Source organism: Chlamydotis macqueenii, chromosome 10 (genome assembly GCF_036417535.1).
Source record: "Chlamydotis macqueenii isolate bChlMac1 chromosome 10, bChlMac1.mat, whole genome shotgun sequence".
Lineage (NCBI taxonomy): Eukaryota > Metazoa > Chordata > Aves > Otidiformes > Otididae > Chlamydotis > Chlamydotis macqueenii.
Window position 1 is genome coordinate 2152668 of NC_141565.1, and position 141094 is coordinate 2293761.

A 141094-nucleotide genomic window follows, 5' to 3' on the forward strand; every position below is an offset into this window, starting at 1 on the left:
CCCATGTAGAAGCCCATGCTGTTAATTATTTTGGTTTGCTAGGGACTGTAAATGAACAAGTGATTCAGCCTCTAAATAAAACCAGTGGATGGCCAGCAAGGTGAACTTTTATCAGTCTACCAGATGTCAATAAACACATCCTTAACCAACGCAATCAAATCACCAAATTTGAAGTGCTTGCTTGAAAGGCTGGGCACGCTACAGCTTCAAAGAAATAGCTGGAAAATTGTTAACTGAGTAAAGTTTACTATTTGTCATTCTTGAGCAATTGATTGTTGCTATTTTGTCCGTATGGACACACACACACGCACACACAATCACCTTAGGGCAGAGACCCAGCACAAAAATTTACAGCCCAAACAATCTTTTGGCAAATTAACAGGGAACAGAAATCAGTATTTTATGTGTGGAAATGTCAAGTGGGCATGATTAGCTATACCACGTGGCAAATAGTGTGTATTATGTGTCATGTTCTCAGACAGCTTTAAAATCTAGCTTACTGTCTTTCTATGCTTCACGTAACTCCATCTGTTCTTCCCTGTTTTTCTTTTGGTTTTACGTAGCCATAAATGTTTCACAGAAGTCAGCTAAGTTTTTGTTAACAGGGCTGTCTAATAAAACCCAGGTGTCTCCACCTGCACTTTCACTATTGTCAGCAGAGGTGCTAGCCAGGCTGGCACCGAGAACAACTTAAATGCATGCACAGGCTGCAGTGTGCTACCAAAATTCTTACTGACCTCTACACTAACCCTGCCACTTTTACCTGTCACTGGATTTTAGGCCCACGTAACCAGTACAGCAGAGTTAGGACTCGCCCTCCGAAAATGCAGGTCGCTACTCACTTTTACCGGTTTCTGAAGTCAGGTAGCAGCGGAGTTAATTTTGTAGGGTGTCCTTTATTTTTTGCTTTATTTTAAAGAGTGATTGCTGGAGCAAGTTGAATGTGTTACGTCTTGAGTATTATTGAGGCTGGAAAGCAGCCAGAACAACCACGGAGCAAAACTTCTAGGCAGTTTTCCATATCTACAATAAAACTCAAGTCTCTAGCAAAGTTATCTAAGGAATCCAGGCTGAGAACAACAAATGAAAAAGGACTGGCACAGATAGGGTCGTGCTATAAGGAAAAAAGATATTAAGCATTTTATGATTTTGGACAAAGTTTCCTGCACAGTGATATCACTACATTGCTTTTATTCCTCAGAAAAATCTGAGTCAACATACTTCCCCTTCAGCAGCTACATTCAGATTCACATTCTCTGGCAAGTTGGGTAAATCAAAATGATCTTAGAGAGACAGATCAAAATTTATTACCCACTCTTGCCCATTCATACGTGAAATAAGCTACGGTCCTCTAGCCAAAGACTAAAATATTCTGTATTTTAATTATTTGGTGCCTCAGCTATGGTACAATTTGTTGAGTATTGTGCCATGCTTCTTTAAGAACAAGATGACTGTGCTTATGGTGTTTTGAATGTTAGAGTACATTTCAGGAAAAAAAACCCAAACACTTGCTCTATGAGCAGCACAACTAAAGCAGCTTCACTACAGATTTATAGGAGCTCATCCATGAAGCACCTGTGCTCCCCACTAGAACAAATGAAGATATCTTAACTGTGTTCCTCATCTCAGTGTCACCCCACAGGGCAAAACCCTCACATACGGTGCCTCATTCAGCTTCAGGTAAATGGTGGCTGGCCTGCTATAGTAAACAGTACAATGTACCGTGGCTGGTTTTGGAGTCCTTTCCTTCCTTCAGCTGGGGAATAAATATGGTTCCTTTTTCTGTCTTCAGTTGCCGATTTCCAAGAAACTTGTAGAAATTTAATTATTTCTGAGACCTTGGCTCATGTGTCAAACATGCTTGAAATTTGGAGCAAGAGAGAGACCGAACCATTACATAAGCTTCCTCTCCTTAGGAAAGCAAGCTAATCAAGATTGTTCCATGAAAAGTCCCACACCCAAATGACTGGAAGTGCATTTTTTTTACAAACATAGACTCATGCCAAACAATAGCCATCGCAACCCCTTTGCCCAGTGTCCTTTTTCTTGGCAGTGATACGTGTTTGACAACGAAGCACATATTGTTTGTCATCTGCTTTGAAGAAGCAGTTTACCAGTTAATAGGAATGTCCAGTTATTCCCAACTTCAATTCAGCTGGATCAAAATCATTAATAGATTTCCATTAATCAGGCTGTAGGGGAAAGAATAACAAAATGCAAATGTAGTATTTTTTTTTTTTCCAGAATGTTAGGTAACCATACTTTTCCCCTCTAAGCTCCAAAGCTATACTGTATTTAATTTCATTGACAGATATCCCATACTTCTTCAAAATCTGAAGGAAAAAGATTGGGATCAGTATTCTGGGCATTCATAGTATGTTAGATTAATATTGTTGGCTACCTACTCTGCATACCACGATTAAGTCAGCACTCCCTCAGCTGCTAGCTAGTCTGGATTCTGTTGTTGTAATCGACGTGTTTGCTACCAACCTACCTACCTTTTTGAAGGCCAAATGCTATTTTTTTTGCTGGTTTTTGCATGTTCCTATACTATGGATTGTGCCATGTGGTGAGGTGCTCTGTGCTCCTTCCAGTACCTCTCTCTAGGCATGGGAACATGAGAATATTGACTATACTTCTCCTCCTAAGCACAAAGATACAATGTCGCTCCCTTGGGAAAGCAACGTGAGGGTAGCAGTGCCGTACCTGTGAACAGGAGCAGTAGCTGCATGCAAAGCCAAGGATGCACCAGCATTTGCAAGAAAATGAACTGTGCTCCCTTTGCCACTGAACTGATCCTTGCACAAAACCCAATTATATTTACGCAGTTCTCCCACAAAAGACATTTGGTTTTGTTTCATTTTTAATCATAGTGCACTGGAAGTTTAATTGACTACCTGTTCATTTTGATACTCAGAATTATATTAACTTTTACAATCCATTGAATACAAGTAGATTCAGTTTTGATACTCAAATCTAATACTTGCTCATTTTGATTCCAGAAGGTGTACAGAAGTCCCCTCTTAAAGACCTCACGTCTTTAAGGATCCTTAGCTTGTTCCCTCCTTTCAATATTTCCACCAGGGATCACTCTTTTCTCCTGCCTCAGATTTGGTGAGAATCAGCTGTTGTTAGCCTGGAATGTATCAGCTAGCAGGAAGTGCTGGGGGTTAAGACAGAAACAGAGAATTCCAGAATTCTGTCACAAGGTTTTATTCTGTTCTACCTTGTACTCTTAGTCATTTGCAGTACAAGAAGAAAGCATAAGTAGTTCCATAAAGAATGTGGACTTCTGTTGAGATGGAAGAACACATCCCACTAGTGCCCAAGTACTCTGGTATGCGAAATGATTGTTTGGTTGGGGTGGGGGGGGGTGGGGAATAGAATCACAGACTGGTTTGGGTTGGAAGGGGCCCTTCAAAGCCCACCCAGTCCAACCCCCCTGCAAGGAGCAGGGACATCTCCAACCAGATCAGGTTGCTCAGAGCCCCGGCCAAGCTGGCCTGGAATGTTTCCAGGGATGGGGCGTCCACCACCTCTCTGGGCAACCTGAGGCAGTACTCTACAACCCTCACTGTAAAAAAATTTTTCCTAATATCTAATCTGAATCCGTCTCCCTCTATTTTGAAAATAATTCAACATTTTGGCAAGCCCTGGTTTTGCATGCCCCAACACCAGATAGACACCTGCACAAATATTGTTTGCATACAAATACAACTGTGTGCACAGAAGTCTGGAAAAAAAAATCTAAACCCTGAACCAGAAGCCAAGCCCCAAATCTCCATCTTTTACAGTATGTCACTATTGAAATAGTGATAGTTTAAAGTGATTGTAGTAAAGGAAAAAATAGAAGAGATGTTTTTGCTAAATGATGACAGATTCACACCCTCTTGACACTGGGACTTCACTAGCAGTTTGAACTAGCTGGCTGAATTTTATGCAGAGGTATTTTTAGCTGCACCTGTACACTGTTTTTGCTTTTGTAAAATGTCTACATGCATACCTGCAATCTTTTAAACGTCCCCACTGTATCCACATGCCGATCAAGGAGGACCATATGCACACAGAACCACGCCATAGAGATCCTTGCCAACAAGCTGTCTGAAAATACGGGTCTGCTTTGCAATATCCACAAGATGGACAATGTCGTTTTCTCTTTCCAAAAACGGGGAACCTGCAGGTGGACAATGCAGGACTTAAGCTGTTCCTAAGCAGAGGTCCCAAACATGCTGACTAGTGTTGAACGCTCTTCCAAGCCAGGCATGTTATGTCTGAGCCACAGTCTGCTTCCCATGTTCACGTGTGGTGTATCATTTATAATCCAAGGGTGAACTGGAATGGAGAAAAATTGCTTGAACTAAAAATAGGAATTTGTGGATACCAGTACAGTACTTTATTAAGCTGCACTGAAATTAAGTCTTCTCAACCACCAGCTTATTTCTTCTCACTTTTACTTGAGTTACTTTACTTCTTATCACATACGTGGGAATAATTTTACTATTTTTACTAGGAAACTAGAATGTAATCTGTTTGTCTCCCAATTCACTAAAAAAGGCTGGCTAAAACTGAGTATCTTTCCCCAACTTTCATATGGAAAATTATTCATCCTTTTTTGTTAGGAAATCTGTAGTGGATTTGAAAAAAATCCTGTAGTTACAGGAACTAAATTACATGAAACACTTTCGGATACACAAGCTTGAAACTTCAGGCAGAGAAAGCAGTGCTGCTATCTAGAGCAAAGGCCATTCCAGACCTTCTATTATAAACCCTCCACTTTCTGTGCCTTCCAAAACCCAAACCTCAAGTACTTGAGATTGATTATTTTTCTGTGTCTAGTTCAGACTTTTTTATTTTTTATATTAAAGAAATAAGTAGTTGATCTTTTGATGAGAATCATAGTTAGGAAGGTGTGTGTTTTACCAGAAATACAAAAGAAAAAATTCATTAAGTTTACCCGTGTGGTGAAATGGCTTCATGTTTCAGAGAAAGGCAACGATGTTGGCAGACAGTGTCTTAGAATGTTTTGCAACTTTCATTCTGCATTGTCGAGATTGTGCATGTGATTTCTGAATCTAGTTTCTTCATGACAGGGTTTGGCATTGGGCTTACATGCACTGTGCTATTTGTAATTTGAAACTGCATGGATATACACCTGCAGTGGTAAGCGGAGACTTGCTAGCAGTACAAAAAAAAAGGGCTGTCCAGAAGCAGAACAATGCTACACTGCAGCATATGCAAGGTCTACCTAAGGACTGACGACAAATAAAAGGAAATGGTTTACTGGGGGAAGGCTGTGTATTTCTAGTGCAGTATTATTTTGCCCAGTAGACCAATGGTTAACATTTTAGGGAAACATTTCATCTCCCTACAAGAGAACTGACTTTCTACCCAGAGCTCACGTAGATTGAGTGAAATGTGTGGTTTGTCTTTGTCCTACACTATTCTCAGGATTCTTATCTACTTTCCCACACATGGAACAAGGCAGAGGCCACAAAGAAAGAAAGGGCACGATAATAAAAAAAAGACAGAGAGCCTCTCTTTGCCTTCCCCTCTATGCTCTTGTAGAAAAGAGAAGTTCATGAGGTTGCTGCACTGCAGAATGTACCTCTTCAACAGAGTAAAGAGCTGAAGAAAAAGGACTGCACTGGGCACAGTAGTTCCACTCTTTGAGAAGCTGCATGTTTACCCTCTGAGAGGGAGGGCAGAGTTTTGTTGTCCGTGAACAGACAAGCAGGCCACCCAGCAACCACTGTCTTAATCTGGAGAAGAGAGACAGCTGGTGAGGACAGTAAGTCTCTTGTCTGCTACTCGGCATGCCAGCAGGAGGAAGAGGCTATAGGAACACAAGGCAGGGCAAATTCAATGTTTCTCAAAATGAGGAAAAGGGAAGAGTTAGTATTTTAGTTTAAGCCCTTTTTTTTCCCAGCTGTAGACCCATTGTCACTGCATGCTAATTTGCACTTAATTCTGCAGCCTCCTCCCCACTTTTACATATACATTGCCTATCAACAGCTGGACATGTTAATAGCAGAATCTTTTCAAGCTGTGGCAGTGGAAGATGCTTTATTGCAACGCATTTGCCTAAGCGCAAAGTGCCAAACGCAAAATAACAAGAATAACCCTGATTTTGCAAAATGGGGAAGAAAAAGTGGGTCAAGCTTGGGCATAGTCATTGCTGATCTGCTGAATTGCTAAGCACCTGAAGCCAGTGGGTAGCAGCAGCAATTGCAATTGCTCGCTGAGGTTCTTCTTGCCTTATTAAATCAAGTCAATACTTGCTCAATGATCAGAATCTCTCTCAGCTTCAATCTTGTGTTGGAGCTCAGGGGAGGAGACTTGCATGCAGGCTTCACTGTTCCTCTTGTAAGAGCTAATAAACAGTATAAAAATGGAAGCATGAGTGATCTCTCTTGCCTGGGGATATTATTGAAACCTGGTTACATGGGAATTCATTCTTATTTTGTGATGGCAACTCCCAATCTGAAGTCAGCTGTAGCAGATGAGGAATTCCTTAGGTGTATCAGATACTTCATTTAGCTTTGGGCAGATACCAAGAAAAATTACAGGTTAGTTAGCTAGTTCAAAAGGAAAAAAATGCATTGCAATTAGAGAGCCTATTATAAGCAGGAGACGAATACCTGCCAGGCTGCATTCTGGGATGGTGGGATCTGTTCCCAATGCCATCAGATGACATGCAGAAGAAGATGCAGTAAGTACAAGGCTTTGATTTTGAAATTATATACATAAATATATACACATACATACTTTTTTATCTGAGGGAAGATTGTAATCACTATTTAATCACAGATAATATTTTCAAGGTGCAGAAGCAGCTCTCATCTTCTTCAGATTATATATTAAAGTTGGCTGTACATTTATAAATCTTGTTTTGTTGTAAGCAAGGATTTCAAATTGTGGATATGGTTTTACTTTGAACAGTATATTGCATATTGCCCACTAAGTACAAAAATACATGGCTACTATCCTGAGAGAGCTAAGCATTTAACACATGATAAATGTACCATGTTAGTTGTGAAAAGCAATTAAATACTATAACTAATTTTATACATTTATACAGACTGCAGACAGCTCTAATCCTTTGTTTCCACAAGATATATGAGACCCTTGTGACAGCTTTGTGCCTCATTTGAACGTATTCAGCTCATAAGTTAAAGAAATATTGTTTAGAAATACTTTAAGTATGCAGATCTTGAAGCCTATGTGGCAGTGCTGACTCGAGCAACCAGAACTCAGGAATTTACACAGTCCTTGCAGTTAGTTTACAGACTAGTGGATGTGCAGCCCAACTGGCTATTTTATCTTCCTCTGCTCAGATGAACTCTTTCCCATCAAAGTTTCCACCCCTATACTGGGAATGGTGGGTGATGTTTTGTGAGTGTATGGGCAGGTAGAGGAGGGGATTCTTGTAGCAATTTTATTTCTGAAAAAATACCAATAGATTTCATTACAGAAGTCTATGATCCTATCTACTGAGATTAAAAAAAATACAGATTTGGTACTCATTCCTTTCTCCTAATGTAATTGAAGGATCTGAAAGACTAGTAAGAATGCTCAAATTAATGATACGCTACTTCCTTATTATTAAATTATTATTTTTAGAATTACACAAGATTCAGTTCTTCATGAGGAGTTCAAGTCTGTCTGGGATACACAAAACTACACTAATCTGGGTATGTGAGTGAATGCAAGGGAAATAACTTCTCTAGCCTGTCAATAAAATCTTTCTCTGAGCACATTCTAATACACAGATCCCTGAAATCCCATTAGGATAGTTAAAAGTATCCTTTGTTGTTTTTCACATTGCTGCTACTTTCTACTGCACAGAACGTAATAGTAGCCAGGGGATGTAAGAGTACCCGAAGCAGATGCAACCCAAGCAGCTATTGTAAAAAGCAGCTGCAATGTAAGGGAACCGTCTCCTCTGGCTACAAAAGCGAGGGATGATAATAGCTACCTTTTTGCAGATAGGCAGCCCTCGCTTTCAAAATCAAGTTTATAGTACCTTGTCTTGCTGATTAATGACACATTCACTCACCAGAATGACGCTGTAGGAACTAGCTCAGTGTAGTGCTGTGCAAAACAAACCAAAACCTGATTCAATTCCACCTAACCCACCCACCTCAGTCTCCTTGCCAGCTTCCTGGATTTAATTGCTCTCTCGGATCTTGCGAGCGAATGCCTCCCACAAAGTGTTTTCTAGCACCTTTCTGAATCTGGTTTCTTTCACAGGCTTTGCATTTGGATTCCTTCACCTACTGCTAAAAGCTCAGTCCTTTCCTCAAAGTCTCAAAATGCAAAATAAATGCTTTGCCTATCTTTTTGTGGTTCTTTCTTTGACTCAATTCTCCTTACAGACACGAAGCTGAAAGAATGCCATGACAGCCTAACTTCCTTCAGGAATATGCAAGCAGTTAATATTGTTTAAAGAGCTGGTGAATCTGTAACTCATGTGAACATACGCTACTTCTATTCAAAGTTTATTTGCTAGCAAGGGCTTGTGGAAAATTTATGATTTCACTGAAGAATTACTCAAATTCTTTGGTGCAGGCTAATGAAGAAGAACTCTTACATAAACCAGAGCCAAGTTTTACACATTTAGGTTTTAATCAGAAACTTGTGCAATATTGTTTATATAACTGTCCAGATTCAAGTTTGCTTGTTATACCACTTAAGTCTAAATAGATGGCATGGTACATAATAAGCATTCATATTCTGGCCAGGATCACTGTCAATGAAAGAGATTACTGACTAAAGTGTTTGCTTATGGACAAAGATCCTAGGGATGAACCATGGAGGCTGTAGGACCACCATTCTTTGACACAGAGTTGGGTAGAATTAGTCCTTTGTGCTTGAAGTACCACTGTAGCCTTCACACTAATACTTCTTATCCAGTGTTCGTCTCTCTTCCTATTTTCCACACCCACCATGCCTTTATATTATTAACTAACAATTTATATGAAAAATGCCACTTACGCTCCCGCATTCTGCCTCTTTGATTATGACAAACTGCACCAAGTCTCACCTTTCTGTATCCTGCATCTCCAAATCTGAGTTGAAGCATACTCAACAGAGATATTTTGTCTTCAAAAGACAGGTTTTTTAAATTCTTCTGGTTTCAATTACACAATAAATTCTGAGATTATAAAAAGATATGATCTCATTGCTTAAGTGTCTCCAACTACCCACAAATTAAAATTATTTTTCTTATTCAACAAGCAAAATGCAGTATTTCACAGCTCTTTTCAACACAGTTGCAGAAACCTTAATGCTGTATCAGTAGCTTTTATGTTGATGTTGTGCTGCTTTTTAAAAAGGCTGGATGGGAAACGAAAACACACTGGCCATGTTAACACAGCCTTGGTGGTCTCTCTTCTATACTTCGTAATAAGATGTAGAATATGCAAGTCAGTTTTCCACTAGGGGAGGGAAAAATTATTGGGAAACTGGGTATTTACAGTGATGCTTGTCTTGTTTACAGTAACTTTTGTGCAAATGGTTGTGTTAGAGGACTGGTAGGCGTAACTCTCTTTAGCGTTGTTATATGTCTAAAGGTCAATAAAAGTGACTGGAGTCATCTTCAGCACAAATATTTGCGGCAGACCCTAAGGAATATGTGTATATTAAAGTTGCTTTCTAGGTTCACATCCCTAATAACTTACCTTCACCGTTATTTTCACTTGTTCTACCGGTACTAAAACCAGCATGGATATAGTGCAATCACCTCTTCTCTTGCCATGTGGCATATATTGTAATTCCTGGAAAGAAAAAAAAAGACTTACTACGTATCTGGTTTGAAGTAAGCACAAAGATAATTAGAAACATTCAGATTCGCTTGTGTTCATGTAATTTAACTGCTTAAAGTCCCATAAATTATCACTTGATGGGCCTTAAGATTCGGCTCCAGTGGAATTTGTTGGATAATATCAAAAGCAACTGAACAAGTGAAGAATGAAATACAGCTTCCAAAAGAACCGTACTGTTCAATACTGACAAATGCAATATTTCCTTCAAGAGAAAAAAAAACCAACAAACAATTGTCCACATAAATTGTAATTGCTTTCTAACAGGAAGCAAAAGATGTTTAAACTGTTGAAGTAGAAATTAGTCATACACAGATCAAAATCTATTCATATGCAAAGATTACTCATCTATAAATTGCAGCTGCTTTCAGATGCAATGTTAGATTACTCACTATAGCCTGAAAATAACTGTAAACCAGTAGAGAATGCTTATGTATGTTTCTTTCAAGTTAATTACTTATGCAAAAATGCATCTGTTGGATGACACTGATGAAGCTCGTGATTTTCAAATATTTCCTTGTCCTGCACAGTGATTACTCAAAATGTATCTGCTCAGAAAGATACCTCATCAAGAATCTTTCAACAAAATGCTTTTTCATTGGAAAATGAGATTCAAAGCCAAAAGTTTTGCATGGAAATGAATTTATTTTGGTGAAGCTTTTGTCAGGAAAGGTTTCAGTGTTCCAAGCCAAAGTTTCTGGTTTAGATGAGAGACATCCCTTCATTCCAAATTATCAAATAATGTAGGCCAACTGCTTGGGACAAAGTAAGTTCCAGGATTTTGCTCCTATTTGTATGTATTTATACAGAGTAAACCAGTTCCATCAGGAGAGATGGAAGGACCTATTGAAAACCAGTCACCAGAGCTGGGTTTGGGTATCCAACGTGGCTATTGCAGAACCTAGCATGTAGATAAGAGACTTTACCCCTAATGTTTGTTCTATTGACAAGCTTAAAAAATGAAGGGGGCTCTTCCCAAAACACTTTCACCCCATGATGAAGTAACTCCTAATCCAGAAAGAATTGTTTTCCAGTTTCAAATACAGTTGCACTGTTATGGGACTTGAGCTAGGAAACAGGAGATACGCAATCATTACAGCTTAAATAAGCCTGGATTCCTGCCTTCAGGTAAAAGCAGTAAAAACAGTAAAACCTGAAGAAAGCCAATATACATGTATGTAGAACTTGCAGCTCACTCTGTAAATAGGTTTATGTGGTTGAATTGTTCAGTAAGCTTAAGTAGCAGAGAACTAACTTTCTTTAAAGCAGAAGCCTCCTACTTGAGCCACAGCAATCCTCAGTTTTCAAGGGTTTTCAGCTAACTCCTTCTGCCCTAGCATTATCCCCTTTCATGTGAGGTAGAATCTAAAAGACCAGATTCCTCCCTCTGTGGTATGCTTTGTGATGGGAAAACAAATGGATCATAACTCATTTTCTCTTTTCCACACACTGTCTAGTCTTGGAGACATTAGTAAAAAGGAGAGATTAAATATTTTTTTTTTTGGGAGGGAGGGAAAGAAGACAAACCAAACCCAACCTGTATTTTGTTTCCTGAATTCTTTTCCTATATCTAAAATGACTGAGTTCTATGACTTCATGCCACTTTCTATATTTCAATTATTAACCTTCAGCTAGCATTCTTTATATGAGCTATGCCTAGGCTGTCAGTGTTGAATAGCTGGAGAATATCTTGAATGATTAATTTGGTGCTGGTATTAGAATTAACCTCAAAAAGCACAGGCTGGATCCCAAAATATCCCAAGGAACAAAACTTCCACAATAGCAACAACAAAACCAAGAAAAGCACATTGTGTGTGTGTACTTATTTATTTGATTATCCCGAGCACTCTGAACCTGGGTCTCTAATGTTGCCAGTTCTCCTAAATGTATAGAATGCCATTTGCCTTTGGGGTACGGGAAGTTTTGAAACTGCCTGATAATAAAGGCTTCCAGTAATGCCCCACATTCTGTTCCACCATGCTTACATCAGTTAGTGATCCACCTGATGACAACATCCCTCATCAATACCTATGGCAGCCAGCTTTCATTTAATCATCGTTTTGATGCCCTTATTTACATTTCTGTTCCTTGTGGGTTGCAGTCTGCACCTGCTTTTACCACAGGCTTGAGATGGCTTCTAGGCTGGAGTCCTCCAGTCAAACACAGGAAATCCCATATGTTCTTCAGTCCACCTCCATGCTGAGAGGGAGAACAAAGCCCAACTGATCCACCATTTGCAGGAATGGTAGGGAGAAGGGATGAGGCCTCTGGGACACTTTCTGCTTCTTTTCTTCCTCTGAGGACTGAATTAATGATTCTGCTTCCCATTTAAGCTCATCTGAAAAAAATCATATTGGTTACTGAGGGAGAGAAAGGTTGGTCCATCTGCCTTGTGAAGTTATGTTCTCGATGCTCTATCCCAGGAGATAAGTAGCACGTAGCCAAAGGAGACTGAAAAAGATGTGAGACCTGGAGCTGCTGGATTTCTAAAAGACTGGCTGGATCACAGGACAGAATAATTTTACTCTTGATAGCGTCATGAGAAGTAACAACACCGTACTGTCAAAGTTCAAAGGAATTGGTCAGGGACTACAGTCTGTTCCTCAGCCAGACCAAGATTATATCATGGATGAGCCATACCACTAACGATATGTGGCAGAATTTCCCTTTGCAGGATTAAACGCTGAGTTGTTGTTATACGACTGGCTTCAGAGCTTAATGCAAGCAAAAACTTGTATGTGGTCAGAGAGTTCAAGATAAGTTGTTGCCAGATAACTTTTTATTTTAAACTTCCCACTAGAAGACTGCATACATTTTCAAAAAAGACTTGTAAGCAATACTACTTGCTATTCTCCAGAACTGCTGGAATGTTGTATCTCAACAGTCTTTAATTGTCCTCCCCATTAAAGATTAGATGAATCAAAGAAAGAGAAAGATGCATGTCACAGGGCAGCTGGGAAACAAAGTGGTAATCCACTTTATTCTTTAAGGAACTTGCTGATTTGTGATGGTGCTCGCATTTGATGTGTCTCAGACGCTTACAATTTTGGACCAGATAGCCTCTATAAAATAATGTCAGAGGGGCAACTGAGGATCTCTGCAACTACTGCAACATGAGCTGAGTGTTAATTTTCTTCCTTCTTTTACAGGCCATGAGGAAAACAGGGTTGCTAGCCAGAAAAGTGCAATGTTCATAATATTATAATGGCATGTCAGTATGCTGAGAAGTGAGCAGCTCTTAATTCTGATTTTGTTTGTTTTGGACAGCAAAAGCAGACTGTTTATGCTGCAAGCGTGCTAGCAAAACTCTTCCTAGGTAGACACATCTGTGAGATTTTACAGATGTCTAGAACAAATGTACAAATGCTATGAGTAGTAAGAATGCAAAACCGAAAAAAAATTCAATTAGAACCAGTTTTTCCTAGTGGTAAAGGATATGTATGTATGTATGTATGTGCTTTTGGAGAGCATGCCCTTCTACGATGAGTTTCTCTACTGGTTACAGAGAGTCTTTTTCCTTCTTTGTTCCCCATGGCCCATAGCAAAGAAGGGAGGCAGATGCCTGAGATGAAGGAGCATGGTATTTGCAGGTGGGACCTTCTCTCACAGGTGTGAAGTTTACTGTGTATGGACACCTAGGTTTGCTTGGCCCAGGAATATTAGTCAGGTTTACTCCTGCCATTCCAATGCCTCATTCTTCATCAATACAGTTTGTTCATTTGTTGTTTTTTGTTTGGTTGGGTTTTTTTTTTTTTGTACCTCTCCAGTATTAGTAGGCATTAAAGATAATTTTTCTTGTCAATATTCCAGTTACGTCCAATGCTAGCAGGAGTTCTGGCTTATGACGATGTCCCTCATCTAACCAATGTTGATGCCTTGTAAACAGTTGAAAGTGTTGAAAGAACAAGGGAAGCATGCCCATTTCCATTTCAAGGATAGAAAACTGAGGCATCAGAAGGCTATGGACCCTTACAGAACAAAACATTTTCCAAATATGTTGCAAAACATTAGAACTGAGTCCACACTGCAGTAATGTCTGGCAGTCTTGTGGTGTTTGGCTTATCTTTGCTTCATCCTTCCTCACAGAGGTATGAAAGTGTAAAGTAAGAACAAAGAGCAAGACTGAAAACTGGAGGCTAAAACTGTCTCTAATGTCTGTCAGAGACCACCCCTGAGATTGCCTTTGCAGCGTGACCTGCCTTCCCGAGGCTTTGAACCTCTTGGCACTGCTTTGGGCATAAACGGAGCGTGTTCTGGTAAACACGCACTGGGGTAGCAGCCTGCAGAAGGGCAGTAGATGTGTGTGCTTAGGTGGGTTGTGCTTGTAAGTGCTCTGGAGATAGCTCACTCAGAGCCCTTTAGACAGAGTCCAAGTACATAGATGTGTGCAAAACTCACAGCAGAGCTGACTATTTCACCTCAGTTTTTCTAGTTCAGTGTCACTGAGTCCTGTGACTTCCCTGAATCATGTGAGTCTGGTGAGGACTGGTACCAGCCTTGTGAAGTTATGAGAAGTTCCAGCCCCGCTGTGGATTTCAGCCCTCCACAGGACAAAAGTCTTCTGAAAAAGATGCTTTCCTTCTTTCTGCACTGCTAGAAGCAGTGGCAACAGTAAGGCTAGGCCAGGAAGCAGAACTAACTCCCTGTTACAGAGAAGAATGAAAAGAGCTCTTGAATTCAAGGTCAAGTAAACTTGAGAATGGTGGTAATATGACATATGCTATCCCCTTATCTTTTGGGGAGAGCTGAGGGAGTAGAAACAAACAGTCTTCCCTAAGGGACAGATCTAATCCTTAAACAAGATTATTATTTTTTCTTTTGGTGTAATCTCGGAGCTTTGATTCAATGATTTTGAGGCTACACAGGTGTAGCTAACAATGGATATTCCCTGTTACTGCCTTACTGCTTCAGCATTTTTTCCAAATGATGCACTTTCACCAACAAGGTAATTCTGGCATTCGTGCAAATCTCTCTCTTGTGTTTAACTTAAATCTCAGAGCTAGTAAAGCATTTAACATCTGCTTAAGCATATTTCAATTACTCACCTAGGAGACTTGACTAAGTTGTTTCTGTAGAGCCATAATTTGAGCCCTTTACTGCTTTAAATCCAATGCCTTTGTAGTTGTTGCTCATTATAATCTAAAATTTGCTGTAATATTGTTGTATATATTTTTTTATTGTGCATTTTCTTTTAAAACCACATTATTTCCTCATTAACGCTTAGCTCTATGAAGAGAATTAAATGGCATAAAGCATCATACTTGAATATTCAGGTACTCCAGAAGAGTTAAAAACTGGAATTAATGGAGCTGGATAAGAAGAGTAACTTTACCAACCAGGAGCTAGGACAGGCTCCAAAGCCGAACTGGTCTGTTGCTGAACTCCTCAAAGGTGTTATGATGTGGTAGAAAGAGAAGATAACATAGAATCTATTTATGGGCTAATTTAAATTCAAGACCAGATCTAAAAGACAGACCAGGCGAGTCATGTGCAGCTCATAGCAGGGCCACTTTTTTGTTTTATTTTTTCTTAAGGGAGATTCTAAAACTTCTTTTTCTTCTTCTTTCTGGCTGCATACCATGCTGGAAGGAGCAGTGCTCCTCTCATGTGGTTTGAAATATCCAGCCACTTGGCCAATGATCTCATGCACCAGGGCAGTGACGTGCTTTGCTTGCATTAGTGTATTAGCACGCTGCATACAGCTATTCATTTTCTTTAACCATTCACAGCTCACCACTGTGGTGTGTGTTTTTAATATATTCTAGTGGAAATCTTGAACATTGTTTTATTGTCACTTTCTGGCTTTCTTAGAAATGTTTCAGGATTACATTTTTAATAAGGTCTCTTCAAAACTTTTTCTGGGAGTTTATTACTGTAGGTGTGGGAGCGCAGGCTGGCAAAACTGAAATGCAATCCACTCCTCTCTGCTGCATCTCTGATTTCCTGGGTGCCTTTATTTACAAAAACATGTGGTAGAAAAATAACAGACCCCAAATCCTTCAGATTTGAGTTATGAACCCCCTTCATGAGGACATAACAGGGTTCCTTAACGCTCCCATATCTATTTCTGTCCTTGAACGGAATAAATTAAGTGGCTATATGATAATGCATTTAATGCAGAGTAACTTTTCCAGAAATTAAGGTCTTACCCATTACCTCTGTGCAGTACTTTGCACTGTTATGCTAAATTTAGTACCAGATTTTTCTACCATGGGATACTGATGTAATACATACAGATGAACACTGCCCTTGGCCTGATTCAGTGCACTAGGGCTAACCTTTTCGTTGGTTTGTGTTTTTCCTAGAGTTTAACTGAATATAAAGTTTTCAGTTTAAAAAAAGCAAGGATTTATTCCACATTCACATTACATCACTCCATGTGACTCCTTCTGTGGCTATTTTTGTAGCCTGTGGTCGTATCACTTAGTTCCTAGAATCAGGATGATAAATTTTAACACAGAACATTTATTTAGCTGGTGAACTTCTGTATTTTTTGACTGCAGAGTTCCTCATTTTACTTCTCTTTTGAGCCTAGCTTTTCTGTAAACTGTCTGTTCGCTATGCTGGGTGGAGTCTGCTATACTTTCCAGAATACCTGCATGGGAAAATGTTATTTCTCTCTCTTCTTCCCATCCTCTATTTTTGTCCTCTTTTTTTTTTTTTTTTTTTTTTTTTCTTCTGTAAGCAGTCTGGGATGACAATGCTGTGTGCTTTAAACTTGCTTTTTAAAAACATGCTGTGCACTTTAATGCTGTTTTGTGTTGCCAAGCAAAGTACTGTGTATAAACAAAACCTCTGAGACCACCATCTTTTTATATACTCTATGTATCTTTATTGCAGAAGTTAACACCCAAGATGTTTATTTAAATAACAAAGATTTTCAGGTTACTTGCAAAAATTTTTTTAACCCTTCAAATTAAACTGGATGGTATTTCTGCTTCACTGTATAAACTTTTCTAAGTATTTTTATGTCATATTGCTATTTTTATTCCTCCAGTTTCTGGGTGTTGGAGAAACAACTGTGTGTTTATCCCACTTAATTAAACAAAGGTCAAGCAAGGCAAAACATGCACTCTCCAGAATTTTGTGAAGGAACATAAGAGCATCACTAAATCTGAGCCACGATTTTTCTTAAAAGCCTAGGCAGTCTTGGATTAGCAGATCAAGATTCCGACAACTACGGAACATTCAGAGAGTAAATCTGGATCTAAATATTGTGTCCTAAACCCTTTTCAAATTAGGAGATGCACATGATTTAAATGATAAGTAATGTATATCAATAGATAGATTACTTATTCTTCTTGGCCAAACTGGGATTAGTCAGAACCCTGTACTTTAGGGACATTTTGGAGGCAGAAAATCTGCTCATTTGGTATTTCAGTAATTGGACTAAGAGGAAAGTAATCGACTAGCCATTCAGGATGGAAATCACGCAAAATCAGATCAGCACAGATCAGAAATAGGACATGGATGAAAATATCTTGAAATTACTTAACTGAGATGCTATCACTTAAAAGTGACAAACTGTGATAATATTTTTGTAATATTGGCTGCATTTTGTAAAAGTAGAAATTAATTTCGAAACTACTGTATATACACCTTTTTGGTAGGAATTTGCTGTGTAATTCTAGTACAAACCTAAGGATAAACTGCAGAACAAAAGAGCACTATTAGCTGCAAGAAGTCATTTGTCAAAAAGGCTAAGTTTTTTTCTAAATGAGAATTAAAAACCTCTTGGCTCTAGTATTGTAAATATAAAATCATCCTAAGGTGAACACAAAACCCAAAAGGCAACTTACAGAAAGCCTGAAACTATAAAAGACTTTCAAATGCACAGAAATAGAAAATCAGCCTCAAATTCAGAAAAACCTTACATGGATTGCTGTAACATGGGAGGTCATATTAGGGGAAAACACTTTTTTGTTTGTTTACAGCACTCTTCCTAATCATCTATCACTGGATTCATTGTGGTTTGTGAAGTGCTGTGAGAATCTAGACTAGGAAATGCCTATGCACCAGAGTACCTACTTTCCGAGTTTGCCTAATTCTTTCTCAATTCTATCTTTTTAGTCCCCACAAGATGACTATATAGGCATGTGAGATGTACTTGTCTTATAAAAATAACTTTATTTTTCTCTGTCATCCTTTTTATTTCCCCAGCTGAAGAGTCCTAATCTAGTTAGTTGCTTATCACGTAAAAGCTGTTTAAGATCTCTAAAAATCTCTGCTGCCCTTTTCTGTTCCTTTTAAAATTTCATTAAACGTATTTTGGCACAGGAATAGATCTGCATGCTGTATTAAAAATGTGGGCACATCTGCGATTTAGACAATGCAATAAGTACTCTCCTCTGTTTTGTTCTCAGCTCTCATCCTAAATTCCTAACATTGTTTCTTGTCTTAACCATTGCTGAACACTGAGCTGGTGTTTTTAGGGAGTATATCCTACATCTCTTTATCTATCTGGTCGACAAGAGCTAAACCCAAACCCCTTACTGTTAGCATATGATGTAGGCTGTCATTTCCTAGACGGTTGCTTTGCGTTCATTTGCATAAAGTGTAACCTACTGTTTCATAATCTAATATTGCGCTTTTTCAATGTATGTGTTTTAGTCTCAACTACCTTGAAAATTTGTGTTTATCAGCAAACTTTCTTGCCTTCCTAGTTATTACTATTGTTCTTTTAACATGTGGAATTTATGAACAATAGACCAAAAAAACTGATTTAGCAACTTCAGCTCTGACCTGCGGCTCATGTCAGTGTGATAAATAGATGAGTAAGAATGTATGGCCTTTGAGATATACTTTGCATATGCAAAAAGATACTCTTTCTGGAATCACGGAGCTTCTAACTGCAGCTGCAGTTTCACAAACCAAATAACTGGAGCCGTAGGCTGTTGCCAAACAGGGAGGTTGCAGTGTCTGTGCACCTCATCCACCAGTTTGGCCCTCCTGCGCCTTCCCTTGCATTGATCAAGAAGTGCTGGGATTGAGAGATTAGTCATGAAAATATAACAATCTGACTTCCCATGCAGTGTTATGACTGCGAGATCCAGTATGAAAGAAGGGGCAGAAATGTGCTGCTGGGCTGAAAGGGGGGGGAAAAGGGGTTTTTCCCTTTGGCAGCAGAGTATAATTAGGCTGCGTTACATGTATTGTCAAATGGCTACTAAGCCTGAAAGCGTAGCAGTGCTCCTACTTTTTCTTTACACAGGAGAAACCTCTGTACAGAGAACTTAACCAAGTCCACAGGTTTTCTCCATGTGAGAGTCAGGAATGTAGCCCAAATGCTGGCGCAGTGTGACACTAACTCTAGACAAAAAAAAAAACATGAACTACCATTCACATTATTAGACCTGTGACTTGCTTTTCTAGTTAGAATAACTTGCAAAACTCTTTTAGCCTAATTCTGTAACTTCTATGAATCAAAAAGCCCCCTTCAACCTCTTAATGCCAAGTGCATTTATCTATTTATAATTCTCAGTGGGAAAGCATACTGGGTGGCATACATCTAATGCAGCGCTGGTGATGCAACACTGGAACTGGTGGCAGTACCGAAGGAAGGCAGAGTGATTAAGGCTGCCTGATAACAGTGGCCTTTTTGGTGTTTATTTACTCTTGTAATATCAATGGGAAATCAGAATAACAAGTTCAGGTTAAGCTTAGAAATAAAGCAGTTTGGACTGTTTGAAGATAGATGCTAATGTAACCAAAAGGAATTGTCTAGCCTATCAATAGCTGCTGCAGTATGACATACGGACATTCCTTTATTCAAAAATGCTAATGAAGACCAAGGGTGTTACACCTTGCAGTAAATAGCTGTGGTAAGAATAGTATTTATATACCTCATTGCTTTGAAAGTTTTCTACTACATTAAGTTATTGTGAAAGAATAATTCTCTGTTCTTTCCTTCTATGGTAACAGTTTTATCGAAACCACTATTCTTGCTTTTCCTTGGGTGAGGAATGCAGTATTCAATGTGAAAACTACCTATTTTTACGGGAAAATAATTGATATTTTTAATAACCTACATAAATAATTACAAATAATACTGCACAACTCTGGCTACCTAGCATTTTATATCCTAGTCAAGTCTTTTTTTTAGAAAACATTATTTTCAGTATGTTCTTGTCTTTTTGAAAGATTGCTTAGGTTTCTGGCCCAGGAGAACAATTGAATTTACTCAGGGTTATAAAATTCTACAGTACTAGCTGCTTCCAAGCAGCACTTTCTTACCAAGAACTAAACTGTGAAGTAAAGGTAATTAGAACATAATGGCTTTTTGTCAAATTCCAAGGTAAGTTTCCTTGGCAAGAATCATCTCAAATGTTTCATTTACATTGTTCTACAGCAGTTCCACTTTCCTCTAGAAAAAGCTATTTTATAGAAAGGGAGTCTTAGCGATCCTTACTTCTTGATTATTTTATTATTTATTGTTCTATATCACTATGCAGCAGTAGCGTATTTTCTTGTAAATTATTTCCGTTACTCACAAAGCCACACAAAGATTTGGAGCTTTCCTCAGAGAATTCCTAACTTCCTATAAAAACAAGCAACAAAAAGCTACCAGGAAAAGTAACCAGAAGATTTTTAATCACTTGAGTCTATTTCTTATCCTAAGAGAAACCAGGATTTTCCATGTTTAAGTTACATACTGAAGTGAATTACACGGCCTGCATTAAACTAAATAAATGTATGGCCTATTATTTTATATGAACTACAGTGTGTCAAATATGAGAACAGATCCTATTTCTTACCCATACTCAAAGACTTCCTAGGATTGCTAGAGAAATGGAAATTATTCTTGAATAGGCCTGTTTTTCGCTTTTGGTTGCTTCGATGTGAGATTTCATTGTATTTTTCAAATGTGTGAACTAGCTGCCATCTCTCACTCCTTTTGATAAGTGGAAACTTCTTAAATCTCATGTTTTAAAGATAAAATACTGGCTAACATGTACAATAATTCAGCCTGTGTCTATAATCACCAATACATATTTAAGAATAAGCGTAATTGACTGTATGTTACCAAATGCTAAACGAAGCTTGGAGTGGCGGGGAAGGCAAATCATTTTGCTTGCATTCTTGTCTGCTAAAAGCGTGATCCTACTTGAAAACTTGATAAATCAAAATCCTTTACTTGGGGAAATAACTCTGTTGCTTTGTACTGAATGCTTCACACAAATACTTAGTTAAAATACCTAATTTTGAAGTCTGGGGTCTTGAAAGCTACAAAAAGTTAAAAGAATTTACCTAGAGAATGTTGGGTCAAGTATAAGAGACTTAGGTGTAAAGCATCTGAAGACTGCATGCACCAGTGTAAGAAATATTTAGTCATATTGCTTCTTATACGGCCTTCACAAGAGGAGGAAAAAATCCACTTTAGTTTATTTTCAAAGGAGGTGCCATCTGTCAAGTATGTCCTGGGGAGATGTCTCGGCTATTGATCCTCCTCAGATAGCAATAATGCTTCTGAGTTTCACCCTTCCTGCCTCAGGAAAGATTTAACTTTAATTGCAAACCATCATAAAGCACGATTACTGCAAGTAATACTTTGGTTAGAATTAAGACCTCCAGTTGGATTTATAAGTAAATATATATTATATACTGTTGGGGGGGGGGAGCTTTTTTTTTTTTTCCATTTCCTGTCTGAAAGTTAGTGTGTGAACACAGAATCAGGTTACTCTAACTCACAAAGACGTTAGAAACACTTACCTTATGAAAAACAGGGCTTTAGTGCCCCCCCCCAAAAGACTGCTTTTTTATTTCATTCTGCCTTACTATCAAACAAAACTGATGTCTCAGCAATAGTGTTTTGGCAGTTACTGAAGTTCTTATGTCACTGTTCCATTAAGGTGAAATGCAGAAGAAAGGCTTACATAATTTGTTGCTAATGGAAAGCTTCTGTCTCCACCAGAAATAAGTCTGAAGTTAAGGAATGTCTGAATAAATTAATCTGAATACATCTGAGTATTAGATATACATCTTGAAAGTATAAAAAATACTCTGGTACAACCAGACATGTCGATGCTCATTTCTCTGCAATTGCTGAAAGATTTAACAAATCTACTAACGCAGCATACTACAGTTTTGCAGTGAGGCATAGCAATAGACTCGTATGTTTGCATTCCTTTGACCTGATGTCTTTGCTAATTACTGTTCAAGTAATTTAGTTGTTTTGCTCATAGCATTGTTTTGGGTTTTTATTATCTTGCAAAAAGAAATTTTTAAAAAGTTCTTACAAAAATAAGACCAAAATGAATATAATCTTGTATTAGAAGCTTTAAACATGATTAAATTGACTTTTCCATTGGAGGAAACGCATATCCTGATGGATATAATCAATGCGATTACCTCTGTCCAGTCTAAGAGAAATGAATTTGTAACAACAACAACAAAGCCTTAACAAATGACATGAAACATCTGACCAAAACATCCCCCACCTTTGTAATGAGAGACTAAATTAGGCATATACACATGCAATTCTCTCTTTAAAATAGCATACCTACACTGGTGTATCATCCTGCAGAGCTTCACGTTGGTGGAATCTACCACTGCGCTCTGCTGCTGACAAGAATAATGCTGGTACCTGTAACAGAGATAGGGTCCATTAGCGTACACTGAAATCTTCCAGTGCACCTCAGCCTAGCCCTGAAATGCTTCGTACCAGCATGCTTTACACAGATCTGTTACAAACTTGCACAGCTACCAAGCTTAATCAGCTTATTAATAAAACTCTTCCGCTGTTGTCCTATTTTCATTAGTGTACTGTTTCTGAAGCTATGTGCTTACCACATAATTTTTGATTGTCGTACCCTTCGAAGCATGATTTGCTATACATGACACTGAAGTGCAAAGTATCAAAGGCTCGCTAAAACACGGGTACGTTGCCAAAGGTAATGTATGCCTTTGATAGCTTATCTTTGTTTATCTGAATGTTTGAGATGAACTTGAAAGACAATGGATAAATAGGCTTGTGCTAAAAGCCAAATACTTTTTTTTTTTCTCTTACTTTGCATAGCTTTTTATAACATAATACAGTAAATGAGAGTTCCATTTCTCTTAGTACATGAATGTACGCACATGGCTAAAACAGACTTTTCATTTGTCCTCTTGCTAGATACACTGAGCCTTTGAACGATGCCAGGTATTGATAACCTGATACCTATACTCTAATTAGTCTGGCTTTATCTGGGAAGAGCAGTGCTGGAGAGCAGCTTGGGTAGGTATGCTGGCCAGACTGCTTTGGCTTCCCTTGTCTCTTAGAATCTACCTCTGATAAAAGCAGAGTGTGAGGTCAGAATGACGTGCATGTTTCTGTACACAATATACATGTATGACAATAAGGATAGGTTCCTCATCAAAATTATTTTTAAAAAGTCTGGATTTTTTTAATGAAGAATCACAACACGGGATTTATGAAAAGATAAAGGGAAGTTTGTAATTTTTTCTTTTGCCTAGAATCCCTCCGTATATTTTGAACATACACTCAGATATAGTCAGATACGGATGTGCATGTACACCCATCTTCCTATTTTACTCTGTCGCTACTGATTCAATACTTGTGATTCTTCACAGAAAACTGAAATTTTGCTGTCATCCTAATGTACATTATCACAGTGAATAACTTCTAGAGAAACCAAGTGTTGAATGCAGTTCGGTTACCACACACTAGAAATTCTCCATGCAGAGGAGAAGTAATGCATAGCTTGCGGTGATGCCAAATCAGATGATCAGTCTCTTCATGTAGCTCTGGATCAGGTATAATAAAACGTCTTCTGCAGCTGAGCAATACATATTCAGGCTAGGTTCTGAAAATGTTTGTCAGGAAAGAGCTATTTATGCTTTGTTATTTTTAAACTGCAGTACCTAGCTCTGAATAGATTTTATTGTGGTTAGACTTTTTCAGAAAGTCAGAATAAACCCAATAAACCAGTTTGGTTAGGTTTCAAAAATAGAATACATGTATAAATCAAAGTGCTGTATTTATTGCTTATGAAGTAGAAATGGCTGTTCAAATAGCAACAAACTAAAGCCTAGTTTTTTGGTGGGTTTTTTTTTTTCCCCCTTGCGGAGCTCCAATAATGCTTATTCAGACTGAGTATTTATTCACTGTGCAGGTGGCACCCATCAGTTCAGCATCTCCAGATTTATAAAAAAATCATTCTAAAATTATTTTCCTAGTTTGATATTCTCAGTATACAGCAGTATACCAGCTGACTTAATATGTTTGTCTCATGCTCCTCTTTAAAGTTTCCTAAGTTCTGTCCATGACGAAAGGAATGTTACCCAGATTCTTGATCCTATTGGGAGTCTGACTGCTATCCCTCCAATACATTTCCAACTACAGGGAGAAACCACTGCTATGGTCACCTGATAAAATACAACTTTACCTGACAGACATAATTTAAGAGACCACTTTGAAACCACGTTGCTTTAGTGCTATTTTAATTTTTTAAATTTTTTTTTCAGTTAGCTTTGCTGCATTGTTACTGCATTTGCAAACAAACAGGTAGCCAAGGTCTGTAACAGCAAATGAGTCAATGGACATGGGCTGAGTCATGCAGCAGGGACAATCATCTATAAGCAGGACTCGTGCTTTGAATCTCAGGTTTCAAAGTTATGACCAGCATTCTTATATGTCACAACTTCTTTTCACCCTAGAAGAAAATTAAATCTTGGCAATAAGTATGCAAATTAGTATCTAAAATTCAGGAAAGCAACTTAACTCATCCTGTCTGGAGAAGAGTCTGAGAGAACTGGATGGGGTAGTGCAGTGCCTCTGAATTTTCCTAGAAGCAAACTGCATTGCACTGAAATTGGAGAAGCAGAAACTCTCTGCTGCACTGCATATAACAAGCCCAGAGACACTGGATATCTATAATACCATAAATTACAGTAGGAACATATGGAGGACTAAAAACTGGTAGAGAGTTTGCTGAAAATTTTAAGAATGCTTCATGTAAGATTATCAGTGAAGAAAGGCTAACATAGCTTTTTTTTTCCCCAGTAAGATTATTGCTTGCTGTTTATAGAGCTACTCTCTCAAAATAACTTATTTAATACTGTAAGGCTTAATGAAAATCTGTTTCAATTTTACTCTGAAGTGTTCCCAAACAAACTTGTATTGAAAGTCTATTGCAATTGACATTTTCATCAAATATTTTTATTGTTAAGTTTATATAAGGACAACCCAAGAATCATATAAGTATGAATACCTAATAGATGGATTATAGTATTAGAGATGGAATTGATTCTGGAAGAATATATACATCTGTAGAGGATTATAGTCCTTAACATTGCAAGGAATTCCATATGTTTTTTTAGACAAGCATGTTTCATAAATGAAAGTGTTAAAGCAGTAAAAAAGAAGAAAGAAATGAAAAAATAAGAATAAATTTATATACAGAATGAAGTGGTCAACAGATAAGGCAAAACTTGTCTGCAGCACTGTGGAGGCAACTACGGCACCATGTATTTACCTCAGGCAGCATTTCTAACAGGGTGTGCGTGCCTGTGTACAACCTAACAAAAGAACCTTTGCATGACAGCTCTTGGTAACTGTCTTAAAGCACTTGAATTGGCTTGACTCTCCAAATAAATAAACTACAGTGCACTTAAAAATAGATACTGAAGCACGAAGTAATAATAGCATATAGGAGCTTGTATTAGACAGTCCATTCTGTATCATAGAGTACATGGCTTGAGCTCACACCGAGATGATGATTTACTGAAGGAAATCCTTGGGGGTTAGAACCTGCAGATACACAGGCCTACGCTACCCCGTCTCAGAGCTTGACTTCCCCTGAGTTCTCTGAGTGCAGGAATTGCTCAAATGGATCTGCTTCCAGAATCCAGCCTTTCCAGGGAAGTAAGGAAGTCACTATGTGCTTAAGCTACGGCTGATGATAAAGACTGAAGCTTTCAAAGGAGGTGTCTTTTGTGTTGTGCCTGTAGGAAGTCGGGTGTTATTTTCACAAGAAAAACTCCTAAGATTTAGCTTCATAATTTGGCTGAAGAGATGCTGAACAGAGTGGAGAAATGCATGCACCTTAGCCAGCCCAACAGCAACCACATTTAGTTGGATATGGATAAAATAAAAACGTAAGAGTTTATTCAGGATAAAACAACAAAAATAATGTTAACAGACTGTGCTGTCCATTCCAACAAAACAAGTTAACTGCTTTGTTAACAGCTTCATATATAAGATGTCCTATTGTTGTAAAGTACTGTATGCAATTAAAATTCTACAATGGGTGGAAAAAACCAAACAAACTATAAACTACATTCCTACTCCTCTTCTTTGATAACTTCAGTGACACAGGGAAATAATAAACTCATAGCTGAACTATAAAATATAAGTAGTTTATGCACTGTTATACAAATAAGAAATTCCTTATTTGGAGTACTTCTCTTTTAAGCTGACATTGTTTGATTTGGTCAAGGCCACTTTCTCCATAGCCTCTGTACATTACTTCTTTTGTATCTAACTTGACTTAAATTTTTCATAAGCAATGTTCTCCCACTGAAAAAAAAAATCTTACGGGGGAATAAGAAAGTAACTTATAGCATATATCAAAATCATGCAGAAGCACAATACTTCAAACGTGGCTCAGATTGAATAACCTTGGATAAAATGGCAGTTGTCTTTTTTTTTATGTACTAAAGACACAATTAAGGTTATATGATGCCACTTAAAACATTTTATACTTTCTGAGAGTCCACAAGTAATCACAGTTAAGTAGACTGGGAATACATGAATACTGCACATAGCAAACTGAACCACAACAAATAAATAATAGGTTTAACTTTCACATGCTTCTTTTCAGCTGTCAATACTAAAACTCTTCTCAAAGATGATCACTCCGTGTCCTCATCCCATTTTTAACTAGGAGGAAACTGAAGTCTGTGAAGTTAAGCTGGCTTTCCCTGGGTGACATACCCCCTGGCTGAAAGGGAGTTCCCAAGTCTGCAACCACTGGACAGATTTGCCTAATATCTCAAGATAATCGTTACTATCACTAGCCCACTCTAAACCCTAGTGGCACTGGTTCTCATTCTCTTTCTAATCACTCCTCAGGCTGCTTTTTATAGAGGCAGAAAACACTTCACATGGTGAAAATGTAAGATTTTATTATATGATTATATGCCTGGGCAAATGAAAGTCTAATACCCGGACATTCAAATGTTAAACATATTGTAAACCCAACCACTAAGCACAAACATAAAATAGATCATCCTCAGGAAGAAAGCTAATAATTTTCAGTTTATTTTGGAAAGTTTGTTCAATTTTTGCATCCCTTCTACCTTAGGGTTGTAATGTCTGAGTTTCTTTGCTTGGTTTCCTTGTTTGCTTTTCTTTTTCTTTCTTGTAATTATTGCATTTCTTTGCATGTGCTACATTGTTTAACTACCTGAAACTTGGCTTGCTCTCCTCCATATCTGTGTTCATTTGTTCCATGACTACAATCCTTGATCCTTCTACTCCTTTAAAAAAGTTTAAAACTTCATGAATGGTCTTCTGTCAAAACCAATTATTCCTGAGGTGGTTATCCCTCTTTTGTTTCCCTTTATTTAGGCTTCTCATGGCATGTCCTTATTCATATTCTACATTATAATATTTAAGCTCCTTTTGCATGTTTTGCCAAAATCTGTACTACTCTCTACCATATTACATGGATTGCTTAGTCTTAAACAATGTGAATATTTACAACACAGACTGCTTTGAGTTTTTCTTTCTCCTGGGCCAACTCTTGCAGTCGGATACATGGACGTGACTCCTGTTAAAGTCATGTAAACTGTGCATGTGCATCAGAGGGATCCTTCAGTTTAAATGTGACACTTAAAAGAAAAGCTACGCTTTAAGAATTTGAAAAGAATGATTCACACTCATAAATTTTGTCTTTGGTATATACCATCGTGGTCTGGATTTGTTTTTCTGGGGTTTTTTTTCTGTGTTTTTTTTTTTTTTTTTAATTTATTTTATTTTGGTAAGTCTGAGCCCATGGCAATGGGGAAGAGAAAAATAAAAGAATTAAGCGCTTTTCCTACTGGGAAGGGTTGAAATCTCCATGTGGTTTGTCTTGTAAAAGCATGCTAAAATAGTTTAGTTAAATCTTTCTTTTAGCAATATCCTCTAAATTGAAGGCATTATTACAGTGAAATAAGTGGGTAACTTCTGGAACATATGGGAGTAAACTACTGAATCACAGTATTCTACAGACATGGAAACTTCTGTTCCAGCCTTTCAGAGCTCCTGGTTGCCATCCCCGTTTCAGTCTCCTATTACTTGGCAACCACACCTCTCCCTGGAAGGCACCAGTAGCTAAAGACTTTGTATGGGTTTTTTCTTATTTGGTGCTTAGGAGAGGCAAGCCCAACAGTGCTGCTTTTTCTTGCCCTTGCTATGCCTCTGTGAGGTTAATGTGACTTTAGCTGAACTCCAGGCAAGGTTTATATCGGAATAAACCTCCTTCTGTAGAGAAATCCCAAGTAAGGCTGAGAGAATTCTGCTGGAGGCTTTTAGAGAAGAGCTTATTTAATTAACAATTAATGTAACGTGTATGTCTGTAAATGCAAATGTGTGTGCACGTTTAAAAACAGTCCTAAGAGAAATGCTTTACTTTGCAATGGCTATCCTTCGAAGTTTTGTTTGGGGGTGATAAAGCGAACTGTTTAGGATTTAATGTGCAGTGCTGTACATTTGAAATCCTGACTTTAAGTTAGCTGTGGTGCGGGGGCAGTATTTTAACAGAGAGCAGAGCCCTTCAGTATCTCTGCTCTGCCAGGGCGGCTGTGCCCAGTTACACACAGGGGATTGCTGACAGCTGTTCCCTGTCTCCTCCGGGCAAAGAGGCTGGACGCTATTTTTTTTTTTTTTTTTTTTAATTTCTCCGCAGATACCTTTCCCAGCAAGTTCACAGCCCACCCCTCTCAGCACGTACCGCCCCTCGGGAATTTCTGCCCGTTCCCTTCAGAAACAGGGGTTGCTTTTTGGACAGGTAAGACTTACGGGCTCTACGCTGGAAGCTGAGGCAGGTGTCGGCCCGCGGAGGGGGGCCCCGCCGCCGCGCACCATTTAATTAACTGTCAAACAACCGAGAGGTTTCGCCCAGGCAGGGCTGAGCGGCCGGCGCGGGGCTGTGGCGGTAACGCCATGCTGGCGGCGGGCGCCGCTGGAAGACGGAGGTGGCTCCAGCTGCCCCTACGCAGCGGAACAGCTCGTCCTCCCCGCCCCGATCGGCTCTCGAGAGGCGGTGGGGGAGGAGAGAGGCGGCGGGATTGCCTCGCCTCCCTCGGCGGCCGGGCGAGGCCAGCCCCCGGCGCCTCAGCCGCCTCCGCTCCCAAATGGCGGCCCACAGGGAGGAGCAGCGCGCTCTATCGACAGCTCGGCGCTCCGCGGTCAGGCCGAGAGGCGGGGAGGAGGAGGACGGGAAAAGAAGGAGAGACAGGCGATAGGGAAGGAGCCGAGTGCCGAGAGGTCGATGGGCGGAGGATAAATGTCTCGCTGAGTGTGAGGCCGCCATTTTAGATGAGGAACGAAACGAACGGCGCCGAGCGGGACGAGAGCCTGGAGGGAGCCGCCGGGAGGGAGTGACATAGGTAGGAGCGTGTGGGGCTGGCGAGCGGCAGACGACAAGGCGGGGAACGGGGGAGAGAAGAGGTCCCCTTCCTTTTCAGCTCTCCCTTCCTCGGTGCTGGCGCCTGGAGCGGCGCCGGCTGCTCCCAGCGGCGGCTCAGCCCTGGGCGCGCTGACCCGGCCGCCGCCTCGGCCGTGAGGGAAACTGGCGCGGGGGAGGGCGGCCGGAGGAGGAAGGAGTGGGGGGAATCGGCCATCTCCGTACCTGCGGGTGGCGGTTCATCGCCGAGCCCTTCGCGGTCGGATCGGCCGGTGCGCGCCGGGGCCTGCCGCCCTGTCCGCCGCGGGGCCCGGCCGGGGGCTGCCGCCTCCCGAGGAGGGGTTGCGCGGGGGCCCGGACTGGGCGCGGGGAAGGTGCCAAAAAGCTCGGGGTGGTGGGGGGGGTGGCTCTGGGGCCCGTGGCGGCTGCGGCCGGCCAGGTGGGAGGGGAGGTGTGCGGTAGCCGCCGGCTGTCACTGCCAGCGCCGAGCCCCGCGGTCGGAGCCGCCCCCGGGAGAATCGGGGGGGGGCGGGAATGCGCGGCCGAGGCGGGTGTGCTCCGCGGCTGGGGCCCGGCCTACGGGCGGGATGAGCGGCGGGCATCCAGGAGCAAGCGCCTGGAATGGTGCCCTGGGCGCGGGGCGGGGGGGATGCCCAGCGGTGGTTCCGCTTGCCCGGCCTCCTCGCGGCTCCGCGTCGCTGCGGGCGGCTCTGTCCGTCCTGCGCCGGCGGCGGGGATCCCCAGCCGTTCTGTGGCTGCGGCCCGCTGCCTTCTGAGCCGAGCGGAGAACGCGCTGGAGTCGCCTTGGCTAACTGAGTGCCTTCTGCTTAGGCATTCTTCGGTTTGAGCTGCTTGCTCGATTTTTTTTTTTTTTTTTTTTTTTTGGCTTAGATTCAGTTTTAAAAAAGGCATTTGAAAACTAGATTTCTAAATTATTTAGTTTGCCAATTTCTTCTAAAGCGTTACAACTTTGCCATGTATAAACGGTGTTAGAGCCAGGGCTCAAGGATTGCTCTGTTTCTGACTCGTCTTATCTGCTGTCTAAATGTACACACAGATAACCTGCCTGTGCTAAAAGCACATCTCCTGTCCATTGTTCGTCTGCCTGCGTCAGGCTAAATAATTTGTGTAGGTTTTGTTTTGGTTTGGTTTGTGTTTTTTTTTTTCCTTCTTAGCCTTTAAGTGACATCCATAAATACAGAGACCTTACCTGGGACAATGAGACCTCAAAACCAGTTGTAGTGGAATTGCTACAGCACAGTGTGCGTTCCAGGTGCAATTGTAGGTTGTTGTAGGTATGCAGAACAGGAAGGGTCTGTAATGAAGTAAAACTAAGATTCTTGAAAAACCAAAGCCAGCTTAAGATATCTGAAAATAGTTTTGTACAAAAGACTCTTAAAATGTCTTATATTTTAGTGTTTCTGAAAAACCCAGCTCCAAATATTGCCTAAAGGATCGCTGCATTGGGTAAAACTAGGATATAATTTGAATGGACATGCTTATCCTTTAGGACATGTCTGCAGTGTTGGTGTGGAAGAAAAGATTGAATTGGTGAATGTGAGAGTTAATTTCAGGCAGTTTGGTCTGCTCTGTGGATACATATTCACAATGGAAGTGGCTTTAATTTAGTTTGTCTTAATGAGTATTTTCTGTAGCTAGACCCTAAGGCTACAATTAATAATTAAAAAGGTATGGATCTGTATTTATGTTTGTGAAATGGAGAACTGATTAATATGGTAAGCAATTTAATCTTAGATTATTAAATTAGATGTGAACTGGCTCACTTGGGTTGAAGCAGTGGTGCTTTCAGAAATCTGGAATGTGTTTTTCATATGGTTTGTTGCCATACTTAATATCTTCAGGACTCGACAACTTATTGTGCAACACTGCTGACTAACCTGCTTTGAAAGAAAATTTGGAACTAGAGAAAGCAGAGAAAATACCTACTTTTTTTTTTTTTTCCAAAGAAGATATAAAACTTTATTGTTTTCAGTTGAATGCCTTTGGTGTGTACGTAAAATTTTCCTTTTTTTATTCTTTAACAAGAGCAAAGTCCATTCAGATTACATATGAAGTTACTGCTGTCTCAAGGCCTGAACTTACTACAACTTGTTAAAATAACTCATATTTTATAAACCACAAACATGACCCACAGAAATCATTGGTCAGCACTTCTTGGTATGCTAAATCAGCAGTAGTTTCTTCTGGGACTTGTACTCCCCTCCTCCCCCCAGTTTATTTATTTGGCTTCTTCCCTGTTGGGAAACCAGGAGTTGAGGAAAAAACAAGTTTTCCTTGTTTTCTGTCTTTGAAAACAAATTATATTGAGATGATGAGAGCTGTTGGTTCTAAAACTTTTGGAGGAGATAGGAATCAAAAGCTGTTAGTTTGAATTACTGGGTAAAAATAAGTCTCAAAATCAGTTAGTTTCAAATGCTGGAGTTGTGCTGATGAATTCACTTTTTGTTATGGATACAGAATGTTTAAATTATTTTAATATTCCTAATAAAGTTATGAGAGCAAATGAACTAACGAAGTCTAGTTCAATACAGGTTTGTATTTGGGTCTGTGATCATCTCTGCTGCAAAATGACACCTTCAGTCTCTTCCTTTGCCACACTTCTGTAATATCTCTAGCACCCCTTGCTTCCCCATCTTTGGTATTGCCTTACTTGCACCCTCCAGATTTTTTTTTTTTTCTCCTCCTCCTCTCCCTCTATTCTGATGTTGCTTGTCTACCTCCTTGACCTGCCAGCTAGGCAAGAGGGAGGGTTTTTGCTTGGTTTGGTTTCATCACGTGGTGATGTGCCGCTGCGGCGGGCACACCAAAGGTTTGTGCTGTGGTGCCCTGGCTGATGAAGAGCCCAGGACAGCGAAGAATTCTTCTGTACTTTGGCTTCTTATTTCTGTAGCCTGTGGGAATTTCATATTCTTGATACCTGACTGTTTAGTTGAAATAAGCTAGTATGTCCAAGAGTTCCTGGAGGAGAGGTGGAAGGGACAGCTGGGGGCCATGATCACATCAGACCAGTTGCCTAGGAAATAAGGGTAACATTATTTTTTTTGGGCAGCTGAGTTTCCAAAACTTCCATGCAAATTCAGCTTGAAACAAATGAGTAATTGAAAAGGATGATTGTTTTGTAAGAAATAAGTTCTAGGCCGTCTTCTAACTTACAAATGCAGAAATCTAAAGACTCTAACTGTGTGAAGAGAAATAAAAGCCAGTGTTCTATTTCTCATAAAAACAACTAATTGCATAAGTCAAAGTTATCTTTATTTGGAGAACTAACAAAAAACTTGTAATTTAACTAAAATTTCAAGCATGGTAATTTAAGCATAGTTTCAGTAAGTTTCACATAAGTTTATTTTATAAATGAGCAGATGTGTTTATATCAGCATTGAACCGATTTTGATTGAGTTTTGTGTAATTACTTATGCAAAACCCTTCAGAATTTTCTAGTATGAAATGTAACCACAGTGTATTGAATAAGGTTGTGGAAACATTTTATTGGCTCCAGAAATGAATTGAAAGAGGTGTTGATGTAACACTGGGAAATTGGGTAAAAATGCTAGCTTTATGACAAACTAACAAGGTATTTTAGCAATGAGCATGTGTTACCAGGAGTTTTGAGAGAGCATGAAGTAGATACCATACAGAGTTAAGTTGTATTCCGTATGGGTAATCCAGATACGTATTTAGCGATGTTCTTAGTTTTTCTGAAAAGAAAGTATGTTTTGGACAAAGTTCTGTGAATAATTCTCAGTGCTCTGTTGGCTCTTGCTGCGTACACTATTTTTTGTAAACAACAATTTTGCTTTGAGAAGCAGCTGGCGCACGTTTATTCCTTTAGTGACTTGAATATTGTGTTTGTACTATAAATGTCATCTGTTTCACACAAAGTTGATTTTATTGCAGGAGTGTGTACTGACCTTTTACATTTTAATGGAATATAGTCATCTTGTGTACTGAAATGCTGCTGTGCATAGAGTAGATGATGATAAACAAAGCGCTGTTCTTGAGGCGTTTGTAAATGAGTAAAGCGTTTTCTTGGTAGACTTCAGAGCTAAGAATTATAACTCAATAATTAATAAATAGAATGTATCCTTTTTTTTCAGAGTTTTAAGTGACACAGTCAATGTGAATTAATTATATATTTTCCAGGGTTTTTTTCTTGCTTATGGGGAATGGCAAGCCTTTTAGAGCTAACATTTTAAGACAAAAATCCTCTGGATTTAGATAGGACAATGTGGTGGCAAAGGCAGGTCGTTGGATTTGTTTGCAGTTGCAGGTGTGTCTGTGTTCTGCCGTTTCTCCTGTGCGTGTTCAAAGTGTGTCCTGCACCCTTGCATAAATGAAGGAGAGTACAGTTAAGTCAAAGCTGATTTGCTTTGACTTCAGGCAAAAGTTCGAGAATTGCCTTGCAAATAATTTGTGCGTGTGGTGAGTGTGTGAGTGACTCTGCCTTCTTTCTTTGCACTATCTCAAAATCTGCAAGTGGGACCTGTATCTCCAGCTCTCCTGATATAAGCCCCTTTTTATTATGATGATGTTGTTGTTCTCAGTTTCACTGGTCTGCGGAATCGTTTCACTTGCTGTGTTGTGGCTCTCTGCAGATGCTGAGCTGATTACGGTAGTGCTGCCTGTTTTCTCTTACTCCTGCATTAGACTGCTTCATTTCAGATTTCAGCTTACGTTGCATATTTGCTATTGATTTGGCCCTAAAATATTTCATTTTTGACAAACAGCTGACAAAAGGGTGTTAATTAATATTACATTCCAATTGAAATACGTAGTATCGGTTAAGAGCAGTTGAGACATCTTGTATATTTTTAGTTCACAAGCTAGAGGGAGGTTGCTTCACTAACTCGCAGCTGGGTGTGGCATGGGGTTAACCATGTTAAGTAAAGCTGGCTCAGAGGTTTAGACTTTAAAAAAAGGCTCAGAGCCCCCATTATAGTCTTGTTACATATGTATTTTCGCTATAATGAGCTAGAGTTCTGAAAATGAGCGTTTTGGGAACACCTGGCTGGAGAGACTAGCAAGAGGGAGATAGAAGGTAGTGTGCAAATAGAAGAAAGTGTCTTTAATGCCTTTGTACCTTTGTAGGGCTAACATTTAGGTACATATTAAGAAACTTTAATATATGACTAATGTTCCTTTTTATTTTTTTTTCTGCAATGTCTTTTATTTTGCTAGTCATTTGCTTTCAGTGTATGTCCCCGTCAACTCTATCAGTAATTTGAGCTAGGTTTTGCATATTCCACTTTCTTGTTCTGTTCTCAATCATGTAACAGTGTTTGCTCAAAGTCTGGTCGTGCTTCCAGTATTATCTAGAGTGGTCTTTATGGACTATTAACATACCACAAAAGGCACTACTCTCTCTTTACTCTCTTCCTACCTGTGGAAGACATGAAGTATATCTTCCCCACTGTGACTCCTTGTTGGACAAACAAGTAAATTATCACCCTTTTTGCTTTAGTCAATAATTTTCCCTGTGTAAATGAAACCACATGTGAGATTTTACATAAGAGTTCATTGGTGAAACTGAAGGAAGCATAGTGAAATAAGTGGAGATACGTTTACTCCCTTTTGTTTGCATGGAATTATTACAGAAACGTAGGAACGCAGAGGGATAGTCCTGCAACGTAATAGAGCAAGTGTAGGGTGAACCGTTAGGCTGGAAGCTTCCATGACGGTGATGTTGCTGGGAGGAAAAAGTAATAGTGAATAATATTTTAACAATTTTGAAAATTCCTGATTTATTGCTAACAAAAAAAAAAGCTAGTTACGTTATTCCAAATGATTGTCATAGAAAATAAAATATTTTAATAAATTTATTGTAAAAGAAAAAGCAAAGTGGATTTTAATTCCACTTAATGTGGCGATGAAAGAGCCTACTTTTCTAGCTTCTAGTTGAGAAGGCGTTTTTGATCTATAGTAACAACAATTTTTTTTTTTATTTTATTTTAGAAACTTTGTTCTAAGTTTCACCAAAAGTTTATAATGTTTGTGGCATAGGATATGACTCAAACTTCAGATTCTATAAAACCTTTTTTTAGAATTCCAGAAGTTCGGTATTTACTGTTAATGCCAAGATTCATGTCAGGTAAATTCCTTATTTTGATAATTTCTGATAGAATTTGAATTCCTTCGGGTCTAATCTGTTTCATAAGCCAAATAAAATACCTTTTAAGCACACCTTTGTTGTAATTTTTACTTTTTTTTGTAAAACCTGTATTGTAAAACTCTTGCATTAAGCATGGCAAATGTGTCTAAGCTCTGTCTGCTTTTGAATTTGCGTGAGTCCTGTGTACATGTCTTCATATAGATACAAGTACTGGGGCCACTGCGTGCAAATAAGAAACATATTTTTGATTATGGTGGCACTTTCAAGCTTAAGGAAAGTTAAATGTGTTGATGATCATTTAGTTTTTCTTAGACTGAGGGAAAAAATGTAATAGTAACTGTGTAAGCTAAGAGACATCTTGCTTTTTTATAGCTTTCTTTTTTCTCCCTATTTCCCTTTCCAATAATTTTTGAAAGCCGTGTCCAATCAATGCCAATCTGTAGGCACGAGCAGGCAGAAACCTGTTTGTGGTATTGAAGATGGGAGGATACTGGTTTCCCTGCTACCTAATTAGAAAGCTAAGCAATTTCAGTCATCAGTAAGTCAGGTAAGGAGCATGAATTTCTGTCTCAGTTTGATCACTGATCTAACAGTAAAATGTTCATATTGTGATGGTTGTTGTCTTTATGTGGAAACATGGGAAAAAAACCAAAACATCTGGAGTTTAGGTGCTAGGGAGTGGTTGTTCCAGAGTGGCTGGAGTTGAGGGAGTGTGTTTGCATAAACGGGCCAAAACGGGTTAATTGGAGGATGGCACGTGATAATGTAGTAAGTTAAGTAGCTTCCAGAGTGTGGTGCAGCCAAAAGAAACAAGAAAGTGTGCTAGCCTCTAATTTTATGCTGACATTTAACAAAAAATAGACCATATTCTGAATTGCATCATTCATCTCTGTTAAATGCTTGAGGGGCAAGTATAAAGCTTACGCAGGCAATAATAGCACACTGAAACAAAGTGTTGGTGTCAGAGTGATACAGTGGATTGATTTCAGCTGAAAGTGAGCTCCAGAGCTTACTCTTGGATTTCTCAAACCTTTTAAGTTGACTGTGTAACTTGTTCACTGGCAATCAAGAGGTTATAAAAAGAGAGCCAGCTGATGTTGCAATCTAAGCACTGGCCATATAGTGGAAAGACTCTCCTTTGGCATGTTCACTAGTGCTATTTTTACCTATTCCAGTAAGATCTGCCCTTGTGATGTTACATTACAGGACAGTACCTGGAATTTTTTAGTTTTACAGAAGTGCTGTGCTCTCTGAATAAATTTTTCAATACAGTTAACTGGCAGATTGAGACTAAAATTGTCTTACATTTGAAAACATTTTGAATTCTATCAGCACAAATAATACTGCTGCCGTAACCGTAAGATATTCTTTCCCTTTTGTTTGCATATTTATGTCTGGCAGAGGATTTTTTTAAATTTTAGTTTCCTTTGTATATTGGGTGTCTTTCCGAGTGTCTCATAGAGACTTAAAAAAAATCACATTGCTTATTTAAAAGGCAGGGAATTAACGGTGTAGCCCCAAAAAAGTGTAGTAGTAGGTTTTTGTCATAACTTTTAAAAAGCCTAGCTGATTTTGATTAAGTTTTAAGTTCCTTCATACAATATAAAATGAATTCAATATTTTTTTCTGGTAATAGATTTTCAGCACTGCCAGTGACAGAGTGCTATATTTACCAAACTAATTGTAGTGAAAACTGGAAGAAACAACAGAAATGCCATAACAATATAACACTGGGGTTCAGTTGTAGAAGTATCACATACAAGATATTGTGTATGCAGATGTATGACCATCTGAATCACAGCGCGGAAATGTCTGATGTTAGTGATTACCTAATCCTAAATACAGTATTGTCCACATGCATTTTTCTAAACCCATCAGCGTCTAGTTCAAAAGTGACTTCACAACACTGAAACACAAACCTGTCATTTTAAAACTCTCTTTGTTTCAATCTCTTGTTCTGGCTGTTTGTGCAGTTAGGTGTATATTTGTGGCAGAATGTTTAATTTTTCAAAAGCAGTGGTTTGACACTAAAGTATGATCAGTGATCAACTTGTGCAAGTTCAGGGTTCCCCTTACAGGACACCTGCTTCCCTTGCCCTTTCTCTTATGCTGTGGAGTGTCTCAGGTGGAAATCCTCCAAGTACACAGACTTCCTCCAGTACAGAGTAATTTTCTTCTCCCTTGGCTTCCTATTGTCTTAGGTGAATTCTCAGGTTTAATTGAGTCTCACATCTGCAACAGCTGGTATTTTTGTCAGCTCACTTGCTTCTTAAACTTGTTCCCAGTTCTGTAAGCAAATGTTCTTACTGATTTTTGGTTTTCATGTTTTCCTCAGGAACTGGTCTTTACAAATTTCTTGACCTCTTACCTAAGTGTGAGAATCATAAGTCTATCCGTATTTTTACCAGTTTGCTGATTGTGAACCTAGCTACTATTAAAAAAAAAAAAAACAAACAAACAAACAAAAAAACCCAAACCCCCCCCCCCCAAAAAAACCAAACCCAAAAACCCAGCACTTCCCCCCTCTAAGCCCCCATGCCTCTGTTGGTTCCTATGAGGATGTTTTTCTTTGGTCCTCTGCTTGTTCTTACAGTGTTTTTGATCTTCCCTGTTTTTCTCTGCTTCTGGCCCCCATATACCTGTTGGTCACATCACTTTCCACACCTTATTCCTCAGTAAAGTAATCTGTTTAAAATAAACAAACAAACAACACCTCCTCTCCCTTGATTCCCTGTGGATTGTTTCCTAAATATGTCATTATTGCTGGCTGGTTGTCTTCTGTTAGAACTAAAGATCTCCTCAGCTTTTCCTCTGGTGTCCGAAAGAGAGCATTTCTTCCTCCCTTCTCCCCAGTCTCCCTGCTTATCTTTTTCTGTGATGGAAAACATATTCACAATATTTTGCATATCACAGTATTTTGTGTGTCACATTCCTAAATGTTTGCTGTAATTAGTTAGTTAATAAGCAGGGTTAATGTACAGTTCAGACTATACTTCTAACCAATAGTGAGCTAGCAATGTAAGATCTCTTCTTGAATTTTTTAATGTGTACTTTCTTGCATTTTATATAAAGAAAGACTTGAGGAAGCAGGGACTGTTCAGCCTGGAGAAGAGAATGCTTTGCAGAGCATCTTATCTGTGTGTATAAATACACTGATGGGAGGGAATGAAGAGGAGGACACCAGGCTTCTCAGTAGTGCCCAGGGACAGCACAAGGGGCAGTGAGCACAAATTAAAACACATGAATCTTTGTCTAAACACAGGAAAACACTTGTTGTGGTTTGTTGTTTCTGTTTTTGTGGTTTTGGTTGTGTGGTTTTTTGGTTTTTTTTTTTTTTGTTTGTTGTTGTTGTTTTTTTTTTTTTTTTTTTACTGTGAGGGTGGTCAGACACTGGAATAAGTTGCACAGAGAGGCTATGGGGTGTGTGTTTGTGGAGATGCTCAAAACCCAACTGGTGTGGTCCTGGGCAGCCTGCTGTAGCTGATCCTGCTTCCTGCTTGAAGCAGGGAGGTTAAACTCAATGACCTCACGAGGTTCCTTCCAGCATCAATGATTCTGTGTCGCATCTTTGCTTTCTGTAAGCATCTCCACATGGGGTTGTTCTAGGAATTGCTAGTTAGAATGGGAACTTTAAGTAAGAAGGCACTTTACCATTTACTATCTAGTGAATATTTTTGAATATTTGACTTACACTTCTTTTTAACTAATCTGACCTTCCAATCTTTTAGTCAAGAGTTCTTCAGTTTCCCTAGGAGTTATTCCTTCTTGCAGTTAACGCTTATGTGCAAGATACAGATAGCCTTCAGAGGCTTAACTTCTTATTACTTCCTTTTTTTTTTTTTTTTTGTTTTGGATCCAAGATTTGTTATAACATTTGTGAGTCAGCAAGGTGTTTCTGTGTGTAAGTGAGGAACTGATGTCTGAGAAGAAAGTATTCTGTACCTAATTTTTACCTCAGCGAGTTTTTGGCAGCAGCAGATTTCTATGATCTAAGAAGGTTATCCAAATGCTGGGATAGCATTTGGTTGTTATGCAGTGCGTCTCATTACACTGAAACATTGCATGAAGTAAGGAATGGCTGGAGGGCCCTGAAAACTCTTAACAGGTGGAGGATGATAAGTTACCTCTACTATTGATGTAATTAACAAAATAATTTTTTGGTTATTAATTCAGTATGTTGTGCACGTGTGTAAGTTTGTCTATTAAAATAGTAAATGTCTTCTTTTTTGTCTTACCTTCCACAGATGATGTACTTCATCCGTTTGTCATAGGACTTCATTCGCTTAGAGGAAAACTAAAGGTATAAATAACTTTCTCTGGTTATCTTTCCCTTCATTCTTACTCTACCCCATTCTTTCTTCCGAGGTCCCCGAGTCTTTCCTGGGGGATGGGATGCTTACCACTGCCAAGCTTTGTGCTTGTATTCTTTCACTGCTACTAAAATTTGCTTTTTGGTTTTTGAGAAATTCAGCAAAATTGATATGATGTCTACAGTTGTTCAGTGTTTGCTTTATCAGAAGTGTATGTTTAACTTCAGCTCCTACTTCAGTCTGCATGGTTATTTACTTTGCAGGGGGAAAGCCCTTCTTCAGTTTAGAACTTTAGATCTTGATATTTGCCTGTCTTCTCCAAGTAGCATTTGCCTTTTCACACAACTACAGATCTGTTGTGAATAATCCAGACCTAATGTAAATAATGTCTGTGACATTATCTTACAACTAGTCATTATTGAGGTTTTTTTTTTTTTTTTTTCCTTTTCTGAGATTGTACCTCTGAAACAAAAACTCTGTATGGCGCTGTGTCAAATAAACTAAAATCTACCCAGACCAGAACTGTAATTTAAGGGATGTGTTTAGTAAGATAATGTGAGATAGAGTTAAAATGGAACATAGTTTATTTTTGGAGGCATTCAAGACAGTAAATGTTTGACATAGTCTAAGTAATCTTGCTTGTAAACAATCTGTAATTTCTAATTATGTTCAGTTTTTATTTGCCATTTTATGCAGGCTTCTTTACAAATACCAGTGCATAGGAAACAATAGCGTAAAGTTAGTAGAGCTGTCCAGGCAGTTTATAACTAAAATATTCCAGTAGTATCATGTTAGACTTAGTTCTTATTGCAAAAACATATATTCAACTATTCCCAGGTGAGCTTTATAATAAAACATAAGAGAGAATAATTTGTTCTATCTTCTCACAGAAAAATATCTCAATGCCCCTTTCAAGCCCTTTTTGGTGCCATTGCCCCTGTTCCCTGCTGCCCCCCGTGCTCAAATCTGTAGGTATTTTCCATGCCCAGGCTCTTGGAACTGCGGAACTGACCTGGTGGCACCGGCACAGAGCCCACATTTAATAAACTAAATTTACTGGTTTAAAGCTGCCCTGAGTGAATGCAGAGAACACCTAGCTCTTGAATTAGCTGGATGACTGCATCCTATTCTGTCTAACTGTACAGATAATCTAGCATTGTCTGGTATTTTGCAATGGTATTTTAGCAATAACTGCGGTATGTCTGAACCGTACAGTTAGCTTGCATAACTAGCAGCTCCCAGCAGTGACTTGAATAACCTAATCTCAGGCTGTGTTCCTTTCCTGCAAAACTGAGGTTGGTTTAAAAACCGGTATGTTCTCAGTGTTGGTGTCCTCGGTGTTAACTTTATTTACTACGTGCAACTGAGCCAGTAATTCTTTGTGCTGAGATTCTCAGTCACTTTTGTTTAATCCTTGAAAACTTGTGTGGGAAGGGCATTTAGTGGATTGCTGACATTTGAGTAACTTTTTTATCCTTGTTGTAAAGTGGATGTGTTCCAGGCAACCGTAAACACAGTTTGGAGTTTTTGAAACAATTCAAGCATGAGCAAGCTCAGAATGCAAATAGACATGTGTCTGAGAATGTACATCCAACTGATAGAAAGATTTGGGGAAAGAAATGATAGTCCGAAATGTCTGTGTAATGTCAGTGCTTATGTAAACTCAGAGCCCCGCTTCTGCAATGCAAGGTCCGCTTTAAAGATCTGGCTTTCCTAATCTTTCTTTGAAGGGAGCTGCTGTGAAGATTCAACATTATGGTGAAGAAGGAAGAAGTCTAAGCATGACAAGTGTGTCATAGAATGTGATTCTGATACATTCAGATACAAGAAAGCAGTGTTCAGTATGCTCTTTATTTCTAGTAAAGCATTTGAATTTGCCAAATTAAAATTGACAACGTCTTAAATATCGCTTCAGCTTTAATAGTCTTTATAATGTTAAGAGAACACTTTTAAAATATTGAGTGACTACCTCTCAATATTTGTCAATTTTGATTATAAGATTAAAATTATAAATTATTGTACTAAAAAAGTGGAGGTTTTACTGCATGACATAGAGTTCTGGTGCTTTGTTAGCAAAAGTTGTACAACATGGATGTGCAAAATTTGTGTAGTTTCCTTGCTTGCCTCTTCCTTTCATAGCTGTTTTGATAGCAGTGTCATAAACTTTATTTGAATCTATATAAATTCAGCAGCAATACTTAACTAAAATTTTCTAAAAGTTCTGATTGAGTGCTTGGGCACACCTGCTGCATTTTTCTTTTTACTTGGGATTGCTTTTTTTTTGCTTTGGGAAAGGGAAGGATTTGGATTCTTTGTGCTCTTTTAGGTACAAGCAGAGTGTTCAGTGCTTGTATTTCTCTATTGAAGGAATTCAGATTTTGTAGGGAAACTTGTAAAGCTCCCTGTTTGAACTTGGCAGAAGTTTAATGTGGAAAGAAATGGGTGACTGACACGGGAATGATCTGTGTGGAAAACAAATCAAACAGATCTTTCTAAAAACAGGTTAGGAAAAGTAGGCTGGAACTGTTCTAATCAGCAGAGAGTGGCCAAAGGTGCAGATAGTTTTGGTGACAAAGACCTACTAACCAGAGCCCAAAGTACAGCCACGTGGTATGACTTGGTTTATGCTTACTAACCAAAGTTGTACTCTGAAAGTTACTCTTAGGTACAGGAAGATATTAATCTTGCAAAGGATTAATCACTCTGAAAGTATTCAGACTGAGAGTTGTGTTCCTTATGCCGTCCTTACTGTGGAGCCCCGGTTGTTGGAAAGCTGTTGTTATTTAACTTTAAAGTTACATTAGCAGCATAATGGCTGAAGTAGTTACTAAGAAGTGAGTGGTTCAGAGAAATAGAGAAAAAGGTGAGAAAAAGATACTTACAAGATCAGAACAACTGAGGCGCAAATTCTGTGTAATCTCTCAGTGTTGGTTTTTGTGGTTTTTCTTTTTTTTTTTTTTTTTTTTTTTTTTTTAGCTGAACAATAACATTTCCTCCTGTTAACTTTACTTTTTTTTTTTTCTCAATTCTGTTAGGCGGGAGCTTGCTTTTTGGCATCGATCTCATAAAATGAAGGACATTTGAAGGGAAAACCTCAACCTTGTAGATGTATGAGAAATCTTCTTGAGTTGTTAGACTGATCCTAACTCATGCCATGCATTTATTTTTTACATGGATCACAGCTTTATTTATTAATGTAGGAATGGGTCCATATTTATCTTCTGCTGTGAAAAGCTACTTTTAAAAAATAGTGCTATAGATCACAATAGATACTTGTTTGGTGCAGGTTCCCCCAGACAACCAGTCAGCCATGCAATATTAAATCAATTGTGAATTAACTGTATGGGAGGGGCACTGAGAAAAGACCACAGTTAAATATATTACTGATCTTTTTGTATCAGAGGTGAAAATGCTTCTTTTAAGCAACTTCTACAGTTTACATTTTCTAACAGAGGTGTTCCCTTTGAAATGGATTCTGGGTTTTGTTCTGTGGTATTTTGCCTTTGTATATGTATTTCATTAAACATGAGTGTGACTGTTAATTGTTGGTGTGGATAAAAATAGCAACATATGTGTGTGTTGGGAGGGGGAACTGTATTTACATTTTCTTTCAAAGCTTTTGGTGTTTGTTTCAGAAGCAAAGGAAAGGGCAAGGCACCTGAACTCGATAGCGAGAGGAGTTTATCTTTGTATCCTGCAACCTTTCAGGGTTTGTCATTACCAGTTTCAGCATTCTTTAGGGAGATAGACTGAAATTTTCAACAGTTCAGGCTAGACACTGTTTCCTAGTTGTGGAAAAAGTTAAAGTAACTGAAATTATCTTTTGGGTATGAATGAATGAGTGTATGATCTGAGTGGATATGAGCGAATGATCTCTAGGAATTTGTTACTGTTGGGTGTGCACATTGCATAGCTATTTTGTGCATTTGGTTTTAATGCTTGTTCACATTACTAACAAAATCTGTAATCCATGCAAAAAGTACTGACTAAAAATGCAGTCTTGGTCACAGTGTACAGTATACCTGTGGGAGGTGGAGGAATAGTATGAGATTTTTTTTCCTGCTCAAATTGAATATTTGATATGAAACAAGTCAGTGGCAGTTTCCTAGCAGTACTGGATCTACAAGAGAACTGATATGCTCATATATCATATATGCTTCAATATCTTAAAATATTCTTTGAATGCTGCTATTGCGGTTTTTCAGTTGTAGACAGGCTGTTTGAAGTAATTTTCGTGAAAGTGAAGAGCTGCAGGAAGAAAAATTTTGGAAAGATGCATGAAAACATTCAGCTGTCAATGGAATATTTGAGCATAGCATCTACATTAATCTGGTAACGATTGTATTTCAGAAACATGCTTGTAACTCATTTAAAGGAAGAAAACCTAATTTTTCTGGAATAGACAAACTAAGAATTATGTATTTATGAAGTGATCATCATAAAAATCTTTCCTCCTTTATTTTAAATTAAATTTCTCGTTAGAGCATATCGGACATATTTTCACTGGGGTGAATTGGTGTGAATCTTGGGAGAGTTGGAGAAAATGAATTTAGTTTCAGTAAAAACGCTTTTCATCAAATACTGGTTGGAGCAAAAGACCCAAAATGATAAACAAATCAATGCTAGGGCACAGATTACAGGACACTGAAAGGTAAGCTGTGCTGTGAACGTGTCTTAGCTGTTAAGGCAGCCAGAGATGCAGTTAACCTGTCCTGTGAAATAGTGTGTCTGATGTCCTCTGCTGTTGTGTTCAGTGTACCAGCTAGAAATTCTGTGTATGTGCAATATTATGTTGTGTGATTACATATATATATATATATTTTTTTTTTTTTGTCAATTCAAAGCTGGTCAAGTAGTTGCCATGCTAGTTCTGTTACCTCATATCTATGTATGCAGTGAGCTGCTTGAGTTCAAAGTGGATGTTTTTGTATCTATTCATATAATACTTTTTAAGCTAGCTTTCTTTACACTAGAGGGCAGAGGAAAAGGTGTAAATTATTGATAAAAGCTGCTTCTTAAGAAGTAATTTATGCCTGTTCTTCCATAGTAGTAATTTGAAGTAAGAACAGGGAGTAGGTTTGAGCAGTGAACGTGTCCAGTGGCTGCCCATCCAGCATGAGAATGGAAGTGTTCCTGCCTAGATTCTTCTTGGCCTGAGTGAAGAGGTGTTTCTGAGGAGCTGGAGCCTCCTATCATCCCACATGCGGGTTGCCTCTCAGCAATTGCAGAAGTCAGCAGCTGGACAACTGGTTACTGCTGTTTTTTCAACAAGCCCCGCCTTACCAACTGCATGCCTGTGTACTATGGATGCCAAGAGCAGGTTTAGCAACTTTTTGTCAGGGATTCCCAGTCTCTACCCAGGAGACTTCAGATACCTTTTAAACTTCCCTTTCTTCTCCCCTGCCCCTCTCCCCTCAGGCCACTTGCAAGTCTTTGTCTGCTCCAGGCCAGATCTGAGCAAGTTCTCATCTTCTCCTTTTAAGTGTTGACTCCTTGACATGTGTGAGTAGAACTCATAGACTTCAATTTAGGCAAGAGAGTGAGCTAAGGATGGCATTTTTAAAAGTTGCCTGCTGAGGTGAGGAGGGACTTTCATTTTCTAGAAAAAGAACTCTCAGCTGCGAGGGCCACAATCATCAGCTGCAGTCAAAAAGATGGTGAAAGTGCACTGGTGAAACATGGCGGCGAGAGAGAGCAGGGCATTGGTGGAAGAGAGTATTACGCTAGACATACTCAGTCCTGAGAGTATCCAGCACTTACTCGAGGCAGAGATCCTAGGAAGGAGAAGGATGTAAATGCATAATCAAATTTACAGCTGACGTTTGTATTGAAGGCTGATAGCAGTTGCTGTCTTTATGTTTTTCTGACTGTGTGCACAATAACCTCAAAATGCATTTCTGTGATCATCTCTAGTAGGCTGTTCTGCATTAAGCAGTATGCCTTTCATATTCAGACGAGAGGACATGGTTAGAGCAGGGAAGTACCTTTTTTGGTACGAAACTTAGCTTTTGTCAAGGTGCAAGTTTGAATTTTTTTTGTCATTTCCTGTTTTCTCTTGAATTTTTCAGGAAATGTTGACAGCGTGTCAAAATACTAAATGTAAAGGCTGTGATGCTAGGGTGTTATCAACTTAAGTCAGCAGTGACAACAAGGAGGTTTTTATGGTTGCTCCGCTATTCCTTATCTCATCTTACTCAGTGGAGGAATCCAGTTGAGCTCCTCGCCGTGTTTTCCCTCATGTATTGCCTAGAAGGGTGAAATAAAGTAGGATTCTCCATAGTGGCTAAGTTAAGAGGAGGAAAGAGAACAAGCTGTCTGGGCTTCATCTTACCCCTCCTGTCTAGCAGTTTATCTCTACTCTGTTTTTATTGTTGCCAACTAACTAGTTACTGCCTGTGTATGTGATACGGTTGTTGCAACTGTACATAACTTCTTCTTCACCTTTCTCATTCCTGATGGTAGGGCAGTGCATATGAATTACGACATTATTGTGGTTGTAGTTGCTTGTGCATGCTGAACTCAGTTGTATTCCTCAATTTTATCTTCCCTCCTCCCTCCTTTTTTCAGAATGTCTCTGTGTCTTCCAATTCTTTGTTCCCTTTCTACATCAAATGTAGGACTCCTGTCATTTATGTGTCACAGATTTAAAAAAATAAATTCAAAGTATCTAAATTCTATTAGATTGTGATTGGATACTGAGTTTTAGATCTTAATGATGTTTAAATATTTTGAACCTTTGAACAACTGGACCTGCACAACTGATGGCATTGATGCAGGAATGACAGCGACTGGCAGGAGGGAAGGAGAGGAGGATACGTATGTTGCCGCTGTATACATTGTCAGTGAAACAAATGTTCATGAACTGGCGGGCAGAGAGTGTAAGAGACCTAGAGTTCTGCTGCTGCAGAGTTTGCATGCGATGGTAGGCGCTTCATATAAACCAAACCTTTTTCTTTCGGTTTGTTGTTATATGTTTCCTTTCTAGCTACTAGTCAGATCTGGGTTTAGGTCTGTAGCAATGTTAAGTACTTTCAAATCTAGCTAAGGCTTTTTGGAGTTGTGCTGCGAGTGAAAACGCTCTGAAATTCAAAGTTTATCCTTCTGGGCATCCCAAAATGGACACTTAAGACTATGGGAGGTCTTTTTTTTTTTTTTTTTTTTTTTTCTTCCTTCCCCTATTCTATTACTTTAGCTCTTCAACTGTAACAAACACTGTTGTATTTTCAGGATAAGATGAGATTCCTTTTTTGGCATGGGGAAATTAATTGGAGGGTTCAAATAATTTGCAACAAAGATGATACAGGACCACACAAGAAATTAGACTTTAATAGATAGTAATAGATGTTCAGTAAAGGAATATTTGGTATTATGTACTGAATTAAGGTGTTAGTGATTTCAGGGAAACAATGTAGATCTTTCAGTGTAAGTCTTTCCTGTACCATAAAGGAATGGGATTAGGATTGCTTGGAAGACATTTCTTTTGGCATTTCCTGACTGATTTGCTTTTTGACTTTGCACCTTTAATACACTTCCTTTACCTTTCATAGAGGTGATCAGAAATATAGATACAACCACTGAAGATTAATTTGGAAACAATCTACTAACATGGCAAAAAATGTGCACTTGCACTGGGTGGTTTTGGACATCAGTTTCGCAGATGTTTATAGGAGAATGCAGTTTTATGGAGGAAATAAACTACCGTGCTTGTTTTCACTGTTCCTTTTTTTTCTTTTCTTTTTCTTTTTGAAAACCTGGTAATGAATCTGGCTATTTGGAAATTTAGCAAGGATTACATTTCACTGTTCAAAACAGTTTCAGACTTTGTTTTTGCTTAGTTTTGAATAAGATGCGTTTTGAGTATAATTTGGAGTTCAAGCCACATTGAAGTTGTGATAGCTGGGGAAAAAAATACACTGATACTTTTGTCTTTGTCCCTGAGTGCGCAAAAATAGTACTGCATGCTGATTTGGAAGTATGCAGGGGCTGTTCATGTCCCTGCATTGGGAAAGGTTTATGCTGAAATGTAACTGAGCAGAGTGTGTGTGGGGGTTTTCTTTTTTTCTGATAAATTGTGATACTATTAAAGTGTTATGTATTTCATTGTATACTAACAGTATTAAACTTGCTACCTTAAAAAAACCAACCAACCAACCAAACAAAACACCCCGAACAACCAAAAACCAAACCAACAAATCAATGAAAACCCCTCCGAAAACCCCTCCAAAAACCCCCAAACCAGAGCCCCAAAGTCACTGATAAAAATAGAATTTCTTCAATGAATGCTTTTTGTTATAATTCTTGTTGGGCCTCTTTTTCTTAGCAGTACAGTCTATGCTAATGCTTGCATGCCGTATCTGGCGTACGGGACTGTTCTTCTAGCCTGCAGCTAGCATCTAGCCGCCTTTCTGAAGGCCCCTCAGGCTTTGATTACCTAAATAACATGATGGTGAACTACTCCTGTGACACGAGAGATGCAGTGAGAGGAATTATGCATCTATTACTGATGATCTGTGCATGTGCAGAAAGTTAAATATGTTCAAGACTCTGGCTAATTTTGCATATGTAGGTGACCTGTACCACGTATGTGTCGATCCTGTCACAAGGGAGAAGGCAGTGCAGTTTTCAGGTGCTTTCAGAAGAGGCTGTGAGATCTGTTGTGTCATGAAGAGAGTGTACCACCCTCTCTTCATGGAAGGAAGGATGCTGTACTTTTCCCTGACTCTCTCAATTTTTTTGTTTCGTAGACCACATCAATGGAGCACATTCAGGGAGCCTGGAAGACTATCAGTAATGGTTTTGGACTCAAGGATTCTGTCTTTGATGGCCCAAACTGTATTTCACCTACTATTGTCCAGCAGTTTGGTTATCAACGCCGAGCATCTGATGATGGCAAAATATCAGATACTTCCAAAACTAGTAATACTATTCGTGTTTTCTTGCCCAACAAACAGCGCACAGTGGTAAGTCTAGATTACCTTTATGTAAGAATGTCGTACTGTTCCCGTTGTAAGCACTGTGACCTGTGTCTGGCAGGAGAACTGCCAGGCTTCATAAAAGATCTTACTGTGATTAAGTTTGTTGTCAGCAGTTTGTTAATTTTAGAGGGCATATTTTGAAAACAGCGTATTTGTGAACTCTAATTTCTCTACCTCAACACTGTGTTTTTCCAATATACATGAGCAAGATACTTTGCTTACATATTTAACGTTAAAAGGCAGTGGTAGTTGGCTGACCTAAACAGTGATGCCTGTATGAAGTAACACATGTAGTCATTTCTGTCACTGTTTTCTTCACTTGTATGGCCACAGTGAAGTAGGCTGGTTGAAGCTGAAGTGAAACTTCTTGAGGGAACACTTCTATTAGATTTCTTGGAGCTGAGTGTACTAATAGTAGTCTTACGCAAAGTTCCCTGAAATCTAAATGAAGCCTTTTCCAATACTTAAGGTAACTCAATTTGCTTGCCTTTCTATTACTTTTACAAGGTACCTACTTCTATGAGTGCTGTGTAAAATCTTGTTTCATAGAAACTTAGTGATTGTAAGAAATTGAAAAGTTATAAAATTACTTCAGACCGTCCTTTGCGTAAGTACACAGTAGTTAAGTGTATGGCAGAAAACATGCCCCCCTGACAGCTGGCTGAACACGTGGTGAGTTAAATCAGAACGCACGGCCATCTGTTGTTACGTCATACGAGTAGTTTTTATTTGCCTATTTATTAACTTCAAAAGTGAACAGCATTGCAGTTTTACTGGACCTTCTAAAGAAAAGGAAAAAAAATGACTTTGTTTTCCCCAAAAAAAGCTTAAACAAATTCTACAATCACTGACTTTTTTTTTTCCTTTGGTCCCAGGTGAATGTGCGGAATGGGATGACCCTACATGACTGTCTTATGAAGGCGCTTAAAGTGAGAGGTCTGCAGCCAGAATGCTGTGCGGTTTTTCGACTTCTTACTGAACCAAAAGGGTAAGAGTCTGTAATGTTATATGTGAAACTTTGAATTCCTTCTTTTTTGTAGGACCGGGGATGCTGTTATTAAATACCAAATGATTCTTTTACAAGCTGAGGGAGTGAAGGTATCTCATGGAGTTAACACATTTAACTTCACACCTCGTAAGGCTTGCGTTTAATGCTCTTTTAAGCCTCAGTCATGAGGCAGTCATTGTGGGTTCACATCTCTGCATAACTGAGTCCATCCTGGGGTCAGCAGTAACTTTAGTGCTGAAACAGATAATACAGCTTTCATGTCACTAAGTCTGCCATTCATAATTTCTTATCTTTTGTTTATAAGGGTATTTCTGTGACTACATTACAGCTTCTAGGTGTCTTATTTCAAATAATCTATATTATTTATTCTGTATTATCTACATGACTTAAACATTAAAAAATAAACAGAAAAAGAGATGAATCGCTATGGTTTCAAAGTTGATTCTAATTTTTTTAAGTGAAAGACACTGAAATATAGCTCACTGTAAGAGATAGCCACGCTTTTTTATATTCAGTTTACTCAAGAAAACTCACAGGACATAGATCATTGTTTAGGCCAGACTTCTTATCTCCTGTTATTTTGTTGTCTCTTGTTTTTTCTTTCTTTCAGAAAAAAAGTGCGTTTGGATTGGAATACCGATGCTGCCTCCTTGATTGGAGAGGAACTGCAAGTGGACTTTCTTGATCACGTTCCACTCACTACACATAACTTTGTAAGTTTTTCCTTGTCTGTATTTTGTTGTAAATTTTATCAGTTGAACCACAGTTCAACCACAGTTGAACAGAGGAGGGGATTTCAGAAGTGATTATTTGATTCCTTCACCCCTGCTCCCCACAAATTAGATTGACTAAATATAAATTTGCAATGAAATGCCAGGATTCTGTTTATGTTTAGTGATTCCTATGTGTCGGAAACTTTAAAAGCTCACATTATGCATATTCCTCAAAGATCTAATGATTGCCATGTTTATTTTCTATAAATACGTGTTTCTGTAACTGCCTTAAGTTATCATGTCCTTAAAGTCCAGAGCTGGGAGATGACTTGCATTTTTAGTTTATGGCTTGTAAGTCAAAAAAGGCTGGAAAAGTTCGGCGGCTTCACTGGACTGTTGGTAATTGTACTGAGTGTATTGGGGTGCTGTTAATTCCTCAAGGTCATGACGTTGTTTTGTGAGCTAATGCTGCCTTGTAGTTTGACAGACTGTTTTTTAGGGGGGATGAAAAACTTTAGATTTGTAGCTCTCTCTAAAAAATGAGTTATTTGCTCAGTACAGAATAAATAAATAGAGCTGCTTCCCCCCTGTCCCCCCACCAAGAGGTAGTGCCTAACTCTAACCGTTCTGCCTTGCATTACTTCATTTGCCCTATGAAGTATTTCATTCTCCCTATGAAGGATCTTTATTCCTATATTCTGGCCTTTTTGTTGTTTTATCTCAGAAATACACCGTGGCAAGTGGCAAAACTATAGGATTATTGTTTACGTCTATTAGAAAGTTTTGTATTGATATACAAAAAGTGAAAGTAGCTTTGCTTCTGTTTTTGCATTTTTAGAAAACTACAGATAAAATGGTCTGCAGTTGGTCACCAGAAAACTAATATTTTTTTGCCAGATCTGGAGAAGCTCAAACTTTGAGCCTTCCTCCACAGTATGCTCTGGAGGGAGAAACCCTTTGCTTCATTTAAATATGTTTTCGTATTTCAGAAGCTTTAAAAAATGTTTGATGCCATTAAAAATAGTAGAATTTCCTTAAATTATTTTATTTACTAAGGATTTTATTTCTTATGCAAGGAGTAGTGGTTAGTCGTAAACACAAAACAAGTTTTCTCTAAGAAAAAAATAATGAGGTGGTTCTTAAAATCTTGATTCTCCTTCATTTTTTGGCAATACTGAAAACAAACAAAAAAACTCAATTCTTGTCCCACCCAACTGGAAATACATGCAAGAACACTCAACTATGGTTTTAAGTTCCGTACCACTTTGGGGACACTGATAACATTTGAACATGGTATTTATTTGTGTCAAGCTCTGAAGATGTTCATCTTGGCTAATGAAGAGAAGCTAGTAGCTTGGATTAATCACATTGTCTGTTTTCTAGGCTCGGAAGACATTTCTAAAGCTTGCTTTCTGTGACATCTGCCAGAAGTTCCTGCTAAATGGGTTTCGATGTCAGACATGTGGTTATAAATTCCATGAGCACTGCAGCACTAAAGTTCCAACCATGTGTGTCGACTGGAGCAATATCAGGCAACTCTTGTAAGGACTGTTCCTTTTTCATAGCAACAGTAATTCTTTGTGATACACAATCGTAGAGTGGCTTTGGGGTTTTTTTTTTTTGTTGTTGTTGTTTTGTTTTGTTTTTTTTTTTTTTAATCGCTTATGATAGAGATAAATGTGGGTTGTTGGGAAGTGTAGTCACTTTCATCAATATACAGAACGTGTGTATCGATTTCATAAAACAGCCAGCAATGATTGTCTGTTCCCAGGTGAAGAAGGCCGTTTACATTAAATGCATTTTGTTCTTGCTGTAAATTTTAATATTCTGGGACAAGCAAAGATCTTAAATGACCAGGCAGTTGCTCTAATGCCCTCTGTTTCATCATGGGAAGGATAGCAATTCCTCTTGAGTAACACTTCTGTTAGAAGGAAAAAAGGTCATGATTCAGTTGGTTTTTAGCTGTTGAAAGCATGAGTGTTCAGAACTACAACAACTTTTGACACCCTATTGAAAATGCATGGAATGGTGAGGAAACCGATTAAGGATAATCCCTTCTTGATATTGATTAGAAAAAGTTGAAAATAATTGTGTTACGAGTAGTCGTCTTATGCAAAAGTGTTAAAACCTGTAATTGATTTTGTCTTACTTAGTGATTGTTGTTGTTTTGTTTTTTTTTTTTTTAAAACTAAACTTGGTTATGTAGTTATGCATTTTCTTATACTGACCAGTTAGAGTGTAGGATGACTTGTGCCATTTCGTGCTATAAATTTGGTCTCAAATACCCTTTGAGGAAAATCTGAAGTCTGATGTAAAAAGATTGTAACTTAAGCTTAGAAAGAACACAGAAATTTTATTTGGGAGTCTGAAGACAGTTTTTACTCGTACCATGCACAGAGGAAAGTCAACATATAAATATAGGAATGTGTTCTTGGAGTTCATTATGGTGACAAGAAACAGCCCTTTAAATTTTCAACTTTAAAGAGCATTGTACAGGAGGTAGTGTAGCAGTTGAAATTGTAATTGTTTTTGTTGATATTTCAGATTGTTCCCAAATTCAAATATCAGTGACAGTGGTGTCCCTGCACTACCTCCCTTGACAATGAGACGGATGCGGGAGTCTGTCTCCCGGATACCTGTTAGGTAAGCTAGTATTTCCTGTCATTTCTGTTTTGGGAAATACAGTTGTTTAAAACAAAACCAAACACCCCCAACTCCTCAAAAACAGAACAATCATAGAAGATTGGGATGAATGTGCAAGAAGGCAACACCACTTCATCATAGATAATATACAGTGTCATTTCTTATTCTTAGATTCAAGCAAAGCATTGATTTGGGATTTTATATTTTTAATTTTTAGTCTTAAGATTTTAAAGGGAGGGTATTAAAGGTTTTCTGGAGACCTTTGTTTTCCTGCTTGAGAAAGTTCAAGGCTCCCTTTGGTATTCTTGTGAATTTTATTCCATCTGATCAGGTATATGCTTTCCTTTCAAAGGGGCCTGTCTTCTGATCCTAATTTGTGCCTGTATTCTTTTCCTTGAAATTCTAGAGGCTGAAGAGGGCAGGCCATCTTTTGTTTTTTCTACATCCCTTTGAAAAATCTTGGCCTATTCAGGAATGAGGCACAGAGCACGTAGCTGACTTGCAAATGGTTCTCTGTATTTATTTATTTATTTTAGTGGGAACTGCATCAGGAATTGATCGTATGTTCTTTTTGCCATCTTAATCTGTTTCCAGTGTTGTTGAACAATGACTCGTTAACTTGATAGTTTTTTAAGCTTTTTGTGAAGACCATCTGATTTCAGTTAAGATACTTGTGTGATTTGGGATAAATAAGGCTTGAGTGACCTTAGCTGCAATTTATAACTCTTTGGTGAACTGGATTTTATTGTTGGCCTCCTTTTAACTGATATTGGGTTTCATGACTTCCTTGCTGGCTGTTCTGTGCGAACCATTGAACAGTCTTGCAAACCTTTACAAATTCAGGGCTTAGCAGTAAAAGAAGCCCTTAAGCTGTGCATTACAGGCTTGAAATGAGCAGTTTGTTTGAATCTCACAGACCTGAATTAATCCAGCAGAGCCAGTATTTTATCAGTATATTAAATGTGGAATTGAGGTGAATTTTGTAACAGCAGAAAGAGACTTACATTAGTAAGTATGTGAACTGACAAGATCTTACTTCAATTTTTAAAATTTTTTCCCAAGTTAAACTGGTTCAGATGACCAAATAGTTAGCATGTAAGTCCTAACTTTCTCTGTTTGGAATTCTGTCTATATTGCTTTTGAACTGGTTACACTGAAGAGTATTTTTAACTACTAGGGGAGAAAAAAATATCCATAACTTACCCTTTCTCTCTCTTTCCTTCTCAGTTCCCAGCACAGGTATTCTACACCTCATGCCTTCACATTCAACCCATCGAATCCTTCCTCTGAGGGCTCCCTTTCCCAAAGACAGCGATCTACATCCACACCAAATGTCCACATGGTTAGCACTACAATGCCTGTAGACAGCAGGATAATCGAGGTAATGTTGATGGGGAGGGAATAGCGTAAAGTTAAACTAAAATTGTGACTGACTGTCTAATAGCCACTGGTTGGTTCTTCTTTGATTTCTGTCATTTGCTTACTGTGTGCCTTAGCTGGCTGAGTGATGAAGGATGTAAGTGACACATTTGCACAGAAAGTTAATAGTTCCTTCTTGCAGTCTTTATCAACTTTGTCAAAGTTCTAGGTAGGTTTTTGGTGTCTGTAAAGATGTGGGGGAGCTTAATCAAATTTCACAGATCGGAAAAGAAAATAAACTCAGTTTTGCTTAAGAAATACTTCTTAGGCATGTCTAAAAATGTTCTTTTAAACTTACAAATCTGGATTTGTTGGGTGGTGGTGTTTATTTTACATCAGGCTTCAGGTACTGCAAGTCTAAATGTAGTCCTCGGAGTTGGAATACTCACGTCAAAGCTTACTGGAAATATGTTTTGTGTTACACCTGTATGGAATTAACAGCAAACCTAGGCTTGTGTGCTAAAGCCACCTATATCTGAGAATATTTCTGCTGTTACTTGCTTTCTAGCATCTCCTCCTCTTCCCCCCCCCCCCCCCCCCCCCCCCCCCCCTCCTTCCCCTACCTTAGACTGGCAGTAGTGAGAGACAATTCTTTGAAGTCAGGCCTAAAGTGGTTGGGGTTTTTTTTTTGGTTTGTTTGTTTTGCAATAAGCTTAACACAATAAGGGAGTGGTGTGCAGGAAAGGCTTGCAGAAAGAAAGTGCTGAACTGCAGGACTTCACAGAGAGCACTGTTTGTTGGTTTTTTGCTCTGGAATAGTTTAAAAAGTATTTAGAGCAGGCAAAAGCCATTGACTATAGAGTTTACTTGCATCTTCACCTGATAGTTTATAGACTTCTGTGAAATGCAAAGACTCTCTGCAGTGTGCTAGAGAAGACCTTTGGTGGAACTGAAGAAAAGTGCACTGCAGCCCTGTGAAGCTTTTTCAGTTAGAAGCTTTGCGTGAGATGGGTTTTATGGGGAAAGGTACTCTCCCTTTCTTTTTGGTTTTCTTAGACTTACAGCCTTTTTTTACTGCTTCAGGAGCCTGGCTGACCATCTCTTATGGCACAAAAGATAATGAAGCACTAATATTCTCTTTGAATTATTGAACTTTGTAGAGTGATGAGCCTTTAAGGAGACATTGCTTTCTTAATCCGTTATGCACCGCAATAAAGACAGAAATGCTTTCTGTTCTGGCTCTTCATATCACAGAGACTGAACAAAAATAGCTGTCATATCTTAAAGGCAATAGCTACTTTTCCAAAAGGCTTTTTAAAAATGTTAAAAACCCCACAGAACAAAGAAAGGTAATAGAGACCTTCTGGTATGACGTGAGAAAGACCACCTTAATAAAGTAGTTTATGAAGGGATGGGTACTTGGGAGCTTTTGGATATGAATGAAATACTTAATTAAAAGTTTTACTGCACTTAATTATCATTTATCAAACAAACTAGGTTACTTTTTCTTTTATCCTAACATTTAATTTTTAATTTTTTTTTTATACTTCCTCTGTTCTTTTCTTTTATCTCTTACTGTGTTGGCCTAGAATAACAGCCTGAATGCTTCTCCCAGTTCCTGGTGCAGACGATTTTGTTTGAGGGGAAGAGTAGGTATTTTCTTGGTGCCTTTTGTTTTCTTGTGATTAACAGGATTGCTATAACTTGTAAGCCATGGCAGTGTCCACATGAAATGTTTAATCTGGAGTTGATTTGATGAAAAACTATGGCATGTTTATACTTAAATATTGAGGACGCTAATTGGAAGAGATAAATTGGTAGACAAGCTTCATTTCTAGTTTAACTGGGTGAATCCATACTACGATAAAATTTGGTGTGAGCTGAATAGGCTTGAATTAAAGATGCATTTGATCACACAGTTTTTAAAGCAAAACCTTCTCAAATTTATCTACTGTGTGGCTTTTTTCTTCTGGAAAAGATTTTGTTGAATATAACTGTGCAAACTTCTTAGATTAAGAATATGATATACTGTTTTTATTTCATATCAAAATAGAAGTGACAGACTACAGCACTCTGTATGGCATTATTTGTGTAGTACGAACAACTCTAAAAGAACACCGGTTTTGGTTCATTTGCTGTAGGATTCATAAGCAAAAAAAAAATTGCATCAGGATTGAAGTTCAAAAATACCTTTTTCTTAAATAAGAATAATGTATACATAAGTATGAGAACAATTTAAAATTATTTAGTTATCCTTTGCCAGCTTACTTGAAAGCAATTACATTCTCAGGCTGATGACAAAAACCATCACTTGTTACTAATTCAGATTCTTAAATATTTTTATTGTCCTCAAAATGGGCCAGAGGAGTTCTTCATTAGTAGTTTATGCAGATTTTGATCCACTCAGGTGTAGAGTAGAAGTACTCTGCAAGAATGCTGTGTATAGTCTCAAGCCTGGGAGAACGCAACTAACTGGCTAAAGTGATGTATTTCATAAATGAGTCTTTGCTGAGGATAATCTGAGTTAATTTGAAAACTGTATGGTGGAATGTAGGCTTGTTCTGTCCTCCTATGAAATCTTACGTTTATTGTTCTACTAATTAGTGAGAAAGCTTGAATTGACTTCTATTAACTTTGACAGTATTTAACATTTCTGTAGTGCATGTTCTTGCTTTGTACTTATACAGTACCTGGATATTTTACCTTTCCTGTATGTACTTTGGGATAATACATAGCAGGTGAGAAAAGTTGTAAAGTCGTGTTTGTCAGAGCTTAGTTTATCTTGCATGGCTGTAGAATTGTGCTGTAAAGTGCCTGTGGCATGAGGTGAGAGTTGTCGCACTGTACCAGCTAGTGAACTGTGTAAGAACACGCTTTTCAAATATCATCAAACTTTAATATATGGGAAATTGTTTTGAAAATTAGGTTTTGTATTAGGGCACAAGACGTAGCCTATTTGGGTTGAAGTAGTACAGTAGAGATATTTCGAAATGTATATTGACTTGGAATATTTCAGAGGCTATTAGAAGTTTTCCTACGTGTAACCCCAGACGTTTTTGAGAACCTGTCCCTGGAGGTACAGGACTATCACAGGAGCTATGTTCAGATCTGAAATACAAGCATGTACCAAAGTTCAGCGGTGGGAATGCAGACAGCGTTTCTGGTGTTTCTTCTTGTTCCGTGTCCTTTTTTTTTTTTTTTCCCCACCCCCTCTTTTTTTTTGGTAGTAATACCTTTTTAATATACTGTGAATATTTTTAATGTTTTGTAAGAGTTCACAAATTGCATGTTTTTTAGCATATAGGGTTCTTGTAACTAGAAAATAACCAAGCTGTCATCTTTTGGAAGGGTGTTGGGCAATACTGTATCACGCTTGACCAAAACAGTCAGGAGCAATTTCAGTGCTATTCCTACTTGTTCCTTTGTATTGTTCTCATATATTTATTAATTTTATTATTTATCTGCTCTGTTTTAGGATGCAATTCGAAGCCATAGTGAATCAGGTACGGTTTCCAAAAATAAAATAATACATAATATTATTTGATGTTATTTTCTGGTTCATAAAATTTGTTCTGTTTATATTTAAGCTTCACCCTCTGCTCTATCTGGAAGTCCTAACAATATGAGCCCTACTGGCTGGTCTCAGCCCAAAACCCCAGTCCCAGCCCAAAGAGAGAGAGCCCCTGGATCCAATACACAAGAAAAAAACAAAATTGTAAGTATGATCAGTTTCTTTTAATTTATTAAACTAGGCTGGGAGTAGTGGTGTCTTGGGATAAATTTCTGTATTTAAAAGGCAATACAAACTGATGATAATTTTTAATTACTCTGTATTGTATGTGTATAATAGCAATATGATTTGGACTAACTGGGGAAAGATAGTAATATTGCCGTGCATTATAAATACCCAGAACAAAGTGCTTTGGATTGAAAATTAATTTCAGAGAGTATTGTGAAGTTATTTTTCAGTACAGATTCAAGGATTACTTTTTTAAATCTTTAGGGCTGTGTCTTTTTTATTCTTTTTTTTTTAATGTATTTAAAGTTAGTCTTGTTATCGCTATTTGAACTGTATTGTCATTCCTTCTATACAAAATAGATACTGATAATACCATCATTTTCATAGTAGAGTTAGTCAAAATGTCTCAGGGAAAAGCAGATTTAACAAAATACAAGTTTTCCCTCAAAGGCTTGATTTAAACTTGGGGAGAGGGAAAGGGGAGAAAGAAAAGTTAGGATAATAATGAATAATACCTTGACTTTTTTGAAGGTTTACGAGATTTAAAAATGAAAGTACAGTTGCTTAGCGAGATTCACAGTTGTTAATCACTTAGACATTTGAGAATTCTGCTCTCATCTCTTTGGTTTATTCCTTTTAACTATGTAAATGAGTTCCTGAATTTTAGGATTGTAATTTTGAAGAGGTTAGTAAGTTTCTTAAGTATTTCAGATGTCTTTAAATAGTTGATTATAAAATATTTATTCCTCCTGAGATCCAAGATCAGGGTTTAAGTTTCTAGTGCAGAACTTAATGATAGCTTCTTAAGCAGTTAAAGCCATCCGAGAAAATGTTTTGTCTTTTTTTTCTTGGGTAAAAAAAAACCCTCAGAAGTTGAGGAGAAAAAAACAAAAGTCCAAACTGCAGGACAAAACCCTGAAGGTTTCAGTGCATCTTAAACTCGTCCAAGGGAAGTTACTTCGTTCTTGGTGTGTGTATATATATATAGTATATTTGATTAAATACTTAGACTAACACCTTGTCAATTTTTGTTTCAGAGGCCTCGAGGACAGAGAGATTCCAGTTATTACTGGGAAATAGAAGCAAGTGAAGTCATGCTTTCTACCAGAATAGGGTCAGGTTCTTTTGGAACAGTTTACAAAGGCAAATGGCATGGTAAGTTCTTAACAAGTGTTACTGTCTTATAAAAATGTTGATACTGTAGGACAGCAATCCAGAAAAAGGTAACATCGTTTTAAGGATGCTGTCTGCTTATCTACCACCAAAGGTACTAGGTGAGGAGTGTTAATTTCCTATTATTAGCAGTGGGGAAAGTAAGGCAAAGTCAAAGTCTGAATCTCACAACTGCCATCTACATGTTGATTATATTGGAGCCAGCATTTTCTTTGTTACCATATCCTACAACAGCTTGTTTTCTGAGAAAATTTTGCTTGCAATTAGCAGGATTAAATTAGCAGAATTAGCTAGAAAATTTCACAGCCTGATGTTAAATTTTTTTTTTTTTTTTTTTTAACTACCTCTGTGGTTTAATTAACATACTTATATTCAAGGTAGCAGGGAAAAGAAATAAGCATAAATTACTATTTCTGTGGAGTTTTTCTATGGAAAAAATGATTGATGTGAGAGTTTGATATAAAGTTAGCTGGAATACTTTGAAAAGAGGCACGCTGCAGAACTACAGAATTAGTTTCCGAAGTCAGGGCTTGTGATTTAGAAAGAAACACACAAACCCCTCGAGGCCCTAATTTAAATAGTGTTATTGTCATAAAATACACTGACAGAAGAAATCTGGAAACTTATCCTCTACCTTCTATTTTTAAAGAATAAATACTTGCATGTCTTAAAGCCTAAATATTGTCAACATCAATGGAAGGACTGTTCTTATACTAAAAGTAGTATTAATGAACAGTTAAACTGTGTTTTCATTATATAAATGAAATGGTACACAGAATCAAGAGGAAGAATAGGTTAAGTATTATTTCACTAAACAAGGTAATAAATGTGAGTTTGTTGTTAATAAACTTGAATTTCATGTTAATAAATACTCTTCCTGTATCAAGAATTCTGGTTCTTCCTGTGTTAAACAGGAAATACACTGAGCTATGTATTTACAAAGAACCTTCAGCTGTGTGCACAAGTTGGCTGTATAGCTGTTGCCTAACTGTATCGATAAGACTGAATATCTTACTTGTAGTAACTCTTTATTGTTCTCCTGATTTTTTTAGGAAAGTGAAAGCTAAATTCTTAAGAATTTTTTTTTTTTTTGTTACCATCGTTTGCAGTGTGGTCTTAAAGGATTTAAAAGGCTTGTATTTCTTGCAAGTCTCTTTTTGTTTAGACTTGAAGAAAGTGCGAGTTCACAGTGCACAAATTAGTGAAACTGCAGACTTTTTTGTAGTAGCCTATTCTAATAGTGCAACTGCAGCAATAAAAATGTCTTAGTGAAGCTAAATGAAATCAATTGAAGTGAGTAGGTTGCTGCAAACTTAAGTAGAAATTGTAGATTAAGTTAGAGGTGTTGTGTTTCCTAACATGCCCAGCTGTGAAGGGCTGTTTGCAGTAAACCTTTGGAGAGCACCTGTGGAAGGCTGTGTACAACTATATGCAAACTGTGTTAGGTTTCCAGTAAGGTTCCCTATTTTAGTCTTCCAAAATAAAAATGAAGTGTCAAGGACAGTCTTGCTCTGAGGAGTGCGTGTCTCGTTGAACAGGTATCTTGCACTTCCATATTTTTCCAGCTTGTTCTGATGGTTAAGTACTAATTTTCGTATTTGCACAACTTCTGTTACAGACCCCCTTTGGATCCTGTAGTGTCCTGTAGCATGCTTCTAAATTTAAAAGGCGGAAAGAGAACCAAGGCAGTTTAAATGGGTTGGAAGACTACCTATCATAAACACTCACATTTCCCCTTTGACCCTGGTAATCAGTTCTAGGGTTTTGGTGGTTGGGGGGTGGCGGAAGCTGATTTATCTTCAGATTGCTGCTAAACAAACCAAGTGCTGTTGTGTATTTGTTTATGTAGAGAAAACTGCTTGGCAAATGCCATCAAGCCTAAAAAAGTGTGGCACCTGATTCAGTAAGAACAGTGTAAGGTTAAAAACATCTTTTAATCCATGGAGCAAGAATCATAATGGAGAATATATTGGAAAATAATCTGGAAACATTTGGCCTGTAATCTGTGGATGCTACGTCCTTGCCTTGTCTTGGCATGGCTCTTAGCAATGTACTTCAAGTACTGGTAGACCATCTGTTGGTCTTGCGGTGTACGTCAACAGGAGTTACAGTAGGAACTGGCTGTTTCAAAGCCTGTGATTTTGGTAGTCGTATGAAAGTGTGGTCTTTCTACCAGTTACCTGTTCTGGTCTGTAAGCAGAAAGGTCTGTAAGTTACAGAACGCTATGCATACTGCAAATGTGAGATGGTTCTCTTTATGAAGATGCTAGAGGATAAAATAGGAAGTATAATGCATTTACTGAAGTTAAAGGAAGAAGATATAAATGTATAATGTGTTCAATATTTGTGCATCCTTGTGAAGTCAAATTATACAGCAAATTAAGCAACTGGTAACTACAGTGGAAGATGCTGCACTTCACTCAGGGCTCTGAAACTTTCAAGTACCTGTTTGCATATCCCTCACACATAGTTGGAAAAGTTTTGTTTTGTTTTTTGTTTTAATGGAGTGGTTAGTATTCCTAATGTATTCAGTTGATCATTATGTTCTAGAGACATGCTAATGTATTTTTCAAATATATCTTGGAAAAGAGACTATATTAAGAAGAAAATAATTAGTGACTGTGGTAGCAGAGAAATCTGACACTCTAGGGATTTTTTTAATGTAGGTGGATTCTGTAATGCTAAGTGACAGCAGCCTTTAAACTCTGAGATAAGCCTATGCTGGAGTATAGCATCTCTCAAATCTTTTTACTGCATGTGGACTAAGATCGAAGTTTCAGTTTTCCTAAGCTGCTTTCACCTTCCTGTGACAGTGTCAAGGCAAGTTCACCCCCCTCTTGAATTCTGAAACACTGTCCATCTCTAGTTGAAATGAATGTGATGTTTTCTTCTTTCACCGGGGAATCGGTGGGTCTTGCTGTTAGTGCTTTCACTGTTGTTAGAACAGTCGGCTTCATTCTACTATTGCATCTTTTTGAATCAGTTCAATTCTACTGTTTTCGGGATGTACAGAGGTTTTTACAACTTTATTCTCTGGAAATAGTCTCTAAACAGATAGCACTGGATCATCATATATTCTTCTCTGTCCTACCCTTTAAGAGATGCTGAAATTTGAAGCAAGCACTGATACTAGAAGCAACTCAAATTGAGCTTTAAAGTAAAATTTTAGTATTTTAGCTTTAAAGTAAAATGTCTTAGATTAAACAACAGTAAGATATTCTGCATCCCATAGTCTCCAAATTTGTTATTGAAATATTAAAATCAGTTATATTGTTCGTGATTTCTCTGCTGTTCCTGGATAGATTTATCCCTGCCATTCCTGAGATTTAGCAGTATTTAAATCTAGGAAGTTTTTAAAATAAAGTTTATATTAAAAAAAGGATGTGTGTGTATATACATCTATATATATAATTTTAATATATATTTTAAAATTAGTATATAAACTTAATTATATAAAAATACAAAGATATGTATGTATATGCACGCTAAAGTTGGATAGAAAAGGGAAAGGGATGAAACTTTGGATACTGTTTGGAAGCTGAGAGACTGATGTGACTGTGCTTGAAATAATGTGCTGAGAGTGCAGCTACACTAGAATACCTTTCTTTTCAACAACTGTTTGAGATTTTAGTAGCTTTGTATCCTGCAAAAAGCATACATATCATTGTAGCTAGCCATAATTTAAAAAACATAGAAAGGAAGCGTGTGAACAATTAATGATATATTTTTTTTTTCATTAGACTGAAATTCAGGTAAATGAATTGCTTGATACTATGGAAGTTTATATATGTGCTGGAAAATCTTGACCTATGTACAAATTAGTAGAGATGTACTGGGCACAAATTAGGAATTTAAAGTATACTGTATATTAATATTATTTTAGGGAAAAAATGTTTTTAGTAACTTCTATGGTAAATGTATTTTCAGGGGATGTAGCAGTGAAGATACTAAAGGTTGTAGATCCAACCCCGGAACAGTTCCAGGCTTTCAGAAATGAAGTGGCTGTATTAAGGTGAGTTGTAGTTTTGTTGCCAAATTCTGTTACTCTAAGGCACTGTATTTGACCACTACCCCTCCTTTAAGCCATCTTGCCCAATATTCTATGTTTGGTAGACACAAAAAGCAGATCTCCAGAGAAAAAGAATGAAAAAGAGAGCATATAGTGGTACTTCTGAATATTGTTGTGGGGCTATGAGACAGCAGTCATAATTCAGTGTTTCAGTGGTTCTTCACTATTTCTGAAAGTCGTTTTTTCAGATAAATAATACTAACATCCATAACCATTCAGGTCACGCTTGGCATGCAGTAAAAGGTGAGAACTGATAAATTCTGCCATAATTCTCATCACTGGACAGAATACTTGAACTGTACTTTCTAAAATTGCAGCATAATTCCTTTTTTAAAAAAAAAAAAAAAAAAAACAAAACCAACCAACTCATACTCTGATCTACATAACTGTTTTCTGCTTTCAGATACTGTTTTTTGTGGTGTCCAGTTAACTATCTGTTATGCTTATCCCGAAACTGAACCAGTTAGAGCATATAAGAACTATCTTCTCATCTGTTAATTCCTTCACAGTTTATAATGACCCTCTAGTTTCCTAAAGGGATTCAGTCTTCTACCTAAAGTTGTTGCTTTTTCAGGGTGAATTTCTGTTATTCCAATAACATTTTCTAATACCACTTGCAAGTGTGAATATTGGCTACTAATTTCAAAACACTTGAATTTTCATGACATCTTTTCTTAAAGGTTGATTTTAAATAACTTCCATGGTAGTAAAAGGAAGTACCTTGACCAAAAAGCAAAAAACCAGCTGATTTCATTTCAAAATTATAAATTGCCAGCTGTGGTGTATTTTTGTTGTTTTTAAAAACAAACTTTACACACGCATCCACTTTGGAGAAATTTTGTGGAAACTGATGTTTGGACTCAAAATTTGAAATAGGTTCCTTCAGCCAGGAATGCATTTTTAAAAGAACTTGAAAACATTTTTCATAAATGTAGTAATTTCTCTTTCTGCTGCTTTCTGTTAGGAAGACTCGGCATGTTAATATTTTGCTTTTTATGGGCTACATGACTAAGGATAATCTGGCCATCGTTACACAGTGGTGTGAAGGAAGCAGTCTGTATAAACACCTGCATGTTCAGGAGACCAAGTTCCAAATGTTCCAGCTCATTGATATTGCTCGGCAGACGGCACAGGGAATGGAGTGAGTAGGAGAAACAACCCTGGTTGTTTTTGTTTTTCTTTTCTCTTCCCCAAACTCTAATACGTGGGGTTATTGTCCTAAAATAGTAACAGGTCAAAATGACATACCAAGTAAAGATTTTGTGCAGCCTTAATTCAGCACCGTTTTATGCATCCTTACTTTCATTTGGTACTTTTTTCCCCGTGGATTCTTTTAGTTCATGTTCACTAGTCACTTAACAGTCAGCTTTTCTGCATTTTATCGTCTTTTGTAGCTTGAGGTCTTTACTGTAATGCACTAGGTGACATCCTGTTCAGCCTTCATAATGGCCCTTTTCTGCTTTTTCTTCCACAGCTATTTACATGCAAAGAACATCATCCACAGAGACATGAAATCCAATAGTATCCTTTCCTAACTTAATCATACTCCCTTTAATGTGAGAGTGATTTGTTGTTAATATGAGCTTTTTTAGGGGGTTGGGTTAACTGTTTCAGATGTGAATAACTAATAACGAGTAATTCCTCTTGATGAGTAAGAAGTACTTTTTAGCAGGGACTTTCATAGAACATATGTACTTGCTTACCAAACTGTTGTGATAAAGATAAAATAAGATGTGCAACAGTTGTGCTCCAAAAGTGTCGTCTTTTACTTAAATGGTGTTTATGCAATTCTGTGTTATTCAAATGCTGTACTGGAGAGAAGCTGCACTCTATTTGACGGGAGATACGTGTGCATGTGCCTGCTGACGTATGTGTGCACATGTGGATTTTGTTACTGTTTCCCATCTATTTTTAGTAACTTTAAAACACCTTCACATGACTGCCAGAAATTAAGCCAAAACCCTTACTTTATACTCAAGAAAAGGCAATCTTTTACCACTGTATTTCTTGCAAAAATAGAAATTTAGTACTGCACATGGAGTAGAAATGTTGTGAACCTTGTCTTTCACCTTTGAAAATGACTGCTTTTGGAATTGCCAAGAGCAGCATCCATTGAGCTAGCAGCATAAATCGTAACTTCCTTTCATAAAGTGTAAGCAGAATGTTTTGCAAAGGTCATCGTTAAAAAAAAATACACCAAATTCAGTAGTTCTGTGATATAAGAGGATTCCCATTTTCAGTTAAGCTAGAAAAATAATCATTTCAATATACAGGAGGTCAGGCATTTGTGATTCCTGATAATGATGACCATTTTTGTGAAATAAATTAACCCTTCTTCTGACATGGAAATGAGAACTAGCAGTCTGTCATGTTTATATTTCTGACTAATCTTTTTGAACTTAAAACATTCTTAAATGACATTGTAAAATGATATCTTCTTAAAATAACCCCAAGAAAGAAAGTGCTAGCTGTCAATTTTAATAGACAGATCTATTAAGTAAGTAGACTAAAATAGATTTTGTTTTGATATTTGTTTCTACTTGTAGTTGTTTGGTTTGGTTTTTTTTTTTTCAGTTTTCTTGTTTGAGTTGGGATGACTTCTATGTTGTTTCCCTGTGTGTCTCTTGACACCGGTTATTTAAGTTCCTGCAGTCATTGATGTTAAGTTACACAATTTATTTCTATCCTAACTCGCCATAAAGATAAATGTTCAAATAATGCTGAAACATCTGGTCTTGTTTAGTCTGAAATGTTAGCTCTTTAAATATGGATGCCATCAAATTCTTTTCCTCTGTTTAAGATACAACTTGTAGCAGGTTAAAAAAAAAAAAAAAAAAGCCAGTGTTCTTGGATAGTTGGCTTGCATTTGTGATAACCTAACCAGCCACTTCGTAATCATGTCAGAAAATTCAGAATTGTTTACTCAAGTTTTCTACAGAATTTCTTTAACAAATGTTTAGATATATTTCTGCATGAAGGCCTCACAGTGAAAATAGGAGACTTTGGTCTGGCAACTGTAAAATCCAGGTGGAGCGGATCTCAACAGGTGGAACAGCCCACCGGATCAATCCTGTGGATGGTGAGCAGAACATTGCACTGCTTTTAAATAGCTGGCTTTCATTCTGTTAATACACATTTTGTCAGCTGAATGCTATTTTAAAACTTTAAATCTAAATGAATTGACATATGCTGTTAGTACCCTGTAGACTTCTATTCCAGCTGTGGGACAAGTTATAATTGAAGAATGAAGTGCTGGAGTGCTTAATTGTCCAAAGTAGACATCATTCACCTAAGGATTCTCCTTCTGATTTTTGGAGTTATTTTAAATATTTAGGGCAGAGACAGGGCTGTCAGTGGAACTGCAAGGAGCTCTTCCAAGGGAAGAGGAGAGCCTTTCTCCTGCCATAATCCTGTCTTCCCTAAATGAGCTTGTCTTATTGGAGAGCAGGCTTAAATCTGCTTAATGGTGGTTTTATGGGACTCTCTCTATGTTCTTCATCGTGGCCTCTTCTTCTCCTGTGCCCTGCTCAGGACTTGGCAACAGCCCTTCTCACACACACTTGCTGATCATTCATTCAGGAGCTTTGGCAGGGGATTGGGGGAAGGGACAGGGATTGCGCTTCTTGAAGCATGGGATAGGTACCAAGATATTGCTGTGAGGCCCACTACCGCTGCTTACCCTGCACCAGATAGCTGTGGTAGATGTGGAGGCAGCTGAGAACCGCAGCAGATGAAGGTCAGGTTAGGTACAGAAGTTCTCAAGTTCTACTGGAGAGTTGATGGAACTTCTTGTGGAAGTGGTACTGTAAAGTTCTTGTCTGAGAGGACATTCCCAACAATTGTCTTTATGTTTAACTTCTCCCAGAACTTAAAACGCAGTTCTACAATTTTCCTTCCAAAAATCACCTGGTGAAAAATCTGTTCAGTAACTTCAAATGTAGGACTTCAATAAAGTCAATGGAAAAAGTGGAATAGTGCCTGTTACCAGCTTAAAAAGCATCATTAAAATTACGCAAGAATATCTTGTTTTGCACTCAAAGAAATTATTTTGTTGAGGTTTCACTTGACCCATTTTTGTTCATATTATGCAGTTTACTTAAGTTCAGGATGTAGACTGATCAGCGATATTTTATAGCTCCCAGGGCAGGGCATGCAGCAACATCTGTGGCATGAACTTCAGGGAAGTGTAACCAAATAAAAATGACGTGCTGAAGACTACATTTTAACCCTTTCACTATTTAGCAGTGAATGAACTGCAGGTGTTATTTGAAACAGGTTTTCCTTTTAAAAAATTAATCTTTATTACTAGGCTTGCAGCTTTCATTGTTACTTAAGTATTTATATTTTGAGAAAAGTCGGGAAGGGTTCATTAAGAATATCAGAATGCTCGGCCAAGATTTGTTCGTGACATATAAAATACACAAATCACCTGAAACAAAGTTACAAAAGCAGAAATCAGTTTTTTTTCCTAAAAAGAAAAAAAAATAAAATACAAAAAGCCAAAGCTTTTTACAGCTGTCCATAAAAGGATTTAAAACAAACTTACCTAATGGTATGGCTATATATGTGAAACAGACCCTGGGGAAAAAAAAAACTGAATTTTTGCTCTTTGCAGGTTGTTGGTGTTTTTTTGTTTTTTTTTGTTTTGTTTTCTTTTCTTTTCTTCATTTTAATCATTTATAGACCATCTTTGCTGAGTTGTCATTATGTAGAAGCAGAGGTTGATTCTGTTTCCTTGAAAGTTGATATAATCTCTGACTGGGTTTTTGTTGTACTGTTGTACTTTTCTCAGAGATTCTGAGTGATGACTTTAGGGGAAAAAAATCTTAGTTAACAGGAAAGATATTTTGATGGTTCATATCTTGTTTTATTAAGTAATTCAACATTTGTTTCTTTTAAGTTCTTTATATTTTCATAATTTTGCTTTGTTTTGCAAAGATACGAGAATGCTTTAGCATTTTTTCCCTGATCTTTAGTACATACTATTTCATATTTGGCTTTCACATTTCATGTAAATGTTTGGATATCAATTTTACAAGAGATTAAGTCTGTATTAGAATTTTATATTTTTCTCCTTTAACACTGATAGCTGTTTAAGAACTGATGGTGAGAGACTCAGACTCAGTTGTATGTAAGATGTAACAAAAGTCAGTAAATATTGCAAATTGAAATATTTTTTCTAATGGCAAAGTGTATGTTGAATTAAAGCCTTGCTTTTTTGTTTACTCTGTTTTTAATTTTTTTTTTTTAAATAAGATGTAGAATAGCACTGCTTGAACTTCTCCAGAGTCTTAGGTAAAAATCATCAAAGGTTTTGAGGTGCCCTTGGTTCGTTAAATTTTAGTTGAGCTCATTCTGCTTTCCAAATATTTTCCCCATCTTTTGTCCTATCCATGTCTACGTTATATTAATATTGCCCATAAATCATTTCTTTTTTCCTCCTCCTGCAGGCACCAGAAGTGATACGGATGCAGGACAGTAACCCGTTTAGTTTTCAGTCAGATGTCTACTCCTATGGAATAGTATTATATGAGCTAATGACAGGAGAATTGCCATACTCCCACATAAACAACCGAGATCAGGTAAGAATCATTCTTCTTTTTTTTTTTTTTTTTTTTTTTATAATAAACATTTAAAATGCCCCATTAATTTATTCATGGGTTAAAGCTTTTGATATGATAAATCAGTAAAATCTTGGGTTTATCTCTTTGCGGTTTTGTGAAATTTCCTTTTTGACGTTAAATACACTGTTCTGTTATCAGCAAGATTGGCTTCTGTGCTTTGTAAAAAAAGCAGCTACTGTCAAACCTTTTAGTCTTGAATGTTGGTTTGTGTGATTTGATCTTTACTCCGTTCCAGTCTTACCACTCAGTTTACCAATAATTACAAAGCAGCACATTGAGGACAGAAATCTCAACTGTTCTCTTTATGTGAATGCTTTTTCTGGCTTAGCAAGCGTAGATCTAACTTGTTCATCTTTTTGATCTCTGTTTTGCTGATACTCAGTTGTAGTTTGTGGTTGGTTTTTTTGTGGGTTTTTTGTTTGTTGTTGGGTTTTTTGTTTTTTGTTTTTTTTTTTTTTTTTTTTTGTTTTTTTAAACTTAAGCTCTAATAATGAGCATTGTGTGTATGGGGACAAACTACTAGATTTTAGCCCCTATTACGTTAATAGCCTGTATTCCAAGTAGAAGAGGCCAGTTCTGTTAAGTTTAGGAAGTTTTTTCTTGTTTTTAAGGCTGCCTACAAATTGGAATAGTGGAATGTGTTTTAATTAATAATATTGAAATTATATGCAAGCTTTAATAATCAATACTGTCGCAAAACATGCGGCACTTGAGCCTCAAGTAAGTTTTCCAGGGAGGGACAGAATATTTCCTGGAGAACAACACTGAGACCTTATTTTAGCAACATTATATTGACCTCTTTTTTTTTTTTTTTTTTTTTTTTTTTCCTCCTTCTTTTCTTTTCTGAGACAGCATTAGTTGAAAAAGAAATAATAGCACAATTAGTTCTTTTTACCCCTTCTTCCCCCGCCCCCCCAGGAAAACCCTCAAATAAACAAACTCCCTTCAAACAGCCAAACCTACCACCACTTTGCCAGATAAAAGTCTTACCAGCACTATATAGTCAGCTATTAAGGTTACTGGAAGACTGATACAAATCCTAAACAATGACCATATCACCTTGGACTAAAGCAGAAACTGTATTTTTCAACAGTAATAACCTCTTTTATTGTTTGTCTCGAAACAAAACAAATCCCATTTCCTTTTTTGCTGTATTAGTTATGATGATCTCTTTCAGGGTGCCAGCGGTACATCTCCTTGTGCAGCGTCTTTTACAGAGATACCTGAAAACACACTTCTGCTGCCAAATTAAGCTGTTGAGCCAAATTGGCTGGCGGCTTGTAACTGCTCAAACTGAGGATCATTTGTCACTGTAGCCTTCAATGGAAGGAAATTGCCATGTCATGTAGTATGTCCTGTGCCATTCTGAATGCAACAGTGCCTGCAACTCACTGAGCATCAGCGTCGCTCTCATTGAATCGTGTCCCGCCTTACACAAAAGCAGGACCATTGTTCTGGTTAGCTAATTTGGACAACACTACAAGGCTCTGCTGGCATGTGTGCCTTTGGTACTCAGGTTTACTTTGGGACACTAAAGCTGTCAACCAGTGAAACAACTTTTACAACTTTGGTTTTCTGCAACTTGCTTGTTCTCCTTTTTCAGATTATTTTCATGGTTGGCCGAGGGTATGCTTCTCCAGACCTCAGTAAACTGTACAAGAACTGCCCCAAAGCAATGAAGAGGCTTGTAGCAGATTGTTTGAAGAAAGTTAGGGAAGAACGACCTCTGTTTCCACAAGTAAGTCTGTTTTCTGCATGTAAGTTACAGAGTATTTTATAAAAAACATTCTACACAGATACAAGTTTTTGTCTTTAATCATATGTGCATTTTTCGTAACCCAGCTCCCTTAGGCAGTTTGTAATTCTGATTGTCCGTAATTCCTGTAAAGGGCATGACAAATATCTGTGCAGACTGAAGCAGTGCGAGACTAACACTAGAGCAATTTCCTTCCAACAGCTGACCCATTTTAGAGATAAGCCAAAACACCCCATAACACAATAAAAATCAAATCTATCTTTGTATTTGCATTTTATTATAGTGTAGGCTTGAGGGAAATAAGAGACCATTCCTCCTTTCCTCCCCCACAACTATGAAGAAGCAAACAAAATCCACTGGGGGATGTAAATTCTTGTAGTAATTTTGGGTATTTTTATGAAGGATACTTTACTTTTTCCTGTCACTATGAGGAAGATGAAGGTACTTTCTTACACTCATTATACCGCTGGAATCGAGTATTAGCAGATTTTGGAAAAGTAACTTCTTGCTGTTACATCAAGTGTATCTTTTGTTGTTTAAGAGGTTTTCTAAGTGTTGTTTTGTACACAGACTGTTAGGCAGAAGATGCACTTCTTTCCCTGTGACTCTGTTGGAGAATTGCATAGATGAGCGGTGTTTTCAGTGCCTCCACATAGTACATCGTTCCTCTTAAAGATACGCTTAAAGCCACAATAAGTGAAGGTTTAAGACTGAAAGAGCTGCTTGTCTAACAAGCCTTCTTTTAATTTTGTGTTTCCCTCAGATACTGTCATCCATTGAATTGTTGCAACATTCTTTACCCAAAATCAACCGGAGCGCTTCTGAACCATCTCTGCATCGCGCTGCCCACACAGAGGACATAAATTCGTGCACATTAACATCCACGAGACTCCCTGTGTTTTAGGATTGTGCTGCCCTTCCTAGTGATGGGAAAGGAACGGAAGTAACAGAAGTTGTGCTTTTAATGCCTCAGCGTACAGGATCAGTGCCAGCAGGATTATCTGCGTCCCAGTTTTAAGAACAAGCTGCTAAGGATTTCTGCAGTTCTTACCCTGCAGGGACACAGCTCTACATTGCCTTTTTCTACAGTTTCTTTTACTGGGATAGTTAACAGACTATAAATCAAGAGATCTATTACTATTTTTTTAATAGATGCACTTGAGCCTTATTTTTTCCCATACACAGAAGCAATGGATGTTTCTTTGGCAGTGTTTCTGGATTGATTTGAATCTGTTGGTAAATTGCTATTTTTTACAGCAAGGAGGGCTTGCCTTGGCATTTGAGGAAAGACGATGCATTCTGGTGCTCCTTGGCTGCCCCGTGCCATACGCCACTTCCAGTTGGGGCAGTTCTGCCTGAAATGGGTATCTGCAAACGAGACTGAGGGAAGAGGAAAAAAAAACTTTCTGGAAATCTGTTCCTGCCTAAGAGCTTTCATCAAGCCAATGAAATAAGTTAAAATGCTAATTCAACACAAAATAGTTTTGCAATAGTTTTGCACATAGAAGAAAAACTCTTGCAAAAGAATGGAATATATTCTGAACTGTACTGCTCAGAGAAGGAAGCTAGCCAGTCTTGCTACGGTCATCTTCAGTAACTTAAGCAGCTTACTTTGGTACTATTGACTTGTTTCCTGCAGCCCAGTGAGGTGGTAAGTGCAGAAAGACAGGCTTTTGTGGCTGAGAAAAGGCTAATTAACATTACCCTATACTTCTGCAAAATGAGAGTAGTCTTCATCCCACCTGAAGCTGTCGTCCAAGAGATGCACTATCAAGAGGAAACTGAGCGTATACAGTTTTTCTTGCTGATTTGGGTTTTAATTTTGTTTTTATTGCTCCTGAGAAAATGCATTTATTGTAAGCCAAGGTTCCTCTGATTATCTTATTTTAATAAAATAAATTAAATTTTAGGTTTAAGATTCAATGTCATTATTTAATGTAGTAAACCAGAGTTCTGACATGTACATCTAGATTTGAAAAACTCAGAAAATGACATTCTGAATAATGTTTTATAAGTTACTAGGATAGATAATGACAGTTCAAGTAAAACCACATGATATGACGACCTATAGGTTTCCAATCATGTTCTTTACAATGTTTTCTTTTTATTCTACTGTAGTAATCTTTCAGCAGCGTCTACTTAAGATACCTACACTGATGCACTACCAAGCTATTTAACCACACCATTTTGTGCTGCATTTTATCATCTGTGAACCTGTTGTTTACTTAGGTAGAGTGTTTTGTCTTGGCTGAACTCCGCAGATGACAAAAAACATGGAGTTTATTGTAAGAATTTATCTTTTGAATGGCATTCTGTTTAAATATGTTCATTAGGGAAAGAACGGAGACCAAGATTCCATCCTTGGATTTTGTGTCTTTCTCTGTGTGAACAGATAAGGATGGGGCTCCTGTCAGAATACACTGCTGGGGTCCAGCGAGCGAAGGGACAAGATCTCGGTAACTGCTGTCATCTCAACCTAAGCTGCTGCCTGAAACTTGTTAAGCAAAAAACTTCTGCTGTGCATTCTGGCACCTTACATGTGCAACTCCTAATTGCCTGTGATGTCCAAATCACCATTTTAGCTTCTGATCTGCAGCAAGCAAAAATCCCACAAAGTGCTTATGAAAGGGAAGAGAGAAATTTGAAATATGTAAGCCAGGCATACTTAGAAAAGAATATCTAGACTGTTTGTCCTCAGAATGTCATATAACATTATTAGAAGGGTGGAATATTAATCCTTAGGTGATAACTGAGCATGACCATAAAATTTGCTTGCTAAAAAGTAAATTGAGGGTTGAAGGAAACTGTTCCATATAGTTCTGCATGATTTTTAATAATACTATTGGCATATAACTGCAATACCCTCTCTAAACATCATTTATCTCTCATTAGTAAGAAAAAGTTTAAGAGGGGGGGAAAAAAAAAGGAGAAATGGTAAGCTGCTTTTACTTTAGTTCTAGTTTCCAAAAAGAAACCATTAAGTCCTAATTTTTAAAACAGGTTACGTGTCTCCTGAAAAATTAAAGTATTTTTGATAAATAGGCTTGTTTTGACTAGCAGTTGATGTGAAGTTAGATGAAAGCTGCTAAGTGAAGAATTTAAAAGGTCTGAGTTTCTAAGTCTTACTGCTTTTAATTTAAAACTTCTGTTTCTGTTGTTCCTAGGTAGCTTTGAAAAACAAATTATCTTTTTAATTTCAGACTACTGTTAGCTGGTTCGTGTCTTCCTGGGGCAAAGTAAATCAGAAATGTCTCATTTAAGGCAAAGAACATCCTCTGCATTGACTGATGCCTTCATATGCCAGTTTTAAAAAGAACCTGACAAGTAAGTGGTGAGCTAAGGCCTGACTTTGCAGTAAGCATTGTTAAAAATTAACTTTAGGGGAGACGTAATTGTGGGAAGTTCCTTTTCCTAGGTCAGAACAGAGAGCAAAATGTGAGGGAACTGCTGGCCAGCAGAGATGGGAGGAGCTCCCCCTCTTCTGCTGAGACCCTCACAGAAATGCAGTATTTCCATCCAGAACATTTCTCAGCTTTAGTTTTGACCCAGAAATGCCCTTCAACAGCTGAAGCAGATAATCCTGGAGTCACTAATTTGGTGCCATTTAAAGATGTTGGAAGCCCAGATTGCGGTTCCTGCCCTTTGCTTTACGACGGTGACCCAGATTCTGGTTTTTAACCATCACTGCCACATGTGCCATGCTGACAGAAGGTTTTTTGCTTCACAATACAAATAATTTCTGTGGTCTCAACAATCAAGCTTTTCTGAAATGCTTGAGTCTTTTAAGCAAGAAGCAACCTTGCAAGGGTAGGCAGTCCTGTCCTCAAGCCTCCACTTAATTTCAAGATCATACGCTGAATGTGCTTGAGAAAACTCTGCTCACACGCAGGTGTTGTAATGCTGTATTACCTAATCCCTATTTCAGTTCGTGTCCAGACTCAGTTTTTAGTTTAACTGCAGTTAATACAAATGACACAGCAGAACTTCTTGCATCAGACTGCACAATCATATTGCAGATTGCTTCTGCAACACAAATACTAATTAAATTTTGAACAGAAATAAAATTCAGTAACAATTCCGTTAACTCAGAAGAAATGCGCCTTAATACCTCGCACCTCCTGGGCCTTTAATGTCGCTGTCCTTGATCTGACACAGGCCCATGGGCTGCTGGACACAGACCTGCTAAAGAACTGCTGCTGCTGAAGAGCCAGCTGCCAGCACTAGGGCAGGACTGGCACACTGGAGCCAGCCTCACAAAAAGCTGCACCTTAAACGTCGCTCATGGGCAATGTTTGAACTCCTGGTACCTGGAGATGGAAGAGCCTCAGTATCTGTCAGCCATGCAGTTCAGTTAAGGAAAGCAGCAGCTAAAATTAATTGTTTCTTTTGTAACTGACATGATCTTGTGTAGTTGCAAACTAGACGATCACAGACAGAAGGAGATCAGAAAATTATTTAGTTACTTCATTTAATTTTGGCTACTTCACTTAACTTCACTTAAAAATATATTTGAACTAATTCAGTTGAGCAAAAACGTGATGATTACCCTTGCAAAGCCTCCTGAGAGTAACTAGTTACTCTCATGATGCAGTTTCCAAAATGCAGTTTGTGCTGTCAGTTCAACACAGCTGTGTTGTGACTCCGCTGTTGCTCTGCCTGAAGCTGTTAATCGGTACAGTCGCATTTGCTGTACAACAGGTGCGCTGAGAACCCTCCTGCCTCTAACCACTTGCATTATTTTATAACATGGGTAGGAGCTTGACTTGCAGTCTTTGAGAGCAGATACTGTCCAGGCCCTGCTACTGAAACACTCAGTGTAGGAATACACTGAACTTCATTCTGAACTCCAGGTGCTACGTTGAGGTAAGATGTACTAGTTCCTAAATCTTTTTTTTTTTTTAATAGAAGAAAAAGCCACACTGACTGCTATTCCCAGTAGTTTTTGTAGATATATATTTAGTTGATTTAGTGAAGAGGGAAAAAAAAAAAGCACCCAAAATAGATTTAGCAACAGTTTTTAACAGCTTAAGCTTTAAATGGTAAGAGGGGAGCTGTATTTACACTACCACGCAGCTCACACAACAGCGTATGCTAGGCCAAAGAGGGAGAAAACCCTCTTGGCATTCAGGGATATTTTTCCATGCAATCACTGTAACTTTTTCAATATATTGTAGTATTTTTGTTGCCATACAAAAACTATCTGAAAACTTTACCAAGACTGCACAAGTAAACCACAGGGCACATCATTCTATCTGTGCTGTAGAAAGTAAAAGCATCGCTAAATAAATAGCTAGAGCGCTACGGACGACAGCACCTTCAGTTCTCGTTATTGAGCAGCAGTAGAATCCTCATCAGCCCCAGAAAGGTGCATGAAAAGGTCTCCCAGTTCTGTTACTCCATCGTCTGTGCTGGTCACAGTCCTGCTTTCTCTGTCTTCAATAAAGTCCCACAGGCGAACAGAATTGAAGAACTGCAATAGAAGAAAAGCTGACTGAGCACAAACCAACGCTGCTCACAGTTCCAGCAAAATATTTTCCATTATAATTCTTATTTCTTCATTTAAAAAAAGTCAGAAGTTCTAGGATTTATAAACACTCTCAGCAATGTCTGCTGCTAAAGTGACAGCCTGTGACACAACTGCTCTTTACTGTTTTGGTATGAACGCAGTGAGGTCACACTGGCCCGTGTCAGCGAGCTGTCCCCATGTTAAACCAGAGAGCCTGCCTCGACCGTTCCGGGTGGTGGCCAAGCCCTCCGTAGTTTTTGAGGTGGCTTTAACCACCTGGTCTTACTGCCAGCGGTATGCAGTCACATGAGAGGAGTTTCTAACACTGTAGCTGAAAGCTTTAATGGCAGAATTCCTTTGAAGAAAGGTTTGCCATGAGAAGGACTGGGTCAAAACAATAAATCTGTAATTAATTTTTACTATTAACTGAAAGGCGCCTTCTCTTTTCTCTAATAACAAACCTCTGCCTCAAGGAAAGTTGAGGGGTGCTTTCTTCATTTCTCCAAGGCCATTGAAACATTTAAATTGCACAGACTGCACTCAAAATGTGGTTTCCATTACACTCAAATGGCACGGCGCGTTCCCTTACCCGCACAGTCCCCTCGGAGCTCAGCTGTTTCCGTGGTTTTTCAGGTTCAGCTCGTGTCCCATCTGGATAAGCGTGAAGGTACAGACACTTCCCCCCGAAGGGGCAAGTTCCTTTCCCTTGTTCAAAGTATTTGCAGGGTTTTTTCCTGGTTTAATGAGAAGAGAGTGTTACTGCCTTCAGCTAGTGAGGAAGCAGCTACTGTTCCCTCTCCGTGGCTGCTCATCTCACGCTTAGTCAGTGATGCTCCTGTTAACCCAGAGTTTTGGTCTCCCATTCCCTAACTGATAGCAGGCAAAAGAGCTGGGAAAGACTATTAAAAGCAAACAAAGAAATACATAAAAGAACAGCATCGTAAGTAAAAAAATATTAAACTATCTTAGGACAGGAAAGGTGGAGGATGTTTAAAGAATGTCATCAATCCTACACAGGCATTTTCACCCTTGGTATTTTTCTAGCAACATTCCTCTCCTGTATTTTCTACCACTACATTTTTATGAACCAGTTCCTCCCATCATCTCCTTTGGAAGTTCTACTACACTAAGTTTCCCTCAGCTTTGTTGTTCAACTAGCTGTGTAGCAAATTTTTAGAAAGGTGTTCCTTACAGAGGTCACACAGCAGTACTCGGGTCAGGGGGAGTGGTGGATTGTTCTACAATGAAAACCAGCTGAAGAGGAAACTACAGAGAAAAAGCAGTTGAACTTACTTGTAAACTTTCTGTGCAAACAGTGATGAAACTGGTTCCTAGCAACTACATGGAGAAGAAAGTTCAACACTAACAAAAAAAATCAAAATAAAATAAAGACCCCGAAGCAACCAAAGCCCCCGCACCAGGCCGTCCTGGTCTGGAACTCAAGTGGTGTGTGACTTACAGTTTCTAGGTCTGACTTTTTTCGTTCTGCCCTGGCTTAGAAATCAGAATGGGTTTGTTCTGGCATGACCCCTGCTCTTAGCTTAGACTCCACTTTATCAGCATGTTTTCATTCCATGCAATACTAAATCCTCAAGTTAAACTGACTGCCTAGAGCTCTATCTACAGAATTCTGTATTAAAGATTTTAATTTTAATTTTCATCTACAACACAATGTGTTGGTGTTAGCTGGGCACTTAAGCAAAACCCCTTTTTGAATTCTCTTCTGTGACAAGAGCCAAACCCAGCTTCCAGCACTACCTGACACCTCTGTTCCAAGAACACAACACCTTACCTCCCTGAGAACGTGGCCACTTAAAAACTGCACTGAGCTGAGGCTTTGAAGCACAGCTTCACTGCCCTCAATTCAGAGTTCTTATGGATTAAAATGAAAAACCGAAACAGCAACAGGGTACTGAAAACAAACCTTATCTGAAGAACCTCAGTCTAAAGTTACTAACTTTATTCAAATATTTTGCCTGTCCAGAAGATAAAACAAGACAAGACGCTGGATTAAATACGTAACGGAGCAGTACTGCTTTCAACAACTCCTCTGCTGTGTTGTAACAGGACTTCAGAGGCTTTCAGCTTCCAAGCAGCTGAAAAGCCAGTAGCAACAGCTATGCAGAGAGTTAAGTAAGGCCTATTTTTTCCTGAACTCCAACGGCATTGTTAAAGGGTGGTGCACATCACAGGAGAAAGCTACACAACCTTCCGCAGAACAGTCATTGCTCGCTCGTGTCGAGCCCAGCTCTGCTCGTTTCCCTTAAAAAGAGCAAGGAGACCGGTAACAGTACCGTACCGTTCCGCAAACTGCACAACCCTTACGCACCCCGGGCAAGCGCAGCTTGGCAAAGCTGCTGTAAAACTACCCAGGCTTCTCCCAGTGCTCCCAGCACCGGGCAGATCGTTATTAGACAATAAAAGGAACGCAGTCGTGTAGTATTTTCCATTTCCAGCAGACATTACAAAAGCCCTGTGAATTTTTATCCCGTACTTCAAGACGTGATTACATTTTCCTTCCCTGTTTGTTTTCCTCAGTAACTGACAACCTTCCAGGCAACGATGTCTAAGGGATCAACAGAAAACACACGAAGCCAGTTTTGGCAAGTGAACTGGAATAGCTTCAGCCTTTCAGAACACAGCGAGTGTGAGTAATTTCTGATCTATAATTACACAACAGACCCTTTCACGGCAATCACAAAGTTAAATAAAAGTGTTAAGATGTCACAAAGTTAAATAAAAGTGTAAAACAAAGATTAAGAGTTCTCTGTAGAATGGTTTCTAATTACATAAAGTTTAAAAATACCGGCACTTGGATTGCCTAAGTGTTAGCGATTCTATCCTAAGGAACTGCAAACGCTGTTTGTGGGTGCTGCACTTACCCCACTCCCTGCTTAAATGCTTCAATCAGCTCGTTTTTCTTCTCCTGGTCTTCTACCCAGTACGCACTGGGAATGACAAACTCCGATATCACACGGCACTCCGGGCAAGACCTTAATGGATCGAGACAAAACAGCAACGCTCTGTTACCTTCCAAGAGTGATACTCAATCAGTCTGCCAGGAGCAGCAGTCTCCTGAGGGCGAGGGAGATGGTTCATCACCACAGTGGCACCTCACGCACCAGTACAGTATTTAGCCCATATGCAAAACAGATTCCAGGGCGCTGTTTCTGAAAAAAGCCTCCCAGTCCTTACTGTAGGCAGAATATCTCAGTACCTGTCCACCAGAAGCCCAACTCCAACACAGGTTGTGCCCTAAGGAGCTAATGTTCACTCCAATTAAAGTTACACTGAAAGCTGTGCAGAAAAGCCTATTTTGGCAGAAGACTGAAAATACTTCCCACCTTTTCCTCCACACGCTCGTAACTTGAGAGTTTTCAAAGAGATGCTCAAAAAAGGAAATGGCCCTAACTGGATGTTTTAAATTCTCTCATCTGAGGAAAAAGCACTTTTGGAATACACTTTTTATAGAGCTAGAAGATGAAGGCATTTATTCAGATACATATAAATGCGTGATTAGCGGGACATCTAGCTTGAGTCAACTGCAATTTAGAGAAAAACCCAGTAATTAAGTACATACATAGAAAAAAAAGGGGTCCCTGTTTTTGCACACAGTTACTGTGAAGGGCCCACCTTGCTGGCACAGACCACGGAGGAGAGACCGGTTACCACGAACTTACTTTATGATCGGGTTCTCGAACTGCTTGGCACACCTCCACTGCCGGATGCAAGACAAGCAGTACGTGTGGTTGCAGTTGGAAAGGATCCCAAACCTCCTCTCGGAGGCTGATGGCTTCTCGTACACCACTTCCATGCAGATACTGCACACCTTGTCCTGACTTGCCTGAAAGGCAAAGGCCTTCTCCATGTCGTGCTCAAACGACGCCATGCACATCTGTCACAGGAGAGATGTCACTGGTTACTGCAGTGCGTACACCTGCCCGCTACTTGTAAAACAAACGTGCGTACGGAAGGGACCTATTACAGGAAAAACAAGGTGTGCCAGGAGCACCATTCCTACCCTTCATTGTCGTAATCTGATGTTAAGAACATTAAATTCAATCACATATTTCAGCCCTTTGATGTTCTCTGCAGCTTCAGGGCTATCAGAAGTGAGGCTGCTCAAACACTCTGAATTTATACCTTTCTGTATCTCCGTCATGCTTCAAATACCCCTCAAACCCAGCTAATTCAGGGTCCGGACCGGGTGCCACGCTCAAAGTGTCACTCTGCTTATCACTAAGCCCACACTCATTCTCTGGACACTACGCTTTACCCTCGCTGAGGGATTAGTCTCTTATGACAGGCTTTCCTACAGCACTTCTCATCCCACTGTCCCAGTGGTGCCCATCAATAACCAACTCACGCTCTCACAGCACGACAAGGTGAGACAGTTATACCTGCAGTTTCACCTCTTACTTTTCAAAGTTCTCAGGACTTAAAACAAATTTAAAAGACTTTGAATTACAATAATAATAATAAAGGGACAAAATAATTCCACATTACTAGCAAGGTTTCGCCTCGTGCACCTTCTCACCCAACACACGGCTCTGCTTCCGGAGCGAAGCACCTGGCAGCAGCGCTGACAGCACACCGTGCCAGGTACCAACCAGCTCCCGGGAGAAGGGAGAACTCCTGCACCAGCACGGTGTGCAAGTACACGCTGACTGCACAAAAATGGAGGGTTTTAACGTCCTGGATTCTACTCCAGACTCTGCAGAGACTTAGGACTCTGTAACCACTAACACTGCTGGTCTTTCTCCTCCTCAGCCTCGAGAACTCCTGCTCCTGACCCGCCCTGACCTAAATCCGGTAGCCAGGCAGAGGAAAGAGCAGCCCCTTAAGCCCATCCAGTCCCTCATTCAGTCACTCCAGCCGTCCTGCTTCAAGTTCAGCTCCAAAATCTTGGTAGTCCGTTCAGTCTGTCCCTGCTTGACCCTGCCCTGAAATCGGCCACGACCATGAGGAGACATCCAAAGAGCAGCTGGGCAGGGCCATCTCTCAGAACACAGCAGCAGCCCACAGTCCCTCTCCCCCACTGTACGTAGCACACCGAGCCACAGTGTAAGCCACAACAGACAGTTTCCTGGCAGAGTTTTAGGGTGTTCTGGGAGAAGGCTGCAGGCAAGTTCCTCGTAAAGATAAAACGGGAAAAAAAGAAGTTGCTGTGAAAGGCTGTCTGCACCATCGCTACTGACTGAGCCCCAGGTGCTTGAGGAGACCACTCTTAGAATCGTTCCACAGCCAGATGAACAATAAACCAGGAGCTCTTTGGAAAACAGGCTCTTCCACAACACACATCTTTGGATTTTCAAGCAAACAAACCAAATCCTGCCCTGAGCAAAGCAAACCTCACACCGATTTCATGTTAACATTACCATCTCGTGAGCCTTCCTCTGCTCCTGGTCGAAAGGATGAAGCACTTGCAACCCACAGATCTCACACACGTCTCCATGCAGGTACAGGCAGCGATCTCCGAAGTGGCACGCTCCCGCTGCAGCGTAAGGACACAGCTGCTCTCCGTCAGCACAGGAGCTTCCGGCTACCGGATCTTCCAGTCCGCTGCAAATCGCTTCCAAATACGAGTGGGGCTTCATTTCCAGATTATCGTTTTGGTCACTGCAACACACCACCTCACTCGTGGCACTGGCCTTCTGCTTTTCTTCATTCAAGCCACACAGATCTTGGGAAAGAGAAACATCGTATGAACCACGCAAGACACTGCACAAAACCCGCACAAAAAGCTCCATGTAACTTTCTTTCTAATCTTTACCAGTTGTTTTTTTTTAAAAAAGTTTTCTTTTCAATGAAATCTCATCTCTAAGCCCCTTTTGCTCAAAAATCACAAGAATTTTCACAAGCTGTCTACTGAAAAGTTGAATGTCAAGATCTCTTCAGCTGTTTTCTGATTACCAATAGGCTAAAAAAATCATTTCACATTTTCACATTTCACACCCATTCGACGCGACAGTGAGAACGGGCGGGAAGAGCGTGCAGGGGGGCTCAGCTCCTCTGCCCTCGCGTTGTCTCCGTGCTTGCGTTCCTCAGGGCTGGCAGAATCCTCCGCAGAGCAGAGGCCAGGTACCCTGGCACAAAGCAGCCAGGTTTCTCACTATTTCAAATGCCCTCAGATTGAGAACAAAATGCACAAAAACGTGTGAGGAGTAGAGATATTTTAACCAAAAAACCCAAATCAAAACAAAAAAATTACCCCTGAAAACCCCCCAAACCAAAAATCATCCTGCAGGGAACACCAGGCTAACAGCCAGTCAGCAAAACACGGTCACAGTGCACGAGCATTTCTAGGAAAGAGGCCTCATCAGGTAGGAAGTCTGGCTGCACCGTTCCTGCCACGAAACTCATGAAACAAACGGAGGAAAGCCACCTAACTCCTAGCAAGCGCCAAGGAGGAGGAGCACAGCACCGCTCCCACTCACTTCTGTCCCTCAGCACCAGCGTCTTCTTCTCCCGTTTGCCAGCCTCATGCAGTTTGCTCCTGATCACCGGCGCGCCGTGCTCAGGAGGATGGCGAGGGTTGTGCGGCGCCGTCGATGCGAGGGGCGGTGGCGCGGGGGCCGCCGCACCCCCTGATGTGGGAAGCCTGACGTGGTCGTACCTGCAAACGGAGAAAGAACAAGCGTTACAAGGGCTGAGCTTGGCACAGTGGCAGGACACTGCCCCGATGAATACTTAAACAAAATAAAACTGAACAGCTAATTTTTTTTTAAAGGATCGCTCTGAGAAGTTGACAGAACTGCTCACTCTTCTTCAAAGCCAGGTTAAAAGGTTTCTCAGTCTCAAAAAAAAGATGCCTCTGAAAGCACACTTACATTTTCTCCTCCAGAGACAGCCAGCACAGCTGAAAGACCATTACTCATGTGCATATTGAATCAGATCTTCGTCATCCCCTCAGGCAAACAGGTTTGCTGCCATTTCTCAGAGAAGCAACATCAAAACGCTGTGCAGGAAGGCGTGACATTTTGTGACCTTGTGTCGTAGTTCAGCCCCGATCGGACCAGACTACGCAGTCTGTCTCTCGCTCCCCCCACCCTCCCAGAGAACAGGAGGAGATGATACAAGGAAAACGGCTCGAGGTTTGAGATAAGGACGGGGAGAAAATCCCTAAAGTTACCGTCACGGGCAAAACAGACTCAACTTGGGGAAAACTATTAATTTATTACTACAAACAGCAGGATAATGAGACAGAGAACAAGATAACCTCCCTCCCCCGCCTTCCTGAGGGAATGGGGGTTGCAGTCAGTTCATCACGCGTTGTTTTACGCCGCTGCTTTGTTGATGGGGGAAGAACTCCTCGCATTCCTCCCCTGCTCCATCGTGGGGTCCCTCCCACGGGCTGCAGTCCTTCATGAAACTGCTCCGGCGTGGGTCATCTCTTCCACGGGGTGCAGCCCCTCCAGAACGGCTGCCCCAGCGGGGCCTCCACGGGCCACAGCCGCCTTCAGGCACCCGCCTGCCCCGGCGTGGGGTCCTCCCCGGGCTGCGGGGGGATCTCTGCTCCTCCGTGGGCTCCCCGGGCTGCGGGGGGATCTCTGCTCCTCCGTGGGCTCCCCGGGCTGCGGGGGGATCTCTGCTCCTCCGTGGGCTCCCCGGGCTGCAGGGGCACAGCCGGCCTCGCCATGGGCTGCACCACGGGCTGCAGGGGAATTCTGGCCAGGAGCCGCATTACTGCTCCCCCTCCTTCTGCACTGCCCTTGGCGTCTGCAGCCGTTCCTCTCACAGAAATCCTTCACAACAGGCAGGCAGACGCCTCTCGGGGTCTCTTCACATCTCATCTCCTCTCCACTTCTCTCAGCCAGGCCGGGCCGAGTCGGGCCCAGTCGCCGCCCGGCGGGAGGCCAGAGGGTGAGGGGTGCAAGGCCCACAAGGCTCGCGCCTCCCCCTCTCTGCCCCTGCTCAGCTCCTTCACACCTTCTCTCCTTTTTTTTTTCTGTTTTCCCCTTCTTAAATCCGTTATGGCAGAGGCGTTATCAGGGAACACTCTGCTACCAATTGGCTCGGCCCTGGCCAGCAGCGGGTCTGCCCTGGGCCCGGCCGAGTCCACTGGACAGAGGGGAAACAACTTCCAGCAGTTTCCTACAGAAGCTGCCACCGTAGCCCCCCTCACTAAACAAAACCAGGACACTTGGTTCTCCCCCGCAAGCAGCAACACTTGCACTTGATGCCCCCACGGCGCAAGAGAAGACGCAACATTTGCATACAGGACAGGAAAGGACTCGAAACATCAGGTAAAGCTACGGAAATGCGCCCAGCAGCAGAGGAATCGGAGCAGTAGAGAGACCGGTCCAGGAAAGCCAGGGACACACCACGGGAACAAAAATATTCTCCACATCTGTCTCTGGCCCTGTACTTGGTACCCACAGACAGGCCAGACGCACAAATTGCTCACGTGCGCCGAGAGCCGCGAACCCAGCAAACCAGCAACACACTTTGCAGCCATCGTGAGGGTCCCGTCAGCGCACGACGCAGCCCCCAGGGACAACGCGGCCATCAGCGGCGTTACATGTTACCGATTCAACGCGAGCAGCTAAGGGAAGCTGCTGAAATCACTGGCGTTCAATCTCCTGATCCAAGTTCGCTACACAAACCAAGGAAAGGAAAGGAAATACAACTAAGCCGTCGCAATCACAGCAACACCGTGGGATCCCCTGATCCTGGCAGGCAAAGGTGCAAACACAGGCTTCTCATCCGTGACCAGAATTTTTCCACAAAGGAGCTGTGGGCTGCCCTGCGGCGCAGCCCTGATGGAATGTAATAACCTTAACTAACGCACGGTATTTCCCAGAGCATTTCTCAAGCAGTTTTAACCAGGAGGCTTTGGGAAAAGGCACGGTACTGTTCAGCTTTCCCTCCAAAGCCAGGGGAGCGCAAGAAAACCCCTTTGCTCTCAGACAGAACTGGAAGTCCTCAAAATTGCACGTTAGAATTGGCTACGAGCTGCATCAGGAGAGCGGAGCGAAGCACTGCCGAAACGCTGCCCGCTCCAGCCGCTTCAGTCACGGGGAGAGCAAACCCTGCCGCCACATGCTATTTCCCGTAAGCTGCAGGCTCTGGTTTTTGCGTTTAACGGGTGTTAGTGCAGTAAGAATCGGGTGAAAAATGTACGCGAAACCTGAAGTTTAAGTTCTACAGAGAACAATAATTGCTGAAGCCAAGAGACAGCAAAACATTGGCTCCATACGCTGGTTTTGGCACCGGGGACAAAGCTCATATTAAATATATCATTTCATTCCCTTTGCCATCTTTTCTCGATCTTTGATTCCCTGGGGTTTAAAGCTGCTGGCATGTGATTATTACGCCCGGTTCTCCTGAACTCGCTGTTCCCAAAAGAGCCGGGGCTGTACCTGCAGCGGGCTCCATAGGCGCACTGTCCCTTCTGGTAGTACTTGCAGATGGTGGAGGACTTGCTGGTGGCCAAGTCATGTGAGAACAGACACTTGCTTCCCTCCCGGCACACTCCTTGCACGTAGTACCTGCGGGAGAAGGAGCTCTGGTCAGCGGAGCGGCGACGAGGCCAGGAACGGGTTTAGTTCCCAGAGGAAACTCCGAAAAGCGTTTCTGCCCGAACGCGGCCTCGCTTCTCTCAGAAGGACGATCCCCTGCCAGGAGCTGCGCTCAGCTCGCCTCCCCGCCCCGGCAGCAGCGGGCACCGGGCAGCAGCGGCCCTCGCCCCCGGGGGACGCCCCCGGGCAGTTACCGACCGTGCGGCTGGCGCTGCCGGGCCCCGGCTCCCCCCGGCGGCGGGGAACGCGCTCCCGCGGCGGGGGGCGGGCGCCGCGGCGGGCCGGGGGCAGGGGCGGCCCGGAGGCCCGGGGGAAGCCTCCGTGACCTTGCCCTGGCCGTGAGCAGGCCCGAGGCGGCCCCGGTGACCCGGGCCAGGCGGGGGGGGGGGCGGGCGGGCCGCGGCGGCGGCGCTCACCTGCACGTCACCTGCTTCGTGCTCATCCTCGCCCCGCGCCGCCCCGCGCCGCCCGCCCGGCCGGCTCCCCGCGCCGCGCGCCGGGGTTCCGCTCAGCCGCCGGGAAGAAGGGCGGAGCCGGGCGGAACCGCCCCCCTTTCCCCGGCGGCCCGCACGGACGCTATTCACCGGCGCGCCGCGCCACAGAGAGCCGGCGGGGGCGGGCTAGCGCGCCGCCCCGCCGGACGATAGAGAGGCGGTCGGCGGGGCGGAGCGGCGCCATGGCGGAGGCCGCCATCCTGCGGGTGCGGCACTGCGGCGCCGACATCTTCTGCCGCCGGGCGCCGCCGCGCTGCCCCGCCTGCGGCCGGGCCCTCCGCGGCGCCGGGCTGCCCGCCGCCCCCGTCCGCCTCCCCAGCCCCTTCCGCCACGGCCACCGCCAGCCCCGCGCCTTCCTCCTCCGGCCCACCGCCGGCACCTTCCTGGGGTAGGGCCCCGCCGGGGGGTGGGGGCGGGCGGCGGGGCGCGGAGCCGAGGGACCGGCCCGGGGAAGGGGCAGCTCTGAGCCCGTGCCCGCGGTGCCGGCCCGCTGCCGGCAGCTCCGCTCTCCCGGGGCCCTTGCCCGGCCCGGCGCCGGGAGGACTGCGGCCGGGGAGGCCGGATCGATCCCCTTTCCGGACACAACGGCCTGTTCCCGGTGTTCGGTAGAGCTGTGCCTCCCCAGCCCCGCCCCGGGGGCAGGCAGCGCCGGGGGCTCGCCCTGCCGTGCCCCCCGTCCTGAGGAGCGCGGGTCAGGTTTCCAGCGGGGGCAAGCAGCGCTCACGTCCAGCACCAGCACCGCTCTGTCTTTCAGAGGCTACGACGGGAAATCCGATCTTCACGTTGGAATAACCAACAGTAACGGTAAAAATACTCTGTAGTTGCCTTACAGCCCCCTGCCCATCTCCCGTACCGTGTATTTAGGCAGCACGCCCAGTTCAGCGTTGCGGCTCTGCCTGAGGCCATCCCAGTCGTGTGGCAGTTCTTCCAGAGCCGCCTGCGCTGTGGCGGTAGCTCTGGTACCTGTTCAAAAGGCGGGCTGCAGCGTACAAACCTCTGGTGCTTTCCTGTGAACGCGTACTTCCTCAGCGTGATGCAGGTGTCAGAACCAGGAGCTTAGCTGTTCACCTCAAAAAAGGATCAGATAAAGCTCAAAAAATCTTGAGTCCAAGAATTTATCTCTCCTTGCAGCAGCAAGCACACAGAGCTTCAACTCAAAGCCATACACCTCTCCTCTCGAGCTGAGGAGCTGCACAGAATGGAACTGACGGGCGGTTTCTGTTCCTGATGCAGGGAAATAAAAAGTTAGGCAGCCTACTTTTTAAAAGAAGTTTCAGGAAATTTTGACTTAAATACAGTTTTTGCTAATTCTAAAAATACCCCTAATTAAAATAAATAAATAAATGAGCCCCACAGTAAAAATCAGGTTCTCCTAGAGTAGGCCCACCCTGCAAAACCTCACTTGAGATGTTTATTTAATATAAAAGTGGTCTAATTTGTGGGTTTAAAAAAGAAGCCTGGAAATAAGTAGTAACTTTCATTAAAAAAAAAAAAAATTAAAAAATTAAAGTTTCCGATTCTCGAGTGCCTCCTGACAAACTGTTGCTCTTTATTTTCAGGCGTGGTGTACAATTACAACGAAGAGGGCGTTCACCGAGCTGAAACGGGATGGGAGCAGTGCATCAGTATCCCCCTAGTACCGCCAGACACGTTTGGGCTCCTTCAGCAGTGGGATAAGCTCCTAGAGGAATTTTCTGTGGGAGAGGCCTGGCTTCCTCACAGGTAGGTACCTCAAAAGCTGGATGCAGTCGGGGTTTTTCAGTCCGGGATGATAAATCGGGCTATTCCGCGTTCGACCCTGCGAGGGTTGTGGTTTGTTGAGAGCCTTGCTCCTTTAGAAGACGCATTTCTAACAAGCCCGTCTAAGCAGCGCTGTCCGGCTGTCTTGAAACTTCGTGGCCTTGCTAAACAGAAAGAGAGTACTTTAAACTCCTGAGTAACAAACCCGTCTGCTGGAACGTAAAAGCTCTAAAAGAAGAGATCGTTTTCAGGAAGCTTTCTTCAGCAACAAAAGAATTTTGCATTAATTAAAACAGTTCAATGAAACATTACGAGTACGCTGCTGAATACAGAAGTAGAGAAGTCCAGGTGCAGTTCTATAATGGTTTTTCTAATTTTCAACAGTTTCAGGTGTATTTGCATTTACAGGGATTTTTGCCCAGATCTTACATCCAGATGACTTCTTTGCTGCAAATGATCAGAAAGGGGAAACACAGTTAGGCTTGTTTCCAGCTCTTCCAGCTGGTTCGTAACGTTGCTTCGGATAGTTAAATACAGAAGGACTTCACATATTTTGAGAACATTCAGTTCTTTGCAGCTTTCCTTGAAGTTAGTGCCTGACGATGGTGTTACAAATTCCGCAGCCCAGCTAAAGCATGCAGTGCCACATCTCCGAGCCAGCTGGTGACAAAGCAGCCTGCTCTCCAGAAAACACTGGTCCTTGAGCTGTGCAGCAGCAACAGCAGGCGTAGCAAACAGCCTGTCCGAGCGTTGTTCTGTGAAGCGTTGAAGTTAATGAATGTAGACATCATCTTATATAAAAGAATAAAAAAACATCAAATCCAAAGCATGTTTTAGCAATTCTGTATGTGCTTGGCTGTAAAACTTCAGAGATGGTGTATTATTGCCCTAGTACCAGGAGTTGGAAGAATCTGACCTAGAACAGGATTTTTAAATGTGTACAGAACTTGTAAAGCCAACAGGATTTGTGTCTCTCTGATACTTTTACAGCTCCCAGTACCTTAACATTATTACTAAAACTGATGTCAAAAAAGCACTGGCAGAAGGTGGATAGGTGCGTGCATCTCCTCTACAGGCTTTTCTTTGCTTTTCTGCCACCTCCTGACAAAGTGACCTACTTTTTCCACAAATAGAACGGTGACCACTAAACTGTTAGAAAAAAAAAGTTCAGTTTTTAAAAGATGTTAAATGAACTCCTCTGTTTATTTTTTTCAAGGGACAGGAACTACGCTAAACTAATCCTGTAAGTCCTTTGGGTTCAGGCCAAGCCCAATTCCAATTTTCTTGATTGCTTTTAATTTACTGGAAGGATGGTATATAACAGCAGCAAAGAGCAGCTGTTACAGCCGTGACCAACAATATCTTCAATTAATGAGAGATCCTGCTTTTTCTTGTCAAGATACAAAGACATGCTTCCCAAAGAGGAGGAGCTAACTGCAAGACACAGAGGGTGATGAGTCATTTGCATTAACACAAGAGTCTACAAACAAAAATGAGAAGTTGCATGCTTTGCTTAATCAGGGAGTTGATCCAGGAAAGCACTTGTGTACACAGAAGTTATCTGGACACGCTGCAGCGCTCTGCAGACGCAGCCCTGAGGTGGTGAACCCAAAGGTTTTTTTCAGTGCAATTTCCAGATGTTTTGCGCTGCACAGCGATGATGGCCACTCAAAGTTGCTCAGTTATTTTTAACAATTATTTTGGTAAGTAAGTGCATGGTAGCAAATGGCTTGCTTACTAAATGGGAGCTCACAGGTCACTTCAGATACCCGTATCAAACCAGAAGAGCTGTGAAGAAAATGGTGAGCTGTCCTGAACCGGGCTCGGGCGGTAGCGGTAAAGACAAAAGCAAAAAGAAAAAAAACAAGCACATTTTCAATGGCTGCTACTCCTATTCAGTTGGCATTTCCGTTCTTGCAGAACTGGCACAAATAATTGCCAGTGGGAGTGACTGGCACACCGTATCGGAACTGTATCACCATACCAGTAATAGAATTTAAGTAAGCTGGATTTTAAGTAAGCTTGCAAGTTAATGCCACACTGAAAGAAGCACACATGGTGGCACACAATGAACACCACTGCTGCAGGAAGAAGTTTTCAAGATAACAGAGTAACAATACATGGAAGAGCAAAGGTTAACAAGGTAAAAGCCACATGAGTATAAAAATTAAGAACTCATTATTGTGAAGACTGTAGCCTTTTTTTTTTTTTTAACGTTCCCAGTTTCTAGTATCCCTGGCTGGAAAGTACAACTCGAGATGAATAGAATATATTTAAGCACCAGCACTACAGGGACATGGCAGTAGTTCTTGGAGAGGATGTGCTTCCTTATTTAACTCAGAAAAATACTCCTCCATGCGCAGTAATTAATGGATTAGTGCTAATTCTTACTAACAAGGTATTTTTCCTAGGTATGACGAACATGACCACAACTGCTATACCTATGCGCTGGCATTCATTAACAGTGTACGGACCACACAGGGAAAACAGCAAATGAGTAAAAGTGAATTCACGGAGAAATTTGTGATCCCAGAGACAAAGAAAGCCTCCAGGTACATTACTCTCCATCAGGAGCTAACAGCTAACGATTTCTACATTGTACCCCTTCCTGATCAAGAAAAGCAGTGCTGAAGATGACAAGTTGCTGTATTAAAACATCCACAACATGGAATACAATAGGAAAAGGAAGTCTTAAAACTCCAAATCCCAGGGTTTAAAATGTGTGATCTACTGTATTTAAAAACACAATTAACTTTATATGTTAACGTGCACACCGTGGAAGGATCCAGAAACTGAACCTGTGCATCTCAATGAAATAACATACATACAATGTGCACACTACAGGAAATTCCTGTGGGCACTACCCATGTGGAAAAATGTTTCCCTATTTACATTCACCATATGCTCTGTTCTGACAAGGCATTTAATACCAGCAATCGTAACTGCTGTGTAATTAAGGGTTTTAACAAATGAACTGTGGTAACTTAAGCTGCAGCAAACCAAAATGTTTTTTCCTGTCACATTTGTTTACTAATGAGTGAAAATAGGGAATTTGTGCTTGCGTGCTGCTGAAATCCAAAGTCCATGATTTAATGCAGATTCACTACATGCTAAGTTATTTTCCTTTAATTTAATTACTAATAAATATAACAACAAATAAATCCAGCCTCTTTCCCAGATACATTTAGTTTCCAGTTCTTCTTTACATTTTGCACATTTATTCCTCAAAACAAGGCAGATGCTTAGTATTAAAAGATAATAATTTAGTGCCTGTATCTGTTGATAGCCGTAATAAGCAACAGACTCCTCAGGATGTATCTTGGAGTTAAAATTTCAGAATTTAACAAAAATAAATTTAAGTTTTAAAAAAATAAAAAGATCCTCCAACAGCACTTCTACCTATTGTAGATTACACAGGAGTGTTTCCTGAGGTAGAAATTCTGTAGTCTGTAATTTTGTGCAATTTCACTTTATTTACTTACATTCCAATTTAAGAAAATAATTTCAGGTTTTTTTCCTTGCACTAATTTCTGCAAAGTAAGCCAGCTGTAGTCTAGATGCCAGTCCTGTTTTCTCAAAGATGGAGAAGTAATCATAAATGAGTGGGGTTTGTCCACATGTAGTTTCTACTTTAGCATACACAGACTGATTAACCCTGCGCCCGCAGTACTCCCTAGCTGCATGCACTGCACACACGTCCCCCCTCCATCTTCTTCCACTTCTTGCTAAATTGGAGCTCCTCTAAAAGCACATTCAAAAACCACAACACAACAGAGACAGCCAGCCTGAAACGCACAGTTCAGCTGCTGTGAGAGACCTATCCTCCCACTCCTACTGCATGTCAGAATTCTTCAGCTAGGACCTGGCTGACAGAAAGAAATGATGGTGTGCTATTCCCGAGTGAAACAAGCACTGTATTTTCATTGGTACAACAGAAATACACTGGTAAGTATCCGTGCTACGGTACAAGTATCTAAGTTATTTGATACAGCAGTACTGCAACATGAAGTACAGTCATCTGCAGCTAGAAATGAAACACCTTGCCACGTACAGTCAACACATACACACCTGTTCGGCTGGAAAAAGCTATTAGGCAATTAACATCTTCATTTTACATCTTTCCAGTAGAAGTTGTATTAATGAAAGCAAAGACTAGAAGGTCTTCTGCTTTGAGTTGCATTTATGACAATCTAAACTGCCTAAGTAAACAAGAGTGTGGTTTTGTGTCTGGTAACAGTCCAAACTGACAGAATCTTTACCAGCCCTAGAAAATTTCCTACTACCAGGGGGCAAACCCCCTTTTATAGTGAATGAAAACAGCACAAAGAAAATCCAAACCAGTGCCGTTATCACCAGCTATAATGTATCCTTACTGTTGCAGCCAATGCATTCTCTCACAATACAGGGGAAAAAAACCCCACAACTGTATCTTAACAACCTATTCAAAGATGAAGATGGAATTCCAATGCCTGAATCTAAAGCAGCAATACCTAAAATGCAGTGTAGTTGCTACTCAAATCTCCTGGCTCTTCTTGAAAGACAGCTCGGTACTTGCTGGGTTGGTTTGTTTCTTTTCCAGGTGTGGCTTAGCAATAGCAAACACGTATTTAGGAACCTGCAATCTAGATTATTAAACCTTAGAAAAAAGTTAGAAAATGGCAGGCACCTAGCGTAGCAAGACAGAACTGCTCAGCACTGTCCCGTACCTCACTATACAAAACACAGCAGTGTCTCCCAGTTTGTTTTACAACACATGATAGGCCAGGACAAAAAGAGCTGTGAGTGCACTATGAAAAAAAATTATAGACTGTTGTAGTTGCTGGGTAAAAGAGGAAAAAAAAAAAAAACAAACCTGTGATGAAACTGAGACCTATACTTGCCAAGCTGAAGAGACTGCCTTCCTCTCACTAGCAAATCTTCATTATTTTCTGCACAGTCATCCATCTTCAACAGAAGTAAAGGGCATCAACGTGTAGTCAGGGCATCTTGCTGTCACGGGGCAAGATTAGGCCCTCACTGTCAAGGAGGAAGCTTGTGCTGCAAATCCCAAGCGAAGTAAGACCTCGTACTGAAATGGGGAAAGGTGCCCCCAGCATTCCCTCCCGCCTAACACCTAACGTTGCTGTTAGGTGCTTAGACCTCAGAATTAATTAAGATCCTTGCACATTCTGGGAAGAGTTCCTCAATTCTGAGATGTACTTGTGAAAATAAGCACTTTTAGTTGGGGCCACTAAATTTCAGGGTCTAGACCTAACAGCAACATGTTACAATGCTCACTATTGCAACAACCAAAGCTGTCCCCAAATCCGAGTTTGTGCAACTTCATCAGGGATATGAAGTCAGATTTGGGTTGAAGAGGAATGGTACCATAGGTATCTCAAAAGGTTATTTGACTCACTGTAGCTACTGCTTGTTTTTAACTAGTTTCAGCTAGTTAAAAACCAGCATTAAACTTGAGGACTATCAAGTTTAAGTCCTCCTATCTGAAGAAATGTAAGGCTCTGTGCTGAGGTACAAAATGAAATTAGCTTTACAATTCCCAAGTTCAGCTCTGAAGAATCTGTGAGGTATTCCCAGAAAAGTGTTTGATCCCTCATTGCTTTAGGTTTCAGGCAGACATTCAGGCTTTGGACTTCAGTGGCTTTGCAGGCCATAGTGCCTATTCAGCACTCATGTCGGGATCTGTCAGAACATTAAAAATATAATTACCAATCACTGCAGTCCAGCCACCGTTCAAAGAAACACATCTGTAAGTCTTAAGGAAACAAACAAGTATTCTGCGTTGGGACACAGCTTTAATTTTTTCCCCTTCATATGCATTATATAGTTATGTTTTTCAATACAAAATTCTCTCCAGTAAACAGGATATACCTCATTTTAAATAGCATTTATACATACCAACTTCATAATGAGAAGATCAGGAAAAAACAAGAAGATGCGGTTTTAAAAAACGTTAAATTTTTCCTATATAGTCAAAGTTCATCTTGCTCACTGCGCTCACGGGAAGAAACCCAACGAGTTACAATGAGTTCCTGAAATAAAAACCAGCAATTATTATTGGGGGGGGGGGGGGGGGGGGGAACAAAACACCCCAAACTACAGATAATCAGTAAGGGATGGGGATTAAGCCTTTAGCAAATTGATGTGTATTATGTAACCACTGAGAAATTTTAGTAGGTGACTACCTTTGTTCCTGAAGTGAGCTGGTGTGTCACACATTTTTCTCAATTTTTAAACATACGTTAACCTTAAAATCTCCATAGGTATCCCTCTTTCCCCATGCAAATGCTTACATTCACAGTAGCAGCAACATTAAAATTTAGATTAGAAGATCTTAAGTCATTAAAGAGCCTGCAATGCACTTCTCGTGCCTTAGAGCACAAAGGAATCTAGTTTTATTATTCTTGCAGCTATGCGTGCAAAAACCAAAGCACGCTAAAGAGCAAGCAACAGTTCAAGGGGCCTCTTACAGTCAGCTGTCCAGCTGCCCCAAGGAAAGCTACACAGGCAGAGGAGAGAAGGAGCTGCTCACCTGAACCTTAATTCTCTTCATACATTCTGGTGTCGACATCTCTTTTTCAGTCATGTCAGATGGTCTAATCAAATAGCACAACATAAGTTCCTGTTGGTAAACAGAAAATCTGAATTTCAACTGATTTCTTTCTATACAAGTTTTAGGTTAATTAGAAATGCAGACACCAAGTTTCCTACAAGATGTCTTCTGCAAACCAAGTTGGGGAGAGCTGTGTAATATGTGTATCTCATTTTCCTTACCAAAGCACGATGCTGCTGTAAGATCAACTAGAATTATAGCACAGCACCTGAGCACCATGGCTGTGAGTACGGAAGCACTCTGTATGGGGCTCTATCACAGAGAAAGTCTTTTGGAAACTTTCAAGTTTCACTGTTCAAAAGAAAATCCTGGTAGATGGAGAGGGCTTAGAGAACAGAAGCGCCAAGCAGGAAAGAACTTGTCCCTCCAGTCTTTCTTATGTTCCTCACACAACTTTTAATGTTCCTACAGGCAACAGAACTTTAACAAGCTGCTTCCAGAATTCATCTGGATATTGACAAAGGGAACTCTTGTCTGCCTACTGGCACCTCAACATGTCCTTCAGCAGACTGGAAACAGAAGGATTCTCTTTCCAGTCTCACTCAAGCTCCCTGTTCTTCGGAACTAAACTGTACATTTATCATTTTAATTCTATTTTAAAACTGGCATCTTAGACTTACCTTAGAAGCATTAACAGTTGTTCTGTTCAACCCAGACAAGGACTTCCAGCTGAGTGGTCTACGAAGAGAACCTTCAAAATTATCATCAACTAACTCAGCGATGACAGAGTAACTGGCAAAAAGCAGATAGGACAATTCAGGGAAATAAAATTGCCATTTTAGGAAGATCAGGAAACTTAAGAATCAGAGCCTAAAAATGGTTTAAACCAATGTGCTAGCGTGCAGTAAGCAAGTTGTGAGACTTTAAGTCTCTTTCTACTCGGAAAAGACAAGAAAAGATGAAGTTATGAATATACTTACCAGCACTTTCCCTCCCCACCTTTCTGCTGATGTTTGTAGCATTTGCTTGTGAATACCAATCTGATATTTATAATCAATTTATTATCTAGGAGTTCAACCTGACTAGCTAATGAACAAAGACAATTATCATCCCTTAAATGTTTTTTTTTCTCCCAAATAACATAAATGATCCATACCATATATTTTTAAATGTCAGTATTACTAAATCAAATTACTTTCCTGAGTGCATTCATCGTATGAGCACTTACTACTAATGTAACAGTAGCAAGACATTAAAAATGAAAAGTTGCTACTGTTACATTAATTCAATCAAATTGTGTTATTTAGTAGCTCTGCTAAAAGGACTTTTGCATTCCGAGTAGGAATGAATCTGGCAAAGTGTTTTGAGTGAAGAATTTGTGCTTAACCAGTGAAGATACTAAATCTGTATGAGAGAGATTTACTAATTTCAAACTAAGAAATTAGATAGAAACATGAGTTTCAAACCTTGCATGATAGAAGGGAGGGCCTTTTCGATACAGCACTGAAATGAAAGAGAAACACCTTAGTTAGATAATCGCAGAGTTTCCATCTGAGTTTAATACCTGGGTCCATAAATATTTTCAAATGTTTTGTGAGTTTTAATTACACAAGACAAAACTTCAACACTTTTTGAGTTCTGCTCAGAATTAAGTTGTCCCAGCAAGTAGAGAGAGAGGAAGAGACAACAAAACCATAGAAGCAGCAGGGTGACTCAGGGCAGGGGAGGGGCAGGTAAAAAAAGTAGAAGAGACAAAGGAGAGTTAGCAATTGCCAGTGGAGCCAGTGGAGTACAAGTAAAAGATCACAACAAGCCATTGAGTTTCTGTTCCAAGCAAGTGTTTTCCACAAGTCTTAGGAGAGGCAAAGGGCACAAGTTCTTCCATACTGCCCACCAGAGCCACTGAAAGTTCCTTCTCTATCCAAGGTGCACAAGACTCACTGCAGCTGGACTGCTGTAACTGAGCTAAGGAGTTACATTTCCTCCCTTCCCTTTGCCACGAGCTTGTAGAGGGGACTTTAACGAGCGCAGATTTTCTTATACAGCTGGCTAGCATAGACCCGGTCAGGAAAGGACGAGCAGCACTTCATTCCAGTGACAGCCATGATTTGCAAATTATCCATTACAAGCAATTGTAGTAATATCAGTTCTAAGAAGGTACGGCCAAAGAAGAAGCTAGAGGAGCTCAGGAGTAAGGCGGAACTCCTTTGATGTGAATTGGGATCGAAGCGCAAACCTGCTATTCCAGAGACTGTCATGTTAGTGCTGCAGAAGATGTGTTTACAAAGGGACAGAGAAACTTGGGACAGGAATTTCAGTGCAATCCTGTATTAACTATTAAACTCATGGAGCAAAACAACAGGCCTTTCAAGCTATCTCCTCAGCTACTGGATGTGTGATGCTACACTCCGCTCATCCTGACTTTACTGATAACCTGTAGTCTAGCCAAAGATGTCTTTTGCCACCTGCAATTAGCCAAGCCTGCTCCAGTCACACAGCTCCTCGTTATCAAATTCATCTTTGGCACTGGAGTATTGCGGTGCCTGAAAAGAAGCCAGTTGCAAATGATGCAATTTTTTAAAGGGAGCTACTCACAAAGATCAGTTCCATACTTCAGTCCGACCTTGGGGACCCAGCCCCTACTGCGGAAGTAGTGATACGCCATGTAAGTAGTTTTAAAGTCAGGCTTCACTTCGCTGAAAACTTCCCATAGCTTCAAAATAGTTAGGGGCTCCTAAAAATCACAACCAAAGGCATCAGTGTGACTACATGAATATTCAGCAGATATCGAATACTGTGTGTAGTAGAGCATAACAGCCCAATGTCAAAATCAAATTCATGCAACGAGTGTGAACTTTGGGCAATAAAATGTGGAATCCCTAAATATAAGACAGAAACCGGTTGCTCCATTTAGTGGGTATTCAGCATTTCACAGTCAGTCCCACAATGCCCTTGTTTAAAGGAAAATCTGATAGGTACCAATTATTTTGTCATTACATCTACAGTAGCTTGATATAGATTAATGCTTAAAACTCCAAGGAGTTTTCCTGCTTCGGGAAAGAGAGACTATTCACCATATCATTCCTCCCATACTTTCTTTCCCTCTATTTCTGGCCTAAGTTACAACAAAAACCTTTCTGTACCAAAAGACTGTGCTTAACTATATTTGCCTTGGTAAACATAAAACATTCAGACTATCATTACTTGTAAGAAAAACTTACTAATTACTCTGTTTGGTATTTCCTCCTTCAGAATTAACAGCATAAAATACTGCCATAGTAGGTAAAAATTTCAGACCAAAACATATCCAAGCTAATGGTACCTCCAGAAGTCCAAAATTAATCCAGTCTCTTACCTCACCATAATAAATACTTAAACATCCCAGAGCATACACCAAGAAAAAGGCCTGAAAAAATAAACAGAGTAAGTTTAACTGACAGCTACACTCTTCCTGCAGTTTATATTCCACGCAAGAACAGAGGCTTGAATTAATTTTATACAAGAATCCTAATGTCATCAATACAAACCAGTCGCCTGAAAGTTTCCTTTTGAGATTTGTCTTCATGACCTTTACATTTCAAAACCTATGCATGTACTGTGGACTCCGGAGGGCACTCTGTTAAAACTGACACACCTGAATATATTTAGCAGCAGCACAACTGAAGCACGACTTCCATACATGTTATATTCCTGGTATTTCTATATTTAAGTTCTGTCACTGGTCTCTTTGTCAGTGGGATTATTTGTCTAAAGTGAATGGGACTGGACCCTACATATTTTTTTTAAACTATATAATGTAATTATCACAGGTTATTAAAAATAAGTGTAATGACTAAGACAATCCAAACGCTTAGGAGACACAAAAGAACCCTGTACTTCAGAAATGGGTATTATATTACATTTTAACACAGACTAATGTTTACTTTCCAGATTAAAACAACTTGCACTGTACTGGAAACATACCTCTTCCAAGCTGAGTTGTAAATATTCAAAAATCCTAAATGGATTTCTTCTGCACACCAGTTTTTCCTTCTTGACAAGCTACAAGACAAATTTACTATATTACGAAAACTTTAAACTGGAAAAAATGCTGAATTCTGAATATAGCACTGATGATATAATTTTTCTGAAAAATGAGGATACTCTTTATCCTTACATTTTCTTGCGCATGAGCAGAGTCACCTTCAGGACACAAGCTACCTTCTTCTTCCTCTTGCACCAATACATATTCTGGAGCACATTCTTCCGACTTTCTCTTCTCACAAGCTCTTGGGTCAGTGCTCTCCTTAGCCTTGCAGCCACAATGCACGAGAAAACCATGCTCCCGGCAGGACACCTCAGCTGTCTCTTTCAAGTCCCCTTGTTCCTGTTCTTTAGGGCCACATGTGGCCACAGGATCAAACACTGGATCTCCTTCCAAACAGGATTTCTTGTAGCCTTCATTCTGATTCTCAGAACTCAGGGCTACTGCATTTCCAGTATCTGTAGAAGATTGTCTGGGAAGTTCTGTATTTTCTGTATTTGGGCCCGTTCTGTTGCAACTGTTACCGGTGTGTTCAGCTCCATCCTTTTTCAAAAATGGCAGCTCAAGAGGTTTAGTGTAATTTTCAAGAATTTTGGTAACTGAGCGGTCATCAAATCCTTGCTCTTGCAAAATACTTTTAGCCCACTGAACATGATACTGGTACCTAGTAAACAAGTGAAATAAATGAGAACTCCTAGGGGGTTACATCCTTTATTTAACACCTCAAAAATAAGCACCTCAAAAAAAGAAGACTCAACACAGTTCACAAAACAAATCTGAACACACCCCAATAACCGCTGTGCAAAACACAAGCATGCACAGGACTCCAGGCTTCAGGAAGCTGCAGACAACACTACTGAACATCAAGATTCTGCTGCCTTCTCCGGCTTTGTTTTGCCTTTTGAATTTCTATAGCAACAAACACCATTACTGAACGTTGCACGTGGACTACTGCTATACAGTTTCAAGAAGCAAGAACTTGTAAAAACTCTCTTCTCTCATGGAAACCTTAAGCCTGAATTCCCCGCAAAAACATCTTGGAATCACAGCCTGCATGATTAAAATATGCAACAGGACGTTGCATATAGATCTCTCACACACTTCCCCTGTTATACAGCTAACTACTCAGAACAGTATCTTCGAAACTCCATTTTAACTGTCTGTGAAACAGCAACGGCATAGCAAAAACACCAGGATAAATATCTTAAGCAGAAACTACCTTCAGTTTTAATGGAAATCCTCACATCCCTGAGAAGTAACAATAATGCCATCAGTGAGACGGTAGCTGGAAGCTGTAAATATTTCTAATATTTTTCAATTGTGATAGTCCCAGTTGTTAGTTTTTAGTGTCCCTTCAATTATTTCTCCTTGGAAAATAACATTAATATCCAGTTGAAGACGTTAATGTTTGTTTTGTGAAAGTTACAGGCAGCTGAGTGCAACTGTGCTTACTCAGACCTAGACAACTCTAGTACAAAATTCTTTATTTCCCAAAACAAAATCGTAACAGAGCAATTACAGACCAGCAGTCACAAAGTAGACTAATAAGAACAAGTGTTTCTGCAAGCAGTAATAACTGCAGTAGCAGTAGTAGTAATATTGCTAGTTTGTTTTACCTAAAGTTGAGGACTGAAGGAGCATGACTTTTAAATTTAAGTAAATTAAAATTTTTATAGTTATCATAGGATTAAAGCAAACAGAGTAACTTGCACACTCTTACAGTTAGTTCATATATTATTTAAGTGGAACAAACCAAGTAAGTGGTCCCACACTCTGTTTTGTTAAATGTACAAACTAACAATGTTAACAGAGTCTTTAAAAGTAAAAAATAGTAAAACATTTGTGTATTATAGAAGTTCAAGAGCTGCTTCAGCCCATGCTATACTAATTCAATAAGGAATTGGGAAAGTTATTTTAAACAGCCTGCCCCAGAAACTTCTCTTTCTCCTCCTCAGCTGAAGAACAAGTTTATTATGGTTGATGCCATTATGAATTAATTACCCATGCACTCAATCTTGGTTCTAGTCAGCAATCAATGCATGCAAGCTTACATGAAAAACCATGCCAAGTATCACCTACTCTAGATCTACTTTTTCTGATGTGATTTATAAATGCAATGCAAAAAGAAGAAATAGAAACAAGTCATCAGCATGTATACAGCCAACTGTCTGAAAACCAGAAAAATAAAACATAAAATAGAATCATCTGTTTTCTAAAAAACAAGAATAAAGTAATGTAAATTAACTTACTTTTTGGATGTAATTATAGGCATGTTTCTGTTAGCACCTGTACAGAGAAGAAAAAACATCCATTGTTTCATCAATATAAAAAGATTTTCATGTCATTTTGAGCACGGAGGTAATCTGTGGCCTAATATTTATCCACGTCTTCAATCCCCCATGCCATTTTGCTCAACTTGTACTCAAGGACACAGCAGAACTAGAAAAGGTACAGAGATAACCAAGAATGAACACCCCGCACAAGGGGAACAACCTAATACACTATTTTTCTCCAGCCTGTAAAAAGACAGTCTTTCTATAAAGTTGTATGAAGAAAACTCCAAGGACAATACCTTTACTTACAGACTTCCTAGGGAACAAATCAGTGAAGGCTAGGGGGATGCACTAAGGAGCTACTGACATATGTTTCCTGTTCTTGTCATTTTTCCTAGGCATCTGGTACTGGCATCATCAGAGACAAGGTATGGGGGGAGACAGATCCTTGAGCTGACCCCGGAGAGAGATTATTTTTTGTGTGTAATTTACAAACATAGATCTTGAATGAGTGAAGAAAAGTGAAAAGTACTATTAGAATAGTGATGGAAGTACAAACAGGCACAATTTACCTTGCCACTTAGTAACCAGTAAAGGATCTGAAATGCTGTACACCGGTCGACTTCTTGAAAGGATACCTTTTCCAAAATAGCCCTTCAAAGAAAAGGAAACATCCTTAATATCATCAGGCAAAAACGAACTTCTTTCCAAATTATAAGATGTTGACTGCCAAGACCAGCTGAAAAAAATAACTGATATTCTGCAGCCTAAAGCTTGTTGCTTAGCTTCTGATAACTACGTGAATATTAAACACCTGCACCCAAAGATTGAACCAGCGGAGGGTGTTGGGTCTTTGTCCTCAATTCTAAATATTTGTCAGCCGACATCTCCAAGTAGACTTTTGAAGGCAGATGCAGAAGAAACCACCTATGTATTAATGCTGTGCTACACATGACAGAAAACACAGAGATGGATAAAGCTACAGCACAAGAATGGTGGTGAAATGGCACTCGGACATAAGAGGCTTAACGTTGCTTATTTTATTCATGGAGGAATCACTCTGAAGTGAAAAGAATTACGCAAGCATTTATAAAACATTAATATTCCAACCTCCTGAGCTTTAAAAACAAGAAAATGCTTTTGCAAGGTTGGACAAAATGTTGAAAGGAGAAATAAACATAACAAACATGAAGTCTTTGCAGCTGTTTTATAGCTCACAGTTTCATTTCATTCCAAAATTAACTTGCTGGGATAAGAACAAAATACTTTTCACATTTGATACAGAATGTATGTTTTGTACTGATTTCAGGAAAGGAGGGAGACACGGAGAATTACTGGAGGCTGAAGGGGAAGGAAAGCATAAAGGCTGGTAGATTTTCACAAGTATTATGCTTTAACTATGTTTAAAACACTAAAAATACTGTGCAAACAGAGTACAGCACCTTGTTATAAAGCTGTTTGATATCTTCAGGGTTCTTCACAATAACATTATGGTTAATGATTTCGGCCTGGCACATTCTGAAATCCTTCCCACCTACATCCACAGGAAACGGAGACTCATACGACTCAAACACTCTTCTCTTCCTTCGTGGGGGATGAAAAACTGCTTCTGCCATTTCCTAATGTTTCCTCCTAAAAAGTGGAAACAAAACATTCAATGTTGAGTAGTTAAAGTTCACCCATTTTTACATGTTTCAGCAATATTCCCTTCCCAATGGCAAATTAGCAATAAATCCTACCGTATAACCCAAGTTTAATTCTGTAACTATCACGGCAGACAGACATAAACAGTGATTTGCTGGTGTTATCTCTTAATTTTTTTTTTTTTTTTTCTCTTGGGCACTGCAGCATCCCCTGCAGACCAGGCATGGGCAGTTCTCAGCCAAGAGTTTATGAAGTAAGCTTCACATAACAGGCGACTACATCAACTGCTGAAAATGTTTCAAGAACAAAGCGGGCGAGCGAGTAGAAAGGCAGAAACCGCAGCACACAAGGGCCTGAATATAAACGCGTTTGAATAGTGACGGGAGCACGTTCTGGACATCTCCCCTCTTTGAAGGCCCCCCCACTCTCACGGGGAAAGCGGGCAGAGCCCGAGGCAGCCTCCACGGCCAGACAGAGCCACCGAGGGGAGGACGGGCCTCTGCGGAGGGCCGGGCCCGACGCCGGCGGGAGAACCGGCACCCTCAGCTCCGCCCGCCCGCCGGGACCCCGCCGCCTCACGCCCGGGCGGCCACCCAGGCAGCACCCAGCCCGCCCCGGCCGCCTGGGGCGAGGCGCCGGGGAGCTGGGCGGGGAGCGGGGCACCCCACCCCACCCCACCCCACCCCGGCCCGGCCCCGCCGGCTACCGGTCGCCATAGCACCCACGCACCCCTCACCCGCAGGCCGCGCGCCGGCCGCGCAGAGCCGCCAGACCCCGCCTCGCGCGTGCGCGGCCGCGCGTGCGCACGGAGCCGGCGCGCGGGGCCGATCCCGCCCCGGCGGGTGCCCTCCGCTCCGCGCTTCCGGGGGGGCGGCGGCCTTGGTGCTGCGGGCGGGAACCGGGCCGTGGTGTCGGTGGAGGAGCAGTCACGTGAGAGAGCAGTGACACTGGTGTGGAACGGCGCCCCGGGGCCCCCCGCGTCAGAAGGACGCGGAGCTGTTGGAGAGGGCCCAGAGGAGGCCACGCAGATGCTGAGAGGGCTGGAGCAGCTCTGCCGTGAGGCCAGGCTGGGAGAGCTGGGGCTGTTCAGCCTGGAGAAGAGGAGGCTCCAGGGAGACCTGAGAGCGGCCTCCCAGTGCCCAAAGGGGGCTGCAGGAAAGGTGGGGAGAGACTGTTCAGCAGGGCCTGCTGTGACAGGACGAGGAGTAACAGTTTTAAAACAGAAGGAAGCAGATTCAGGCTGGACATAAGGAAGACATTTTTTCCACTGAGGGTTGTGGAGCACTGTCCCAGGTTGCCCAGAGAGGCGGTGGGTGCCCCATCCCTGGAAACATTCCAGGCCAGGTTGGCCGGGGCTCTGAGCAACCTGATCTGGTTGGAGATGTCCCTGCTCCTGGCAGGGGGGTTGGGCTGGGCGGGCTTTGAAGGTCCCTTCCAACCCAAACCAGTCTGTGATTCTCTAATGAGGGGCGTTTGGGACACATGGGTGGATGAAATTTTATAGCTGTGGGAGGTGAGGCAGAGATACAGTGTGCAGCTTGAGGCAGTTGGTTTTGGCCCTGTAACAAACCCTTAACTCGGCCATGACTCATAACTGCCTGAGGATAATGCGACTCTGCTTACACAGCTTGCTGACAGAGGTAGTTGTGATTGTGCAGCTCATTACCCAAACTGAATTCAGAAGGACATGGTGGTGCAATGTTAAAAAAAAATAGCTGAATAAAATGGAAAGCATTTTCACTAGTTGGTGAGGAGCAAACATCCCTTCTTCTGTTTTCATAAGCAGGAAACTTGTTACCAGTTTGAGCCTTGCTCATCAAATTCATAATCGTACATGCAACTACTTTTTCTTACTTTGAGCTATGTTGTGAGGTGCCACTATCAAAGAAAGAGGATCAAGAAATTTTGGCAACAGGGAGGCAGATTCTCCGTAGAGAAGTCTGATTTTCAACAGAGATCAGTGAAGTCACTGATGAGAAGCTGTTAAAATACATCATTTTTAGGAGGTATTGTATCTCTTATTCCCATTTCCTGGACAGTCTCGTGAGGCATGGGGCAGGGGCAGTAATGGTTATAAGGCCCAAAGGAAATGTAGCACAAAACATGAGAATAATAAGCTCATATTCTAATAGTTCTTTCCTACAGAGGTCTACTCCAGCTCGTGAGTGTTAATTTATTTTGAACGTTGGCTGACAATACAAAGCGTTGGAGCTAAACCACAAAGGACCCTGCCGTACCCCTGTCGCCCAAGGACACAGCAAGGCTGTGGTGACTCCGGGTTCATTCCCAGAGCTCTACCATTAAAATACCCATGAGTTAAAGTCTGCTAGGTAACAACATGAAAGTAAGCCGGTATCAAAGGTGTCACTCTTGTTTCAAAATTCATTCTAAGTTTGTCAGATCAAGTCTCATTTCAATGGAAGTAGAGTTTATCTGTGCCGGATATGTGTCTGTTTTCTCGTTGTGCAGACACATTACTATGAGACCTACATTACAGTGAGAAGTAGACAAAACATGAAGAAGCTATAGGTCAGTTGCTTTCCTTCACACCTCCTTATCTCCGTACAGCCTTGAGCGGGAAACTGCAGCATACGCCGTTGAGTCAATTAACTGAATCACACTTAATTCCTTCAACCAGATATCTGCTCCCATTTCTGATTATAAGCCCAGATCGTGCTGCGACCAGAAATTCTCCTGTCTGAAGGACAAGCTGTCTTTAAGATGAGTCATGCCAATTTTTTTTTAGAATATCAATAGTTGCACAGACACTTTCACAAATAATCTGGATCTCCCTTTTTGTGATGAGACAGCAAATGGCAAGGCAGCAGCTAAATGACTAGGCCGTAGCTCTGAAAAGCAAACCCTCAAGATGATAGTGAATCACGAACCGGGAATGAGTCAGGAATGTCATACTGCTGTCGAGAAGAGAGTGACAGGAATGACCTATGAGGAAAGACTGAAATAACTCAGTCTAGAAAAGGTTAAATGGGCAAAGTAGACCACTGCAAAGAGGGAGACACACGTTGTTCTGCATGACCACTGGAAAACAAGGAGCAAGGAGATCATATTGCAGAATAATATTGTATCTGTGAGGTGAGGAGAACACAGTCATGACCCAGGAGGATTGTATCTTGTCCATCACTGAAATTTTAAGAGCAGGTTAGACAAATGTCTTTCAGGAACAGTTCAAATAAATTTGATTCTGCCTTGAGACAAGGGACTGCACAAAAAGCACTGAATACCACTTTCAGGGGAATTTTCAGGATTTATCGTTCCAGGAGCTTTTTGTATCTCTCTGCAGTGCGGCAGAAAATGCAATGCTCTATACTGCCCTGCAGAGGCTGAAAGCCTGCAGCTTTTGTTAAACCATCTTTCAGATTTCCACTTCTGCTTTATAGTCTTTTGGTTCAGGAATGTCGTTAAGAGAACAGACTATTTCATGTGGTCTCTGGCTGAGTGCTTCTAATGCAGAGTACTCAATTGCTCACTATTTCTTGATACTCAGCTGAATTATTCTCTATCTCTTTATTAAATTAAGGTTCAAACCAGCATCAGCTTTTTGAATTTCCTACGGCATTGTCCCAGTTGGGGACAGTACTGCATGCATAGAGGTCCCTCTGAACTAGCAATGTGTCTTTCCAGGGGGAAGTTGCTAGCTTCTGCTCTGTGTTGTTACAGGATTTCTCAGTCAGTGGTAGAGGAGTAGGACTGAAAAACGGGTACAATGGAAAGATACACTCTCACCATCTGGCTTTTTAAACTCTTTCTGTGACCACGTACGTGGCACAATCCTTTAAAATCTACATAAGCGTTTGCAATCATGTACTCTCAGCCTTGTTGGGGTTTGTTGTGTCCTTCCACAATAACTCTTATATTACAAAGTTCGTGTGGAATCATTTAGGTGAAACATTCCGTTTATAAAATAAGAGCTCATTTAATATTATATTAATTAATATTTAACAGCTAATATTAACTAATTGTCATGCTATGGAGATTCTACTGCCAGTGAAATTAAGTTGCCACATGCAGGAAAGTGCTAGGGAGTTTTGTTATCCAAGGTGGTTGTTTTTTGGATGTTTGGGGACTTTCATAGGGAGTTGGGAAGTTAATTCCTGGTCCTGTCTCAGCCAAAACATACAGGCCAGGTACTCTTTAAATACATATTTTACGTTCTTAGGCTTATTAAAAGAAATAGAAATGTCAGCCTGTAAAACTATTTGCCTATGTAGCACTCCTAAGGAAGTTAGTAATAAAATTGTAAAAGAATGACCAATTCTTAGAGTGTCTTTAGGTGATTTTGTATTGCATACAAAAAAAAAAAAAGTTTTGCGTGGATTCCCATGAAATTCAAGTCATAATTTGTCCTTAGATTAATTTTTGTCTCTGATTTCCACAGAATGTTCCTGTAAAGCTTTCTTATCCCGTCCTAGTTGTAGCCTGCAAAAGAAACATTATGACACTTCCTTTTAAATAAAGCTCATTCCTTTCTCACAAGGTGATTTGAACAGTGGTTGGAGGATGGGCTCTAGTTATTTACATTAGCCAGTTCCAGTTTCCCCAGACTGACAGAAATTCCCATGGAAATTCTGGTTACATTAACTTTGACAGAGATATGGGTCTGTTTTTGGAAACTTTTTAAAAAAACAACTAGGGAATACTTTTCATTTTTATTAATACGCAGTATCTTCATTTTGTTTATTAAAGAAATAAATCAAGGTTAGTTTCTGCTTAGTTTCCGATGGTTTTCACAGGAGACAAAAAAAGAGAAGTCAGACAAATATTGGCCAAGCATCAACCCAGTAAGAAATCCCATAATAGCAGAAATCCCGAGGTGGATGGCAATAAAGTGAATAGCATGAGAGAAGAGAAGATTAAAAATGAGCATGTAGTTAGCGTACTTGCTTCAGACATGGAAAATGATTTTGTGTTCTTGGAGACTAAACCCACTTGGATGAGGAATTCTTACAGAACCGTTTGATCCAGCTGACATCCCATCCCATTAGTGTCTGACGTGAGGGCTCTCTGCAGACACATCGCAGGGCAGTGTCACTTTTTTCTCCTCATAGCTAGCTCTCCATTTGTATTACAAACTATATGCATTTAAAAATGACGTAAAGATTAATTTTCCCTGCATCCAGGCTTTCAGCACCCCTGAAGTTATCGCTTTTCTTCTCCCCATGGAAACTAATGCAAAAGATCTGAGCTTGCAATTTCAGGGGAAATTGAGGGCACTGGCAGCCTCTGATTTTTGCCCATCCCTTGAGCTCCGGTATCAGATTTATTTACCTTTTGTTGAAGAAACATTTGTTCCTTCATGGGTCATTAGTTTTTCTGCTTCATCAGTCACCTGGGTAAGTTGTTAAATGACACACGGCTTCTGTTTTGCCAAATTCTGACTCTGTCACCTTCACCTCATGCAGCTAAGCAATGGCCCAGGCAGTGAAAAGCAAGGACAAAACTCCAAGCGAGGTAATAAGTAAAATCCATTTAGTTGTTTTGTATTTCAATTGGAAAGAAAACTGTAATAATTAGATGTCTCCACTAGATGTCCATATTCCAGCAATTTTCAGTTATGGCTTCAATGAACGTAGCTGCCCTGTGCAAAATGCATTAAAAATGCTATGCTCCATTGAAAGATGTAAATACAAGATAGATTTTCATATTAGTGAAGTTGTGCACCTGGCTTTTTGTGTAAAAACGCACTGAATGCAGCGCAAAACACTCAAAAAACGCCTTTCGCTTTGTACATCTTAAGCTCTGGGAAAAAGGCCCTTTAAGGTTGGCAGAATTTTCAGATATTGAGTATTGTCTCTCTGGTTGTTTACAACCTTGCCCTTCTTACTATTTGTGAAATTATTATGTGCTTTGTATTGACTCATATGAATAAATAGTTGGAAAAAGCTTTCAAGATTTTTAGTGTGGTGTTTCTTTTTTTTTCCCCTGTTTGGCATTTAGCTTTTCTATGCACAGTTCTTTTTTGCATTCAAATGTGTGCAGAATCCTAAACCGGTGGCTCAGATTTTTAGATACACCCACATAATCGTTAAATTATTGCTTTACTCATTAAATTTCTCTTCAAATATTGATGACTAATATTTACCTACTTTTCTGGGTATCTAATGGGTGTTGGAAAGCACAGTTATGCACGTAAGTACAGTAACTGAGCACATGTTCTTTTTTATGCTCATAATTTTAAACAAACTGTATGTAGACAGCCTTTTGGCCTTGGTATTCACTTGCTGCAGATGCTTTTCGTTGCTCTAGCTGTGTAAGGGGACCTTATGGAAACTGGAAAGAGCAGGGTTTGCACTCCTTTTTCAGCGTGTGCTCATCTCTGCCAAAGTGGTGAGTGTCGCGGCATGGAAAGTGCCAGCCTACAACTCCAAACAGCTATTCGTGCGCGCTGGCAGAAGAGTATCTCTGTCACCCCTCCGCTCATTTGCCTCAGCAAATCCAGTCTCATCTTTATCTTGCCAAATTGGCAACACTCTTACTCACGTCCTTGATTACCGGTAACACTGCAGGGAGACCAGTTTGTGCCCTCTGTGATGTTTCTGTGATTTGCATACCCACTCATTATTAATAGGTCAGAGACGAGCGATTTAGTTCAAATACTAGGCAATTCCAAGGAGCTGAAAAGAAGGCCTTATTTAAGACTACAGCTCATCCTGAGCTGAATTCTTTTCTAGGAATAACCTAGAAGAGAGACTTTTTTTCACTGGTTTTCTTCTGGTTTCCAGGCATTTTCGTTTTTTTTAAATGTAAGGAGAGAAGAGATGTTAGAGAATGCTATCTACCAGACCACGTTAAGGCAGCTTCCATGATCAGATGCAGACTGGGCACTAGTGGTTTGTAATTCCCATGGATGTGAGTGTAACATCTAAAACTGAATTTGTCTCCAACACTTTTACCTCATTTACAGCATTAAGGAAATAGAAGAGGTTATTTTTATTATAGAACAAAATGAAAATCTGTTGTCGCTCCATTTAATCTGGACCATGCCTGGTCCAGGAATGTGCTGTAACATGGCTTTAGGCACATCAACAATCCTACTGGATTCAGATGATATCTGAAATGTGTCTCAAAGCTCATCCTAAATGCTGTCTAGGTTCATGTGTCATAACTGACAAAGGACAAAATAACAACCAAATTCAGATAAATCCCTAAATCATCACATTCTAAGAACTGAAATAAACCAAATAAATAAATTCGTTGCCAAAAGTATATATGTTTTTAAATTAAAAAAAAAAAACAACAGAACATCCTCTTATGGAATATATCCCAATCTTGAATATTTACTTTCCGTTTGTTTAATAACAGGAAAAGGTTTGTAGCTCTTTTGTTGAGTTTTACGTGTCAGCATCTTAATATTCCTATGGTATTCTTAAAACTTTTACCAGGAAAAAAAACAGTGCCATGGCCTATACTAGGAAATGTTCTGTTTATTTTAAATGCATTTATGAGCACACAAAGGCAAACAATTACCGATCATAAACCAAGGGAGCAACTTATAATGGCTCGGTGTCTCATTTGTACTTTTTTTATACAGTTCCTTGGCTCATTTGTCCCTGCCCTTCCTGTGTTCTGTTCATTACCTCTCTCTGTACCTTTTGAACTTAAGCGTAGATTAAATCCTTTTTTTTTTTTCATTTCCCCATTACCTGCTGGGGTCTGCTTCTTTTGGTGTCTCAGCCGTAGCGAACGTCGGGTAAAGGTTTATCCTACATCTGTCGCTGGATCCGTTGGACCAGGGCTGTCGCTAGCGTGAGGAAGTGAATCCTCAAACTGAAGGGCTGCTTTGTGAGCGCATAGCCCTTAGACTGGGCTCTGAAAGAAAGTATGACAGATAGCTTTCAAAGATCATTCGACTTCTTACAGAAGTACTTTAACCTATTTTGGCCTTGCCTGTTCTATTTTGGCCTAATCATGTTAAAAAAAGTAGGATAGTTCTGCCATGGTAGGATAGACCAAGTGATGTCAAATAAGCTAGTTCTCTTCACACAGTTATAACATGGTGTGGGCTTGTTTAAACAATGAGTAAGGTACAAAGAGCCAGCAACTGGATTCCCTAGGATTATAACTGTGGGCACGGTAGTGTTTGAAAGCCAGGCTTCAGATAAAAAAAAAAGGTAAATAACTCATAAAAGGAAGTGCAAACAGTAGGGAAATCTTGTTTCCATCTGTCAAGCTGGGTAAAGGACAGTCATGCTGTAAAGAATGGTTAGCTTTATGGAGGCTACCGGGACTTGGACTTGGAGGATGTCTTACACACTTGAAGTAGTTGGGGGAGCATGTGTGATCTTCACCTAGTTGTTCCACGTCTTCACAAACTTAGCTACACAACAGATCTCTGGCGCAGACACAAAGGTTTCTGAGCTAAACATCAGGCTCAGAGACCCGGGCTTCATTGATTGTATCCATCTCCTGATTATTGTCATTGAAATGAGATTCAGCAGAAAACTAAGATCATTAACACTCCTTTAAAAATGACTGGTCCACTGGCCAGAAATCCCAATGTTGAGATAGTTTACCAACAGTTAGTTTATCTAGGAAACACCTTTCATAATTCAGATGGTTGTGGCCAGTTATCGGTAGAATTGACAGTTCAAGCATGGCCTTTTAAAACTGCATGCCAATATGGGCATGCTACTTCAGCTAAAGCCGTCTTTACAGGAAGACACTAAGTCTATCACATGGAATTTAAACATTATTTAGTAGTGATGGCTCTGTAAGCAAGAGATGATTCGAAAATCTGAGGGCGAAAAAGGAGAAGGCCCAGACAGACTTTCTACATTGTGCTAAGGATTGAAAAACGCAAATGTATTAACCATGATCATGAGCATGGTCACTGAAAGAAGTGACTGTTATAAATAAGATATTAATAACATGAAACATGAGCAAATTAAAGACATTGGCACAGGACAGAACTGATTGGTCAGGACTTTTCTGAGCAGTGCAACCAGTCAACAGTGCTCCACGTCTCAGAGGATGTGTTGGTTGAAAATGACCCCTGTTAACTTCTTGAAAGAGTGGTATTTTGTGTGGCACTTGCCTTGGAAATGGATGAAGTAATACAGAAGCTACCATATTACAGAAGGCTTTGTTTTCATTGCTCAAAATGCAGGCTTTTACACCTTGGAATAAAAGCTGTTGGAACTATTCTGGAGTAAAAAGAGAAGACTATGCACTTTATTTTAACCATGATGTGACTCTGCTACTATCCAAGCCCACACTTGGAGGTGACCTTGGTGTGTTTAACACAAGGATAAACTGAAGTGCTTGGTCTTCGCCGTGCTTTTACCTCAGGATTGCTTCTGCATGTTAGTTGCCACAAAGTACAAATCATAGCTTTTTTAGCAGCCAGGTTGAGCCCTTCCTGTGTATTTCTGCAAGGTCATTTTCACACATGATTGAATTTACAATTCTTCTGCTCCTCATACAAATCTAGAAGAGAGGTGTGTGGCCAAGCAATATGGGTGGCTGTATTTGAATACGAAGAATCTTGTCATCGCATTGCAGCACATTATGAAACCTACTGTGCAATTTATGACATGACTGGATTTCATATCACAAGGGAAGAAGCTGATTAACAATCACATGACTGCTAGCTGCTGGTATTCGGATTCGTAAAACAATGCGTACAAACATGCAAATCACACATGTATACTTGAATGTCCCAGCAAAATGATACATAAACACTCCATTTCTCATATCCTTTCCCTGACAATAGCAGATAAAAACGACACACATAATTTACTGATCTAAATGTATTGGCTTTCAACATTTATCATATTTCATATAAGTGATTTCCATTCTGTGCTGTCCTGAAACATTAGAGAAGAATGAGGGATATTTGATTTGTTTAACACCTTCACCCTGTCACAGATGGAAAACTCCATCTAGAGATGAATATGTGTCATTCATTGTATTATGCCCACAAAGTCCCGTAGGAGAATCACAATTCTGCTAAATGCCTTTAGGGCACTGCATTATGTATTTGGATCTTGGATTGGGAAAATCGCTTGTAACCAGAGAGCACCCCGATGAATACCCCTCTGAGAAGGTTCACATGTATGCTTTTTAAAGCATTAAAGGTCTGGAACAACTTACACATACTTCATTTGATCTAGATAGAATTGTACGTGTTCAATACATAGGCTGCCTAGAACACTGGGATAAAACTTCCTGGTTTGTCACATCGTTGTCCACCCAGGCTGAACAGAGAACCTGTGTGTGCTGACACATAGAACTTAACCATTTGGAGAATGATAATAGAATGAAATTGTGAACGGACAGTCTCCAAGGCACATGGATTTTGTATTTGCATTTTGCATATGTTCATATTACGTGGCTGTCAGGGGGTAGCAGCAGTTTTGGACCCTAATTCTGCAGTCGTATAAAGAGATATTAATTACATTTAACAGACCACAGTCGTGTAATGACATCTGTGTTTCACTACCTGTATTACTGATGGCTGAAAACATAACTCTCTTTAGATTTCTGTTAGAAGTCTTTAGAAATTCAGATACGAATTTCTGTGCTTACTTCTACAGAATGCTGCAGTTTAAACCATGCGTGCTTTCCTTACTCTTTTAGCAGATCCTAGAGGTCTGTGATTGCTTTTTCCTGAAAACCACTTCTTTAGCTTTCTTTTCACCTTGAGGTTTAAGTTTTCTAATTGGTATTGCTTACTGATACAAGCATTTTAGATGTATCTACCCTTGTAAAAAACATTTTTCTATAACTTTTGAATTGTGGTATAAATAGCTATATATTTCTGTCTCAGTAATGTAAGGGTTCTCGTTCTTAATGTTCTTCATTCATTTAGCTTATAATAGCTCCTTGTGCCTTGCCTTACCCTTTTCTAGGGCAGGGACTGTTTTCAAATGCAGCCATAGAGCAGCAGAGTCAAATCTTGCTCCTGCTTGAATCCTTAACACTGCTTTAATGCAAATTTTGTGGCAGTGTGCATGATTTTTTAAAGCTAAAGTTACTCAGTGGAAAGTCTCACAGGTCCCAAATTAGCAAAACCTTTTTAAAGTTCATATTACTATTCTACGGAATTTATAACAAAGGTATTGAAATCACTTACGCTTTTGCTGACTCATTTCTGCCACGGGATAGCTGCTGACCTCAGAAATACCCTCCCAGAAGTTCAGGGCACATAGTTGCCATCTCTACCATAAAGAACATACTGAACTCTCAACGCTAGTTCATCTTAAAATTTTTGCTTAATATACCTTACTGCATTACAAACCCAAGTCTATTTCAAACGTCATTTTCTTTCATAATCTGTTCTGACTCAGATGCTAAGTTAGTGTGGTATTTACAAAATATCTGTATCACCATGAATTTATCTTGCCAAGGGAAGTTAAATGGTTACATATTAAAAAGACTTTATAAGCATGATACGCCACAGTAAACATTAGTAAAAGCTGTTCTAAAACTATTTCTGTCTTTTGTTGGGAAACAAATTATCGAGGCTTGAAGGGGAAGACTGCTTAGTAAAAGGAAGGAGAATTAAACATACTGAGGTTTTAAAAGGAACTCTGGTTTGCTGATTAAGTGCTTTCTACAGAAATGCAACTAATGTTTCCTCCTTTTTTAATTCTTAAAGCAGGCCCAACTGCCAGTAAGTGACTTTCTTTACTGTGGGTGGAGGTTTATTTTTAGTCACCAGCACAGTATAGATTAAGACAGCAGGCTGAAAATCAAGGCGTCTGCATGCTGAATAAACTGCCACACACTTGAACTCTTGGTGTCAGCTCATCCATCTCACTGCAGCTCAGCTTAACTTGCTGTTGGAAACAACTTTGCAGTAGCCATCTGCCAAGGCCGTAAAGCTGCCTTACATCTGAGTCTCTTTCCTTGACTTTCTGAAAGCATCGTTCAGTTTTTAAGCTTCACACCTTTGATTTTACTGAGGTTGAATTTTGCAGTACTTTGAGACTCAGGGTGGAGCTGGAATTTCATCTTCTTGCCTAGAAACTTGCCTGTCAATCTAAAAGCAGGACTGCTTGGCAACTGGCGTTATTCCCTTTGGAAGTCTGATGAGTGCTGGGCACTGTAGCCACACTGCCCTTTTGAAACAAAAATCTCAGCCTCGGTGTGTGATAGATAAAATTGTTCAAAACAAGTCTCTCAGTGAATGTTTAACATCACCAGATGACAACCTGGTAACAGGCTGGTAAAAGACAGAATTAGATTTTGTAGATGCCTGCTGGGATGTTCGTGCAGCTCTTATGAGCAGGTTGGCACCTTATTCTAAATTGAGAGACCCAAGAGCTGATTTTCCTTCGCTCTTGAAGGTATTTGTGTCCACCAAAGCTGTTTACCAAACTGTAGTTTATGCTGAGCTACTGCTTTTCCCTCCTGTTCCCATCTTGTTGAATCAACACATCAATAGAGAAAGTAACTCTGATATCGCCAGCATTAACTGTTTGTTACCTGGTTAAAGAACAGAGTGTTCTCTATCATGTCATCTAGCTTTCAGAACAGTTGAAAGACTAAATTGGTTAATGCTTGAGAAGTTCCCTCAGATCCATATATAATCTCTGATAAATATGCTCTTTGGTTTAAATTAAGTGCAAGTCCACTGTGCAAATTAGAGAGCACACAGGGCTGCTGCTTCGGTAGAATTGTACTTTGTTCATATCAGCTGACCAGTTAAAAAACTTGGTTTTTTTGCTCCTCCTCGTACTGTAGAGTTAGGACAACTCCAAGTGAGTGAACTGTTGATTACAGTTCATCTCCTGAAACTTCAAACAGAATTGTTTACTGAGTTTCGATCGATTACACCTATACAAAGTCGTTGTAAGTAACAGGTGGGTCACCAGGAGCATGGTTTGCTGATATCAGGCATGGCGTGGATGAATGTGAGGGCCTAATCTGACCCCTAGAACTTTATATTTTCGGACATATGCAAGGAACCTGAAAGACTCTTGTGTTCCTGAACCCAAGCTAAATTTGCCAGGCTTGTAGCTGGCAAAAAAACTGTTACTGCAGTGTCTGTAGTCAGTATAACTTCTCATAACATAAATCTATGTGCCTCTTGTCCTCAAACACGTAATAAAGTCATATGCAAGTCATTGTTGCTTGCTATGGAAGTCATACAAAGTAAATACCCAAGGATTCTTGGAAAAATCTTAGGATTTGAGAGTGCTGGATACTATATACGTTAATGGCATGGTTATCCGGTGACAGCCTGGTGTCAGTAATGTATATTAATGGAAAGTCTTGGGACTACAAACTATTAACACAACTCATTGCAAGACCGTAGCACGATTGCATCAATTCTTGCAATGGGTGTATGAATCCCTTGAGCCAACACTGTCTAATTAAAAATGACTCGTGGCTGGATTTGAATACTTGGAATAAATAAAACAGCAACTGACTATTATGCAAGGTCTATATACTTTCCCCATAGACTTTGACAAAAATGCTACATTTCTGACACCTTTCCAGCAGGCTATAAATAGGCACCACAGTCCAGGCAGACAGGATGCTAGACTACAAATAGGAATACTGGGTCCTGTTCCCCATTCTGACATGCACTTGGCAAATAACACCTCGTTTACTCAGCATCCCTGTTTGCAAAACAGAATGAAGCCACTTACATACCACTTACTTTGATATTAATAGATCATGGTATTGTTATTTAAGACTTATTATTTCTTATAATTCCTTTAAAATATCCTTTATAAGTAATTATTTCACAAAAATTCATTTACAAATGATTATGTATTCAGAGGAATAGTAGCATCGATCTAAATGCTAATTTACTCCTTCATCCTATTAGATATCTATAATGCATATTTAAAATCTCCATAAACCTCCTTACTCCGTAAGGAATATTCTGGTCTCGTGAGCAACAGCAGGAATTTGAGAGCAGCAGGAGTTTGAAAAGGCTTTCTAACATACACTCGTGGTCTGTACGCAGGTTGCAGCAAATTTGAAAGACCCCAAAAAAGTGAATTAAATTAAAACTGCCTGTAAGGACAGAATTTAACTGTTCGTTCACCTCTACAGCTCCAAACCAGCAGTAACGGCCAAAAGTCGGATTCTCAACCACAGAAAAGCCCACTCTGTGACATCTGATAAAATACGGGTCTTGTATTTGTTCATTGTAACACAATGTAACACAATTGTAACAACAATTCTAGAGGGTCTGAGGACCATCAATTGTTTACATCACTGAGGAATTATTTTATCAATTAAAACATGGTAGGTATTCGCAGAAATTTAGTTCCTTGCTTCTGCATTCTCTTGTTTCTGATTTTACATTGCAAGTGACATGGAATCAGAACAGAGAGATGAAATAAACCCATGCTCTGTTAACCTAAATCTTCCCTTGTAAGTGCATACATATTTTTAAGGATGGCAAATTTAAGTGTAAGTATCCCCTAATGTGCCAGAAAAAGTTAGGAGTTGCTAAGCTGTATCAGACCCCAGGTCTTTCTAGTCCGGTAGCCTGTATTCCAGGGTGACCTTTCCTCCTGCTTCAGAGGAAGGTGTGAAAAAGGAACACAAAATGTTGTGTTTTTGCAAAAGCTACTGATTTTTCTCTAATGATAACCGTAATTGTGGAAAAAAATACATGTGGCTTGCCGAGTAAAGACCTAAACTTCATGGGTTTGGACTCGTTCTCAAGAGGTAATCCGTTTCTCAACACACAACTGAAATAGCCAGGTTACATGAGGTTTCAGAGGAAAGAAATCCTTCCCTTGACACCGACTCTGAAGCCATGGATGCAGCAGTACAATAGCTCCCATTCAGACTGTGTCACACAACCTGAGATGGCTTTTGGAACTGTGACCTGGGACATCCAGTGCCAGCCCTGCTTCTCTGCTACTTACAGGCGTGTAGAGGTGTGCAAAATAAACCACACACATCGCAACGGCTAAAAGGCTACATGTTATTCCTGCTATTTCTACCTCTCATTTTAAAAATAAGGGGTTTAGGATTAGGAAAAATCCAGAGCTCATCATTGTAATTTAGGCTTCTGCAGAGAATATCCATGTAGATAATCTCACCAGTGTTTCTGCCACATATCAGAACTTCAAGGCAAACTCAACTGTTTAGTCTCTATCACATTTCTGCAGAGTTAAATAATGTCAATGTACATAAATAAATATATGTACTTTACTACCTACGATATAATCACAGCTAATTGCACCACCACATACCTAAATTCAGGCTGCTAACTGCTGTTTGAGGACAGCAGTTAAGGGGTGTGATCTATACGACATTTCTGCGAGGCAGTATGTATTCCGAATTAACAGGTTCTAACTATCAGTGAAGAAAGGAGGCAGTGGATATCAACTTATTTCATAAGAAAAACAGCCGACTGCTGTATCTTATCCTTGTGTAGCCAAAACAAAAAGGAGTGCCAAAGTGCTAGCTTTCCTCAGAGATACCCCACTGCTATCTGTCTAGTGCCATTGAACAAAGGACCCAATGTCACTTGGCTCTGACTGTGGTACACAGTGTTTTGGTGATGTTAGCAGGGCCTGTAACTCTACGGAAGCCAAGGGGGTTCATAATTTACTACCTGTTTGCAGCCACTTCTGGGGGGAGAACTTCCAGTAGCAGTCAGTTCACATTGGCAATAAAAGAAAGCAAGTCTCTTAGGAGGGAGGGAAGCTTCACTTTATCCACTGCAATGGAAAAGAAAGACAGAAACAGTAGCATGAATATTTTAAAACGTGCTAGGAACGATGTTAATATCTCTAATTCTGGGAGGGATTTTTCAGTCGAGTGGCCAGAATCTTAGTTTTGTGAAACCAGTACTCAATGTTCACAACCACAAGAATAAGTGAAAGGGGTAAAATGGACTGCTAGCCCTCCCAGCATTGTTTTCTGCAGTAAAATTGCTAGCATTTATTTCATCTATCTTTCAGTCTGTACTGACCATGAATATTAAGTATGTCCTCAACCCAGGTTTTCTGGTGATACTAAAGTAAATTCATCCATTCACTTTCTGATGTCAATTAAACCAGAAAATTTTGAGTTTGAAAGCTAACGCCATCCGAGTCATCTCCCAGTCTGCCTTTATGTAATTTCTTTAAACTTCTTTCAAGGCTAGAAAGTCCACAGCAGCAACTGCATGTTTCTTTGATCCGAATCGGTGAACTTCCCATAAAGCAAGCACAATAACCTGTAAAATTAATCCTAAACAGACAATCAACAATTCAATGTTTCTCGTGTTTTTCAGAACTTGTCCTCTTCTTTCCTGTAATAGTGTGTCCCAGGCAGGCAGTCACGGCTGTGCTGTGTGTTGTCTAAGCTTGCAGCCTTTGGTCTCCTTTAACCTTCCTGGCTCCGAGTATTCAATTCACTCCTCACATGGCTGCCAGAAAGGAGAGGAATTTCAGAGGAAAGAGAAATGGGTAGAGAAAAAAGGAGGAAAGACGGGGGACCAAAGCCAAGACTTCCCTGCAATTTGCCGCATTCTTACAGGAGATACTCCTTTCTCCTTCACTAGGGAAGGGTTTTGAGAAACTCTCGTGTAAGTGAGAATGAGGCATCTCGGGAAGATGAAGGTAACTTTAAGGTCGACCCTAAATACTAGGGCAAATTTGCTTTTAAGATCCCAAGAAGTGGAACTTACCATGGAAAAAAAATGTTCTTCTATTATGGTCTTTCAGTTTTCCTTAGTTTTTTAGCCAAAGTCCTTAATTTCTTAACCAAAGTTCTTAATTGTGTTCCATTATTTTCAGTTGTATTTGCAACTTGTATCCCTCCCCACATGAATGCACTCTTCCATTCAAACAAAGTATCAGGAATGTAGAACATTTGGTCATCGTAGTTCATCCCCACCACTTTGAAGGCACATGAAGGACATGTCAGGCAAATATGCAACAAGCAGGTCTTCTCATTTTGGAGTTGCACCAAAGGCCTGCTGTTCCTGAACTGGATGCGGCTGTGTCCGGTATTGAGATGAGGTGAAACTTCTGTTGCCTTTTTCAAACACAGGCCTATTGCAGCACTACAAGGTCTTGTTGCATCAACATGAGGTTTCAAAATATAGGAAAACCAACTTGGCCCTAGATTATGCATTTATTTATTTATTTATTTATTTGGTACCAGTGTCTAAGAGAGCGGCGGCATTACTGACAGCAGGAGGAATCCAAGCATCTGTCCGTAGCTTTCCTGTGACCCTAGAGAAGCAACCCGCAATCCACATATTTTAATTGCCACAGGGGTTTGTGGGCTGTGGAGGGGTGGGAATGCGGGCAAGCGTATTTCTGGAGCTATAATGAATCCTACTTGTTGTACGTGTGTGATTTATGTCACAGCCTCATCACTGTGGGAATAAAGGAGTTGCTATAATGAGATGTGGAGGTATATTATTTGAAGGAAGAGGAATATATAGCAGTTTCGCTGCCTTTAATAAGCCATGCATATTGGAAAGGCTCTCTTAAAATACAGTAGCATGCTGCCAAGAATGATCCTTTAGTTTTCTACAGCCTCAGTATTATTCCAAGAGTGTCCCTAGAGTTTTTTTGGGTATTAAGATCAGGATTTACCAAGAATTTGAATTAAAGGCTGCAACAGGAGTCAGAGCTTGCTAAAGGACAGAAATTGGGGCTTCCAGATCTGCTAGTAGATGAGGCAGAAGCACATGATCCCTGCTCACCTCTGCTCCTTCCCGGAGCAGCCTGCTGTCGCCATTTGCCCCATTCTCCCAAAGGAGCACAGACAGAAAGGAGCCACCCATTCTGCCACAACTTTTATTCCACTTTGGCTTAGGCAGATAAAATATAAACCAGATATTATTTGTTACACAAGCTATTCTGAAACTTAGCCACCTTTTAAAACAGTATTGGGTGTTTTAAAGTTTTCCTGTGTGAATTCTTTAGCTTCACCCAGGATGATTCTGCATTAATACAGACTCCATCACATTTCAGAATAAGCTATGGCACTGAAAAAAATCAGCGTACCAGAAGCATTCTTTTGTCATAAATATTTATGCACATGCTGACGCAAACATGTTGTGTGACCAAAAGCAAATGTTTTTACAGAAGTATGTCATCTGACATCTGTATCTTTTTTGCTCTCATTGCTTCCTCTTTTTACATACTGATGCTATGAGATGATGCCGTGCTGAGTCACGTGGTGCCAAGACACAGCATATTGTTAGTAGGCAGGTCTGACTTACATCAGCGCTTGTAAAAGATTAATTTTAATTTCTAGGTACACTGCTTGACATGGACCATTTGCAAAAGATGGCCTTCTATGGCTAGTCAGAATACAGCCTTTTCTGTGCCTATACTGTTTAGCAGAATACGATGACTTACATTCTCTTTATTTAAACTGCTGGGTTAAATGTAAAGGCAAGAGATCGGTCATTTTGTCCCCTCAGTTAGCATCCTGCCATCCCCACACATTGCCTCACAGTTCAGGTAGCACTCAAGTCACTAATTTGGATGCAAAGCCACCCTTAGCACAGTTGCATACAAATAGATATCATTTGCTCAGACAAGAAATTATTCCATTTATTCTCCTCTGAAGGCTTAAAAATTGCTATAGAAATTATCTGGCCAATATATAATTACCTATAATGAGCAGCAGCTCAGCCATGGTATTGTCTGCAGCTTCTAGTATACAGACTTTCATGGTCCAAATTCAGTGCTAGTGCACATCTGTGGTTCCCTGGAGAGTCTGGTAAGCTGGTAAGTGCAATACTGGCTGTGTTCACTTACAAAAAGATTTCAGAAATAGTACTGTTTTAAATTATAATAATTCCAGAAGAAGTTAATCCTAACGTTAGAAAATATGCTAATGCTACCACTGTTCAACCTCACATTATGAAGCGGGCATTATTTTTGCTTTAAACAAATGTTATGTTCCTTGAGAAGTATTTTGGATAGAACACAAACCAAAAGAACTTCCGTATACCTCAGTAAAACTACTGAATAGTGCAAAGGCAATGAAATGTACATAGAAGCTCTATGTGTTGCATAGCACTTCACAGGAAGCATAGTGGCTTTAGTCGTGTTCGTATAGAAGAGGAGGCAGCCAGTTAGTAAGCCCTGTTGTTGATTATCTCAGCAAAGACAAGGAATGGATGGTTACAGATGCTACATCACCATCCATCCCTAGATGTGGCTCTCCAGGCCAGTGATGGCTCTCCAAGCATGAGTGACTTCACCAACAGCTACTCACAATCTTGCTGCCAGCATGGTACCGTTCTGTAGGTGAATAGACTTCATTCTCCAGAGATTTGATTTATCTCACATGTCTAAACAGAGGAGGAAATAAATGGGAAAAACAAAACTCCAGTAGGATTCCATAAATCCAGCCATTCTTTTCAGATATTACCTTGGAGGAATGTGACGGAAGAAGCAGATGATACAGGCTGTTTGTCCTACCTGTTTATTTCATAGAGCTACTACTTGTGAAAATAAAATAAAAATTCTTTCCATCTAACCCAGGCTACAGGGTGATTGCAGAGTCAAGGTATTAAATATTAGTTATCTAGAGCTCTCTGTCAAAGACGTGGCTGCCCGTCACAAAAGGAAAAGAAGAGAATGCTGTGCCGGTACATGTGTAGCTTTTCCCAGGACCAGGCTGAAAATATACCCCGTGCCTCCCCTGTCATTTCAGAAAGCTTGCTTACCAATGCTGGCTCAGGCTAAAGGCCAGAAGACAAATTCTGTAACATGAAGGACCCCCTACCTTGGAGCAGTGATCCGCAGGAAGGAGTGCTGGCTCAGAAGCAGCACGGACAACACAAGAAGTTTAAAATTACTCATAGTTTTGTTGAATTAGGCAAAATAGAAAATATTCCATGAAATAAATGATGCTGTTCTTGTCTTAATGAACAGGATAGTGACATATAGCCATAAATTAAATGGTACTCGCTTTTCAATAACTGGAGAGGCTTTTCCTGTTTGGAGGAAGCCATAAAACAAAGTGAGACTTCATGATCAGCCACCAAAAATTCACAGGCCTCCAAGACAAGAAGGCAGGAACAGAAGGCCAGGGAACAGAGCAGCTTAGCCCATTTAAGATGCTTAGATGTCATCCAGCTCCTTGCTGAAACAGCTGAGAGTGAAAGTGAACACTGAAGACAGGTAGCTGCAGGGAGTTGGTCGGAAATGTGAGTCCAAACACTTATTTGATCAGTATTTTTAAACTGTCTCACTACCGCTGAGATTTCAGAAGGGCAGGAATAATTCTTCACACTGTGATTGTGCTCACAGATCTGCCTTGAACCGTTTTGGTACGAGGGGTTTCCAGCCCTTTCTCGCTGATGGCTGGCAGTTTGCCTCCCCCGTCTGCGAGCTCAGGCTCTGCTGTCCCTTCCTCTCCTCTCAGGACAGCCTTTCTCTCACCATGGGCAACCAGGCAAGCCCCCCGCCCCATTCATCTTCGCTGAGTAATGTGTGGGGAAAGGAGGTGTGCAAACTACCTCTCTGTACACAGAAAGCATCAAGGGAATTCTCCTGTGTTGCTGCGTTTGAGAGCTTTTTTCCCCACTCTGGCTTACAGACAGAATACGCAACGTAGCCACTCTTTCTCAGAAAATGACTCACAATGACTTCTGCTATCATCTGAGGATGTGCAGGCAGAACAAATAGCATGTGACCTGAGGCCAATTACTGCGGGGAATTTGGATTAAAAATAAAAGAGGAATGAGAACATTTGTCACTGAATACTCCATCCTTCAAGAAGCAGAAAATTTTCTAACGGGGAATAAAAGCCGCATTTGTTTTTATTAGAAGTGCTTCTGTTTCACTAGTTTTTTTTCTGACCCTAAATAAAACACTGATATTTTGATGGAGAGCAATTCTTCGTCATGAGCTTGGCTTGGGGAAGCAATGTATGAAACAACACAATATATGTTCTTAGACTGGAAAGAGAGAATGTTGTGCCTGTGAACATTTGCCTGCACCTTGCACTTATGAACAAAAAAAAAAACCAATCAGACTGAGATTCCTTACCGTACATATGCACGGGGTTGATATCCCACTGCTAAACAGGGTCAGAACAAGGAGAGAAGTTTACACATTTGTCATCTGGAACAAATGTTTGGGGAGTATCCAAACTAGATTTTATAAGGGGATTATCTACTTGGAGCTAACTGTCAGTCAGTTAACCAGAGATTAAATGCTCATGTGTGGATACCAGGTCTGAGCAGTGTTTTGCTCTTGAGCGTTCCCCTTCTTTTCTGCAGAACTACTGATGAAGGAAGGTATGTTGTCGTGGAGGTGACAGGAGTGTGCAGGCAGTGGATCACCTATTGGAAACAACTGTCAGAATTTTTTTCTTTCTCTTTTTCTCTTTCTCTTTCTCTTTCTTTTTCTTTTTCTTTTTCTTCTTTCTCCTTTCTTTTTCTTTTTTCTTTTATTTTTCTTTTTCGTTTTTTCTTTTTCATTTTCATTTTTATTTTTGTTGTTGTTTCTGTGTTTGTTTGTTTGTTTGTTTGTTGTTTTTTAAAATAATGCCCATTTCTGCATTGCTTATTTCAGAACATGCAGGGGACCATGGCTGACCTTAGTAAATACAGAGCTGCACCGTGCAGTCAAATGCGTAGAAAGAGGCTGTTCTACTCACTCTGTGCTATCTGCTTCAGCACGGCATTTGCTCTTCAGTTAATCAGTCACCGACTCCTTCTAGACGGCCAGCTTCTCCAGGCCAGCGCCAAGTGGTTTGGTGAGATTCTGCCGCAGTTATACATTTACCCAATTCTGTATTCCCCGACTGGACTAATAATCAGACATCAGTACAGTCTGTAAATCACAAAGTTCTCTTGCTGATAATTTCGTCATTTCTTTATCATCTGGTGGTGAACCGCTGCTATCAATTTGGCAGAAATCGAAGCAGCGGCATTCTGCTTACAGATTGTCACTCCAGTATTTTGTCTATATGCCCAATCCTAGACAAACAAGCCAAGGAATTTTGCTAACTCAGCTACAGCACTTACACTTTGCAAAGCTCTGTAAACACAAGTTCCCAGAGAAGAAATCCAAGAGCACATTGTGGCAGGGAAAAGTATGTTTTAAATACATTTAGTGAGAATTACTTAAACAGTTCATCAATCAAGTGACAAACAAAAAGTAAGATCTTATTTATAATCCTTCTTTGCTTTGGGTAGAGTAAAAGGTTACTATATGGCAGGAAATTAAAATCGTATTTTATTTTTCCACCTGCTTCTTGCTATTATACCTTGGCCAACGGTGTGTAGTCTTAGTACATTCCGTAACAGACCTCAGGGCAATGTGGGAGCAATAACGAAACAGCGTTCTGTTTTCTGGGAGCAACTGCAAAAGCCGATGGTAGGATTGGAAGCTCACTTCAGCTATAGGCTATTGCTCACATTTTTCAGCCGGCTGATAACAGGGAAAACAGCTATGCTGAAGAAGAGATAAACACTGATTTCTTTGATTTGCTTCAGGAACGGATTTCCAAGAGCATCTAGTCAGAAGAATTCTTTCTTTCTTGTAGTTGTATTTTCTTTCTTCTCTTAAGTGTTGAAATCTATCATCTAAATCAAAGAAAATCGAGGATGATTAGTAGGCTGAAACCTTCAGCCTCTGCTGAACAAGTCCAGTGTTTGTTTTTGTCTTATTTTCTGTTACTTTAAAACAGAAATGACATATAAAACTCAGTAAAATAAAGGATTTGAGGCAAGACTGTATTTTACATGGTGTCTGCTTTTCCTCCAGATGAAATTAATAATCAAGCTGTTGCTCACCTCTGAAGATCAGGGATTCAAAGAAACAGTAAAGAGCACTTGGGGTATCACGGTGAGATGTTGCCATTGAAGGAAAGCGGGGTGGAGGGGTTGGAGAAGGACCTGAATATCACCGTTTGAAATAGAGAAATAGAAGAATAGTGCTAGAAGGGGCCAAGAGATCTTCTAATCCATCCTCCTGTTCCAAGGCAGAAGCTGAGAGGCTTGAACTATTCCTGATAGAGGGAAGGGAAAAAAATAAAAGTTGGTGGTAGAAGGATCTGAAAGAGTGACGGCTGTAGAGGAGAATTTGTGTATAGTGTCCCTTTTTTCTGAATTATGTTTATGGGAGGTCAAATGCAGAAAACTGTAAGAAAACGCTGTTGTAGAACAGCAGGTGTAGCCTGTGCTCCTGCAAATGCTTTTGCTTTTATGAGCAAATCGGTGAATTGCACATTCACGCAGGTAGTTAAACATACAGTTAGTCTGTTTGTTGTCTCAAAGGTGGGGTTTTGCAGGCTTGTTGGCAGCTCCAGATCTGAAAATGCTGTTACCAGTTAAATGGAAAAAAACCCAACACATTTAAGCTAAATAAAGGAAACACTTTGATGAAACACAATTAACTTACTGCAGGACATTGGTGAGGACATTTACACGGTAAGCTGTTTCCTTCAGTGGGTAAACCTTGGCTAATGAGAACAGTATGGACACATGTGTAGAATAAGCATTTCTGTCTTTGAAAGTAAGAAATAACCAGCTCTTTTATAGGAATAACCATGGCAGCACAGGTTACATTAGCAGCAGCAGCTGACCCTGTGATACCCCTTGCTCGATTCAACCTGTTAAAGGCGTTTAATGTTTTTTGCTAAAAGAGCAATTCCCCACATTGGAATACTTGGACCACCCTTGAATGAAAAGTCTGCCTTGCAGACCCTTCTCCTTCTGTTTTTGGATTCACCCACTAAACATTTTACCTCACCCACTCCTAGTTTGCAAACATTGCTGCTTCTTCCAGCCCTGATTGCATATTATCCCCATGGCACATTCAATTGCCTAACAAAACAAACATTAAGAAAGCATTTAATGTATTGTTGCTTGTCCTCCAATAATAAACACAACAGCTGAAAACAAAGAGAACTGTCACCCAGAACAGCCAGTTCTAAGCACCCAACATTTTGGGAGGGGCTCTGGTAACATGCATGGTGCCCTCTGAAACAGGCTCCCAGGCAAGACAGGGTCATGGTTTTGGAAAGGCAAATTTGATCCCTTTTTCTTGAATAGTAGGAGAAGTATTACCATCAGATCACACCTCTGTTACAAACTCCATCTAATCCTCTTACAATGACTTGCAGATGGATGGACTCATACTGAGAGCTCTAAATTCAAACATAGGATAGTCTTTGAGAACTTGATCCTAAAATCCCTAAATGATTTTATTTTCTGAAAATGCTGAATGCCTTTTAACATTTTCTTGCACGTATAGTGCAAATGAGTGACAGGGATCCCCCTCAGAGAAGCTCAGCACTGTGCCGGACTGAGCGTATATTCTGTAAAGCAAGTCTCTCCAGTCTTTCAGCAAGGCTGTGCCAAGGTCCCTAGCAAAAGCCTGAGGTGAAATCATTGCAGCACTTGGGCACCCTGAAAACTTGGAAACGATCTTGGCAACCACATCCCAGCATGGGGAGAAGTATATACAGTCACATCAAGTGGAGGGGCTGTATAATAGAGTAAAATTTTAGACTTTTTCAGATAGACCCCAAATTTCTTGTGCCTCAGGTTTTCTTTGTCTGACACAAAATAATTGTGTCCTGATAATTTTGCAAGTCTCATTAATGTGAAGGTGAGAAGGCAAAGAGGAGATCAGAGGAAGAAGAGGAAGAAAAAGAGAAGAGTGAACTAAAGACCTCAGCTTTGCTAGGTTCCACAGATATAGGATATTATTTAGTTATAGTAGCAGACACCGTTAAAATTTCATACATTATGTGAGAGAAAGAAGCCTTCTGTATATGACTGGAAATAAGATTTATGGCATCGCATTACTGTGGAGCGTATTGTAGACTATGATTTGTCTCATTTTTATTTAGCCATCTAAAATGTACATCCGTAGCCTGCAGAAGGAGCAGCATCTCCAGAGTGCAAGCCATACCACAGCCTGAGACACCGATCTTTGCAGGAGATTAATGCCATGCTGAACTCCTCCCTTTGTAGAATGAGACCACTTGGGTGCTTGGCTTTTAGACAATCTTAAATTAAGTAATATGAAATCAAGTCTTAATACACATGTAGATTTTTTGCTTTGTAAACTGCAAAATAGCTAGAGCAGAGGACCTAGAGAGGACCTAGAAATCCATTCAGAAACAGATGCTGACCAAATAAAACCAGCTGAGACTCGTTGGTGTAACTTACACATCTTTTTTTCCTACATACGAAGCCCTGATAATTAGCCAAGCTATCTTTCCCGTGTCTTGTGCCATAGTTTTTTTTCTGCAGTTTTTAGATCATTACTGTCCATTAACTCCTGAAATATCAGAGAGAATGTTAAGAAAAGTCTATTACTTCTCTAAAAGGAAAAGAATGCTATGAAAACAAACTGCGGCTTTTTAGGACTTTTTGCAATTTCCTGAGGCTTTTTCTTGAACTGGGGAACATCAAGTCCTCACTCTCCAGCAATTCGTGGGAACAGTAGACTATGCACGAGAGACCGGTTAGTGTAAGTGTCTAATAGAGAGGGAGAGACAGATTAATACAATCGTCTGGTTTCAAAATGTCTTTCGAAAGAGTGCTGCTGTCTCTAAAGTATACCCTGGATCTGAAGCATGCATTGTCAGCCAGTGTTGACCTAGCTGTATTTGAAATGCCACCAAGAAAAGACTACAGTGAATGCACTAAGGGCTGGTTTACTACTGGCTTGAGAGGATGGCTTTCCTCTCCCCAAGAAACAAAGTCTTCTATGGAAAGAAATTCACATCCTACATGAGAAATGAAATAAAGTGCTTTTCCTGTATGTCCCAGTTCTCCTTCCCGGTCTCCTTTTCAGGCACCTTAAGACTGTGCCATCAAACTCAAGGGAAGGAGATAACAATCATGGGTAGTGGTGGTAAGAGCCAGTTGTCAGCCAAACAGATGTTTTGGCTACCAAGTAGTGCCTGCCTTTTTTAGCAACAGCAAGCTAACACTCTTGTGTATTGGGATCGTGGTTTGCTTTAGCCAGACACTCATGTCATGCAGCAATGCTACATTGCCAATTATTCCACAGTTTGTAACGGCATACTAGAGTTTTTTTTTTTCTTGTACAGGTAAAGCTTCACATTTGTGTTTGCTGAACCGTACTGTATCGATTCCAGACACTTCTTCCAATATCTCAAGATCAGGTTGAATTAAAATCTTTTGCTCCAGAATGCTCTGTGACGTGATGTAGAAATGTTCCCAGTGCACTGTATATTTTGTTACCCCAGTCATTAAGCAAAAATTCAAAGCACATACTATCCAGAAAAATTGTTGTGCATGCCAGCTGGTATGATTTCTCAGTTTGAGAGCAAAGTATTGAGACATACTTTTTCACTCATTTTTGCACCCATAGTAGCTTCACCTTTCAACGCTTCTCTACCTTGTTGTATGAATGGTACATTCAGTTGTGCCAAGTCATGTCATAGCACATCTGCTGCTTCCCCCTTATTCACAAGGCCAATTATTCTGTCAAAAAAGGAAATTAAATTAACGTGGTGTGATTTTACTCTTCACAAAAATATGTGCACTGCTTACTGTCTCGCTATTGGCTGAATATTTTAAGATGGATAGTCACTTGAACAAATCAGTAACAACTGAGTATTTGAAGCTTCACTAATCTGTAATTCTCCTGGTCCTGTCTTTTTCCTTTAAGAAGCGAAAGAAAAAAAAAAAAGAATAAAGAATTTTGTCCTTCTTAAGTCCTTTGAGACCTCCCTTTTCCATGATCCATGAGTTCTTAAAGATAATCATTTAATGGTTCAGATTGTTTCAGCTATTTCCTTAAATACTCCAGGGTACATTTCCTTACAGCTTGCTAATTTGAATATATCTAACCCAGCTGAACATTTTTAACCTATTCTTTCCCTACTCTCTATACTCCACTTTCTTGCTAATTTTGATCATTTTAAGCATCTGGTAGGAATTAACCTTTTACTGTGAAGACTTAAGCAAAGAAGACATTGAACAATTAATCTTTACTTTGTCTTCTGTTATTTCCTCATCTTCCCTTGGTAGTACTGGACCCCTGTGATTTCTGTCTTTCTGTTATTTTTATTTTAGTGTACAGAATCTTTTCTCATCTCCTTAATGCCTCTTGCCACTTTAATGGAGAAATAATGGAAATCTCCCATTATGGGTGGCTGTAGTAAGTTCACACCAACAGAAAAGAAACACTTGATTTTAGAGCCAGTGTACAGAAGGGAAAAAGTTGTTCTATCAAAGCCAGCTCCAGTGTTGTGCTCTAGCCCAGCAATTGGATGCATTATATTGATTAGAGAATATATCATTAGATAGTTTCATTTTGGTTGACCTTTTATGAAACAGCTACACTGACCTGAGGTATCTAGAGTAGTGCTTCTTCACATGTTACCCAGGAATCCCTGCTCCTCTGTGAGAATGTAGCCCACAAAACCTTTAGGAGAGGGAAGAAAAGAAAAAAGAAAAAAAAAAGAGTTACTCACTTGCAAGCAAAAACACAATTGGAGAAACGCAATTTGAAAGGAACAATCCTAGCTTGGCTTTTTTGTTCCTAAATTAAAATCTTTCTGGTGGTATTTTATAAGATGGCCAGTGGATTTTTCCTTGGAAAAAGAAAAATTTTCAGGAATACAGCAGAAGATACTGTAGAAGGGAGATTAAGGATCAGGCTTAGTACGCAGCTGGCTTTCTGGATGATCTCAATCTAATCATTTCCCTGCAGCCCCAGTGCTCTAGCTTCCCCCAGCAGTAAAATGAATCTAGCTGATACTGAGAGGTACAAAGCATTTTGTGCTATTTGCTGAAGGACCCCTCCTGAACTCGCCTTCTCCATTGGATTGGTCATGCATAGTGCTGTAAAACCAGAGAGCTGAGAATAGTCTGAATAGAGCAACGTGCTTCTTTGGGAAAGGAGCAATTTGGAGGCTGAGATTTTATCTTTGAAACCACATTTGAAAGACATATTAAAATGCCCGATAAAACATGTTGGATTCTTAATCCATTGAGCAATTACTCATTTCAAATTATAGCAGCAGCATTAAAACGCAGCTGGGGTAATTTCTAAGAAAATCAGAAGATATAATCATATGACAACATTCTTGTGCCCTGCAGTCCTAACATATGCAAAATGCCTACTGCGCTTGAGGAGGTCTGGTGTGTTTAAGCAGAGTGGAATGGGCTTTATTTCGAATAAGACGTTCTCTACCACGCAGCTATCAAAGTGAAATTTTGTTCCTCTGGATGCCAAGAAGAATGTACCCACCGTCTGTGATTTAAGACTTACCAAGCATGCCAAGAATATATTAGCTTACTCTTGGCAGTGGGAATTGCATTTGTGTAATCACAAGCTTTAAAACCCTGTTAAGAAACATTGTCTGATCTCTAACATGGGACTCGTTTGTTTTGTTGTTGTTGTCATTTTGCTGAAAAGAAAAAAAATGTGCACAAGACATTTTTCCAAAATTCTGTAGGGTACTTTGGAATGTCTTTAAAAAAAAACCAACCAAAACCAAACACCGCAACAGATTGGGTAATACCTCCATCTACTACTTATTGAAGCCTTGTTTATAATGTAAAGGAAAATGTTTGTTTAAATGTGTCTCCTAGACACACTACTGTCCCTACACTATCTCACAACGTGAATTGCACAAGAATTTCAAAACCAGTGCCTAAAGTTAGGCTTTTAAATCTATATTTAAGTATTCAGTGTCCAGTTGCTTGTTGCTCAGCACTTCTGAATGCCACACCTTGTATTCCTTTGACTAAATGCAGATCAGAGAGAAAGATCAAACAGGGGACGAGGAAAGGCCAGTGAGTTGAAGCACTCATCGGTAATGCGAGGTACAAAGGTTTCAAGTCCCTGTGCTGCCTTCCAGATGAGTACTGTAACTCTCCACGCCTATTTATTTATGCAAAGTAGAAGAGGTCCACCAGAAAAAAAACCTGGAAGAGAAACTGACTGCGGTGGCTAAGATACCTGCCAGAGCTGAGGAAAACTAGATTCCAGTACTGTGGCTCAAGAAGAATAAGTCTGAACCTGGGCTTTCACACATGCCAGGCAAGTTTCCTACACAGGGAAACATTTCTAGATAAAGGGCTTTTCTTGACATAGTGATGGAAGTTTTGAACAGTCTAATTTTTGTCCCAGGGCAGAGTAGAAGCTCGTTTTGTGGATTACACTTACATTTGCTTTTGCAGAAGTGCACTTCTCTTTTCAGCCCCACTGCAATAATTTAAAAAAAAATCTTGATGATGCATTCACGCTCAACAGGAAAACTGCCTGTGATTTCCCACTTAGTTTTCTCACAGTCAGAGCTGCTAGGGAGAAGGTTTGCTGCCTTATGGAATTGGCAAGATGCTCCTTCCCGAGATGCCTGAAGGTTGCCATTGACCTCAGGATAGCTGCAGAAGGCAGGAACAGCTGGGGCTGCGTAGCTCCCATCCCCTGGCACAATGGTTTCTGGGGAAGGAAATGCTATTATAATTTGTATCCTCAGCCCCTTGGCTGCTAACCAAACTATCATAACTCTGAGCGAGACAGACACTCACACCCGGCAAGGGCACAGGCCGGATGCAGGGAACAGGAACTGGGGACAATGGGAAGAATCTGGGGTGCAGTAGCAGCCACAAGCTGTCCTCTCGTTTGCGCTGAGAGTCAGCTCCTTGTGCAGCTACTTCTTTATGGTAAGATATGAACTAGGAAAACCAGTCAGACACACTCCTTTGTACAGCAAAGTCTCCTCTCTCCCTCATGTTTGAATAATGCCCGCAACGGAATATTAATGTTTCTGCAAGCGGGAGTTAGAGGATTCTTGCTGGCACAGAAGAAAATTTCTCAGCCACTGAAAATCACCCAGGCTTCAGCCTAAGCCAGGGATGGCAGAGTGCTGGCAGGAGATCCACATTGTGCTTATTACTGAGCGTGGATGTATTGCTTCTAAGTGAGCGGCAATGGCACTGACATTTTCAATATTTTTAATGTCTAATTTATTTTTAAAAATACTGGGCATTTACTCTTCCTTGCAAACATTTTTTTCTGCATATTTAGGACAGGTATCCCCAGTCTTCCATTTAGGATCGAGTCCCGTTTACTTTGGGTACTAACTATGGTACCCAGACAGTACCCAAACTCCTGGCTCTAACAGCGTAGGGGGGAGAACCATTTGTGAGCCATGGGCTGTGGTGCAGTTTGGGAGGCATTGCACACAATTCCAAGAAGCAGCATGGATATTAAGGAATGCTTCTGACACAACTTGAGCGGCGATTTGCTCTCCAGACCTACTCTGTCCTGCCTGCACAGTATTTCTTTATGCATTACTGAAGAGTGAGGGGTGATGGTCAAGGGCCTGAAACACGTTTCATCCTCTGGAGGCCAATTCTACAAGTAGAATCGGTTTGAAGGCAATTTCACTGGGACTGTGCACTGGCAGAAGTACTTTTGTGAACAGAACCATAGCAGGACTGAGTGGAGACAGGAATATTTTTAAAGTGTTATACCTGGAGGTCTTCTGTATTGGCTTTTCTCCGTTGCTAGCAGACCCTTTCCAGTACTCCGGAGAGCTGATCTAGATGGAAATGCAAAATGAGATGTGAGGTAAGGAAACATTCAAATGAGACGGAAGATGTGATTATACTGGTGAACTGAATGTGCCCAACACTTAGGCATGGAACCCAACTGGCATGGCACAGCCCTTGTCCATTCCGCTAAGCTCGCAATCTTGTCCGATTGAGAGCTGCCAGAATCCAAACCATGAGCTCCTAGGTCATGCCATATATAATACAAATGTGATTTTAACAGCTACTACATTGTAGGCTTGATCAAAATTTGGTTTTTTTCCTTGGATTCAGAAGGTTTTCAGTCAAACTCTGTGTAACTTGGTAAACTACCTTCCAGGCTTGGTATTAGTTAATGTGTATAGCTTTACTACGTACAAACGGAAGTGCAGCGAAGAGCGAACATCGATGAAAGATTACCTACAAACATCATAAATGGATACTTTACAGCCCATTGTTTCCTCCCTCATAATATGTATATTAAGTTGTATAATCTCCAGGAATGACTATTTATTACGGTAGCACAAGGCAGAAATACAGTGCACTTGTACTGCACCTTGCAGGTACGCACCTCACAATCTTCTACAAAGAGCAAATTAAAGGTTATGCTTATGGGGATCCAAAAATAGCTGCCATCAGAAAACACCCACTTTATAAGTACAGGAATTTTACTGCTGGGTAACAGAAGTACCCTCTTCAGAACTTAGACTCTCCCCATAACTCCTACATACCACCTTCACAACTCTGCTGTGTTTCCAAAATCCATTTTTAGTATGATTTCATCCACTATGATTTCATTTTGATATAATGTCATTGCCTTTAACAATGTTATACCAGATTTGAATTGCAGGCAGACTGCATCACAATGGCAAACGCAATGATCACTTGTTGTAGAGTTCACCCAGAAATGAAAGTAAAGAACTTATTTTTCCATTTTCTTTGTACACTTTAATTTTTCTCAAGAACAGCTGCAAAATAAAAAAGATACTAATTTACTAAGCGTTTAATATGGTTTATTTTTAATAATTTCAAACAAACCTGTTTCTGATAGTCATTTGCAGTATCTTTTTCCACCGGACTGCAAGTGCAAGCTTAATAATAAGACTCAGGGAATTTATTCCATACATTCATCTTGCAAGGGAAAAGCACCTTGAAAGTGCAATTTTCCTTGAGGCTGGCTTTATCAGCCTTGTTTACATTTCAGTGTAAAAATGCATAGAGTACAAACACTTAAGTTTGCACTTCAAGCTGTGCATGCAGAGGCCGGATGCTAAGAGATAGCAAGTATAACCTGGATTCAGACGCTCTGCAGTGAAACTACTCTTTGCACCTTAGAGCGGACTGTTGGATTGGGCCATCAGAATCCACCTCTGGTTGCAGGACTCTAATCATTCCTTTCCTTTCTATTTAGTCTGTTCTGAGGCTGAACTGTGAAGGAATTTTGTGAGACAATGTTCTTTCTAAAAGGACCTCCCCGTAAAATTGAGCCACAATTGGAGTTTTGAATTTGAAGAGCTTTGAATTTCTATGTGTGTCTGCACAAGTGTTCGGAGCTCTACATGTAAATTAGCCTCCACGGTTTCGGTTCTGGGTCGTATGTATAAAAAGAAGGAAACCTAGCAACTGAAGTTGCACAAGAGCAGCTGATTTGGAGAGATTTCATCAAACACTTTGTGATACTGTCTTGTTATCAAATACAGACCTAAATATTTTTTTTTTTGGTCTGGAATCCAAACCTTGCCTTGCGAGGAGAGCCACCTCCTTTGCTCTGCTGTGATTTTTGATTTAATATAACAGGAAGAAGAGAGATGTCCTTTGCCAGAAAGCAGATGTCCACCAAAATGATTTTACTAACTGATCAATTGCAAAATCCCTCACTGCAATCCTTTATAAAATAAGATGCCCTCTGTCCTTCCTCCCACCCCAACTCAGTTGCCAAAACTTACATACAAAATTATTACTGTAATGTTTTATAGTCATTGGGAAAAAAAAAATATCCATTTGGTCTTGCAGAATGATGTGAAATGAATCTCTGGCCTCAAAAGAAAAAAAGAACTCTATTAAAAGTAGCTCTTTTTCCTCCCTCCTCCCTCTCCCAGGCCCCTTTTGCTCCCCTCCCCCAACAATAAAGGATGTTTTGGAACAGCCTTTTCAGGAAACATTTCCACAGCAAAATGCAGCATCATTTATAATATTTAAAGCTACATTTTTGTTGAGATGGCTTGGCAGGCTTTGCTTGCAAATCTGGCAGGATATGGCCAGCTGAGAGTTAGCACTAACAAACTGAGGATATGCTGACACAACAGAATGCTTTAATCATCGTTGCAGCAAGCAGGACAAGATCTTCTCCTGCGCTGCCAGCTCTTCCCAGTGTGAGAACCAATGGTGCTGCGTATTTCTGCTTCCCTCCCCTGCCTCTAGAGAGTACAGTTTTCCCTTGTTTCCACTGAACTAAAAAAACCTTGTTGGGTAACAGCATATAATATAATATAATAAAGCAATGGATATTCCTCTTGGCCAATGCTCTTATGAAAATGCTGCCCATTGCCAGCGCAATAAGGAAGCTTAATAATTAAAAAGAAAATCCTTAAACAATATGTATCTCAACAGAACGTCTATGTTCATTCGCAGCTAAGCTCGTTTTCTGCTTTGCCATGCATGCCCTTTTCTAAAGCAGAGCTGAAAGTTATATTGAGTTAGAAAAATCATAATTAGAAACTTGGCCTGTTTGAGAGGTGAGAACTGATTCTAGCCATTTGCAAGAATCTATTGAAGTAAATCAGTTTCACGCTTAAAAGAAGTCCCAAAGAGCTGAACCCTGAAGGTCTAAGAGTAGAGTAAGGCTTGACCGGAGTAAGGCTTGCTCAGAGAAATCGCTGTATTACGATCTAGATGAGCCACAGCGTAGAGACTATGTTCTTGCAATAATTTAGTACAGGATTTGATACATCGAGCAATAAAGACCTGTGTCATGAAAGAGACTGTGAATTGAACTAACCATTCATATTTTGGGAGCCTGTCGACGTGTATGTGCTGTTTACTGGCTTTGTAACACTAAAACTTGTTGCAAACCCAAAGCCTCATAAGGTGCTTGGCTGTTGCAAAGTATAAAAGTACAAACCTGTAAGAGGCAGCCCAAGGAATCGAGCTGGGTACTAATTTGTGTCTGTGGATCCTGACTAGCACAGCGTAAAATTCACTTACGGCTCCCTGCCTTTGTCTGCCCTGTCTGGGTGTGTAGGTTCCTTGGAACAGTGCTGGTGTCTGGAAGGCCAAGTGCAGCAGGACTCTCTAATCTCGTTTAGGAACTTTACGTGCCTTGCCTACAAATAAGCATGATTAGGATTCATTTCCAAGATTACACACTGTACGTGTTGGGACGAGGGTCGATATCTTTGCAAGCACGCAGCATTTATACAGAACATGAAGGTCCAGAGGCTAGGGCACCACGAACAGGGAGATCCGGGTAGTCCTTGGAACAGAGCATGTGTTTGCCAGGTCTGATGAACGAGCAGACATAGCGAAACCACACTGTCTCCATGTCCTGAGACAGTTGCTCATACCCATCTCCAGTTCAACACTGAAACTTGAGGAAATGTCGAACAACAGCTCCCGTGCTGAGGAGAAATCCAGCTAATTTATATGGCTTGAAAGCGGGAGCGTGGCAAAAGAGGACGGGTGAAATGGAGGGCCAGATGGCAATGCAGGTTGATCAGAAGCAAAAGTACTTACATCTAAATAGTCTTTTTTTTTTTTTTACTGGAAAATGAGTGGTATATATTTTGAGGCCACTCTCAGAATGTATGAGCAAAAAGGTAACGAGCAGCAGTTATTTTTTACCGTCTGGAGTTTGTCCACCCACAGATTACTAGCAATGGTTTCTGGTCAGGAGCTGGACTAGAAATGAATCTTATCTCTGTCCTTGCTTCTGTGCACACACACGTATACAGTCATACTATATTGCAGCTGAAGTCTTGGGATCTTTTCCCTACTTCCTTTTGTTGTTGGGTCTGTCGCTCGCCACTGATCGTTTTCTTAAGCCAGTGAGCAATCTTTAAGAGGTGCTGCTTCACCGCTCTCATTTCATATCTATACTCTGCATATCAAAATGAAAAAGCAGAAATTCAGAAATTGTTTTTTTCCTACAATTACCAATATTTTCAGGGCTAGTTAGTGCTGGTGAGTGTGAAAGTATATTGCTGTATTCATGTAGTTGGAGACAGACCTATGTCTCCAACTGATTTTTAACAACCACAGGCAAGGCGGTTGGAATGGGATTTCAGATGAGGCACATAATTTTTTCTAACGCTTGAATGAAAACCTGAAGCATTTGATGGGTGTAAGATCAAGCTACTGATCCAGGAGGCCAGTTTGCTGGGTTTTTTTTTCCTCTCATTTTTGTTTTCCTCCTTCTATAAATCTCTATCTGCAGCTTTGTATTGCTTGTGTTTACAAAGCTGATGTTACCACCATTTTAGGGAGAGATATTACCTCTTATTTAAAAGGAAAAAGTCCCATTAAAATGCACTCAACTTCAAGACAGTGTTTACAATTGCAAATCAAATATTAAATCCCACTCCCCCGGGGTTTAACTGTACCAGTGGTGAACTGAGACCAAGCGCGCGTGTGCTGCAGTAAAAGGGCAGGGCAGGCCTGTGGCACTCCCAAAGCTTTGTAACGCAAGTCGTAACAGCAGTTATCCGGCAGCGTATGTGCTAGGCTTCAGTATATTAGACTGCTGAAGGGCCGTCTCTGTTAGGAAAGGATTGTGTTGGGAACACGCAGCTCAACTGCTTCCTTTTGTGCAGTGCTGAAAGGCAGTTAGTTACCTGCCTTAGTAGGATAAACAGTTTTTCGTGGTTGTTATGGAAACAGGGACTAAAACGATCTCAGCTGCCTTTGCTGTAATAATGGTGATGCTGGAAATGTGCTTCTCACCTAAATTTTCATTTTAGGCCACTCACAGCAATATTTGCTGTGGTCACCAATGAACTTTGTCTGAAGAAGGTCATTTTTTCCTCTTAAACAGAGAACTTTGAGCTTCTACAAGAAACATTTGGATGACGAGCTGATGCTTGACGTGGTGAGGGAAACAGGCAGATAGTTGCTGGATATGGGCAGGTCTACCAAGTGACTTTCTCTGGACATGACTGACCTCCAGCTTTTTTCTACTGAAAAAGCAGATCAGTGTAAAATATAAGGCAGTGTAACAGCTCAGAAGTTTTTAAACGTGTGGGAATATACCAGTATCTCACTCAGCACATCATAGAATCATAGAATGGTTAGGGTTGGAAGGGACCTTCAAAGGTCATCTAGTCCAACCCCCCTGCAAGGAGCAGGGACATCCCTGACTAGGTCAGGTTGCTCAGAGCCTCATCCAGCCTGGCCTTGAACGTTTCCAGGGATGGGGCATCCACCACCTTTCTGGGCAACCTGTTCCAGTGTTCTACAACTCGCATCGTAAAAAATTTTTTCCTAATTTCTAATCTAAAGCTACTCCCCTCTATTTTAAAACCATTACCTCTCGTCCTATCGCAACAGGCCCTACTAAACAGCCTTTCCCCATCTTTCCTGTAGCCCCCTTGAGGTATTGGAAGGCCGCTCTCAGGTGTCCCCGGAGCCTCCTCTTCTCCAGGCTGAATAGCCCCAACTCTCTCAGCCTGTCCTCATAAGAGAGGTGCTCCAGCCCTTTTATCATCTTCGTGGCCCATCATCTCTGAAGATGTTATGATGTAGAGAACAGATGACTAAGGAAGGACAGCAGAATGCAAGCAAAACGAAGTTCTTCAAAGGAAGGCATATACCCGCTGACTGTTTCCATTTTTGAGCTGTTAAATGTTTTTAGTAGCACTGAAGATCAAAACCAAATTGTTCATTTATGGCATGGCCCACTCTAACCAAAACTCTAGAGAGTCTGAAAATATTACAACCTACTTACAAACTCCCATTAGCAAGTTTTTTGTTTTTAATAAATAAAGTCCCATAGAAACAGAAAGTATTTACAATTAGATCAAAATTCTGAATATAATTCACAAGAGAAAATGCTATTTTTTGAGAAAATGTTTTCATATCCTCATAACAGTCATTTGTTCTAAATTAGTACATAGCAATTGTCCATTAAATGAACATTTTTCCCTTAAGACCTATTCTTGTAGAAAAGTATTTTAGGCAAAACTTCCTAACCATGATGTAACTGCTTAGAATCAGAACATTTCTGCGATTAGTAGTTCACATAAAAATTAACATTTTCCATGGCTTGAGGAGAACATGATGAGTAACTATCAAAATGTAAGAGAAGACAGGATGTAGGGAGAACAATATATTTTATTAGAGCAGCTTATACAGTTGAAAGAAAAGTATAGGCTTTGAGGCATTCAGTGCCTTCATCCTAATAAAGGATAACGCCTGTTCCCGCAAAACTGTCTTCTCTTTTGTCCTTAGACAATTATAACTACCGTTACACTTCCACTCTCAAAATATATGGGTTGTAAACGTCCATACGGAGCTGAATGGCTTAAACACTGTCACTGCTAAACTGCTACTTTCAAAAATATTGCCACTTGCAATAAAGCAGAATTAAGCTCTTTGAGTTAATGTGCATCTTGGTTACACAGAAGCTTTTCCTGTAACAAAGTCATGGACTTAATTTCATTGTCAGTGCCTCTCTTCCACTGCCCTTTTCCAATAATTTTTAATATTACTTACATAAGAACATACCCTAGAATTCTTCTTTATTTAAAATGAATTCTCTGCTCTCGTTTCTAGTGAAGCCAATGTACAATTGGACTGTATAAGAAATGTAGGCTCAGACTAATAGTTTTTGTTGTGTGTTACTATTATAGGAATTCAGTGTTGGAGCTGCAGTCCGTCTCAGTGCCAGTTCATCTTTGAGATGTCCTCCTACAGGAGGGGATGAACTCTGCAATTAAATAGAGGTTCTCCCACTAAGTGATAGATGGCAAAATTTCAAATGGCCAGGGTCCAGTGGAAAACAACTTAAAACAAAAAGAGAGAGAGTATTTTCTTTTGAGTTGTAACACTCTCAAATTATGTGTGCATGTCTCCTGTCAGAATCTGATGCTCAGCTGGCACAATGTTCCTATCTTGAAACGTGCAGGAAACATGCAATCTTGAGCATTAACATGCAATATTCTATTTGCTTAAGGGCAATCATTTCCAAGTTACCTGAAATGATCTCATTGCGAACTTAGTGAAGATCAAAGCTGTTCGCTTTAGCCTCATACTGACTTCATCTCAGTGCAATTTCATCTGTGGGTTTTAAACCTTGAGGCTGAATGATCCAATTCTCCAAACTTCCTGGTGGGCATAATGCTTACTGCTGACCATAGGCTGTCTGAAATAAGTAGTAGGAAACATTTTTAGGTGTAGAAGGCATGAGCTTAAGGATTTATTTTAGTATTTGCCTCTGTCAGCTTCTTTATTGCGTAATCTGCAATTAGATTTAAAAGGTCTACATTGGGAGTAAGGTCAATTTATACTCCCTGCAAATCACATACGCACTTACATGACCTCTTGGTCCACTGATATATCACCACTGGATTTGTCTCACTAAGGCACACTTTTTGCTACATAAATAAAATGTGGACATGGTGAGGAAACTAAGGATATTCAATTGAGGACCAGTCTTTACTTCAATATATGTGTTACAATTAGTGGCTTTTTTTCCCAACATTCCCTTTTCCGGTCCACCAGTGTGGATCACAGCTTCTTGACTTTGTCAGGGGTCACATTCACAAACAGTACATGTGGGCAGGCTAAATGTGAGGCTAAGGGAATCTCCCATCAGTTCTGAGAATACCAAAAGAAGACAGTGTAAGTAAATTTACCTTCTGTTCAATTTATCCAATTTATGCTTTCCTCCCAGTGGAAATCTTAGGTGACATTATAGGGCAACATATATAAGAAAATGAACAATCTTAACAGCAGTGAACATCTCAAAGCATTCTTG

The 141094-nt window shown here is 40.2% G+C and overlaps 4 protein-coding genes and 1 long non-coding RNA gene across 17 annotated transcripts; 2 read left to right on the forward strand and 3 right to left on the reverse strand.

The window, feature by feature from the left end:
- Nucleotides 1-868: 868 nt before the first annotated feature.
- On the reverse strand, nucleotides 869-29164 carry LOC147599454 (uncharacterized). Of its 4 annotated transcripts, none has more exons than XR_015259537.1 (7): nucleotides 28828-29164; nucleotides 22321-22404; nucleotides 11930-12159; nucleotides 9681-9776; nucleotides 6200-6370; nucleotides 5606-5759; nucleotides 869-2192 (listed from the first exon to the last, which is right to left on the reverse strand). It is a non-coding gene; the product is annotated as an uncharacterized LOC147599454 (long non-coding RNA). The 4 variants fall into 4 exon arrangements; XR_015259535.1 differs by having other exon boundaries at nucleotides 6255-6370; nucleotides 11899-12159; XR_015259534.1 differs by having other exon boundaries at nucleotides 11899-12159.
- Nucleotides 29165-29294: 130 nt separating this feature from the next.
- RAF1 (Raf-1 proto-oncogene, serine/threonine kinase) lies at nucleotides 29295-72840 on the forward strand. Of its 5 annotated transcripts, XM_086755325.1 has the most exons (19): nucleotides 29295-29417; nucleotides 39806-39861; nucleotides 48616-48831; nucleotides 49722-49834; nucleotides 50466-50568; nucleotides 51952-52109; nucleotides 53113-53211; nucleotides 54439-54592; nucleotides 56160-56219; nucleotides 58046-58073; nucleotides 58158-58285; nucleotides 59347-59464; nucleotides 63410-63494; nucleotides 64516-64692; nucleotides 65026-65072; nucleotides 66512-66630; nucleotides 69002-69133; nucleotides 70779-70913; nucleotides 71695-72840. In XM_086755325.1, the coding sequence occupies exons 3-19, from the start codon at nucleotides 48625-48627 to the stop codon at nucleotides 71833-71835; spliced, it is 2004 nt and encodes a 667-aa protein (XP_086611451.1). In that variant the 5' UTR covers nucleotides 29295-29417; nucleotides 39806-39861; nucleotides 48616-48624; the 3' UTR covers nucleotides 71836-72840. The 5 variants fall into 5 exon arrangements, with proteins under 5 accessions (XP_086611451.1, XP_086611453.1, XP_086611454.1 ...); XM_086755327.1 differs by lacking the exon at nucleotides 56160-56219; XM_086755328.1 differs by lacking the exon at nucleotides 53113-53211.
- Nucleotides 72062-87382, reverse strand: MKRN2 (makorin ring finger protein 2). Of its 2 annotated transcripts, none has more exons than XM_086755332.1 (9): nucleotides 87306-87382; nucleotides 85800-85928; nucleotides 82875-83053; nucleotides 81816-82120; nucleotides 80118-80332; nucleotides 79320-79430; nucleotides 77027-77171; nucleotides 76246-76401; nucleotides 72062-72311 (listed from the first exon to the last, which is right to left on the reverse strand). In XM_086755332.1, exons 1-8 carry the CDS (start codon nucleotides 87356-87358, stop codon nucleotides 76258-76260), a joined length of 1281 nt encoding a protein of 426 aa, XP_086611458.1. In that variant the 5' UTR covers nucleotides 87359-87382; the 3' UTR covers nucleotides 72062-72311; nucleotides 76246-76257. The 2 variants fall into 2 exon arrangements, with proteins under 2 accessions (XP_086611458.1, XP_086611459.1); XM_086755333.1 differs by lacking the exon at nucleotides 87306-87382 and adding an exon at nucleotides 86375-86506.
- On the forward strand, nucleotides 86603-91371 carry MKRN2OS (MKRN2 opposite strand). Of its 2 annotated transcripts, none has more exons than XM_086755334.1 (4): nucleotides 86603-86840; nucleotides 87189-87256; nucleotides 88012-88174; nucleotides 90604-91371. In XM_086755334.1, the coding sequence occupies exons 1-4, from the start codon at nucleotides 86635-86637 to the stop codon at nucleotides 90821-90823; spliced, it is 657 nt and encodes a 218-aa protein (XP_086611460.1). In that variant the 5' UTR covers nucleotides 86603-86634; the 3' UTR covers nucleotides 90824-91371. The 2 variants fall into 2 exon arrangements, with proteins under 2 accessions (XP_086611460.1, XP_086611461.1); XM_086755335.1 differs by having other exon boundaries at nucleotides 86604-86840; nucleotides 87207-87256.
- Nucleotides 88181-102954, reverse strand: TSEN2 (tRNA splicing endonuclease subunit 2). 4 transcript variants are annotated; one of them, XR_015259532.1, is made up of 12 exons: nucleotides 102485-102954; nucleotides 101615-101696; nucleotides 101019-101055; nucleotides 98902-99433; nucleotides 98709-98786; nucleotides 98101-98151; nucleotides 97341-97479; nucleotides 96212-96248; nucleotides 95426-95537; nucleotides 94725-94814; nucleotides 94091-94224; nucleotides 88193-88356 (listed from the first exon to the last, which is right to left on the reverse strand). XR_015259532.1 is itself a non-coding variant. In XM_086755331.1 (11 exons), the coding sequence occupies exons 1-11, from the start codon at nucleotides 102656-102658 to the stop codon at nucleotides 88315-88317; spliced, it is 1374 nt and encodes a 457-aa protein (XP_086611457.1). In that variant the 5' UTR covers nucleotides 102659-102954; the 3' UTR covers nucleotides 88181-88314. The 4 variants fall into 4 exon arrangements, 2 of the variants coding, with proteins under 2 accessions (XP_086611457.1, XP_010118458.2); XR_015259533.1 differs by lacking the exon at nucleotides 88193-88356 and adding an exon at nucleotides 91525-93874; XM_086755331.1 differs by lacking the exon at nucleotides 94091-94224 and having other exon boundaries at nucleotides 88181-88356.
- Nucleotides 102955-141094: the final 38140 nt, after the last annotated feature.

What these genes read in the sequence shown, in the direction of transcription:
- MKRN2 (XM_086755332.1), bottom strand. Translation starts at nt 87,358, where the DNA reads ATGGCCTCAGGCAGAGCCGCAACGCTGAACTGGGCGTGCTGCCTAAAT. An exon ending in GCGTGCTGCCTAAATACACG is followed by an intron (nt 85,929 to 87,305) that starts GTACGGGAGATG and finishes CTTCTCCCGCAG; the next exon opens with GTACTACGTGCAAGGAGTGT. An exon ending in AGAGGAAGGCTCACGAGATG is followed by an intron (nt 80,333 to 81,815) that starts GTAATGTTAACA and finishes CTCCTGTGACAG; the next exon opens with ATGTGCATGGCGTCGTTTGA.
- TSEN2 (XM_010120156.2), bottom strand. Translation starts at nt 102,658, where the DNA reads ATGGCAGAAGCAGTTTTTCATCCCCCACGAAGGAAGAGAAGAGTGTTT. An exon ending in TAAGTATTTATTATGGTGAG is followed by an intron (nt 97,480 to 98,100) that starts GTAAGAGACTGG and finishes TGTGATTTTTAG; the next exon opens with GAGCCCCTAACTATTTTGAA. An exon ending in CAACTGTTAATGCTTCTAAG is followed by an intron (nt 94,815 to 95,425) that starts GTAAGTCTAAGA and finishes GTTTACCAACAG; the next exon opens with GAACTTATGTTGTGCTATTT.
- RAF1 (XM_086755325.1), top strand. Translation starts at nt 48,625, where the DNA reads ATGGAGCACATTCAGGGAGCCTGGAAGACTATCAGTAATGGTTTTGGA. An exon ending in TAGACAGCAGGATAATCGAG is followed by an intron (nt 54,593 to 56,159) that starts GTAATGTTGATG and finishes GTGTTGGCCTAG; the next exon opens with AATAACAGCCTGAATGCTTC. An exon ending in CAGAGACATGAAATCCAATA is followed by an intron (nt 65,073 to 66,511) that starts GTATCCTTTCCT and finishes ACAAATGTTTAG; the next exon opens with ATATATTTCTGCATGAAGGC.
- MKRN2OS (XM_086755334.1), top strand. Translation starts at nt 86,635, where the DNA reads ATGGCGGAGGCCGCCATCCTGCGGGTGCGGCACTGCGGCGCCGACATC. An exon ending in ACCGCCGGCACCTTCCTGGG is followed by an intron (nt 86,841 to 87,188) that starts GTAGGGCCCCGC and finishes GTCCAGCACCAG; the next exon opens with CACCGCTCTGTCTTTCAGAG. An exon ending in GAGGCCTGGCTTCCTCACAG is followed by an intron (nt 88,175 to 90,603) that starts GTAGGTACCTCA and finishes TATTTTTCCTAG; the next exon opens with GTATGACGAACATGACCACA.